Source organism: Tauraco erythrolophus, chromosome 10, assembly GCF_009769465.1.
Source record: "Tauraco erythrolophus isolate bTauEry1 chromosome 10, bTauEry1.pri, whole genome shotgun sequence".
NCBI classification, from domain to species: Eukaryota; Metazoa; Chordata; class Aves; order Musophagiformes; family Musophagidae; genus Tauraco; species Tauraco erythrolophus.
The window spans coordinates 18,213,881-18,358,059 of record NC_141474.1 but is presented as its reverse complement, the minus strand read 5'-3'; the positions used below and the strand labels follow the sequence as shown (position 1 = coordinate 18,358,059).

Below are 144,179 nucleotides of genomic sequence, written 5' to 3'. Positions count from 1 at the left end.
ATGATGATGTTTTACAAGATGCTTCAGATCTTATTTTTTGGGTTTTTTTGAAATACAAGAGAGACCAGGTTTTGCTCAGCAGTAATCTGAGGGGATGGAAGTGCTGAACCTTTGCCAATTTTTTTTTCTCACGACTGTTGTTGCTTAGCATTTGAGGCATACCGAATACACTTTTGCTATGCTTGTTATAAACTTAAAGACAGCATTTTATATAGTCTATTATCAATTACTCCTGCTCAGCTCTGTGAATTCTGCCTGGAGAAATAAAAGGATATAATATAGAGACAGTCTGTAGTGGCAGTCCACCTTTTCATGCACTCTCAACACACACAGAAAGCACTAAACCAACAAAAACCCATTCAATAACGTAAGGAAATATAGTCTCTAATCTCCGAAAGCTTGATTTTTGCAACTACCAGGCTAATCTATGTGTGATAATACTACTTCATCCTCAAACACTCTGTTCTGTAATGTGTAAGCAGTGATGTCAGCATTGCAAAGAAAGGGCTGTATAACCATTTTAGGAATCCTATCAGTCGCTTTCTAGCTAAGTGTTGCTTACCACTTTTTCAACGGTCATAAAAACTCTTACAGCAGAGCCTGTCCAAAACTCTGTATCAATCACCTGACATGCTTAACTTCCTATAGCTTTAAGATTTTCAAACTGCCCATGTATTTCATTTTAACACGAAATTAAAATCAGGTTTATGGAGAGAGTGAGAACATGGGCAATAGGAACCATTGATGAGTTTGACACAATAAAACTTCTGCTGAATGTATACAGGGTTGGCAGACTAAGAAATTCCTGTAGACAGATCTACTCTGAGCAATCTGATCAAGGAAGTGACAGAATCAATGCCATTGTGGCTATATTATAGAACAAAGTCTTAACAACATAGAAAGAGGTTTCTCTCTTTTCTTTCCCAATATTGAAATGTCCAGTTTGATAAAGATAAAACCTACTAAATAAAGATAAAGATAAAAACTACTGGCTTATTCAGTCAGTTGTACTAATAGAAAACCCAGAGTTCTCCTGCTTTGAGAAGTGCATGTGCAATATATGACATCAGAGAAGCACAGAGCTCGATGACACTTGCTTTTGCAGGATCACTTAATTTGGCTCTGAATTATGAACGCATTTACGGCTTCGTAATCTGGTTTTCAGATGAGTTTTGCAAGCTAACTGTACACACAGCCTCATATTTCCAAATGTTGTACCAATCTAATTAAAAGGAACAGAAAATAAAGATTGCTTCCTTAATGCAGGATACTTTTCTAAAAGGATCAGCATATGAACATAAATGTATCCATAGATACACAGATATCCAAATGTATCCATCCTTAGAGTAACTGCTTGGCTGAGTTGAAACCAACAAACCAGGAACTCTCAATGTGGGATTCCCCCCGGCTGCATACTGGAATGCCCTGGAAACCTTTGTCTTAGCCTTGTTCTGAAAATCTTTCAGCCAGGGGGCGCGCAGCTGATGGTTCTGACGTGGCTGCACTTCTGACGTTGCTGCACTTCTGACGTTAACCTCTTCCCAGCAGAGGTGAAAGAGGCCCCCTGATGAGAACTATAAGAGAAAAACCCTCACGTTCTTCGCCGATTTTAAATTTCTCCTTTCCTTTGTACTCAAGGGCCTCAAGCTTCACTGTGAAGTTGTAGCAACACAAGTAAATAAGTATTAGAACCTCATACAGAAATGTACCTGCTATTTGTCATGCTATAGCCATCCTATAAGCACTCTAATACAGGGATATCTCCAAAGTTCTCTTGTTGTGAATGTGACAGTGATGTGCATTATACCAATACAACAAACCCATAATCCACAGGACAGATTATAGCAGCAACAATTTTGCCATTATAACTTCACGTACACAAAACTTCCACTTTCCTACTTGTTACAAGTGACAGCAGTAGTGTAACTATAACCTTAAACATTTTACCAATGCAACTATTTTAATCTGAGATATTACATTTGTGTAATACCCACGTGTCATACGCGGCTCTGGGACACCAGCACCTCCACCTTGCTGCTCAAGTTTCCTTGGTGGAAGGAAGTCAGGGGCAGTTTCATCAAGTATCCACCCCCAGGCTCTGCAAGAACAGAACATTTATTCCTGCTCCCTCGACATAGGCAAGATGAGTGCATCAGCACCTTTCAACTGGCAGAAGTAAGGGACCCAGAATTCCAGGGCTGGACTCTCTCTAAGGATGTATAACCTGGACAATCAACAAACAAAGCAAATGCAGGTCTGTAAGCGTGGGTTCGATAAGAGTAGCTAAGCATTGAGGTAAGGCTTGTTAAACACTAAAATTTGCCTACATAAAGTGTAAACTCTTCAATACTGCCAAATTTTCTGTCTGGCATGTCATAGACTTAGCTGACTGTGTTGGGGCAGAGGGTCTGGTTAAGAGAATGCTACGATACCCCATCAGTCCGTAATGCAAGAGATCGCTTTTGCTGCCACCTCCCTCTCTGCAGATGAAGAACACAAGAAAACACACATTGCAGCAGGTGACCGATTATATTAGTAGATGCCTTGTATTAAATTTTATATATAAGAGTTTCCATAATTTCATGAGGGCCACTTTAAGAAACAAAATACGCTGAACTTTCATTGTGCTGTGGGAAGCAAAGCTGAACAGCACATCACCAGTTATGGTATTACATATGGACTTTTGCTTCCTCCTGGGAGTTGTTTTCCTTAGAAACAAAGCTGATTCCTATTTTCCACTTTGCTGATAGCTCTGTTCCTGCATAGTTTGTACTATGGTAGGAACTATTGTGCACCCTTCCCTCTCCCTCCCACCCCTGCACACCCACACACTTCCTCTTTTCCAGAACAAAAGCCTTTTCCAATTATTTAGGGAATTTCACAAAATCATATTCCATATCCTTATATAGTGATAAAAATTATTAAATAATCAGTTCCAAAACATGATTTCAATAGGGAAAGTATAATTGTTACCCAGGAGCTATGTGTCCCTACCAACTTTGTACTTAATCTGAAAATAGTCATGAGAGAAAAGCTTTAGGAGAAGATGAGCTCCCACACCCAGTTCTGGTTGCACTACCTGGGGTGAAAACAATTTGATTTCAGAGGATTACTTACACAACGATTCTAGAATCAAAACTTACTATAAATTCTTGTTACCTTCAGATATTCCTAGTTACTGTCTAACAGAACTACCATTTGGGATTTAGTTCACAGTCTGCAAGTAGTAATGATAGAAAATCAAGACAGGGCAGGTTACTACAGTATAGCTATTAGACTCCTTGAAAACACACTCTATAACCTTTAGAAAAATAGGCTTCCAATAAACACAAGAAGCAGGTTCCAGCCCGTGATCAAGAATTCTCTTATCTCCTAACCCTAGTTCACAGGCTAATGAGACTACTTTGAGAAAACTGTCTTTAAGTGACTCCTCTTTATCCTTTCCAGAATTCTGCAGGCTATATGGCTCATGACATGTTTCTCATAATACTGACTAGCCCCTGCCACAACCTGTCTCCTTGCTGCCCAAGTGCAGGAACTCCTCACGTCAAATTAAAGAGGACAAGGAGGTGGCAAAGCTCACCGAGTCTACAGGGAGCAACTGTTCTACTTCAAGGGAAGCATTCAATCTACTCAAGAAGTCTGGAAGATGTACTTCCTGGGAGAAGGTGGTTCAATGCTGATAGAGGTGCTAATATAAACTGTATATAAGACTATCATTACAATTTTAAAATTAAGATATATATGGCCAACCTTTCAGCCTTTCCACTCTTCCAAAGTCAACAAGTATTTTATTGCTTTTAGAGCTTTGCATTGACACAGTGCCGACCAAAGGCAAACACCACAAAATACAAGCAGAGACCCCACGTGTCACTTTGCAGAACAAAAACAGAATGGGGAAGAAGAGCTACACTGACATGCAAAACATTTCCAGGCCTAATTAAAAAAGAAAAAAGAAGACAATTTTAGACCAAGTGAATTCTCCTCATCCTAGTAAAGGGAATGGATTTGGACCCAGGCACTGGTAAAAAAAAAAAGTGCCACACAGCATTACATGAAAAAAATGCCTTAGCATTTTGCAAATGAAGAACTGCAAGCACTTGAACACCTAAAATTACTGATTTTTCTTACAATCTGTAAGAAAATAGCACCTGAAACTGGAGGTAGATTTTTTTTTTTGGAACATCTTATGAACTATTAACTTGGTTTAAAACACCTAGCCACACACACAAAACAGGAGTGGAGTATTTGAGATGATAGAGTCATGGGGCATTTTACTACAAAACACATACAGAGCCACAAACTGATCTGTGATTAGCACAAGACAGTGGAGCAGCCCTTGATAATCAAGCCTCAGAACAGAACCAGACTAAGACCAGAGCTCTTCTTGACAGTAGCAACCTTACTGGGCAAAGCATCAGCATGCTTCTGAATTGTAAATTAAAAAAAAACAAACCACAAAACACATTTATTTTTATTGACTATTCCTTTGTTTTCGAAGAATAAGTTTTCAAACAACATGGTGGAGCTTAATGAGGGTTCACTGTAACTCTCGTTCAGCTTCCAATTAATTCAACAAATGGATTTTTTCTTTTTTGGAGCTGTAGTAGGCTTCACTGGGACAAGTTTACAGAGAGTATATCCCTGTAAATGTAGTCAAGTTGAAAACAATGGCATTGCTCGTACAAATAATGATAATTTTGTGCAAGTAATGCTCATAGGGAGGAAGGTGTTCAGGATACAGCCCTATCAATAGCTTTTGCGGCACAAAAATCAGTATATGCCATCTTATCCTTTTTTGCTGAGATGAAGTTTAAAAAAGAGGAAACTATAACAGACAAAACTAGAGAGCATCTTTGGATACTGCCCTTATCACACAAATCCCAAAACATCATGGAAAAAATCACTTAGTTTCAATCACTCATCCAGCATGAAAATAAGTGTTATTAATTTCATAACAACCTGTGATGGTTCAGAAACAATGAAGAAAACATGTAAATTACACCGATACAATAAAGACTTGATTATGCAACAGCTTTGCCTATTTTGCTGCAGCAATAAGCAAGCAAATAGAGACTGAATGGAACACAATTTAGCAATCTTACACTGCAAAAAAATATTCATTTGTGTTACTGGTTCAGCTACTTTAAGTAAATAATTTTGGTAAATCATTATCATTAGGGGACCTTATTTAATGAATTTTCACAAGCTACATCACAATGATCCTGAGACTAGTTTCATTGTGTTTGCGCTGCACTTTGATTTTCAAGACTGAATTGCTTTGCTCTCAAAAGATGGCGAAATACTTTTTACAAAAGGTGTTCAATGAATTTTTAAGGGGTCAGTCAATTTTTCAGAATTCATATTTTGACATAAACTTTCCTAAGTACTTTTTAGACGGGAATACTTAAAGTACAGGCTTAAATGTGGGTTTTTACTTGAATCAGGATATTCCATTGTATTTTAGATTAAGACAGAAGAACACTGATAATCATATTCAGGCAGCTTTCAGAGTGCACATACAAGGTATTCTATGCAAATTATGGTGATATAATATGCTAATAAGCTCAGTTATTCCTTTTTTCCTGTTGTGGCAAGAAAAGATACTAACAATGCTGTTTACAGGGGTGACAGGAAGGAAAACGTACCTTCTATTCACCTACATGAAATCTAAAATTTAAGAGACTTTCTCTTCCCTAGTTCCTTTTCCACAGTAACAAACCTTCCCACACCACTGTGGGTGTGAATCCACATATAAAATTTGATTCATTAATGCTACTTGAAATATCATTAACTCATCCTTCATGCTCTACGAGCTGCATCAGAAGGGGTCACAAAGTACTGGTGCTGGCCAGCAGCCAGTGACAGCATGGCAAGCAGCCAGTCATTCTGCTATGGACTGGAGGGGGTTCCTGAGAGAATTTTAGAGTTCTTCCGTATTTCCACCTCTATTACAGCCTAAGATCTCCTGCAGAGTTTGCATGTACAGCCTAAGGATACAAAAGGCTACACTCCTCTTGCTGTATTTTTATGTCGTTGACTAACAGTTCTGCGTTCACTGGATGCTTTCATAAAGTAACCAAATCAGCAATAAGATTTTTACAGTTTCATGCAGCTTAAATGTGTGAACTTCATTTGGTCAAACCATGTCCACACATGACTTAGCAGAATTGGAAATTTAAGGTAAGCTTGCAAGCTGAAAAAAAAAGCAAATACAGGAATTAACGATACTATCTTGTCTAAATTGCCTTTTTAGGAGGAAAATAATCATCTTTGTTACAGTTTCCTGTACTTTAACATTCTTACCAATGAATTACCGGATTTGGTCCTGAAGCATTCTGTAGCAAGATTAGGAAAATTTGCACACACATTATAAAATGACATCAAGTTGCACATGGCTTCCAAGAAAAGTAATTAATCAGAACTTGTATAGAAAAGAAATAGGCAGTATGGATTATGGAGGCAAAAAAAAATGCACTTTGGCACAGTACAACAAAAGTAGGCAGTATCACCAATACATCACTCTCTCATGCATATTTATAAAGATCCATATGTAAAAGCTCCCACCTACAAAAGCACAACACACAAAAATGCATAGTTCTTTGGGAAATGGACTTTGTATAACCTGATAGAAAAACTTTACTATGGCATACTTGAAAATAGATTGAAAATTATTGCCCACTTTGAACATTTCCTGAAACGCACTGTAATATCAGTACAAAGCTGACAGCATCAATCAGAAATCTTCAGAGATGCTTCATTTGATTTTTCAGAGAGATGAGAAAGCAACAAAGTGACTGGACCAAGCAATTCCAGATACTTACAGCACATTAATCAATTTGAAATGAACTCCTTTTGTCTGCAGCTGTAATGGTTTAGAAGACATTTCCTAAACAAATAGATAATATTTTCTTTTCTATTACAACTGATCAAACTCTGAGACTTATATAACAGTTTAAAAAACCCACTAAACAATAGTAGTATTTTTTTATTAAAGAACATGCTTGCAAATGTGAAATCATGGTTACAGAAGTTCAAATAAGCCTTATTTTTTAAATTCTATCTGACCTTGGATTTGACAAAACTGTATATGGGTCAAGATTATGAAAGGGCTTCCATTACATGAAGTTATCTAAGTATTGTTCAGACTGGTTTTCAGGATGAAATACTAGCTGAAGTTTGTATTTACTTCATGCGCAATCACTTTAACCTTGCTATTTGCAGAGCAGATGTCTTCTTCACAAGACTACAGAAGCTATTGACTGTAAATCTTGATAAGACAAGCAGTTCAGTCCTTGCTTGTTGGAGCGCTCTAAAAAGTCGCATAAAAGAAAACAATTACTGAACTGAGCAAATACTAAAATGCTGATCCTAGAGTTCTTATGCAGACTTCAATAGGACTTCTGTCCAAGTAAAACCAGTAGAATTAGAACCATTGTAAGAAAGTCATTTTACAGAATTCAATTCACTTGTGAAATTTAATTCATACAAATGCCAAAACAGCAGTAACAATTTATTCTAATTGTTACCATTTCTGAAATCTCAATAGTTAAAAAGAAGATGAAATTAGTTGAATTTCTATGCTATCTCCTTTATCCTTGCATCTATCCATTCATTCATCAGTGACCTAATGTGTGGCTAAAGCAGGAGTGTGAAAGTTCGTATGCCCCATCCTATGGGGCAAGAGAGTGGCCAAAACTGTCAACTCAATAGTTTAAATTAACAAAGCCTCCACTGAGTGCTTTCCACTATCTCTGGAAATAGTTTTGGTAATCAGGGTCCATTCGTCTTTCTGCTTTATTGAGTTGATTAAGGAATTTTTTTCCACTTACAAAAATGACATCAAATCAACATGAGAAGAATAATTGAGGGCTCAGACCTCCTGTTAAGAGTAGAAAGGAATGAAAAATGCTCAGCAGATGGTATTTTGCTCATGTGTGTGTTCACGATGACGGTTAAAAAAAATAGATCAGGTGGACTACCCTGCAGAGAAGGAAAGGTTGTTCCTTCATTTGGAGAGCTATTGACGTGCTTAGGGCAGTGTCTAATTGATACAAAAAAAAGTCTGGCATTTTGGAATTCAAATTAGTTGCCTTCAGAGAACTTACTATAAGGAAAAAGTCTTATCTTCTTAATCTCTGTCCACAATGTGAAACAGAAAACCACTGCTCCTGTAAATTCAGTCGTCTTCTTCAAATAAACTTCCCAGAAATACAAACCTGATTCTGCTTTTATTTATGTGATGCTAATGAGCTGCTCCTGAATTTTCTGAAGTTGATAAGCAGCCAGGCTGTTTTCTAGGGTGAAATTGACTATGTGGGACAGCAATTCACTAACACTAAACATCAAAAGATGCATTGTGATTTAAGTTCTTTTGTTATAAGATTCCTTGCTTTGGCTTACAGTATTCTACAGCCTTTAGATAGCTGAGAATCTCAGAACAAACAGAAAAGTTATCTGCAACCATAATTTAAAACAAGACTTAATGGATAAAATAACCAAAAAATTGGCCAATCGCACAAGAATGCCATATGATAGCACCACCTTTAAAGCACATGTACATAGGGACTGGTGTCAAAAAATAACATTCAAATTACTACGCAAACGCTGCTCAGCTAATCTGTATACACTCAGTCCAATAAACTGCATTTACTCAATTCATACAGGGGATTCTGCACTGGCAAGACCACAGTCAACATTTATGTGCTGCAGTTCAGTCTCCTTTGCCTGCATGCTGTTGTCAAAGCCTACTGAAAAGCAGAGATTCCCTACTGCACTTTCCAAATTAAAAGAAAAAGAAATTACAGAAGTATGCAATCAATCCCAGCTACACTCTTTTTAATACTTAATAAGCTATCCAATCAAAGAGTGAAAGCAAGCAAGATTATATGTCTGATCGAGCTGATCCACTTGAGATTGTTGTTTATCACATTGTTTCTCTCCAAGTGATCATAGAGACTTAACACAGGTAATGGAGAACGCCATTCTTTGGTTTCTTAGAATCAAAGTTTAGAGAGATCTGCTGGTGATTTTCTTAGCTCCCCCTCTCAGCCTTCTCAAATTTCTTTTCAGCAAACTAATTCCCGTTCATTTTCACCAAGTCTTCAAGTTTTTACTAAGTTAGAAAAGCATGACATATCTGTTTTCAGAGACCCGAGAGTCCACAATTTTCCACATCCTCATATGAGTGGTAGACCCTACTATCTGAGCACCATGACCCAAGTGTTCTTTCATAATTGCCGCACACAGTAAAGCAATTGTTTTGAGGCCATTTCAAAGTCATCTTTTGTGTGGAATAGTCAGAAGATCAGATATGTAACCTTCTGAGGATGGGAAGTTTCATGGTGACAAAGATGTGCTGAGCCACAGAATTAGGTTTGTAACTGGAAAGCCTTCCTAATATACCTAAAAACAGCAGACTGAATAAATGTGATGGTGCACACGAAATTCACGATGCAGACCTGTTTGCAGGAGAATATGTGCAGAAGTAAATTATTACTGCCTTACGGCAAATAAACAATTACATAATGTTATCTTTAGAGGAGACAAATTTGAAACTAAGTTAAACACGATCTATCCATCCTTCATGGCAAAGAATTATATCAGCCTTAGGAAACAATTTCATTGCTAGAAAGCCACAGGCATTGTTTTTCTTTCTCAGTAAATTAGGTGCATTTCCTTTAGCCTTGTTGGACTGCTATACTGTCTCCTGGTACATTTTTGTAGCATTATCATAAGTCTGTTACCTGTTTAACAGACACAAGATTATATGATTCAGATGCATCAGCCTTCCAGACTCCTAAATTGTTCAAATACATTAATACCCAACTTTTAACTTAGGTTTGCACAAGACATACATATACAGCTGTATCTGTCTATATTTCTCTGTCTCAGTTCCCACAAAAGCTTTTTTTGAGCCTTTAATCAGAGGTTAAATCCCACCTCTTGCATGTTGTGGGCATCATATACAGATTTTTTCCAGAAAAGTGTTATTAAATAAGACTCGTGTGCTTCAGAAGCACATCCTTTCTTTCTGTTGGAGCCTCATCTGACAAGGTTAATGACAAACCTCTTTTCTTTAAGCATCATCTTCTCCCCCTGTCTAGCACACACATATACTTATTACAACATTAACAGTAAATTCTTTTCGTGCAAGTTGGTGTCAGTACCTTTTTCCAGAGATTTGGATACTTACTACAGCATACTCACATCATTGACTTAATTAAGATGTTAACGTTTCCAGATAGTACTTCTCCAAACCAGATACACTCCCATGACCTTCATGCTCAGTGCATGCTTAGCTCACAAATTTCCCCTATGAAAGAGCTTCCACAGGAAAAAAAAAAAAAAAAAAAAAATCAGCTAACAAGCAGCAGAAATTTCAAAGAAAAAAGAAAAAAAAACACACAAGCATTGCTACATTTCCTATGAAACTTAATTCCCCCACGCATATTAGTACTCTCACACACTTCTACAGTCCACAAGGAGTCATCCACAACATCCAGTTCTACACTCTTAACACACAAACCTAATGCTAAACCTGGAAAGCAGGCTGAAATATGCTACTTCTACTTTGCTTGCCTCCATTTCCATCCCTTGCTCTTTTCTATTCCAAATCAGCTTGCATAACCCACCTCCTACTCACAGGAGAGGAGGGAAAACTTAAAGCCCACATTTCTACTTTGGGAGAACAACAGGATAAAATGCAGTTTAGAGAACAAAACAAAAAAAAAAAAAAAAAAAGAGAAGCACTTGGAAAAGAGAGTCCTTAAAGACCTAAATTTTTTCCTACTATCATATCTCCAGCTGCCAGTCTGTCAAGTCTGACAATAACTGCTGTGACGGAAATCTGCTACAGAAAATAGGATGCCATGAACAGCCTGTTTAATGAAACAGTGGGAAGCTTACATTAGCAATAATGCTCACACAGGAAGCGTGAGAAGTCTTGGCAAAAGCTAAGCAAAGTGCCACTTTGCTGCTCTGTACTTGAGTAGTCCTTTTTATTGGTTATCTTTATGATGGAGTGGAGAAATTTAGGACTTCTACACGTGGATTCATAGGTATGTTAATGTAATACCACGTGATTCCACCTGTTCCGAGTAAGAACACTTTATTCTGATTCAGAGAGCTTACTGGACTGGAAATATGCCTTTCAACATGGACTTCTGCTTTGGTAGCAGTAAATCTGGAAAGGAGCACCAAAATAGTCCATGATCTGTTCTGCAGTCACAGGCGAGATGTAACAGAAATCATTTCTGATTAGCTACAATATTGGGACTGAAATTATTCCTGAAGAACACACAATATCAGAGGTTAAAAAACAAAACAAAAACAACACCCACATCACTCCACAACAAACAAATCTGAGGGGAACAATTGAGTATAACTTTTCATCTGCCAATACAAAAATATGTATAAGACAAGAGGTCACATACTGGTTTTCTTTGTTCACAGTACACACCAGTGAAAAGGACACCATTTATTTCTGATTTGAGGTAGATCCGAAAATCAGTCATTTTCAGTTATCTTGGAGGAGGTCAACTATGGAAACACCACTGCAGCTGGAATATCACACTCAATAAGAAATATATGAAAGAAGGTTTGGGAGGGGGTAAAACCTGACTGAATTAGAAAAATGCATCTATGGTAAGAATACACTGAAAACTAAAAAATCCACAAAATGTTTGCATTTGTTTCTTTTGGGGATATAGCATCTATTTGATGAAAAAGAGTTGAATGATCAGTAAGATTAGATTTTATTACAATCCAAAATGAGAACCTTTAGAGGTTAGCTGTGCTGGGAGACCTAGAATCATTTTCTGATTAAGTAGTTAGAAACATAGTTATTTGTCCAATTAAGTCACACAATTCAGCATTAAGCTTATGAAATAATCATAGAATCATAGAATCATAGAATCGTTAGGGCTGGAAGGGACCTTCAAAGGTCATCTAGTCCAACCCCCGTGCAAGGAACACGAATATCTCCAACTAGATCAGGTTGCCCAGGGCCTCATCCAACCGGGCCTTGAACGTCTCCAGGGATGGAGCATCCACCACCTCTCTGGGCAACCTGTTCCAGTGTTCTACAACTCTCATGGTAAAAAATTTTTTCCTAATATCCAACCTGAATCTACCTCCCTCTATTTTAAAACCATTACCCCTTGTCCTATCACAACTGGCCCTCTTGAACAGCCTCTCCCCATCTTTCTTGTAGGCCCCCTTGAGGTACTGGAAGACCGCTATAAGGTCACCCCGGAGCCTCCTCTTCTCCAGGCTGAACAGCCCCAACTCTTTCAGCCTGTCCTCATAGGAAAGGTGCTCCAGCCCTCTTATCATCTTCGTGGCCCTCCTCTGGACCCTCTCCAACTGGTCCATGTCCTTCTTATGTTGGGGACTCCAGAACTGGACGCAATACTCCAAGTGAGGTCTCACGAGGGCAGAGTAGAGGGGAAGAATCACCTCCCTTGACCTGCTGGCCACACTCCTCTTGATGCAGCCCAGGACGCGGTTGGCCTTCTGGGCCGCAAGAGCACATTGCCGGCTCATATTGAGCTTCTCGTCCACCAGTACTCCCAAGTCCTTCTCCTCAGGGCTGCTCTCGATCCATTCTCCGCCCAGTCTGTATTTGTGCCTGGGATTGCCATGACCCAGATGTAGGACCTTGCACTTGGCCTGGTTAAACTTCATGAGGTTGGTACGGGCCCACCTCTCCAGCCTGTCGAGGTCCCTCTGGATGGCATCCCTCCCTTCCAGCGTGTCGACAGCACCACACAGCTTGGTGTCATCGGCGAACTTGCTGAGGGTGCACTCCATGCCACTGTCCACGTCACCGACAAAGATGTTGAAGAGGGCCGGGCCCAAAACGGACCCCTGAGGGACGCCACTCGTGACCGGTCTCCACATGGACATCGAGCCGTTGACCACTACTCTCTGAGTACGGCCATTGATCCAATTCCTTATCCACCGAGTGGTCCATCCATCAAACCCATGCCTCTCTAGTTTAGAGAGAAGAATGTCGTGCGGGACAGTGTCAAAAGCTTTGCACAAGTCCAGGTAGATGACATCCGTTGGTCGACCCTTGTCCACCGATGTTGTCACCCCATCATAAAAGGTCACCAAGTTGGTCAGGCACGATCTGCCTTTGGTGAAGCCATGTTGGCTGCCACCCACCACCTCCTTGCTCTCCATGTGCCTTAGCATGGTTCCCAGGAGAATCTGCTCCATGACCTTGCCAGGCACAGAGATGAGGCTGACCGGCCTGTAGTTGCCCGGGTCCTCCTTGTTCCCCTTTTTAAAAATGGGGGTTATGTTCCCTCTCTTCCAGTCATCGGGGACCTCGCCAGACCGCCACGACTTCTCAAATACAATGGCCAATGCCTTGGCAACTTCATCCGCCAGTTCCTTCAGGACCCGCGGATGGATCTCATCAGGTCCCATGGACTTGTGCACCTTCAGTTCCTCAGATGTTCCCGAACCTGCTCTTCAAGTACAGTGGGCGGTGGTTCATCCTCACAGTCCCTGCTAGTTCTTTCCACAGCTTGGGTGGTAAGACAAGAGGCTTTATCAGTGAAGACTGAGGCAAGAAATTCATTGAGTACCTCAGCCTTCTCTATGTCCCGGGTGACCAGAGCACCAGTATCCTTCCGGAGGGGGCCTACATTCTCCTTGGACTTCCTTTTGTCCCCTACATACCTATAGAAGCATTTCTTATTGCTTTTTATATCCCTTGCCAAATTCAATTCCTTCAGGGCTTTAGCCTTCAACCTGTTAAGGTAAATCAACCTGTTAAGGTAAATGATTTAAAATCCTAAATTACACAGGACAGATTGACAGTATCAACACTTCATGGCCTTGGTCTCATTAAGAAGGTACATGAGACCAAAACTTTTAGAAATTTGGGAGAAACGCAAGCTCTTCAAGCCCAGAATAAAGCTAAAAAAGCCAACCACTCTGGAAGTCATGAACCTTCCTATGGCAGCCATTCAGAGAAAAGGCTCAGCTGCCTATGGATCAGCAGACAGATAGTCTCCGTAACTTGCAAAGAGATAAAAAGCCCACCACTTCTGTATACACCCATAACATTTTCAAAGATATTTTCTGCTAGAAACCAAGGAAGCATTGTAGGACCAAGAATAAATAAAAAGTGGTCAATATCAAATATTTATTTACACTGCATATGGGTAATAGCAAAGTTCTGATGAGTACGTTTTGAAAAAATAGCAGAGCATAAAAAATATTAAATATCCTCTCTCTCAATGCACACTTCAAGAGACTGTTTCCTGAGACTGCTGTTGTTTGGCTCAGGCTTGAAACAAATACCTTTCATCAGAAAAATAGGCATTTTTAATAGGACAAGGAATACAATGGTTTACATGTTTTTCAAGACCAAAATCAGTAGAAAATCACAATAAAGCAACTCTAGAGAAGAGCAGAATTGCACCAGTACAAATCATTGTAAGGCATACTCTGACAACATATCTGCTTCAGGAAACAAGGAGGAGTACAAAGATTCCATGTACATACTTCTCATTCATTCAAAGGAAGTTTCTATTGGCTTAAGATGAAGCAATATGAAAACCTTGGAATGTTCAGTACCACAGTATACACTTAAAAAGTTGGAAATCTAAATAACTAAAAAAAATATCCCTCCCAACTGAGGACCTCATCAACAGGAAAAAGCTAAGTTGTCCTTGGTCACCTCCAAGAAGATACCTTACTTACCATGCAATAAATACGACCAAAACCAGATAATCATCATTTTTTCTTAGCAAGAAATGTGTGCCAGACTGAGAAAACTGGCATTGGTTAGCTGAACCATAAGCCATTTACCACTACTGTCTAACACTGCCTAATAATTCCCTCCGGAGAATACAGATTTTGGTTTGTAGCATACAGAGACAAAAACTTGCCAACTGAATCTTGATAACAGAATAAAGACCAGTAGTTTTTAAAATGTGATGTAGATAAAATGGAGCAATCTATGGCTAGATAATATTATGAAAAACGCTTCTTTCAAAATAAATACAATACAATTGACAAAGCAATCAGGGCAAGAACCTAAGCCCTCTCAAAATCACAATAGGCATTAATTTGTTTACAACTAGTTGTAAGGGAAGATAACTCCTTCTAAATTACTCTCACTTCCCAATGAAAACTTCGCTTGGAAATACTAAAAACATGCAATTGTACATGTCAAATGATTTTTCAGTAGAGAATATACATACCTGAATTAGTAATACCAAATTCTTGTACTGCTAGTGTAAAGTGATCACATAATTTCAAGTGACAAACTGCGCGAAAGCCACTATTCTAGACTAAACTGTCTTTGGGATGAATATTCCAAAGTATTTCAAACAATGTAATTATTCAAGCAGCAATCTTTCTTTTCTCACTTTTACAAACTCTTTGGTAGCCAGCCCCGACTTGACCCTTGAAAGTCACCAGTTTAAAAAAAAGTCACTGATACCTCTCAGCTGCCCCAGTCAAAGAGAAGGACATGCAAAGGCCAAGGCTTTTAGTTCAGTTTTCTGTCAGTACTGCTCTAGATGCCAGTACCAGCAAAGGAACCTAACTGCAGCACCATTGATAAAGATTATCTGCAGAAACTCCTCTCTTCAGAATGAACAGCCCAAAATCCATCAGGCACCAGGAGAAGACAGAGATGGGCTTTATTGTCTGAGAAGGCCTCAGCCATGTAAGAACCACAGAAGATGAAAAGCCCCACTCCAACTCACAGCAATGTTAATTATTTGCTCATGCACTATTAGCAGGATGTGTTACCTTGTATTTCTAGCCCTGCAATTTCGGCCAAAAGTATAACAGCTGAGGTTAAAATGCATGCTGCAAGGAGACTTTAGTTAGCATGTAGGGAAGCTATGCAATTGTGATATTTAATGGGTTCATTTGCCTGGGAAAGGAAGATGGGAACAGTGATCTGCAATTTTAAGTGACCAACCTAACTGGGGAGAGGAAGTCTTGAAAAGTGCACACGGTTTACGTTCCGTTATTCTAGTGAATAATAACAACAGTCTTGCAATAAAGTGCAACTCTACTAGAGTTATAGAGCAGTTTCTTAATATAAAAGGAGTATTCAGACATGGACTGAGAATTGAGAACTAATCTATTGGGAAATTAAAGGAAATTATTTATGTAGCAGACTGAACTGAAAAATGACAAAAGTAAAAGATAGGGGAGTCAGGAAGTCCAGTGCATCTGTTACATTCTCAAGAAAAGCCAACATCTTTTTCTTTTTTTTTTTAATCTAATACTTAAAATTTGGTTTTAAATTATTTTAGTTCTTTCTCTTTTTCTTGCTTTTAACTTTTAAATCTTTTCATTTCTCTGCAGGCCTTCAGCTGCTGGCTGCACAGTTTTGGGCTCCATTCAGAAAAACAATAGCATGCAACCACCCTGAAACTGATTCATCATTCTCTGATATTGCATTCTGAAGTGCATAAATTCCCTTTAAAGCCAGTTGCACAAGGGATCACAGCAGTGGGCAGAGGGAAATACGCAAGCCTCCTCAAAAGCTTCCTTCTTTTTGTCAGAACGTGTCTTTTCAAGGTGTACAAAGGAAGAAGGCATCAGAGATGTCTGGATTAAACCTCTCCTTGAACTTCTTCCATTAGAATTTTCTCCCTATTTTCATATGACTGGGAAACACAGGGGTTTTCACCTTGATTGGCGTTAGAATTCCATTGCTCAGAAAGTATATTGACATAAACAAGTCATCCGATTAATTCATTATTATTACTACAAAAAGTACAGTATTAACACCAGTTTAGATTTGAATGAAACAATCTGCAACAGAAACTTATCTCAAGTTAGAACATAAGATGCATCTCAGTATGCTATACTCAGTATACGATCCACTGTTTGGCAAAGACTCAGACTTCATCTTTATTGTATTTATTTATGCAATCAAGCTTCCCCATTTTCCCTCCCAGCCCCAAGAACTCAAACCAAAGGTATGAGGCACTAAGACCGAGCTCTCAACAACAGTTCAGACACTTGGGCACATCAGGCTTGCTTCCATTAAAGTAAACAGTACAAATCCTCAGAACTAACTGGAAGGAAAATCAAGGCTTGCACCTTGTCACACATGAAGTTCCCTTGGCAGAGGACTTTGCATAGAAAAGAAGAATTCAGTCTTAAATTCTTAAAAGGAATAATAATTACTAAAGGATAATAATCACAAAAGCAAAATTATCAGGTTTAGCAGTTCGCCACTAGATGGAGCAATTTAATATTAAAATTTCCATTTATAAAGAAAATCCTCTTGAAGCTTCACATCTTTCACTAATACACCTTTCCCACTGCCAAATTTAAATTTTTCTCTCCTGTTTGTGCTAAGAACAATTAGAAATACTGTGTCCTTGCAGATTATGCAAGTAAGAGGAAAGTTGCATATGAGTAAACACAAACGTTTCTATATTTTACCTGTATTACAGCAAAGACTGGAAACAGGTGAGGCAAACTGCAATCTTAAAGCACTTCAGTTGAATTATAAATTTCATCTACCCACCAATCTACACCACATAATTTTCAGAAACATTAAGCATTACAAAATATTAAGCAGTTTATCAAAGTATTATGCTTTCTATTCACCGCAGACACCAAGAACTTTTTGCCAGCAAAGACTATTCCAAACTAGAAGCCTTAGGCTAAGGTTCAGGGTAGGTTTAACTATTATATATTTAGAACTTTAATATCAAAATGTAGAATTAAGAAGACTTTGTACTGGCACATGTGAAAAAGAGACTCCTGACCTTATTAGCCTGAGTCCCAGTTTACATCAGTCATACCTAAGATCCCTGTAGAACTACAGCACCTTCTGTCAGTGCAAGACCAAAAGTTGAACATGTCTACATAAATTTCAAATGTTAATTTCAAGCAGCAATTTACAGTTGTTACTATCCAAAGTACTTCCTGGTAACATCCATCTGTATCTAGTAAACGTGAGGTGTACGCTTAAAAAACAAATAGAATAACAGTGTTGTTGCTGAATGAAACTCCAGGGCACTAAAGGAAGTAAATCCTCAGTGATTACATGGGTCTTACAATCCTTCTTAAATACTGGATTTGCTGGGAAAAGGGGAAGGAATAAACAGAGTTAAGGACAGCCTGTAAATGGCAACCCCCAACTGACCTCAGCTTCACCTTTTTCGTTTAAATTACTTCTGTTGTATTATATCTGTGAAATATTCATATTTTTGAAGCATGATTTGATAATCTGAATGTTACAAAAACAAGTTATAATATACTGTCTGCCGTATCTAGTCTGCATGCCTCATAACATACAATTTTATTACCTATTATTGCACTTTTCTAATGTTAAATCAACTTCTACCTGCATAGCAGGTATAAATAACAACTGGATTTACTGTTGTGTTTAGGTCCATGGTGAAAATACAGGCTTTTAATGTCTAGATGCGGTGCTTTCTTCTAGTAATTTTTACTATTATCTGTCATGATTAATAAAAGAGCAAACATTAAGCTGCTTATGCAACTCTCAAATTAATTATGTACTTCTCTCCCACAGAATTCAGCTATGGTTCCAAAGATACTGAGGACATATCATTGATATGTCCCCATCATCTCCATCATTATTATGACCACATTCAGCTCAGTCCAATTAAGCTAAGCTCTCCTACCTCAATCAAATAGTCTTTAAGGACACTGCAGTTGAAGATCGGCCTACGAGATGGATCTCAGGATGGAGAGAAAGAATACAGGACAGGAGGAGGGTAAACCTTATTATTTTATTTTTAGGTTATTACACTTCATTTTCATGCTTTCCTCCATCACTGCACTACTTCCAGTAAGGGGCGGGGGGGGGGGGGGGGGGGGGGGGGGGGGGGGAGGAGGGCGGGGAGTATGTGGTATGTGTAGGTGCATAGGGAACAGACAGAAGAAAGCCAGAAACAAGCCAAGAGGCAAAGAATGAGAGCACACTGAATAAGGCATTCCATTAGTTAGAGACATTTCTAACGCTTGTGTAAAAGCTGCCTTCATTACAGCTAACATGTCAACTCTGCAGCAAGCAAAGAGGTAAATGGATGTAAAGAAAATCCAAGTTATCACTTTTCAGATATCAACCCAGTACACTTCAGAGCTCTCCTCCATTAACTCCACCTCAGTATTTGCCTCTGGCTGACTGCTCCTCGACAGTATAGGTACAGAAAACAGATCAAGGCTCCAAAACATTTTTCCACACGTTCTTCAGTAGCTTCTAGCCTCATTTTTCTTACAAAGAAGAAACAAGTTCACTAACTGCAAGCTATGTATTAGGCAGCAAACCAACTTGAAAGTATTTTATATTTATATTAGAATATTTCATTACGTGATTATAATAATTGGTTCAAATCCGAGGCCATACTGACAGCGTGGGATTTCAGCAAATGCATTTCAAGGTACTTCGAAGCTACTTAACCCAAATTGATTCAGCTTAGTCCTTTAGACATCCAGTGTTTGCTCTATAACAAAAACAGGCTAAACCATAACATGAAGTGCTTACAAGATAATGTATTACACTCTATTAAAAAAAAATAAATCACTGGCATCTATGTATCTAAGCAAATTAAGAGAAGCACAAGAATTTGATTATTGTTCTTTCAGATACCTAATCATTTCGCTTTTCAGTCAGAAGAGCTACTCCACAATCAACTTCGCAACTAGTCTTCAGCACAGAAATCTCATCTAAGCCTTTCTATACTGTGTGCATTTTCAGGCAACAAGAGAATACTAGCAAATTTATTCACACACGAGAAAATGCCTTTGAACATCCTGAAGATGCATGAAAGTTTCAGTTACAGCTAGTTAAAAAGGTATCCCAAACAGAATGTATGCGATTAACTTCCCTACTCACCCGTCATGACCATCCCACCCAAAGCAGGGGGGAAAAGTAGAAAGAAAGGAAAAAAAAAAAAAAAAGGGGGGGGGGGCGGAGAGAGAAATACTATTCTTACTTTCTCACTTATGCTTAAACAACACTATATTAAGTGGAATACACTAACAAGCCATCTCTGAACCTCAGGGTTCCAAAGCAATGGAATATGAATGAAAGCAATGTGAAGCTGCACTAAATTACACAAGAGCAAGTTTGCTTGTCATAGCATGAGAATAAAAGAATTGAGGGTGGGGGAAGACAGGGAGCAAAGAGGAAGGAGAGGGGAAGCATTAACGTATTTGGTATCAGCACTAGCATTTTTGAATGTCTTACTCTTGATATTGTTTGGTGCAATTGTCATTTTCTCTAGAAGTTCTTAAGCTCTCTTCTCTCCTGGGGGTGTCAGTCCCAGCAGGGCAAGGAGAATGCAATTAGAGCTAGCTATAAACCTGCCTGGTAACTCTCTTGTTTTAAGTGTTCATTAGATGAAGGTAGATCTGCCCTTTTAATTCGGAGACATTGCATACTAAGTGCAAGTTAATAACTACTTAGGACTTCAATTCCTGACAGAGTTACATATGCAGGCTACTGTCTCTGAGAGGAGATAAAGACATGGAGAGAAAAAACAGTCATCAAGTTAATCATGACCAAAAATCATTACCATTTAAGACTGAGTGTCTGATGAAGTCTGTTTCAGGATCATTTGGCATAGTTGTTTGTAATGTCCACAAACACATTAGAGCTAGAGAACTTTGATGTATTGACACTACATCACCAGGCACAGCACTGTAGCTGTGCATGTTTTCAGGAAAAAGACTTAGTTCCTCTTTCTGTGAGTCTTTGCTGTAAATTTCAAAACAGCAAATTAAAATCAGTAGAGGACAAGCCAAAGTTCACAAGCCACACACATCAACTTCCACAACAGAGGGTGAGATCAGTCTCACAGTACCATGGTGCAGAGAAGAATGGACACAACCTTGTCCTTTGTACACCCTGCTGGGAGCTGCTAGCAAATCTGCAGTCTAGTATTGCCTGCATCTCCAAAGGCAGGTCAAATCCCACCTCAGAAGCACACAACAGAGACATCCCTGCAGCAGCCTTTCAAGCACAGATCTCCTCCTTAGAGAAGATTTCTCTGGGGATGCCCATGCCTGACATTCTTTGCAACACATTTCCCTTTCCTCCAAATGCAGACTGGGACTTCACCTATGTTGTGACCCTCAAACTCTTTGTTTGTTTGTTTTATATTTGCAAAACCTTTTGTAGGAATTTTATTTTCCTAGAATCATGGAAAGTTGCGCACCCTAAAACTGCATGTGAAAATGCTTCGATTATCTCCAAAGCTCCAATTTTCTAATTCTACTCACAGCAACTTTAGGTCACAGCCACCTACGTTTCTTCAGAAAGTCAGTCTTCTTCATAAAAGGATAACATATTTTGAATCACTCTTGAATGCATCTTGCCTTCTTTTTGTAATGATGTCAGGTACTTCACATCAGTCACCATTTGAATTAATGTGTTTGCAATTGACTGAAATAAAGCAACGAGAGCAGGAACTATCCAAAGGTGTAGTTACCTTGCTTGTACTGATCTCTTATGTACATTCCTAGAAAATAAGGCCTTGATTTTACCGATGCTGCACCAGGCTCTATTCACTTCAGTGGATTCCATGAAAGCACAAGAGTCCATCTGTGCAGAAAAAACACCGAGTATAAGCTTGATCCTATAATCAAGTTTAATTAGAATCACTGGGACTTAGCATAGGTGTAAAGATCCATCATGTTGATCCATTTGTAGGATCATAGCCTTAATGTAAAGACATAAAGTATTTTGTTATTACTTCAAATAATCCAAATTGATCTCCTTTAAAGAAATGAGGTCTGATCTTACAGCTGGTTCTGCACAGGTAGGGCACTTCATCCCCACAGGGTTCCACTGACATTAACTGGCATAAGGCAGATTTTCCCTTGTAAGGGAAGGAGGGAAAAGAAAAAACAGGAGGCAATAACTGGAATGAACCTCCTTCCCCTGAAGCACTCTTTTCTCACTCACTGCAAGTCTTCCGAGGGTCCAGAATGAATAAAACAAGATAGCAAGATAAGGTTTGTTGCACTACTCCTCACAGCATCTGCTTACTTGTTTGGGTGATAACATGCCTACTCCTAGCCCTGGGTAACAGTACGTAAACACAGAAGAAAAACTTTAACTAGAAAGTGTGCAGCAATTGCTAGCAGGGTTATGATTACATCACAGTAATCCACTCAAAAGTTTTAAGATTAGCTATGTAATTAAAAGAGTTATAAAGGAATAGTTTAAGAAAATGCAAAATTTGCAAGCACCACAAGAGCTAAATAAACTTACATAGTCATTTTCGTTTTCTGTTTAGGACATGTCATCATCTTGTCCTCTTCACTGTCAGTGGTATGTCAGTGAGAAGCTCAGAGAGCTCTCATGATCTCTCTCAGAAGCCTTTTCTTACCTGGAATTTCCTTTAAGAAATCTCAGTGAAAGGCAGGTAATTAACTTCTAAGAAATACTATGGAAGAAGTGAGTTTTCAAGAAAGGAAACAACATTCGCAAGCAAAACACACTGAAATTAACCACACCTTTGATTTTTTTTCTCCTCCCATTTGTCATTTTCTTTAATAAACATCAGCAAGTTGCTGGTCTAAAAAGATTACGATATAAATTTCTTTTTTATCTCAAAGTTTAACCTAATCTAGCAATGTTTCTTTCTAAATCTATTGCAAACTTTTTATTGGAAGCTTTTTAAAGCAAAGCTTTCCCCTATTCCCACAACGATTTGAGAAGCAAAACAGGAAGATGAAAAGTACTGGTTTTCATTAATATACTGTTTTTTCAACATCTTCAGGCTGAAGTAAATAAACAAAGAAGGCAAAGACATATACATTCTCCCACTTGTTTTTCCTGTGCTTGATAGCTCCAGGATTTTGTAAGGTTTTCAGAGGATCCAACCTAGAAGGACAACTATGGGAATACAAGAGTAACACTGCTATGTCTAGAGGTCAGGGAGAACAAATGGTTACATTATTAAAAATCTCTTGTGGGTTGTGTTTTTTTTAAAAAAAACACTAATGTTGAGACTACATTTCTTTTGCATACTTGTCTTTATTCCTAAGAAAAAGAACTTAAAATGGTATTCTAAAATAGCCTTGAGCTGTGATTTTTAGCAGAGAGGATTTCCTTTAATGGATATCAATATTACTTGCAAAATTAACTAATCTTCACCTCACCCCAGTAATTCCTAGAGCTTGTTCTATGCTTAAAAAGGTGGTGGGCTGGCCTAACATTGCTCTGCCCCCACTCACCTACTAACACAGTGCATGTAGAATGGTATCTAATTTTTCCCTTCCCCAAGGGCTTCATTTAGCCCATACCCAAGCTTGTCTCCAAATTGTTGTCCCTCTAGAACACATTACTATTTTAAACAGGCAAGATTAACCAAAAGCTTAAATAAAGACTTACTTTTCCCTGGTAGAGTCTTACTGGCAGTAAATATAATAATATAATATTTGTCACATGTCCTCAATCCTCATTTCTACATGCATCACCAAGTGAAGGCAAACTCTTCCTTAGATGATATATAGGACTAGTTAGACCTACTCTAAAAAATACCCTAGATTTTGCTTACAGTATCCTGGAAATTTTTCTAAAGAGTTCTGTACTATGCCCAAGGGTTCATAAGGTGTATTTTGCACCACCTGGAACACTGGAAGTCTTAGCTATTTACTCTTCCAAGTCTTTGGGACAAAGACTTTAATAACACAACCTGAGGAAAAGAAATAATTAAAGACATTAGCCAATGGTACTGACATCCCTTTCATTCAGTTTGCTTTTCTAGCATGTTAATTGAGCGTAGGGAATGAGCTAACAGAATAAGGGCTGAAGAAATAGCATTCAGATATTTTAAGGCACTGGCTGAACTCAGGATTCCATATAATGCTAAATTCTTGGACTTACGTACTGAACTGCCTTCTATTTTGGGACTCACTTGGAATGTTCTCTCTTGCTCAGTAATTCACTGTCACAGTACTTAAACATAGAGCCATAGTTGCCCAGCACCATCTTGTGTTTTCCAGACTCTGGAGGAAGAATGATTAAGTATCAGAGATTTAGCTAAGATAACATTGTTTTTTCAAACTAGTTCCTCTTTTGATTCCTGTAGCACCACACTTCTATCAAAGAATCTAGGACTTTGTCCTTCCCAGTTGTGTAAATAATATTGGGAATACGAAAAAGCTTATAGGCCCTGCCTGGACAGGGATAACGATACGTTTTAGGCTACACTCAGTGGGCAGGCTAGGTTAAGCATCAACTAAAGTCAGCTGACTGTTTTAGACAGCATCTCAAAGCTTCGCTAACTTTGTAGACACCCACTCACATATCTATGAATTTTCCTTGGTGCACAATCTGTGTTTCCCTCTGACCATATCTTGTAAAGTACACATGCTAGCACATTGACGGCTCCTCCCTTGCAATGAGAGTAGGCTAGCAGACAAGCTGCAGTAATGGACCACACACCTGCTGACAAGTATGCAAAGTCACTAAGTCACAGTAAACAGCCATTTGTGATTACTTCTATATACCCCTAAACATCTGTTCTCAAAACAAGGTCAAATTAATTTTAAATATAGTTTGGCATCATTTTATCATACTAAAAATGAGAAATTATTGTATAAATGTCTTTCTTTGCCTGCCCTGCCCCCACATTCTTCCACAATGTGCTCAAAACGCAAGAAGCTCAAGTAAAGCCAATTCATGCCTTTTGGCATGTGACTACTAAACTAAGACTACTTCGTACAACTGACAGTAGAGCTGTGCTAGCACAAATTTTACTGGATGATGTGAAAGTTTGGCTGTGGGAAAAACTGAGCCTGAAATCTGGTGAAGAATAACTATGATCCTCCCACACAGCCTTTTTCACAATTGAGTCATACGCATGATTTCCGAAATCCTCCTTTCTTACAACTAAGGTAAGAGTTATGTACCTTGTGGCTTTTGATCCCATAAAGATGTTTACCTGAGGCCCAGGCGCAAAAGCGACCTACACGACCTCCCAAGTTAGCATTCTTCGGGTAGCTTTAAATTGCACAGTAAGTAACAAATCATTAAAGAGCCCAAACTGTATTTGAGGAATTTACATTCACCACGAAGGTAGATACTCAAAAAATTTTATCCAAGCCCTAAACCAGTCGTGATACAATTTAACACAATTATAATTAGCCTCAGATGTGTATATTCCTTTGTGATACCTAAGATGTTTTCCTCATTGATTGCTGTCATGTACCAACACAGCAATTGAACAGTAATTAAAATCATGCATTAAAAGTCCATTAACTTCAGATTATGAGTTTTTGATATTCTTTGTAAAATAGTGACTGTTAGACAACTGACAGGTAGAGTTTTCCTCCTCTCTACTTTCCCCTTTTCCTCCCAGCCTGTTATTGTTTGACCACACAGAGCAGAAATTACACCATTGGATTCAAGTGGGCTGTCTATATGTAGATTTGTGTGTATGCAAGATTATGAACTATATCAACTATGTTGAACTATATCAACACCAGTTACCTAGGCATAAGTGAGTGAAAAAGTCTAATTTCTGTAAAGATGTGCATTGTTAATGTAGAGCTACCTTAGTATTTATTTTATATGAAATTAACTGTGAGAATATGCCCATAAACTTCTTTTGTACTGCATGTTTGGTTTGTTTGGTGCTCAACAGTGGAAGTATTAGAACATTTCAAATTTGCTAGGAATAGCAGTGATAATTTACTTCTCCCATTCCCTCTTTCCTAAAAATAAAAACAAAAAAAAACCAAAACACTCCTCCAAAATTTACTTGCACTTCTAGAGCAAACAGATTACTATCGGTCTGTAGTCATATAGAGATGCACTAGCATAAACAGGACAAATGCTAATGCCTGCATGAAGATGAATCTATCAAAAATGCCTCAGCTTATATGAGTTTGACATGAACTGCACAGATAAAAAAAAAGTTTTAATTGCTTCCACAGAGCATTTTGCGTGAGCTCAGTTAGCCCAATTTAACATCCAATAGTAAGGTGGAATGAGAATGTACATGTGTGTATAGACTAGCTAACAACAATATGTGTTTGTGAACGGGTGAAAAAAAAAGAAACTGACACCGGCAGGAAACAGAATAAACGCTCGTGTCACATGCTGCCGAGAGGGGAGAGAAACCACTTCCTGAGACACCCCAATTGACTTTGAAGCTCTGAGCAGCTTATTGCACTGCAGACTAACTGAACAGTGCCAACCCCCCCAAAAAACTCACCAAGCACCCCACGCACGTTATGTTTAACCCTTGAAGCTAATAAGAAGGACATTTACAGCCCCCACTCACCACAACCTCCTGGGACACAGCTCCAGGTCCCCAGGGCGGCAGGTGGCTGCCCGCTCTCCAGGCGCTTGAGACAAGCATGACCTCTCCTTCCTGAGCTAGCTGCTTTTGCTACACACGACCAGAGGGCTTCACCGCCTCCTAGTCCTGCCAGGGCCGAGCCCCAGCAAGCCCCAGACCAGGGACGTGCCTCACGCCTCCCTCACCCGGCCACCACAGCAGGAAACGACCGGACTCCCAGCGCTGGGGCTTTACAGAAGGGGGAAGCACCGCCAGGGGAGCGTGGCGACGCGGGAAGAAGGCAGGGAGGAGACCCGGGGGCTGAGGGGAGAGAGCCGAGGCGCGCGCCTTCGCGCCTGCCCTCCTGCCTCGCCCGCGCTTCACGCCGCGGGGGGGCAGGGCCGGGCCGCCGCCGCCAGGGAGCCCGCTCTTCCTCCCGCACACACCGTCACGTGCTCCGGGAGCCGCAAAGCAACCGGGCTTTTGCGACAGGGTGACAGCCAAATGGTGCGACATCCGCGGCGGCCGCAGGAGCAGCAGCCGCGGCGGCCGAGCGCTGCCAGGGCCGAGCGCCGCGCCTGGGCGGGGGAGCGCATCGCGGCCCGGCGGGGACCGGACCGCACCGCACCGCGCGCCAGCGCCCAGCGCGACCCCCATGAGAGGAGGAGGTGGGGTGGCGGCGGCCCTCCCGCGTCCCCCCGCCTGCCTGAGCACGGAGCGCTCCCCCCGCCCCCGATGCGCCCTTAGTCCCGGCCCCGGACCCGCCTCCCTCGCTCCCCTCCCCGCCGGCGGCGGCGGCAGCAGCGTCCAGGTGCGGACTTCAAACCCCAGTGCAATGGCGTCCAACGCGGCCGAGAGGGAGATCCTCTTCACCGAACTTCAGGTAAGCGGCGGCGTCCCTGCGGGCGCCACCCCAGCCCCGCTCCGCTCCCCTCGCTCGCGGGGAGGATGGAGCCGTCGCCGGCCCTGCCGCGCCCCGCCGCCCCCTGCCCGCCGCTCGGCGCGGCGCGCCCACCCCACCCCGCGGCCGGGCCGGGCTGGGGAGGCGCGGCGGAAGCCCGTGCCCACCTCAGGCCTCTTCCCGCTGCTCTCCCCCGGAGGCGGAGGCGCCGCCGCCCGGTCACGGCCCCACCCCGCTGCCGGCCGCGACCCGCTTTTGTCTGCTCTCGGCTCCCTCCTTCCCCTCGCCGACCGGCCGCTCCCTCCGGCAGGGCCTGCCCCGGGCCGCGCCCCCCGCCCGGCCGCGGCCCCGCCGGCTGGGGAGAGCCTGCAGCCGGCGCAGAGCCTGCCCGCTCCCGCCGGCGCGGCGGAGCCGCTGCGGGAGCTAGTAGCTCTCGCCGCGCGCGCGCCCGCCCCCCCTCCCCGCCGTCGCCCCGGGCACGGCGCTCGCCAGGGCTCGGGCCGAAGGGGCTCCCGGTAGCCACCCAGCGCCTGCGTCAGGGTCAGGCAAAGAGCTTTTCCCCTGGACATGGCTCCGCGCAGGAGTCGGAGAAGCTTCCTTTACGTAGGCCTTGAACTCAGAGCCTGTGAGCGGAGAAAATGGTCCGACCGACGTTATTTGTCACACGGCAAGGGTTCTTGTTACTTAAAAAAAAAAAAAAAAAAAAAAACCAAAAAACCAACCAACCAAACAACCTCCTAACACTGTAAAAGGTACTGAAAACTCAAGGACTGGTTGTTTCCATCTCTGTAATTTGATCAGTTTCGATTGCCTGTGCAACTGTTATTTTTCTGCTTGTCAGCCACAGGGTTATTAGATGCAATTCGGGAGCTTTGCTTTTGTGCTCTTAAGTGTCAGCTCAACCTGCTAGCTCTTCCGCTTCCGTGTCCAAAAGAAAGCTTGCTTTTTTTTTTCTTTTTCTTTTTTTTTTTTTTTTTTAAACATACATCACTAAATCTATGCAAGCTGTTATGGTTAACCAGGCAAAGAATGTGTCTCTGAATTTATTAGTTGGACAGTTAGCCAGAGAAAGGAGTTCATAAATGGAAAGCATTGAATTTGATGTTCAAATGGAAATTAGAAAGGTATACTTTAATAAGGAGAAATTTTGTTTCCTACGTTCTGTTAAATTCTCCTGTAATTTTAAACGTTAGCGATGTGCTCACCTGATTAACAATGGAAAAGAAGGCACAAGAGAAATGTAGCAGTCTACTTAATATTGTAGCACATGAGATGGCTGAAGGCTAAGGATCCATCTAAAACGCTGAACTTTAATCAGTGGCTCATAAGTGTCTAGGAAGAATCACTATGTTAATACAAACTTGATACAATGATACATAAGCTGGTAAACCTGTTTGAAGTGGTGAGCTGTGTGAATAAGCAACTCTGGTAGTGTTACAGGTAAGCTAAATGGAAGCAGAATTTCTGTAGGAGTACTGAGACAGGGAGTTGGATTAATTTAAAAAGAAACGAGTGGGGTTTTTTGTTTGAGGGATTTTTTGTTGTTGAGGGTGGAGAGGGTTGGTTTGTAAGGGTTTTTCTTCCTTGAAAGATGAGACTGACAGTGATACTAATTTAAAAAAAAAAAAAAGCAACAATGAAAAACCCCAAGATTAATTAGATCCTTTGGTTCTCTTCCATTATACGTGGTAACTTCTTTATCAATAAATACAGTTCTTTGAGGAAGACAGAAAGGTTACGAAGTTAACTTGGAAATCCCAGTAGGATTTAAGCTTTGTAAACTGCTAACTTATAGGTGTTTTTAAGAGGAACTTCCATATTGGGAAGAACCACTGTAAAGGTGGTGTTTTGTTTGCATATAGTGGCAAATAGTAGCAGTGGAATGTGAATGCATCAGTATTGTTTTTCTTGGGAATTCTTCAAAACAAATTACTCTTTGTGTACCTGTGTGTAAAAGCTAGTTTAGTGGCATGTTGTCAAAGTAAAGGGAACTACAGTAGAGAGTGAGATACGCCATTTCACTCATGTTTCTTTAGGAGGAAACTTCCTCAATCTAAAGAACTCTAACCTAAAAAGTGCTTATTTGTAAAATGGGCTTTTAGTTGCCTATTGCCATCTTGTGCAGAAAGATGAGGAAGTTGTAGAATGCATGGCTACGGTAAAGGCTGAAAGTGTCACGTAGTTGGGTTGATCTAGATCACGAACGATGTGTGGTTTAGATGTTTTGCTAATACTCGTGAAAACAAGCTAAACCCAGTGTTAATCCCAGGCTTGATCATGACATGGAATTTAAAGTGAGTATCAGTCAGTCATGGATGTAACATGTTGCTTATTGATATCCTATGTTCTGCATACACTTGGTTACGATATCCCCGTGTAGTCCCACGTGCTGTGTGAGTAGTTAACTGTTAGGTTTGGATCGAGTTTATAAAAGTGCATCAGTAGTCATGAACCAATTGAACTCTCCTGCTATAAAGATTCGCAAACGTTCACAACTACTGACTAACAGGATGTGAAGTGGGTTCTGAGAAAACATGAAAAACAAAAGGGCAAAATAACTAACTGCTGAGAAGAAAGTGGTAACACATAGACGTGGTATATGTACTTGTTTCAAAGTGTACTGAATTTAATTAAACAGATCACACTTCTCACTGTGACAATTTTATATTTTCAAAAAGTGACTCCATATCTGATAGAGCAGCTTCTTAAAAACCTCTGCTAGCAAATATCCACTAGACATTTCTGTCCTGCTTTTTCTACAAAGTATTTTCTCCATTCTTCTGTATCTTACTTCAAACATTTCGCAGACAGTTAATAGGATGTGGAAAGTAAGTCTTGCTTCTAAGCAAGTTTTCATGTAAGTTTGTTCAAGGTGAAAAATGCAACACTTACTCCTCAGTAGTTAGCGAACGCATAGCATGAAATAAACTTGGCAGTAAACAAATCCTCTTTTTAGTTTGTTCTGTTTAATAGCTTCACCAGCAAAATTACCTGATTACTAAAGATTGAAAGATTATGTAAAGCCAGCTTACCTTTTTTCCTCCTTTTATCTCCAGTACCAGTTCTTTTGTGGGAGGGGGGAGGAGCTTGGGTAAGAACCATTACTGCTGATGCTGCCTTCCCTTCCAAAATTCTACTGTCCTTCTCTGGCCCTGCATCCTTTTAGAACTTTGTCCAGCAGGTAAACTGGCCTCTCCAGTGCTTGCTTTCAGGTTAGTTGCACAGCCTTTAACTCTTTGCTTCCTGGTGGAAGTGGCAACTCTGTTTCCTCATAAAATTAAACTTTACCTTATGATGCTGTAGGCTCTTAAATAAGACATCCATGAAATAAAATCTTTAAAGTTTACATGAAAAAAAGTTTGAGTTTTTTTATATCATTATTTTAAAAAAGAAAAGTTTTGGTGAAGTAGTGTGCATTCCCAGAGATGTGTGCTTTCTTGGCAGTGATGGTAGATGTCAGCATGATAAGTAGGTATGGCTGAGGTAACAAATTATTACTTAGACTGTTTAAATGAGGCTATTGTGTATGTAAAGTGATTGTACTTTTATACTTCTAGGTGTTTTCTACCACTTCTTTTCTAGACAGTAATGTAAATATTTTAAACTTTTGACTTTTCTCATTAATATTATAAGATTTATTTTAAGAAAAGTTTTAGTTCACTCAAAATTGTGCTTCCAAAACAATACCTGTTTAACACCAGAAAAAAACCCAATATATTACTTGATGTTATTTGCTTAAATGAAATTGTTTGGTCAAGATAGAGAGCTTGGGCTATGCCCTAAAGTAATTAAGTATGTAACAGACCCTCATTTGCTTCAAATGGAAGTGTTAAAGGCTCTACTTGGAAAAAGTTTTCAAACTCGGCCATAATACATTCTTCTAAAATTACAAAATATTGGCAAAATGCCTTTATTTCTGTATTGGTCAGAATAAAGGGATTTTTAAATGGATATTTTGTTTTAATGGAAGCCCTAGTCGTATAATTTCCTAAGATGCTGTACTCGAGGATCTTGAAGCATAAATTTCATGACAATCATGTTTAAAGGCCACTGGTAACTTTCTTTTCTTTAAAGTAGTGATGAACAGTACCACAACTGAAATATGTATAAATTATAGTTACACAAACAGTAAGGCTTTCACACACAGTAAGCACATCCAGTAAGGCTTTAGTTTGTTTTATTTTTCTGTTTCATATCTAGGACAAGAATATTCCTAAAATGAGTATGATTGAAAAATGCACAGTATTTTGTTAGTGTGCATGATATAAATTGAACAGTTAAGTCTTAGATTACACAACTATGTTTTATATATAAACGCATACAAAATTAGGCACTTGCATTTCACTGTGTTGGGTTAAACTGCAAGAGAGGACTCTAAAGACCTACATTTCATTCCTGGCTGCTCTGCTCTCAGCTAGGTGACATTAGGCAGATGACTTTGCTTACTCATATCTCAGTTTCCTCATCTTTAGGATAGAGGTAATGATGCCTGCTTTTTTAGAGATAAAAAGTACTGGGTGTTTATTATTAGCTGTGCTGAAGTGCCTAAGGACACCTTAAAAAGGTACAAGTAACCTAATTAGCCTGTTTTGAACAGACATTGTAATTAGGCTGAACACTCAGCAGTAACACTGCCTTCGAATACTGTTCAGCTAGGACAGATGAGCCTCAAATGCTTTTGAATTACTCTTCTTTCTTCAGAATGAGAAAATGTCACATTCAAGTGAAAATGTCCTGAACTAGTCTACTGCAGTTTAGACATGAAAACGTGTGTGCAGCTGCTTGGGATTTCTTATGTCCCTACAAACGCTTCCAGAACTGGTGGGTTTAGGGAAGCGCTTCAGGTTTTTTCCTTTTGTGAATACAAATTACTCTTTAAACAGTACTCTGCTCAAAACTTGTATTAGTAAAATATACATCCTGATCTCAGTGGAACATAAACAGTCCTTAAAATACCTTTAGGTAGGTGCATGGGTGGGGGTTTTGGTTTTGTTTTGTTTTGGGTTTTTTCCATCTTTTGAATTCTGTCGGTCTGCCTGTTAACATAGGAACTTGTATATGATGTAGACTTATATACATTTGACTGAATTTTCTTTATCAGAGCCAATGTCAGAGCAGACCTGGATCTGTTATTTTAACTCAAGATAAATTATTAGTGATGGCTAGTAGAAAAGTATATTTAGTTACAGTGTTTGTAATAATACTGCTGTAACAGTTTTATACATTGTGAGTGGTCATTCATTACAATGTAACTTAAAGTCTGTAGTAAAATAACTAGGTAAACATGTCCTTTACATTGGGAAATGGTGGTTTAAGGGCTTAATGGTAGGATTAAGCATCTCTTCATCAATGTCTCAGTGCTTTGCTGAATTAGAGACTAGACATTACATGGCCTCTACTTAGGTTCAGAGTAGCAAAGCCTTATGGTGTGTTATATGCAGTGCAAGGGTCTCAGTCTGCTTTTTGGTTTTGCTTTTTCTAGAAATCACTTGTACAACTGGTACAAATTGGTTGATGGTAGGCTTTTTGGTTGGTTGGTTTATGAATCCAGTAGGTGAACGGGTTCCAGAATGGACTGAGCTGGAGCGTCTCTCAGGAGATACTGCTCTGTAGCATGGGCAAGGCATCTGCATGGTACTTTGAAGCTTTAATTATTAATGCTTGGCACAGGGAAATAACTTCTTTGCTAGTGTTGGGGGTGAGTGGTGGTGGTGGTTGTTTTTAAAGAAATGAGATTTCTGTTGTAGGATCAGACCGGTGACTTCTGTTACTTTGAGATACAATTCGGAAGTACTAAGTTGAAACAGAAACCAGTAGCGCCATTACTTAACAAAATGCTTTGTGCCTGTCCTTGCAGTAACATTGTATCTGATTATTTCTAGTCTGTTTATTTGAACTGCAGCAATGAAATTGTCTCACTGACACAAGTCCCGACCATTTTTGTTACTGCCATTTTACAGATACTGGTTGCTTACTGTTCCACAGTTCACCAGTGAATGGAACTACTTGCATGTATCCTATGGAGCAAAGTTCTGCTCTTTAGGTTTTCTCGTGGTGCTTTGTGGGTGCTTTCCCAAACCTTCAGGAATTCTGTGACTGTGTCAAACTAACACAGTTTTGTGGCATCCATCAACTTTGCTGGTACAACTTCTGGCAGCTGGTGAGGAGGATGTGACCGAGTGCTGTGGTGAGCAGACCCCAATATGAACAGGACAGTAGTGGGCAGTTGCAGGCTTATGTTCAGTTAAATGGATCAGCTCTGCTGGGAATTCTGCTGCTGTTGTACTGTGGGTAATAGAAAAGGCTGAAATGAAGCTATTCAGGCTAATGCATCTAACTTCACAAATAGGGTGAGTTGATAGAGTTCACATGATCCGTTACTATGGCTGAGTTTTGGGACCATCAGCAGCGAGCAGTGGTGATCTGATTGGTTTTTGAGAGTCGGCCACACCTTGTATTTTTCTTGTTGATCTTATAGATGCAGTTTCCTATACTGTGTATCAACATTGTACCACTTTGGCTGTAGTTTCTGTATGCTGCTACGGTGCTGTACAGAGCACTTCTGGAGTGGATGCACCGTGATGGCAAAACCGTGCTCTCATCAGTGCAGTTTGTAGCTTCTGCTGGGCAACCGCAGAAAAATTGGGAATATTAGCAAAAGTGTGTTTTACTAGGACAACTGGATCCTTTGTTATTTTATTACAGATATACAGATAGCTATCAGCAACCAAATTAAGAAATGATTGACTGGGAAGGGCTGGGCTGGGCTATGAAAGGTTAATATATGCAGATTTTCCTGTTCTTTTTTGTGCCATAAGGAAAGATTGCGATGTGGCAGGACCCAGGGCAGGTATGCTCTGGCCCATTATGCAAATCAGGAAAACTGGGCTATGTTTGTAAAAACCTTAATGTGGATATGACTAAATCAGTTGGGTTTTTCTGCCTCCAATTCCTGTGGATTTCTTTAACCTTATTTTCTTCACTGAAGATGTATTGGTTTTTAAATGACAGAGAATTTCTGACTTGTTCTCTAAATAAGTACAGATCAGAGAGCTTGAATCAATATGGTATGTTCATGTCTGTATGGTAGTCCGGTGCTGAAGCAAACTGGTTTTTGTTGAGGTTTTTCAAATGTTTGCGATCTTGCAATGTAGGAGCAGGGATCATAGATTTTTAAGTTTCCATTAAACACAAGAACATGTTAACCTGAAAATGAAAGTTAGCAAAACGAGTGCTATTTCTATTGAGAAGAACCAGGGGAACAGCTTTCCAGTGACTTTCCACACTTGTTATTAGAGTGTCACAAAATACAATAGGCGGTAGATCTGTAGCCAGGAGAAGGCATAATTAAGTCTGCAATACCAAGGTGCTAATAGATCGTATCAAAGCTCTGAGGTAAATCACAGGAATAACGTGAGGTTCTGTCTGTTAGTGTGATGGAAACACTTGCAAGCAGATCAGATCAGAGAGGAGAACTTCTCATGTGGATTACTTCAACAGCGGTATGTTTCTGAATTAGTGCTGGGCCTTAAACCTGCAGAATGTTGCTCAACTCTTAAAATGTAAGGGCTGATACACTTTTTTGTTAGCTCATAGAAGTTAATACTCAAAGCACTTAAAGATCAGTATCATGCACAATTTCTTTATGAAATTTAAAAATAAAATACATGTACATGAACTTCATAAGTACATATGTAACATCCTCTGTGTACTCACATTTGTTAGACTATTGAAATAAATAGGTTATTAAAAGGAATAAAAGCTAATAGTAAGTGTAATTGTTATTTACCTGATTTAGAAATAGTACTTGCAAATAATTGTGGTGCATAGCTATTCTGAAATTATTTTTCTGTCTTTTTGTATATACGTATATAAATTTTTTTCATATATAAGCTTCATGTAACTTTCGAGGACAAATTGAGAGTTGAAAGAAGTCCTCCTTTTTTTTTTTTTTTTTTTAAAGTCCCAAACACAAAGTGGCTAATTAAATAGGAAATAACACTAATAATGTGGCTTAGTGTATCGCTGGCTCTGTAGTTCACTTATGGATTTAGGAACTTTAACATATATTTTTTAAAGCTGTCAAAAGGTATATTAAACTTCTTTTTTTGTGGCAGATCACTAAGACACAAGCCATGTTTGTGACATAAATTTAGGATGGAAAAGTTCTAGTTGGTTCAGTGACCATGCTGTGTGCTGGAACTGGAAGCTTTGCCCATACAGACTTGAGGCTGTTTAAAGAAATGTCAGACTTTGTCAGCTGGTACTGCTACTGAAAATGAGTATGTGCTGGGTTGTGTTGCTTTCCATTTGCACAGACAGCTATATGGTGAACGGATTTTGTTGTTAGTTTTGTTTTGGTGTTTTTTTCCCCCCCTAAATTAGTTTTCAGCCAGATCAGGTTCATAATCCAGTTCACTGTGTGGCCATATAAAGGTTTGTACTGGCATATATCAATGAATGGTCTGGGGCAGGAACAAACTGTTAGGGGAGGATAGGACTGCTGGTTCTTTAGTGTGCTTTTTTTTTTTTTTGCCTGCAATGCTGATTTATGCAGCAAAATGTTTATCAGATTATAGACTGAGATTTACTCTCATGCGTGTGGCTTTGAGCTAGGGACTGTGAAAGAGTTCAATTCTGCTGCAGATGAATATGCAGATAACAAACAGTCCATGCACTGTCTATGGCTAGCTTCACATTCTTCAAGTGCAAGGTCTCACAATGTGCTGCATGTGACAGTAAAAACCTGTTTGTCTGAAAAAGCATTGAAAATAGAATTATTTTGGACATCTTGCATAGGTGGAAGATGTACTTTCATTTAGTTTGATGTCGAAGATTGAGAACAGTGTTAAGGTTTTGCAGCAGTAGACTAAGTGAATGTCAGGATATGACCACAACTTTATTTGCTAGCTTTCACAAGCTGCTCTTAAACCTTTTTACGCACTTGAGGCAAGGAGTAGTTTGGAAAAATCTTGAGGTTTTTTGTTATTTCTCTAACTTAATTGAAACAGAGGGATTGAATTTTGGAGTGAAGACAACATACTGTGCAAATAATACTATAAAATCACTGTCCATAAAGATAATGAAGAGTGTGAGGTATTACAGTTTGGTACAAATATATTTGTCAGTTATTGAATAGCTCAATAACTGTGAGACATTTGAATATTTATTAGCAAAAAACCCCAAACAGTGAGTTGAACATTTGCAGTAACAGAATACGTCTTAATAGTCACATGAGCATCAATTAGAGCACTGCTTAGAGGACAAGATTGATGCTGGGCTTGAAAGGTCTAGCCAATTAGGCGGGGGGAAAAAAAGCCTGAAAATATGGTGCAGAAATAAATTCAAGCTATGCTGTTAGAATCTGGGACTTTTTTTTAAATTGTGCTGTTGAGGTGAAGGATTGTCTTTAGAATAAATCAGGAGAAATTTTTTGGTGATTCCAGATGTTCGAAAGCTCTCTGCTAACAACTGGCTTTTTGTGTAATATGGGCAAGATATTTTATGCCAGTCCTTAGATAAATGGAAAAAACGTGCTTAGTTCTGTTCTTCTGCCTACCTTTCTTATTTCTGTTCCACAGGAAGAGGAACATAACCTCTTTTATGATAGATTTTAAGACTTACACTGTTTACATCACTTGGGTTAAGAGATATAAGATAGAAATTGTTTTTTCATTATTGTGGCACATACTACAGTATCACTTAGATTTTTAAGTAATACAAGTCCAAAAGCCTTCAAAACTATTGTTGAGAAATTTAAGAGGAATGAAATTGACTGTGTTGCCCCTTGCTTTTTACAAGCATAATATGTAAAACCATCCACTACTTTTCTACTTTATGTGTTTATTTATTTATATGAGAAGACTTTGCAAAACAATTAAGTGGAATGTGTTTTAACAGGATCTGCATATGACGTGACAAGATTATTTCTTCCCTAATTCTCAATTTGTGTAGGCTAAAATCATATGACAAAGAAGTGTCAGCTTTTCTTAAAAAAAAGCAAAAGTACATTATTAACCTCAGAAGCTGTAAGGATGTATGCTGCTGACAACTTGTCTGGAGCACATGGGCAACTACGTGGGCATAGTGGGATGGGGGGACAGAATATAGTAAATTAGATTCTAGCAAAAGATTTTAGAAGACAAGAGTCAGACTGAAGGCAGGGTTTCAAAGACTTGTATTGAAAAGTACCAAAATAAGCATACTACAGATCCACGGAACATTTTAAAATCGGCAAGACCTTTTTGTAGGACATGTTCTAAACTTAGTGGCAGAAGTAGAAAAGTAAAAGTACTGTAAATCATACATGCCTGACTACTAGTCTAGCATTCTTGAACCACTGCCCATTTAGGACTCAGCAATCTCCTTTAATGGAAGCATGTTTTCTTCAATATTTGAGTTTGTTTGTTGCTCATAAATAAGCTCATATAAAGCTGGTGTTTTAGGCTGAGAATGACTGGATGTTAAAAGTTGTCATTTTCACGTGTATAATTAGAGATTTAATGATTTTTCTTCAGGTTGCTAGGATTTGTGTCTTTGGTCTCTCCTCTCCAGAAGAGATGAAAACAGAACATTTTGAAATTTAAAAGAGAGAGTACTTTAACATTAGAACAGGATCATTTATTTCAGAGGATTTTTTAATTGTTGTTCTCTACTTCTTTATTCATACCAGTTAGTCTGAGTCAAACTATGTATTCATTTGTTGGGAGAAAAGTGTAATCATTTTTGACTGTTGATCTCGATCAAGTTGGTTCAGATATGATTCCTTATAACATAAGCCACTTCACAAAGTAATATCTAAATCCAACTTTTTTCCTTTTTGTTTTATATGTGCAGTTTTCAAATATAATGAGTATCTATGCCAAAGTACATGGCATTCAGCAGCAGCTAATGTTTGTTTTGAGGAGCAAACTCCTTTCTTGAATTCTGCCTTTTGTTGTAACAGACTGCAAAATGCAGAAACAATTTATGATTGTTAATTTAAATGCTTTAGAAATTGGTGTTCACCTGTATTAAGATACTGTACAAGAGGGTGAGTGAATGTATTCTCAAGCTTTAATTAAACTAATTCTAATAGGTTTTTTTTCAAAAAATTCTTACGAGTTTAAGTGCAGGAGGAAAAAGAACATTAGTCTGCTGTAGATACTGTATTCAGTATCATCTTCTGTTCTTCAGGTTAGCAGCCAGCACTAATATTAAAGTGTTATTTTTTTGAAGTGTTTCTTTTTGATGGGAGTAACTCAGTGACACAGTCAGGGCAGCAGCTGCCATGCATGTGGGAATGGTTTCTTTAACTCCAATTTGATTCTTGAACCAGATGACCTTGAGTATGAAAGAAAGGCAAGGGAGATGCAAGTTCAGCAAGTGGTCTCCCATTTTTGTAACTCTTTCCTTTCTATAATAGACAATACAGGTTTAGTAACATTTCATTTCTTTAGCAGTTGTCTGCCTTTCCATCTGTTGCATTTACTTGAATTAATTTACTATCAATTTAAGGTTTATGCAGTACTTGAAGTAAACAGATTTTTAAAACTTAACTACAGGCATTCATATTCTGAATGTATTCACATACATTTTCTAAACTATGCAGTTGAATTATTTTCTTCTTGATTTCCTTCTAGCATGTAATATTTTCTGCAGATTTCCTTCACTAATTTTTGTCTTGCACTTTGTTGACCATATATACTGAAAATGTCAGATGTTTCTAATTACTTTTATGAATTTTTCCACTGTTATAAAATAAGCTGTCTACTATCCTGAAGTATTTAAGTGTTTCTTTATCACAATGAATGTGCTTGAAGCTTAGTAGTATATGGTCAAGTACATCTACTGGGAATTCCTGCAAATCTGAGTTACAGCATCAATGAGCATTTTAGTGGTATATGGCATATTGGATGATCAGAGATGCCACTTCCTCCCTCACGGTTAGCAAAATGAGAAGGAGAGAGCTGGGTGTGGTTCTGGCATCTTCAAAAAATGGGGAGAACCTGTGTCTAGGCAGAAGCATTGGCTGTACCCCAGAATGTTTATAATAATGCCAGTTCATTGTGTCCTGGCTAGGTAAAACAGTGGGAAGGACATGAAAAAGAAACAAGTAATGCTCAAAGAGGTCAGGGAATCGTGCAGTTGAGAGGATGCTAGCCTGAGCTAAAAATAGTATCTTATTTTGGAAGATGGTGTAGACAGATTGAGACTGTACTTTATTTTTGTGTAGCTTAGTTTCCTTTTTTTATTATAGAGGCTGCTTTTTATTTTTCTCCCCTGACTCTTGACATCTGTAATAGAATGCTTGAGAGAGGCTCAACTGCCCTCCCTCCCACTCCCTCCACCCCCCCCCCAAAAAAAAAAAAAAAATCACCTTCTCACCCCTGCTTTCAAATACAACCAGGAAATAGCCACAACCTCCTAAAACTTCAGTTTCTGTCAGAATATGCCAGTCTCTTTGATCAAGTAGTAGTCGTCTTCCTGCTGGTATTTTTCTGTCAAAAGTTAGTTTGTATATTTTTGCCTTTTAAAGATGACATGCTTTAGATGAGATTGCTCATTATTGAGGAATACATAGTAGATACTCTAGGGACTGCAACAGGTTAAACTCCAACCATAAATAGCTTCTGACTGCAGTAATTTCTTTCTTTAGCTTAAAGGTCTTCTTCATGAAGGTTTTGCTGAATGTCATATCTAGAGTATTTTTTGTAGCTCTTGGTTACTAATAAAGCGGAATATTCTACTTCTATTTAACATATTTTTCATGCTATAGTGTTGATTACTAACCAAAGGTTTTTCTCAGGCTGCTAACTAAACTGCTTCTGAACTGGAATGGAGTGGAAAATTTTTAGCCTTGAGAAAGAATGTCTTGAAAGTTGTGAGCATATCAAAGTCAGTTACACTGGAATATTGGCAACAAATGTTCCTAGGATGTCTTTCAAAATTGTAAGCATGTGTGAAAACTACTGTGTATATATGCCCTGTAAAATATGGTGAGGGTTTTTATATTAAAAAATGGATCAGTTTAGGATAAGCAGAGGTTGAATGTCACATTCAAGATTCCATTCACATGATTGGTGCTGGAAAACACATAGAACGCATGTGTAATCTTATGGACTCTGAAAAAGGAAGGGCATTGAAATCACTAACAAGTGTGCCTCATCGTGGGCTTTCTGAATACTCAGCAGTATAAAAAGCAACATATCGTTCCCCTAGTTTAATGCACTTGTGAGAATTTTTTGCCATTATTATGTAAACTTGGATTTATAGCATATCCTTTTAAGCTTTACTTTTATAGGTACATCTATACATGATGCATTGAAAAGCTGGTGGTTTATGCTGCTTTATTTCTGTTATGTTACTGATCTCATTGCTTGTTTGGAAACTGATGTTTACCATTTTCAGTTTAGCTGATACTGAAATGTGCTGGTAACAAGAGCTGGACAGAAGAGAGTCCTACACAAGTATATATGCAAAACGGGAAACAGCTTACTTGGGAGATGGTACTGAGACTGAACATAGAGAGTAGAATTTGTTGAATGAGCATTCAGCTAAAATCTTAAGATTTTTATTCAACACTTTAAATGTCAGAAGTTTATTTTGAGTCATAAGAAGGTAGATTTGAATTACTGTACTTCAGGTCAGTGGGGGATCAGGGATCCTAAAAACTAAGAAAATGTAGGAAGTTGTTAAAACCAAAACTTTAAGCAGATTTGTATTTTGAAGTGTAAATGTATTAAGAATTTTTTTGTACTCCACATAATCAGCAAGTGAAATCACCTGCCTCTTTCTCATTGCTGTTGCATATAAAGCAGTTAAATCAGGAAATTTTCTTTTCGCTAGTATTGCAGGCTAAGACAGGCTTCTGTTTCTTCATTACTTCTTTAATACCTAGGGAATTCTTAAATAGAAAATGGACATTAAGAAGAGCCAGTGAGATATTTCCTACCATATTTTAAGGGTCAGAGAAAGAAGGGTTGCAAAAACACTCTACAGATGTATCACAGCATACATCAGTGATGCTCTGTAAAAGTCTCAGGCAAATGGGGATGTGAAGTAATGCTTCTATAAATAACACTGTGTTCATCTGTAAACTTTTACTGGAAAGGCATGGAATGAGATGCCTGCATCTCTGAAAGCAGAATTTTGGGAGTAGTGAAAAGTGATCTTTTCTACTGACTGCCTGTAAAGGTGAGGAAAGGATTTAAGGAGGCTTTTTCATCCTTCTTTTACTTGTGGAAATGAAAATAGGAGCAGTGTTTCCAGCTGGTTGGATTGTAGAGTGTGAACTTAAATAGCTATATAATAGCCAAAACTACTGTGAAAGAGTTCTCAATCCCAGAGTAAAAAGACATAATTCCTTGGTGTAAATACAGACGTACATTTCTCTCCTGTAATAATAGATTCAGCTACCAAGCTGGGGAACCCATAAGCTGTAGTGAAGGCACTGTTGCATAGTCCTAGAAAGCAAAAAAAAAATCTAGTTCCTTCACCAAGATCTTGTGTTCAGCCACTTGGCCTGTTGCCTCATAAAACAGATGTTAGTATTATCTCTGATATGTATTGCTGCATTTATAATGTATAAAATAGTTGGCTGCTAAAGATGATGGCTTAATTAGAGTGGAATGTAGACTCTCAGCTCTTCCATTAGTTTTGTAATGGCTAAAAATAGCTCCTGTAAAATATAGTAAAGTTAAATGGACTAACATATCGTTTGTCTGTGCTGAAACTGGAATTGTTAGAAACAGAGAAATTTTTTCACGTCATAGTTATCCATCCCAGAAACTGAGATTCTCATACATGGATCACTTTGAGGTTTTCAGATTAAAGGGATTAGTGTATTGTTTTTCAACAGTGCCCTGACGCTTCTATGTGTTATTGAGAAATTCCTGTTTACTAGCTGAGGATTTCTTTTACATCATTTCCATGATTTAAGATTTTTAATCTGCACTGAAAGAACAGAGAAGTCCCAAATTGTACTGACTTGTTTTTGTAGTAAGGTGTTCTAGAGTTCTTCTCCTGCAGTTTGGTTAGAATGTGCAATACTTTTAAGTACCACCACTTACAGATGTGGCAATAGCTGATACTGTAATTTGTGGATGAGCAGAATGGGCAATCTGTTGCATTATCCGAGAAAGATAATAATACCTTTTCATAAGGTAATAGTAGCTATTATCTAATTCATTTTTATCATAATAGAAGAAAACCACCTTACAAATGTGAGTGGACCTGTTTGTCATTATGTATTAATAACTGGGTTTGGGTTCCTTGGGGCTTTATTTTGATATTTCTGCATAGTGATTAAAACTTTTTCACAAGCAGAAATTTTGACCACATATTTATCTTAATGTTAACATTACAGCCATTGAAAATGTATAGTTTTAATGCAATGTTAACTTTACATTAAGGTAAGTATGTTTTTTGGATGCACGCCCAACAAAATATCACCTTTGTACAGTGTGCATTGCATTTGAGGAGGAGTTATCAAAGTCATAAGGCATGATTGTGACTCATGTCTGTTGACTGACCTTTTTACCTTTGAAAATCTCTTCTACTAAATTAAACAATATATCCCGTAGCTTGGATAATGTAGTAGTACTATTTTTTCCAACATCTTGAGCTATATGTGTAATGTTATTCTGCTCTGAATGTTAGACAAAATTAGGTAAATATTTTATATGAAAAAAAAAAGTACTTATGTTGAAGTGACATTCAAAAAAAGTATATTGACTTCCTGTGGCAGCAGAAATGCTTTATTTTAGGTGTGTGCTTTAGCACACACTTTAACAGATACCTTACTAGCTATGTTTTATTTGGGGAAGTGGGAGAGTATCTCTTGTGGACAGATTACTAGTACTTAAAGGCAAATTCTCTGTGCAACATTTGCATGATCTTAGCTTTATCTTAAGTAGTTCTGTTTCTTCTGTAAGTTATGTTGGAGTTCAAGCATTTCGAAACAACTGCTTGCACCAAACTTGAGCTTAATGCAACTACAGAGAAATCAGTCAACAAACTGAAACAAGGCGAGTTATAAGAATTTCTCTCAAAATAAACCCTTGTTTTAGTCTCTAGCAGTAATTCAAAATGAGTGTATTAATTTTTAAAAGAAATTGATACCATGCATACCCATATGTAGTATTTGGCAAGAATATTATAATATACACTTTATTTTAAAAATACATGCTGTATATATTCAAGAAATAATTCTAGGCCATTAGGATGAAGTTGTTTATATATTTACATGGTACAGAAAATTACAGATGTTCCCATAAAGAAAATAATAACTCCATGTTTATTTGAAAGTGTTTAAAATAACAAACAAGCAAACAAAACAACCCCAAAACCTAAATCCCTTTCAATGCTTTCTTTTGCTATAAATTTTAAAATGTAACTAGTTTGTGTTGTGGTTTGTTTTTTTTTTTCCAAAGCAGTCTCAAACTGTCAAACACACACAAAAAAGTAATTTCTCTGCTATTTACAAGCCTTCACGTTTTTATTTGTGTAATGAGATCCTAAGAATCTTTCCCCAAAGTATGTCTCAAAAGAAGACTAAATTTTCCAGATCAAATTTGGAAAATACAAAACAAGTTTGTGTGTGGAATTTCTATGTTGGCAGTAGGCGATACGACACACGTGCATGTCCATTTTCGCTGCCCAGTCCAGTATGTTAAATGTACAGCTCCAGTTTGGAATCTATGACTAAGGGACATCTTTTCTTAAAATCTATTGCAATTCTTTGAACTTACTTCTCTTTCATTTATTGAACTGTCATTTGATCCACCTGGTTTTCCTCATCTTTTAAACAGGAGTGTGTGTATTTATCACATTATGAATACATGCTATGATAATGTTTCAGGAATTAGATGGGAAATTATAATTTCAGTGCTGCTACAACATGCATCTAGGTGAGGCTGCATTTTAGGGAGAATTATTTCCGTTTTCTTGGCACAGTTCTATGATACATCATTACTGGAGATACTTCCAGCATGCGTTATGGTATTAACAGTTCATAAAATCTATTTCCCTGTATCTTGAAAGAGCTCGTTTATATTTTGGCATTTAATAGAGCTTCTACTACTGTGTGTGGTCTGCCCGAAACCATATTAATTATGTAAAATGCAGTTTTCTTCTGAGTATGTATTCTGCTGCTTTGTCTTATACTAACTCAGTTACTGTAGCACGACCGATAACCATTGGTACTTCACATGCACTTAAAAACGAGAAGCTAAATTAAAACTAAGGCAGCACGGTCTCATAGAGAATGGAGGAGTGGCGTTGATATAGGCGTAATTTCATATGCTGATCTTGTTCCTGGAGACGTGTAAATCAAAGTTGTGACAGCAGGCCTCATTCATCATAATGGGGATTTGTGCTGTTTCTTTTGCACATCTGAAACTGGAGAGGGTAAGGTTTGTTTCCATTGCGCTGGACTCCACTGGAATTTTTTTGGCTAAGAGTAAGAACTTGAAATTACGCATAAGAGTTTGGAACTGCTGAAGTGGTCCGTACCACCCTGTGGCCAGAATGTCTGGTCACACTTCTTAGATACTGTAGCTATCTGCTGATCTCAGATTCAGGTGCTTGTAGGGTGTGCTGTGCCATAGCCTCCATCAAGTCCGTGTGATCGTGAGGAAGGGGATTGTGGGAGTGTCTTTTGGTGTCCTATTTCTTTGCTAGCCTCCTTGCAAGTCCTTCTTCTAGCATAAAACCATCAGGAGTTGCTACAATGAGAAACAGCCAAAGGCCAGCGTTTCTTAAAACATTTTCCTTCCCTTCCATGGAGAGAAAAACCTCTCTCTTATGCCCCTTTCTATAATCGATGTGGCACAGCATGCACAGTTCTGTAAGCAAGTCTGTGCTGCTGTTTGGAGCACCTTTGGGGAACATGCTCTTTGCGTTAGTAAATGCTGGCCTAATCAGGGATTGTTTGTGGCTGGAAGCCTAGAGGTTAGCAAGGAATCCCCAGGGAATATATTACCTGCCTAGGGTGTGATGTTCTGGCTGAGGCAGGCCACACAGCCTTTCATACAGGTGCTGTAGGACCGAGTGCTGTAGCCCAGCAGTTATGCGTGATGAAAAGCAAACATTCCTCCTGAAGTGCTCTTTGGGGGCAACAGTGAAACTGGGGAGAGGGGGGCAGAGGGTACCACTATCGAGACTGGGTTGGACATCCCTATTTTAAGGAACAATTTTAAAAAAACAAAAATCTATTTCATCTTTAATAGATGCAGCCAGATGCTCACTGGTTTGCACGCAGGAATTGAACCCATTTAATCAGTGTCCTACTTGAATTCATCCTGTAGATGCAATGCACTATGGGTATTTGGCCTTAAACAGCCTCTTGTTACAAGCAGAGAGCTGTGACTTAGATTAAATTTAAATCCTGATTTGCAACATGTTAAGCACAGCAAACTATGCCAAAATCTATTAGCCTCCAAGGTTTTTTTTTTTGTTCTTGACAATTGGGTGAGTGCTGAGATCTTGACCACAATCACAGTTGCTTCTGGGCAGGAGGAAATAGTCCATGTAGTTCCAGTAATCCAGACAAGCCTGCACATCTGGTTTTATGAATGACTTCGGGGGGAAGGAAGTTTGCAATTGATTAACATTGTTCTTAAATCAAAGACTACTGTAGTTTCAGGAATTACTATAGAGAGCTTCAGGGACCTTGTTAGTTAGCTCAGAAAAACAACTTTTTTTTTCCCCCTAAAAGATTATTCAGAAAATTATACCAATACCTAATACTTCCAATGCGTCAAAATGAAATGAAAATTAATAACATTAGTCTTTCTGGAATATGGAAAAGTTTTTAAAATCAATGCAGGGATGAATTGGGGTTTTTTATATTTGAAATAAGTATGCTGATAGTAAATAGCCAAGCAATTTTTTTCTATACTTTCAGACAGGTTTTCTTATTGTTTAATTGTCTGTTATCATCTATTGAAATGGTTACTAGAATTCAACAACATACAAAAGTGAATGCTAATAGTTTTAGGAAAAAAGTATGCACAGTTTTACTGTGAGCTTTGATATGGTCTTTTTTTTTTTTTTTAACCTAAAGTCAGTTGAGTATTTGCTAGTAGCAAGTCAATGTGAAGTATGAAAGAATATTGTGCAGGAGTACTATCAGTCGTTAAGCATGCTGTAGTTTAAGGCTTCCCCTTGCTTTCTATAGGATTCCTGCCATCAGCCAGCATCTGAATTCTGCCCTATTCAGTATTCTGTATGGTGAATGCATGGTATAATGCAGTGCAGCTGTACTGTGCTCTTAGAAGCAAGTCTTTGAGAGTTATTAAATGCCCAGGATTTGGTGCTATCTTTTTCTTCTAAGAGGTGGCACTTGGAGAGTCTAATTCTGAATTTGAAGTCATTCAGTTAACATAACTTAAGCAGATTCTCAGCTTCATGGGTACTCTCTTCTATTCAGCAGTGCCATTTCCATCATTCAGCAATTAGATATTTTATTCTTAGATGGGAGTTTGGATGGTAAATGCAATTTGGCAAGGCCCTGCCTTACCAATTATTTGGTTCAGAATTGACCTGAGGAAAAAGTGCAGTGACCCCCGTGGGTTTTCATAAACAAACATTACGACTCTGTTTTACTGCATCAGCCAGAATAGACTCTGTGTATTATTAAGACGTGCTGAGACCACTACTCATTATTTTCAGCAACTATCTTAAAACATTTCCCATGAGTACGAAATGGAAGGCTGGCGTTTTGAGTTCATCTATGTAAAATAGTCTTTGAGGCAGCAATCAGTGAGGTTGAGGTCATTAGGCCATTGCAGTAGGAAAGCTATATATGTAGATTCCTTTTCAGATTTTTTTAAGCAGTAATATCTACTTTGTGGTCCTTGATAGTTATTGTAGTAAATATAGCTTCAGTTTTATTACATGCTGAAATATTTCAGAAATCTCCACTCTGTCTCATAAACATGTATTTTTTCCATTGCAAGAAGTATGCACCACTGCCTCTAATTGCTTTCCATACAGCCCAGGAGCAGGTGGTAAGGAGCAGCACCGGGCACCTGCTGCCCTTTGGGGCTGCTGGGGGCAAAGAACTAGGTCCCCAGCAACCTGCTGTGGTGCGAGGGAGAGGAGGATGCTATGCCAAGTGGTCTGGTCCTGGGACCTCTCAACAAAGATGGGCTCCTGTCTTTTAAGCAGCAGTCAAAACACTACCAGAATTAAAGAAAGTGAGAATCGGTAGCTGGCTGCCTGTCTTTGTCCTAGATTTTAAAGCCGTGAAGCCTGTTCTCTGTTTTGCCAGCAAGAATGGTTTAGTCATTATCTACTTCACATCATTTCCACTCTTAAGATATTTTATGTTAAATGGTTCTAGGAGGGAGAGTAAAGGAAGTAGCTGTGCAAAGTGCGTTGATGGTTTCTTGGCATAGAGAACATGAACTATTTCTTCTGTCTTTGCACCCTGTCTACTTGAACAGTGCAAAGAAAGGACCTGGCCCCCGCCTCCAACCGCTGTTTCTTTTGTCATACTTAGTTTTCAGGTTGAGGGGAGAGAACACCTATGTCCTAATGGATGCGAGGCTTAACCTCGGAGGGAGTTGATGCAAATGGGAAAAGAATTTTTTGAAAGAATGCTCACTCTAACAAGAGACTTGTAATAGGCTGTCATCAAATAAAGCTGGAATATCCTGTGTTTTAAGTCACTCTCAGTTTAGAAGTAGAGTTTGAGTTTGGCATCTGGGGAGATGCTTTTCTTAAAAAAAAAAAAAAAAATCCTACCTCACTTCTCTTAACTATTAGATATTCTGTCCAGTTGTATGAGTGCTTCAATGCGTAGGCAATGTGACCAACTTCAGTGTTGGCATCCATGCTATTGAACTCTTCACTATCTCAGAAGCAGATTGAAGTAGGCTCTGTATCCTGGAACTCTTAAGTCCAGGGACAAAGATGCTGCTGATACTGCATGAGCTGGGGAGAACTTTTAACTTAATTACTGGAAATTTGGAATGCAAATTACTAATGATCACAGAGATTTAATTTAATTGAAGACTGGTTAGAGACTGTACATCTGGAAAAAGGGCTCCAAAAACCTGTTTATGGAAGAACATAACATATCCCTTTAACAGATGGATTGTAGGGCTTGTAGAGGGATGAAAACCTCCCCTGTAACAAAATACATTATTGTTCAATAGATAAACAATTAACTGAAGTCTCTTTGGGAAACCCTAGTCAAGAATATTTCTGAATTATTTATATTTTAATTACATTGTTCTGTTTGAGAAGTGTACATTCTTGGCATAATTCTGGTATACTTCAGGTGCTATTGGAACATGGAATAAAGATTTTCTTTTGGTTTGGGAGTTTTGTATTGTTTCTACATTTAGCACTTGTCTTTCTCCTGTGAACTTTAAAAAGTGTAATATCATGCTTTGAAGGAGGTGGAGGATGAGTTTATTTCTAGGAAGCTTGCAGAACAAGTGTGAAGAGTTATGGTTTAAAAGTGCATGCTTTTTTATTTACAAACACTGTTCTGATCTCTTTTTACAGACTAAATAGTCATGTACTAGTCTTGGAGCTCTTTTTTTACATCTTAAATCTTTCATGTGTTAGACAAACAGGGAAATCAAAGATCTGAATCAAATTTGGATATACTTATTGCTTAAACAAATAGTTTGCTCTACAATTGCTATATGGATTTATTTTCAGTTGTTTCTGAAAATAAAACGCTCAGCACATGGTTGGTTTTCTTCATTGTGGATATGAAGTGCTAGTTGCTAGCGCTAGTTGTTCCTCACTATTGATTATTCTTTTTAAAAAAAGATTCTTTTTATACGCCTATATATGGAAATAATGACATGTATTTTTCAGTACAACTATTAATAGCCTCTCTACATATGCATAATAAATTACTTATTTTAATCGACACTGACAGCAATATACTTAGAGGAATCGCAAGTGCACTTGAAGTATAAATTTGCATTATCTTTTTGCCTTTCATTTATTATGCAGTTTGTAATTTCTGAATTGCTGCTTTGTTGTTTTTTTCACTGATAGACAAATTCTGTGACAAGATGGTGATTCAGACTACTTTTAATAATTAAGAGTCTTTTTGTACTAGAAGCAGCAGCTGTGGGTAGAAGTTTTAATAAGCAGGGTTTAAAGATGATTTAGTAAACTTGTAAAATTATGGTAAAATAGGAGATTTGATCTTCCTTATGGAAGACAGTATCACTGGAATATGCACAGATAGAAATAGTTTCACTAGGGTTATCTGTTGACATGTATCACCCAGACACAACTTCATGATCCTAATTTCTGCAAATTCTTTCGAAAATAAACAATTCACTGTGGACTATATCTAAAGATCATGCATGCTGGGATGTTCTTACAGTTCAATAGCCCAATGCTGTGCTTCTAGAGCTCCTTCCTGAATGTTTTCTTCTACTGTTTTCTCTCCTGTATTGTTGGTGTTTCCAACAGAAAGTAGTGACGACAACTAATTTTGCACCCTGAAGTTTCAAAATTTAATCATCTTTTCAAATACTTAATTGTTCACCCAAATATTTCAGAAGTCTAGGTAATTTCTGCATTGTGTTTAAGAAAATTTAGTGAAATTTTTGTCTTTTGGGTAGTTACATACAGATCAGGCCACACATTTAGTAAAAACATCCTGAATTATGACTGGATCAGATTCCAAGTTTAGGAGAGCCCTTCTTTGATCTTCACTCACTTAGCTCTAGCTAAGACATCTTGGGTAGGACCTAGTGTCTACTCATTGTACAGGGTCCATGTATAAGAGACACAGGAAGTGTTATTATATATGTATTTAGTTGTATTTGTGCTTTATCGGTGTAGGTTCTTTAACATGCCCTTTGTACTCTTACTTCTCAATGATACATAAACATATACTAGACTCAAACATGACCTCATCTGTACTGGTGATCTGAAGACTTCTCATCCCCCGCTACCTTACTACACCAACTCCTACTCATCACTGCAACTTTTTTTTTTTCATTCATCCTAGCTTGCTTGCATGAGAAAGTAAGATTTATTTTTTTTTTAATGAAAGGCATTACTTGGGGGATTGAAAAAAAAAAAAACATCAACAATCTAGCAAATTTATTTTTCAATAACATCTTGATGAATCTTTGTAAAGATGCCAGTATTTCTTTAAACATTTGCAAACATCACTAAGTTTTGTGTTTTTTTTAACTTTTCTCTCTTTTTTTCTAAAAAAACCACAATCTTTAAAAGCAGTACATTCTAATGAATGTATAAAAATCCATCATAGTTAATAATTGTTAGAAGTTAGTCTTATTTCCTATATCCATTTGGACTACTAAAATCCACAATTAAATCTAGAAAATTACAAATGTGAGTCATTATCTCTGAGGCATGTAACTGCCAGGCAAGCAGCCATGACAAATCCAGAAGTATTTAAATCTCTTGGTGTTAAAAATAAGCATAGTAAAGATGTCACTAAATTTAAAGTAAATCTATTGTAAAATATAACTCTGGTTAACATATAATGTCGTGTGAGATTGTTGCTTTAGGGCAACATGAGCGTAGACCCATGGTTAGTAAATGGTCTTACAAACTAAATGTTTAATATACAGAGGCCTAAAGCCTCCTCATTTTAAGTTTGCAGCAGGCGTTGTCAAGAAACAGTTTCCTGGTAGTTATATTGCTGTTTTTCTTTCTAGGGGGATGCCAAAAGTCTTCTAGCCTCTGAGAATGTGAGCACTGGCCAAAAGTTGGACTTTTCTGATACAATGGTACAGCAGAAGCTGGATGAAGTAAAGGACCAAATCAAGCGGGAAATAAGGAAGGAACTTAAAATCAAGGAGGGAGCCGAGAACCTCAGGAAGGTCACAACGGATAAAAAGAACTTGGCATATGTGGACAACATTTTGAAAAAATCGAATAAGAAATTAGAAGACTTGCATCATAAGTTACAGGAGTTAAATGCACACATTGTTGTAACAGATCCAGAAGATGTTGCAGGTATCATATGTTATTGTGAATTCAGTTTTTCCTCTTAGCTTAGATTAAGCTGTATCCCATTTCACTTGACAAAATTGCTCTGGGAATGAGCAAATCGTAGCTGGTGAGTTTGTTACTTATATATTGCATATTTGTTTGACTCACATTTCCTTTGAGTTTTAAATTGTTTTCTTGGGAGCATTGTGTTTCACAAACTCCTTGACAGTGCTCGAAAGACTAACATAAACGTGTACCAGTTCTTCATTTTCAGTATTACTATATTAAAATATTTTCTCAATCACTGTAATATTTCCTAATAGCTTTTCACTGTAGAAAAGTGAATTTATCATAGAATCATAGAATGGTTTGGGTTGGAAGAGACTTTAAGATAATCTAGTTCCAACTCCCTTGCCATGGGCAGAGACACCTTGCACTAGATCAGGTTGCTCAAAGCTTCATCCAACCTGATCTTGAACACTTCCAAGGATGGGGCATCCACAGCTTCTCTGGGCAACCTGTTCCAGCGCCTCACCACCCTCAGAGTGAAGAATTTCTTCCTTAGATCTAATCTAAATCTCCCCTCATTCAGTTTAAAGTCATTGCCCCTTGTCCTGTCACTACATACCCTTGTAAAAAGTCTCTCTCCAGCTTTCTTGTAGGCCCCCTAAGGCTGCTAGAAGGTCTCCTCGGAGCCTTCTCTTCTCCAGGCTGAAGAGCCCCAACTCTCTCAGCCTGTCTTCATAGCAGAGATGCTCCAGCCTTTGGATCATCTTCATGGGCCTCCTCTGGACCCACTCCAGCAGCTCCATGTCCTTCTTGTGTTGGGACCCCAGAGCTGAACGCAGTATTGCAGGTGGGGTCTCACGAGAGCAGAAGGGCAGAATCACCTCTCTCGACCTGCTGGCCACGCTGCTTTTGATGCAGCCCAGGATATGGTTGGCTTTCTGGGCTGCCAGCACACGTTGCTGTAGCTGCATTTCAGTCACTCTTCCAGTGATTTTCCTCTGAGTTATGCTGTAGGCATCAGCATTATACACCTTTGTGAATCTATGCAGAAGAAAAATATAAAATTTATATTTTAAAGTTGTTACAGTTTTTTTTTTTTAAACTTAAATCTAACTTTTAAAAACTGGTTTATTGTTACGCCCTTTATCTGACTAACTTATCAAACATTTCTTCCTGTGGCAATGATTTATTAAGTCAGGCTTTTCCACAATGAAACTGTCATTTTAAATTTGAAATTTTTTTCACAGAATCACAAAATGGTTGTAATTAATGATTTTAATTAGTATTTTCCGTGGCATGGCAGTGAGTCAATGCTAATTTTGAATGTATCTTTTAAAAATACCAGGCTGGTATTTTAAGATGGAATGTTGCGAAAGTAAACAGTACTTTTTTCAGCTTTGTGGAATGTCTTGGGAGATATTGCTAGCCTGGTGATTTCATGTGGCATAGAATCTTCTTGGCAAAAAGTCAATAAATGTGCACAAGCCATCGAAGCTGTTTGAAGTGAATGCCAAGCCTTAAGAAGCTTGGGCAGTAGAATAAAAGACTGAATCATCCCTGTAAAGAAAGGTTGGTTACAGTGAGAATTTAGGAAAATACTGGCAGCTGATGTCAGCAATTCATGCTATCTGGCCCCATGACATGCTGCAAAAGTGTTGAAGCATCCATGGTGGCCTGCACAGTACTCTGTATTCTCTGCATTTTTTGCTTTTGATCTTCATGAGATACCCAGGGTGGAGGGGGGGACAGCCAGAACTAGTGAGGCAAAGTAGTTGCTGCAGCATGAATGGGAATGGTTTACAATGACATACGGTTCATTCTGTTCCATACCGGCTAAGGTTTATGAAAATCGTGTTCAGTGTTGACAATAGTGTGGCTTTTAAAGGAACAGGAAGAGTGAAACAGAAAGATAATTGTATGCAAACTGTGTATAGACTGAATATAAAAATCTGTGTGGACATAAATTTGTGAAGCTCATCTAGTCGTAGAGCTTGAAAAGTGAATGAGCACAGAATGCTCTTTATGGAGTGCCCTTTTCCAGTATAGTGTTTTAAAACTCTATCACGATGAGTTAATGAGCAATATTGTTCTTCTGTGTGACTCCGGAAATGCAGTAGACCCTAAGAAAGCATTTACTAGTTCTAAAGAGATGGTTTGGGTACAAAGATCTAAATAATGTTGTTCAGATCCTTAGCAGGCTTCTGAAAAGGCCAGCAGTGCCCATTTCTTTTGTGAATAACTCTTAGCAGCCAGGCTCATCTCCTGTGTTCACAAAAGGCTCAAGAGATAAAAGATCAAGGCTGATAAACTTATGTGCTTCTACCTGCTTTTGATGTATGCTAAACATCTTAGTACTATGTTTTTAACTTTCGTTCCATTCAAAGTGTTATTGACAGATAGCTTTTACAGTCTTACTTTATTATTGAAATATACAAGAAAAACCTTACTAATTCTCTTGAGGTCTTTGTATTCTTTGTATAGTATCACAAGAAGTATTCCTATGTGAGACCCATTTTAATAGAATATACTGCATAACCTTCTAAAAGCCAAAAAGTAGTCTTTAATTCTCTTAATATCTTCTTTTAGATCGAAGGTCTACAAGCACCCACCCTCAAAAATTGAAATGCTTGAGTTTTTTATACTGTTTGCTTTGTAATTTAATTGCCTATCTCCTTCCTCATTTATAGGCACTAATTCGTGGGTGGGGGAACGCTATCAGCAAGCACTCTGTCTCGAGATTAATGGGTGCAAGTCATATGGGTGATATTCTGATTTTTAATACTGAAGTCTTAGGTTTGACTTCAGGTATTAGAGAGCTTGGTCTTTGCAAAATAAGGTTGGTAATATAAAACTTAAGACATGCCAGCTGTGTGGGTGTTTGTGTATGTGTGTATATAAAAGATCACTGCCATCTGACAGAGGTCACAGGTATCTCAGTTTGGGAATTCTTGCTTTTGCTCGAGATCAGTAGGGAATTTAATAAGCATTTACTGATAAATATGGGAGCTGCCTGAATAAGTGCATTGTTTCCAGAGGTTAGCTTTATTCTATGTTACAGTTTTTCATTTTAACTCTTCTTTGACCTTTTTCTGATCAGTTACTGACAAATTATGTGAAAGAGAGAAAGAAATATGTGGGAAATATAATATCTCTATATATGAATGCTGAAAATAAGGTAAGGAGGGTTCAAGAGCTGTGGGAGTCAAGGTCTGCGTTCTCTTTATGTACGTCAATATTTTGGGGGGGATGACCCTATGCATTCCCTGTCTTTGAGATTGTGTAGAGGTTTGCTGGTTCTAAGTAGCAAAGTCAGGACTGAGATCTCTTGACAAGTAACACTGAGAGAATTATTGCCTATAAGATGATGATCCCTTTGACCTCTCAGGCCTGGACTCTGAAGATTTTTGGACTGTTTCTGCTGATTGGTTGAAAGATCATTGTGGTAGTTTGGAAAAGGCATTTAATCCTTCCTTGTTCCTGTATCTGAAAAGTGGGTGTGAACATACATTTGTAAAGTGCTGCAGATTTAGAGCTGAAAAGTGCCATACAAGCTATTGTGACTCTTACTGTTGCTTGTGGTATCAAGCAGTAACTTAACATAAGGTGTTTTTTTAACAAACCACTAATTTGTAGTGTAACTTCTTTGTATCGATTACACTGTGCTGATCATGTTAAAACTGTTAAATGTAGTGTTAATGAATCTACTGTAGAAATATGTGTTTTAATAACATTCCATTTCAAGCAAGTTAACATATTTTGATGGTAGTTTGCCTGGAGCTGAAAGCTTTCCAGGTCCTAATGCCATAGGAAACTATTTTCACAACTATTTGAAGAATTGGTATTCAAGCTTAACCAAAAAGTGCAGTTTGCCAAAAAGATGTATTACCGAACGTGAGGGTGGATTTGGCAGCGGATGTATGATGCAGAAACAACTTTTAACATAAAATAGGTTTACGTTACGTTATGGAGTTGCTGGTGAATCTAGATTTGCTTTAGAAGTGAGACTTTGTACCCTGGTCCGCCCTTAGTGTGCGGTGTGTTAGTCATACTAAGATGTAGAGTTTTAAAATGTGTAGGTCAGCACTTAAAAGTGAGGCAGAATGCAGCAAGACAACATGAGTGGAACAAGCCTAGTGACCATTGCTGCTAAAAATCGGAGAGAATTATTTTAATGCGTAGCATGGGAATGATTACTTCAGTCTTAAAGATGAAGAAATTTTGTATCTTGAAAACATACTTGCACACAGTAACATAGATTAAATTGTTATTTTCATGCGTCTAAAAAGTAGCAATAGAGATTGTGGGTTTTAATATGACTCAGTGAGGTATAAGATTGAAATAGTTTACCTAACAGCAAGTCACTGATTTAATTAGGCATATAGTTGTTATGTAGGATATATATCAATTGAGAAATTAATCTGTTCTGTAGAGCTGAAGTGGTGGATAGGGAGGTGAGATGATAGAAAAACCTTTGAGGGAATTGAGACTGGATATAAACCATGGAGAACTGAAGTTCATGCCTCTTCTTCCATTCTTCTAACTAGCTTTTAAGCTATCCACTTTACATCAAATTTGGCTCTAGGGGTCACAAAGAAAAATTATTTTGTTTAAGAATATGCCTAGCTACCAGTGAGACTGACTGTTTAGCGAATTTTTTTTTTTTTTTTTTTGTCCCTGCAAATGACTAGGTTAATCTGTTAGACACCAGAGTGTCCATATAAGACCAACTGGAAACTGCTAAAGGCAGCAACCAAATTGGTAGAGGTAGTGACTTTATAGACAGCAGGCTCTACCTACAAGGCTCATATCCATAGGAATTTCACGGTAACTTTTGGGAACCTTAACATAGAACAACATTATTGAAGCAATTTGAAACGATCTTCTGTCACTTCCTGAGTAGTTTAAATTAGCTGTTACTCAATTGAAATTAAGTTCAACTTCAGAAATTTCCAAGAGGTCAGTGCTGGATGTTTTCTCAGTGCAGAATGCCCACTGCTGCCTTGAACATACTGATGGCCTAGTTCAAGTCTAGGCTGATGCAGCCATCTGCCTCCCTGAGAAAAGCCTGATGATGCCTCTTTCTTCCCTGCCTCCAGTAATGCCCAAATATGCATCACAGGTATTTCTGATGAGGCTAACTACAATTAAATATCCTCAAATAAGATTGAAATTAACTATTTACCAAAGGGCATTTTCTGCTAATTGAGTAGCTCAGCAGCATGCTGCAGGACTGTCTGGGAACCCAAATTCAGAAAGTTACATGGGATCCTAAACTTCACAGAAATCGCATGCCTAGCATCTGAGGAAGAATCCCCAAAGGAATGAGCAGCAGCCTCAGAAGAACAGAGTTGAGTCACTACTCTAATAAATACAATTTAGATGGAAGTGCTGGTAAAAGGCAATTTAGAAGCAAGAAGTATTTGCTGGTGAGCACAATGCAAAGACTCAAACTGGAAACGTTTTCAGAAGAGCAAAGGTCATTGTTAAGACAAACATTTCAGACTGAAAACTGCCATTTGTCCTGATGCAGTCCAGACATTGAAAAAAAAAAAAAAATCAGCTAAACTGTCACTATTAACTTAAGTCTTATGTGAGTATATTTTCCTGAAAACAGGATATTGTAGGTGCTAGGGAAGCAGTACTGCAGCTCTTCCAGCAGCCTGGAAGTGTGCTAACAAGCCGCACAAAACTCATTAGTGTGAAGCAACGACATTGATAGTTACTCGAAAATAACATGCTAGTTACTCGAAATGAAGTCAAGTTAATTTGAAATACATCTGTTACTTCACTCGATATTCACTGTCAAGTAGAAAATGCCTAATTCATACCCTAGCAAAGCTCTTGCACTCCTATGCAAAGTTGGACTTGAATGCATACAAAATGGCGAACTGGAGAATCTTATTTTCCGCAGTCTCTATTTACCTACTTGACTGAGACATCTGTTTGGTATGAATACTTAACTCTTGTTTAAGCATATATGTAAATCCCATTGATTGGAATTATCTGGATGAATTTATTACTGATTTGTATTATAAAGAAGACTAAATGTCTCCAGATGAGATCGGAGCCCCTCTGTATAGTGCTTTACACAAATAAATCAGCAATAAATAGCCATACTGAAGTGATTACAACCTCAGTAGACATTACAAGAGAGAGAAACAGCTAATACAGCTGTAGCTTGTAGTGCTGCTGCTAAGATTGTCAACGCTTTCCATAATGGGACCAGTTTGTCTGGCTGACTTAAAATTTAATCTGAATTCTTCTATAAGAAGCTGCCCTCAGGCTGCTTACAGAATCATAATAGGGTCAGAGGAAGGAGGACTCACTTGGAAGCCATTTCTGAAAAGCTGTTAGTAAACTTTATTTTTCTCTTTTTAAAAAAGAAAATCTTTAAGAAACTGTATTGTTCCATATTCAGGAGTTTAGTGAACAGCTATTATGCCCGAAAGCAAAAAATTATTTCTTCTTAGCAATTGGTCCATACTGCAGAAAAGTCTCCTTTGCTGCTGATTGCCAACAAAGCATATAGTAGAACCATTTAAACTAAATGGTAGAGGGGAGTTTAGGTCCACAAGTGCAGACTTGCTGTTGAGGTGACCTAGGTAAGTGATGTGGTTACACCTTCACAGTGCGGACACGTAAAGGGAGATAATAACAGCTGCCTGGGCAACCTGAACCCTGGTATCTCTAATTAGTCCTCGACTTGCAACTTGAGTGTTGTTTTAATGCAAAGGAAGACTGCTTGTGTGCATCTTTAAAAGCTATGAAAACACACTTCAGGAGCACCACAGTCTTCCCAGGGATCATCAGAGGGCTGGGTGGGATCTTTAAGTGGTAGAGGCCTGCATCGTAAATCTAAAGTTGGTAAATATTCATTTATACGATTAACCTAATTTACAAGGAGACTTGACACTATGACTTTCAAGTTTCAGGTTTGTTCTAATTGTGAATAGATTATTAGGTGAGGATTAGTTGAATGTGAAGACATAAGTGAGAGGAAAGCATGTTGCTAATCCTTGTGTTATTAATAACAGATTTTAGATAAAGCTGTTCAAGTCCAGTGTTTCACAGAGAAACCACGACAAAACATTGAGGAGTGGATGAATGACAAGACAGATGAGCAATAGCACAGATTTTTTCATTATTATTTTTTTGAAACATTTGGTATTTTCTGTATACCTTTAAGTAGTGACAATGCAGTAAGAGTCTTAAAGTGGCTTTAAATGAAGAGTGAATTAGCAGCAGAGGAAATTAAAACTTCTCCTTACATGAAATCTGTATGTAGTCTCAGCAAAAATTGCAATTTAGGAGGAAATTAGACAGCAAACTTGAAAGTAAAATATATTAAATCTCCAAAACCAGTTATCAGAACCATCTATGGAAGAAATATGAAATGGCAGATAAGACACCTTCTCCCCATAACATCTCATAATTAATAATTTGTAAGTTACTTGGGCAATGCTTGTGTTTTCTAATAATTGGGGATTTCAAGAACTAGATTTATCATCCTAGTTTTAGTTCAAGGGAAATTAATTAAAATTGGGGAAAAAAGACTGTACTGTTGATATCAGGTAAATATTATCTTCCAGGAGACCAACTAATGTCATTTGCCCATAGAGAAGGTTTTGTCTCAGTTGTTAGGATAAAAAAAAAATAACAAGAAAAAAACGTTATTACAGTGGACCTAATTTATCCTCTTACAAAAAGTTTGAAAGAGAAGCCATTGGGACTGTTAGGGAAGATATTTGGCTAAAAGGACAGTCACGTTGGAAATAGTTAAGCACTAGGTAATAGTCCAATGGCCACTTACTTTCAGTTTGCTATCAGTTCATGTTGCCGAAGCTGAAATATGAACCAGTAATTAATAGACTTTTCTGGAGGAGGATAGAAAAGTTAAGAAGTTTGACTATGTAATTTGATTGATAAAAATAACTTGCGTTCTATTAAATGAATCCAGCAAGGTGGACATCTAAACACAGCAATATTGTCAAATGAAAAAGCTTTATCCTACCCACAGATCACAGTTGTTCAACAAATTGTCTGCCTATATATCACATTATCCCAGGATTCTGTTATGATTCCAGTGTAAAAATCATTCAGCTTTATGTCTAAGGAAAAGGCTCATTTTATCTATTCTTAACTTTGACATAAACCTTGTCTGCAGCGTTCACTCTGGAATCTATGAGAATCTACTTAATATCTGTATTGAGACTATGCTCATTAGTATTGAATATTATTGCCCAAGTTTGTTTTTTAAAACACTTAGATTTAAAATCAGGAGCGTAGGAAAGCTTAATGGAAAACTGCATTTATAATTGACTCAAGACATTCCAGAAGAAATAAGTCTCCTTTGAAACGAAAATAGACCTAGCTGCAAACCTGCCTATTTTACCACTCCCGGAAGTGATTCATGTGCATTAGGAGGTGTGTAGGAGTCACTAGGATTTCGTGAGGCTTTTCCTGTTAAGGCGCATTTGCAGTGCTGTTGCAAAGTAGCTCCGGACAGGAGGCTCAGTTTTAATGCTGAAGTATGATGTTCCAGCTTTGTTTAATCTATAACTTAATAGAATAGAAAAGTTTAGGGTGTTTTGTGGGGAGGGGCTTGATTTTTGTGGGGTTTGGGGTTTTTTTTTTTCTTCTGCACATATTACACCTTGCCTTTATTTCATAGATTGTCCTAGGACTCCTGATACTCCAAATAGCGATCCTCGTTTTCCTACTAATAACAGATTGATGGCCTTAAAGAAGCAATTGGATATAGAACTGAAGGTTAAACAGGGAGCGGAAAATATGATACAGATGTACTCCAACGGCTCTTCAAAGGTAAGGCTTCAGAATGCTTAAAGAACATGGAATGATTGCAGATTCTCATATTGCTGTAGTGTGAATGTATGATATATAAACAGTATGCAATTTCAATGGTTTTTGTTTGGAGTATATTTTTGTTAAGTAGTTATGTCAAATCTGCTACAAGTTAATATACCATTTTTTTGTTGTGCTTTGATACCCACTCAAGTGATTGTTTTATCAATTTGTCTACATTGCAGTTCAACCTAAATAACAAATCCAGCTTACTAAATTTAGTACATCTAGTAATCTTTGATCATGTGTGATTCACTTAGCAACAAAGCTTGGTATGACACTGGTGCCTGTTTTTCCTTGCTCCACTGAAAAGAAAAAAAAAAATCCATTACTTTATAAAGTTGGAATGTGCATGATAATTACAAAAAAGGTGGCATTGCTAAGTATGCTTCTGAAATTTGTTTTAAGATGTGTGTAGTATTCTGATAGATTGGTACAGTCTGCATTAGGACACATGCACATAAAATACACATAAAAATACTTTTTTTACAGAAGTGTGGTATTCTAGAGGTAGCATCTGATAGTATCAAACTGAAATTAAAAATAAAGTCACGTTTATTTCTAGATCTGAATTTTAAACACATGCTCACTTGCACTCCCTCTCTTGATAGCACCAGAAGTTCTCCAAGGAGGGAGGGTGAGGAGTGTTTGCTAACCCCTAAACCAGTTTGACTTAATACATAGTCCTAACTATGTAATAAAATTCATTATAAGTTAAGAATCTCTTAACTCAACTGAAAGACAAGCCAAACCCTCTAAGTGGGTAAAAAAAACCCAAAACCCAACAAAAACGAGATCGTGTTTTGTGATTATAAGGGAGTCATAGTTCTCAAATGATAAAAAGAGAAGAGAAGATCGTCTGCTTACCTCCCCTTCACCCTTCATTATTTACTTATTACCTGTTCTTTCCATTTACTTTTACTAAATCGTTAAGGAGATGAATTTCCAAACTAAGGGGAAACACAAGCATAGATCTAAAAAATAGTGTGTAGAAGCTTGGTCAGATGTTTCTTTGTCCAGACAATAGTTATAAAATTGAAGTGTTTTAAATTCTTAACTGACTGACCCAACACCTATCCAGGTCAGTGAACTTACCAAAAAGAAGTGTTTGACTTGAAGAGTAGACATCTGTGAATTGTGTTCCTACCCCTTGTAATTGATACTAACCAAAAAGTGTTGGAAAGGAACTTCATGTTTCTGAGTGAATTTCTGCTAGGGACTGGGTGGAGAGGCAGATTACTTTGTATCTGCCTACTGTATGATTTTCTTACATCTCACAAAAATTACAGCGAATGCTGCTTACTCCCAGAAAAATGAGTTTAGACTAGAAGGACCATAGGTGCCATCAAGTTTGCTCTGTCCCAGCAGCACCTCTGTTGTACCAGCTGCCACTTTAGTGGCCTTATCTGAAAGTGACCTGTAACCGCTAGCCTGGGGCAGATGGAACAAATATCTGGAGCGCCTTGTGACTAAGGGCCTGGGAATGCTGTCCATGCACCGCAGTCCCTCAGCTCCTAGAAACCCTGGAGTCTACATCCTCTGGGGCCATGTACTTAACATCAGGTACACTTGAAAATAATAATCAGCTGACACAAATGGATCAAAAGACATACATGAATTATGTTCCTAATAAACCCTCAGTAAGTAACTTTATAACAGTCTGAAAAAACTTAAATAAATACGTAGGCTATAATATTAGACATGGTTAACAGGCTTTGATCAGACTAGGTAGAAAGGATAAATTCTGGCTTGGTTTATAATTGAGACATGTAATTAAATTTGGTGATTGAATCTTGTATTTGCAATTGGTAAATATTTAAATAAGCCTACCAGATTGGGTGTATATAGTAACTGGATTGGGGAGAGCAAGCTGGAAAACATAAAAGCATTGACAGCTACTTCAAGAAACAGGATGGAAATGGTGCGTATTCATTCTTTAGTGTTCTTAATACTCAGTAGTGAGTTAATTTGGCAGGTTTAAACTGTAGGCTTGAGCATAGTGATTTTTAAAAGGCAGAGCTTAGAACAACTCAAGTGTCTGGATGAGGTGGGCAAAAGGGGCAGAAAATTCCCAGTTTTAATCCAACTCTGATAATCCAGTAGTTCTTTAAAAAGTAGTTGCAGGACCCTCTTTAAAACATACTAAACTCTTTTGTGACCTTTATTCAAGTGTACTATATGATCTAATTTCAAATTTGTTGTATTATTTTGAGACCAAAATTTATTGGAGGGAGGCCATCATTTGTTTCTTACAGATGAAGAAGTTAATCGTAATAAACCCATCATCTCATTGGGAAGGTTTTCCCTTTGTACTACTCTACATGCTTCAGTAACATTCAGCTCAACCTATTGGGACTTAGATGTTTCTGAGACATTGATCATCTTTCCTTGGACTTGTGTGGATTCTCTGAGATCCCACGACAGCTTTGCAGATTAGTTTTACAGGACTTGTCAGTTCTTCTGTACTCAGGAGGTGCCTTGAAATACTTTGTATTCAGCCTCCAACACTAAAAGAGCTACTGAGTATAACATATCCATTTTGATTATGAAGATGGGATTTTCTGTCTCTTGAAATCGTAAGGATATCTCTATAATCCTGAATTATGGCTATTTTACACATTGAAGGGCTGATATTGCCCCTGAGCAAGCAAATCCACTGCAGTAAGAGGATATGAGGGACAACTGAGAGCACCAAGATCAAAAATAAGATAAAAGTAAAGATACAGATGAAAACCACAGCGTATTTATACATCAGATTATACAGGATTCTAGAGTTGCTTTTAATCTGTTACTTAGATTGTATACTCTGCTGCAGACAGTGGTTATTTCAAAAGATGACATTTTATTTGAGAACGCTTTCATTTAAGAAATTCAGTGTACTCCTTAAATAATTGGATAGCTAACATGGAATCTTAAAATATGAAAACTAGTGATATCTCTCTGAAATGTTGATTAATACTAGAATTTAAACCCAAGAGTTCTGAGACTATGGTATGCAGAATGGGCACAATTCCTCCCCATGTAGCCAAAGCCTTTTCCTGTGTATCCCCTGGTGTATCTGTCCTGCAGAGCATAGGGTAACATTAAAATATCTACGTGAGTAATACATGAGACGCAAGATCGTAGTGGAGCTCTGTGAAGGTAAATTTCTCTCTTGTCAGTATTTCTAGCTCTGAGCATCTGTGCTACACTGCAGTTCTTTGTCTTGGTTGTGGTAAGGGGAAGAATTGAATTTCTTCAACTTTTAAATAATTGATAACATCATTATGAAATTAAAAATATAAGTATAAACCGTGTCCATGGGAAAGTAACTTATTAATGAGGTTATAGGGTGGCTACAAAATGAGTTAACCAAAATACCCGTTGGGCTATAACAAGTGTGGTATTCATCTGACTACTACTAGTCATGTGTGCTGACTACTATTAATTACTGTGATTGATTTGCACTGCACAGATAGGACAAATAGACTGCCTTAAATTTTCTCCTACCCCTTTTTTTTGTTCTTACTGCAAGTCAAATCACCTTTGAGTTATCTGGTAATTCCCAGAACGTTCAGAGAACACCATGAGGCACATGCACAGTTCCACATTTAAGAACCATTCGATAATCCTTCGGAAATCAGTAGCTGGAGGACAAAAATGGTATATCTGAGAAACGTGTGGATGGCTTTCTGCGCAAGTTAGTTTGAAAGTTCATCTTCAGAAATGTTCTCTTCTAAACTGCTTCTTATGTTACTGCTTTTGGAAACAAAAATTCATTAGCTTAGTTTTTTCAGATTAAAAGTACTGTACTTAAAGTTGATGATGAAATAGCTAATGAAGTAACCCTCATGTATTATGTATATATAAATGAAAAAAAAATCCTCAGCTTTGATTTGTTCAGAAAAACGTACTCTAGACTTATTTATAATGTGCTATGTAAGCTAACATCTTGTTTCTAATTTCAAGATTGAAAATCAGCTCAGGTGAATTGGCACAATGTTTTTTATATGGATTTAGTCTGTCAGTTTTATCTGTTAGAAGAGTTCTCATCATACAGTAAATTTGAGACATCCTACATAGTGCAGTGATTTTGCACTTAATATCTTGTCCTCTGTTTAGTATCAGCTTACAAAACATTAATCTACACATGTAATGTTGCTAGATCATGCCTCCTTTATTCAGCTTTTAAACAGATACAGTTTCCATGGGAGTGGCTTATAGTCTTTAATCAACCAGAATATGCCTCTGCCCTAACTGAATTTCCACTAATATCCTAATGTGGTTAGTTGAATTGGTCTGCTATACTAAATGAACTACATATGCAGGAACAAGAACTAAATCTGTGGGTTTTGAAGCTTTCAATGTGTTTCGTTCCATGGAGAGTTCACGATTTACCTTTTTTGTTTATTTATTTTAATAGGATCGAAAACTTCTTGCCACAGCTCAGCAGATGCTTCAGGACAGCAAGACGAAAATAGAAGTTATAAGGATGCAGATTCTTCAGGCAGTCCAGACCAATGAATTGGCTTTTGATAATGGTGATGGAGTAAAAAGAAAATATGAATTGTTAATGTCAGAATGTCGTGGAGATATGTACCCATATGTACACTGATTTATCATAAATTTCTAGTGGAAATGTTAGACAAAACTTGCATGAACTGTAAAATGATCGGAGACTAGGCATACCATCATGTGTGTTAGGATGCCAAATGCATCTGATTTGAAGCAAAATACCTTAAGCTTTAATGAAGAGAAATATAATCCCTCTTCATCATCCTTTTTATACCATATGCAGTCAGTTTTTGCTTTGGGGTCTTCATCCTCCCTTCACGCATGCTGTCTTTTGTCCTGACAATAGCTAGTGATTTTCTTTAAAGCATATAATCTTTTCACTATCCTAAAAAAAAAAAAATGTCATGCAGGTACAAAGCTTGCTTGTCATGCTTAAATAGATTGACCTTATTATTACTAATTGGAGCACAGATGGAGGTGAATTTTTGCTCTCTTTATGGGTATTTAAGCTAGATTGAGTATTAAACAACTATTTTAAAAACAAAACAACAAAAAAATCAATGTTTTTAAAATTACCTGACTTGAAACACTCATGCTGCATTTCAGAAGTAGTTTTAAACTTGCATTTCTTTGGAAATCTTTAAATAAAAATAAATAAATAAATAAATGAAACCATTGCCCTTAAGCTATAATAGCATGACTGTACTATAAAATTGTGGGCATATCGGTACATCTCTAATTCTTGAACTTTATTCGTATGCGTTTCTGGGTATTGAAGTTGTGTGATGATGGTCGTAATCAGGGCCTGGATATATCCTAGATAATGAAAAACTTGTGTGTGTGTTGTGTTTTGTTTTGTGGGGTTTGGGGGAGTTGGTTTTGTTTGTTGATTTTTATGCTTACGACACTTCTGTCTTTTTTTAACACTCCATCTTAGCACATGAATTATGTATGTCATTTGTTCAAAGGAAAAAGAAAGGTATTCAAGCTAGCAGAAATGCTTTTTTGTGTTCCTACTACTCTTAGAGCTTTAAACAGAAAGGAATGTATCTGGGATACTTTCTAATTCTGTTTAGGAAATCTAAACACTGTGAAAAGTGGGCATTAGGATAGTTAACCCAAATCATTTGGAGAAGGATGTGTGTGGGTCCTCTTAGATTCTCTGTGCTGGCAGAAGCCAGATTCCCTGGGATTTCATGTGAAGCAGGAGAATTATCGGAAACCGATCAGGGATCTACTTAGCTACAGAGCAATTTGAAAGATAAATCCTCAGAGCATGGTTCAGAAATGTGACAGTCTCAAAACCTCCTTCTTACCAGCTGAATGATGTTTGAGAGGTTAGGCTTTTGTGCCTTAACTCCCCTGAAGACATGTTCTTTTTCGAGCAATTATAGCTCTCCAAGGAGCAGGACCTGTTTATTAGATTGAGGCCCTGATCAATTATTTCTTCCTTCAAATGCAGATGCTTAAAATGTCACTGTTGCTTTTATGATATACTTCAAGCTTTTGTTTGGACTGCTAAATCTGCATATCTCTTTTTTTTTTCTTTTCTCTTCCCCTTTTTTTTTCTTTTTTTTTTTACCCTCTCCTCCCCTCTGTTTATATGGGGGAGGGGTTAATATTAAAGAAATTAAACATGGGTGTGGTCTTCAATGAAGATTGTTTGTTTATATCTCTTTGCAGCAAAACCTGTGATAAGCCCTCTTGAACTCCGAATGGAAGAATTACGGCATCATTTTAGGATAGAGTATGCTGTAGCAGAAGGTGCAAAAAACGTGATGAAATTACTTGGATCTGGGAAAGTTACCGACAGAAAGGCACTTTCAGAAGTAATTTACATCATTACAATTTCTTGCACTACTTCATTTTAAATGCTCTTTCAAGAAAAAAAATTGAAATGTTCTGATTTTTTTTATTATTATTATTTTTAAAAAGGCACAAGCAAGATTTAATGAATCAAGCCAGAAGTTGGACCTCTTGAAGTATTCACTGGAACAGAGATTGAATGAACTTCCTAAAAACCATCCCAAAAGCAGTATTATTATAGAGGAGCTTTCATTGGTCTCTTCACCCACATTAAGTCCTCGTCAAAGTGTAATATCTACTCAAAACCAGTATAGTACACTGTCCAAACCAGCAGCTTTAACAGGTATGATTTATGGAGCTTTTTAAAAAAAAAAAATTAAATTGTTTAAACCAAGTTTTTAATGCCAACTTTATTTCCTTCTGGACATATTTCGTTGTCATTCTTTTCCTAGACAAAGGCATTTAGAATTTCCAATTGCCCGTGCACCAAAGAAATGCAGATAAGTTTCTTTGATTTATTGTTGACCTTTTCATAATCCTGTTGAAAAAGCAAGGTTCTAGCCATAAGTTAGGTCGATATGGAACAATATTACTAGTGTTTACCTAATGCCTTTCATCTTTAGATTGTCAAGCACTTTAAAAGGTGGGTAAGTATCATCGTCCCCATTTTACAGATGGGGAAACTGAGGTTCAGAAGGGTTGAGTGGCTTGCCCTGGTCATACGACGAGTCAGTGGAAGAGCTGGAGATAGACACCCAGCTTTTCTCCCAGTCCCCGTTTTACCCACTGAATCACATTGGTTTTCTAGAAGGTGAGATTTATGCTATAAAAACATGTGTTACATTTCTAAACCAAAGAAGGAGATCCTAACAAACGTGCATGGAACTATTAAAGCCTCTATTTATTGGAGTGAATTTTTTTCCTTGCAATTAAACATGGGGATTATTTTTTGTTGAGACCTAGCCTACTGTGAGGGAATAGTACATTTATATATAAATATAAGACTTAGAACTTCTCATAGTTTGGGTTCAGCTGGAGTTGTTGTCCTTCATTCGAATTAAACTGTTTCAAGAGACGAGCCATGCTTTAACAAAGCTCTTAAACATTTGCCTCCCAGTTTTCTCAAAGAAAAGCAAATACTTTTGACTACTTGGGGGTATGTTGCTTTACTAAATTTATTTAATAAATGGTCGTATAAGAATTACTAGTACAGATAGGTTTGGGGTTTTGTTTTGTTTCCTAGAACATTTTACATGTAACTATTAAATCAACTATTAACAGAGTAAGTTTATTACAAAAACAATCTGTAATTCACGTTACTCTAGTTATGCTTCTATAACTGAAACCAGAAATTAGTTTTGAAGCACTGTGGGGCTGTGTTTTAAAACAAAAAGAGGAACTCTTCTGCCGAGCTGCAATAATAATAAAATGGAGTGAGTCTACTTGTCGTCCATTTTAGTTCAGTAAGACAAGTAGCAAAGGGTAAAAAGCATCAAGTCCTCAGCCGAGAGCCCTTGTGAAGTTGCAGAGTGGTGAGAGGAACTTTTTTCATCATATGGAATCTCAAATGATTATGCCCAGTGACTATGGGCAGGAAGTATCATGCCTTGGTTTTAAACCAGCTTTTTTTGTTGTTGTTCTTTTCCTGTAATATGTAAACATGGGTCAGATACAGTATAGTGACAAATAATTCATCTTTAAATGTGATTTACAGATAGACATGAATGGTTTCTAATAGTAGTTATCAAACCAGAGCTACACGCTTGTGAAGTTCTTAATAGTTTCACTTTCGTATTAGCTACACAAAGAGCTTTTGTATTGAATTGGATTTAAATGAACGGTGTCTTTGTGTTTTGCCTCTAACACTTTGTGAAAAATAGATCAGTGCTACTGTCATATTTTTAAAAATGGATCGACGGAATTTTCTGATATGCATCCAGTTCTTACACAAGTTTATAGCCTTTCTGCTTATTCTTTTTTTTTTTTTCCTAAACAGAGTTTGACGATGAAGTATTCTTTTACCTTTTAACCTGTTTTGAGAGCCAATAGCATCCTTTGTCTTCATAGCCTAATTTTTAGCTGTCACTTATGGCTGTTAGTTCCCTACAGGATAGGATTTCTTCTCAGACTGGTTTCTTACTGTCTGTTCTGTGGGCTGTAATGTTGCCAGACCATTTTTAGGTCAAGTCTAACTTAAAAGGACTCTTTGCAACAGAAACTTAAGTTTCAGAGTTAAGTATGTTTGCTGTCAAAATAACACTGCATTTAGGAGCTGCATTTCTAGCTGACAGAATGATTATGAACTGGCAAATTTCACCACTTCTAATAGTTAATTTTGTTAGCGTTAGTGGTGTCACAGTTTTACAGATGCTATCTTGTACAGGATGAGGTAAGCCTACCATTCTTGTAACCATCTGAGGTATTCAGATGTTTCTGTGCTTAAGTTAGAACAGCAGCCTTTATACCTGATTTGGTTAAAGATGTAAAAGATTTTGAAGAGTAGCTTCTTGTCTCAGCTTTTATAAATCCAAATTCAGTCAAGTTGAAACAATTCAACGATTTAAATTATGTACTAACTCATATTTGACATTAGCATGCAGCAGGCAAATGTGATTTCTGAATGTATTTTAAACAAATTTGTAGTCTCAATAGTCAATGTGTTCATTTTAATTACCGAAGTGATCTGTCCGATATCATATGATTATATAAAACTTAGGAAAAAATGTTATTGTCCCATCTGCAAGATCCATCATTTTAGTAGAAACTTAAGATTTGTCATCTTAAAAAATGACATCGCTTACAACTTGAACCCAAGTCAGTTGAGTTCTTAAATGAAGAAAACAAAGATACTTCTCAGACACAGAACAAAAAATTATTTTGTGTTATTTTGATGAACTGTTGCTCCTTCTAGAAGGTTGAGTCCCACATATTTGACTTTTAATGCTTATTGTCAGTATATTTTTTTGTCTTATATCTGTCTCTTGATTTTATCTGATATTTCTGTTATATCTTGCAGTGGTCAGAATGTGAGCTATTGCCATAAATTAATCATTAGTCATTCACTTTGTTTACTTAAGAACAGAAATTTTTGATAAATCGTCTGTCTTGTTCTAGGTACCCTGGAAGTTAGGCTAATGGGCTGCCAAGATATTTTGGAAAACGTCCCTGGTCGATCAAAAGCCACATCAATTACACTACCTGGTTGGAGTCCAAATGAAGCCAGATCATCTTTCATGAGCAGAACCAGTAAAACTAAAAGTGGGAGTAGTAGGAACCTTCTGAAAACCGATGATTTGTCCAGTTCAGTATACTTCTCTTATTTTCATGCATATCTTCTATTTGTATTTTAATGTGCATGCCATGTTCTGTAATTTAAAATACTAAATTGATTTTAAGCTTTAAACTTACCTGTTTCTTCATCCGTCAAGTTGTTTAAAAAAAGAAATCAACAACACAACCACACTATTATGCTCATAAGAACCAATTAAACATGAGATTACAGTTTTAAGGGAAACTTACTGAAGATTTTTTGCTTGTGGAAAATCCTCTTAAAGATTTAAGCTGAGTTTGTGTAATTTACTTACAGATGAAGTGTGTGCTGTGCTGAAGCTGGATAACACTGTGGTTGGTCAAACTAGCTGGAAACCTATTTCCAATCAGTCATGGGATCAGAAATTTACACTGGAACTAGACAGGGTAAAAATGTGGTCTTCCTTCATTGACAGCTGTAGTCAATTCTTTGAATTAATTTCATGTTGCTTTATTTTATTTTTTTTTCAGTTGTTGTGGTTATGTTCAAATTTCATATGTGGAAGTATTGCCATCCTTAACAGAATGAGCTCCCTGGAATTAAGCTGTTATGCTGAGCTGGTATTCTAGAAATTTTAGCTTTTCTGGCCTACAAACTGACATAATATTTTTATCTAAGATCTAGCACATAGTGTCTGTTTAGCCAGTGATAGATGGTGCTTAAATTTTTAGCAGGATCATCAGCTTCTCATTATTTATCAGTAAATTCTAATATCACTACACTTTGGATATTTTGATAAAGCTATGTCATAGAATTTTTGCAGTGCTTCTGTAAAGACGTTCTTATGTGAAGCTGATAAATTCTTCAGCAATAATAAATAAATTCACTAATAGTTCTTTCCTAGTACTTTAAATGTTACTTGGAGGACACAAGTATCTGAAATGATACTTGGCGTTTCTTTCCTTGCATCTTTTGAAGAGAATTTCTGTTATATAGGTTTAATCAAGCATTTGGGTTTTAGATACCTGATAGTCATAGTATTTTAATGTACAAGGAATTATTATTTTTTCCCCATCAATGTTTAAAATAGACTGAAAATTAAGCTATATTTTAGGAGTCTAAATGTCATCTCCAGTGTATATATAAAGTATTCTAAGAAAAAAGAGCCATCTTCCTGGTTTTGCTCTCTCCACCTCACCCCACCCCTCTGAGCCCCAAACCAGATTTCTTCCATACAGGAAGGAAGCAATTTTAGACCTGCAAGTTGAGAAATTCAGGTTCTGGTTAGGAGTAGTGCAAAGCAAAACTAGGAGCTGTGGAGTCTTGAAGCCTTGGTTATTCTCAGATTAAGACTAAGACTTGTCAAAGTTTAGTACCTGCTCCTGCCAGCCTAGTGTGTGTCCTGTTCACTATTTAAGAACTCAATATTAGGGGCTTTTTGGTGCCAGAAAAGGACCTTGCTTTTGCTGTGTGTAACCATGCGTCCTTCTGTATTTGAAATGCACGTTCCAAACCCCATCATGTTTATCATGTTTTTATCTGTTGCTTCCTCTTAACTTTTGTTTCTTTTAAAACCTACAGCTGTCATACAAAGACAGTATATTGATGCATCATGATGGAATTGAACTATGGTAACTGAACTTAGTAGCATACAATGCTGCTGTTTGTATTGTATTGCAGGATTTTTCATGTTTTGTAAGAGGCTTTTATAACAAGCATATAAGACATTCTAAGAATATACAAGTCCCACCAGCAAGAAATAGCAGTAGTTCTTGCTAGTTTTAAGTTTTTGGCCCCTCTTCATGACCATGTTACAAAAACTGTATGTATTTCTAGAGATACTGTATAAAGCCTTGCATCATGATGTGTGTGCTGGTACAAAAATGTCACTATGCAGCCATGAAACACAACTGATACTTGTAAATAACATGGAAAACTAGTAAAGTTCATCTTTCTAAACTCAGGTGAAAATTTGTTATCAGAGCATGAGCTAAAATATCTTGAACTAGCACTATTGTTAGACTGACTCCAAAGTCTGGTCACTGTTTGTGACTCCTTCAATTCTTGGGAGCAATTTTACACTTATACTTGTGCTTGGACACTGGAGATCACATTTGAACTGAAGTGAAAGGCTACGATCATCCTAGTGAGAGCTTGCTCAGTATGGCTAGTTAGCCCTGGCACTCTTTTAAAGTAACAGCTCTGCATCTTGATCCTTGAGTTGCTAGATCTTATGATTGTACAGAGGTAACTCTTGCAGAACAATTACTAGTAAGTAATTTCCTGTGTATGTTTTTCCTGCTGTAGTCACGTGAATTAGAAATCTCAGTTTATTGGCGTGACTGGAGATCTCTGTGTGCAGTGAAGTTTCTGAGGTTGGAAGATTTCCTGGATAACCAACGGCATGGCATGTGTCTCTATCTTGAACCCCAGGGCACTCTCTTTGCAGAGGTAAGAATGTTTATTTGAAACACTTAAGTAACACTACTTGCAAGTATGCTCAAGTTTTTCTTAAACTTCTAAGAATGAATTTTGTTCTGAAACTTGAATTATAACACACATTATTTGAACTGCAGGTTACGTTTTTTAATCCAGTTATTGAAAGAAGACCAAAACTCCAGAGACAGAAGAAAATTTTTTCAAAACAGCAAGGTAATTTTTTAGTATAAACACCTAAAGCTTAAAAATTGTACAGATCTGTGATTTTTTTTTTTTATATGGAGATCTAATATTTGTCTGTGAATAAAACTGTTGATAATGAAGGATTTGGCATTGCATTTAGAAATGTTTTGGTTTAGAATTCTTTGTTATCCATTAGCATTTAATGGTGAATAATTAGGAATTGCTAAGAAATATGACACATTCAGTTTGTTCTTCATAAACTATAAATGAATTAATATGAATTTTTTTTAATTATAGCTTTTGGTATTAAGTTAAGAAATGACTTGCACTCTGTTTTCTTTTTTCACAATATCCACAGGCAAAACATTTCTCAGAGCTCCTCAAATGAATATTAATATTGCTACTTGGGGAAGGCTGGTAAGAAGAGCTATTCCTACAGTAAATCACTCTGGCACCTTCAGCCCTCAATCACCAGTGCCTGCTACTGGGCCAGTGGTTGATGCACACATTCCTGAACTAACACTGCCAACCAGGTAGGTGATATCTACAATTTGTAAGTACTTTTAAGAGCAAGAGTAACAGTGAGATGCTTATGCCCTAATGTACTTAATGTATGTTGAATCTGTTTATTCTGCAGTGTTTTAATTTTGGACAACTGTTTTTATAGACAGATCTACACACGCAAGATTTGGTTTAGGAGAAACCTACATAACATGCAGTTTTAAGTTGGTTTGCATACTATTAAAACAGTCTCTGCTATACATTGAGGAGTTATTTGTTTTCTTGCCAGTGACTCTCCTGTAGCAAAATTGGACTTTGAACTTGAGCCTGAGCCTCCACCAGCTCCACCCCGTGCATCTTCCCTTGGGGAAATAAGTGAATCGTCATCTGAGGTAAAGGCTCCTGATGTGCCATCTCAGGCAAGTAACTTTGAGATTTTTGGGCTATACGGTTTAACAAGGTTGTAATATTGGCATCCTTATGATGGATTTCTTCCCTTTTATTTCAGCATATGGTCCCTTAACTTACATGTACAGAACTATCTCAACAGATTGCTCTGATTACTCTTGATGCCAGACTGTTTCCGTGGTTGATGTGTTTAACTCTCAGTGTCATTGGTTCTGCCACAGAAAAAAAAAGTCCAAAATCATTAGAGTATTCAGGAAAAAATAGCGTTACTAACAAAGAGCAGAACGACTGGAGCAGTAGGTTTCATCAGTCTGTTAAAAGCTTGCCAATCTGTATCATCTTAAACTATACCATTTTAGCTTAGATAATTCTTGTGTTAAGAATTTTACATTCTTATAGTAAAATTTCTGAATTCATTTGCCTTCGCAATCAGTTTTAAATTTTCAGACTTCTTTTTCTTCACAGGATGAAGTAACAAATTTTGATTTTGAAAATGGCAGAAATAGTATTGTCCCAAAACTCCAGCCTGAAATAATCTGTGAGCCTGATGCTCCCCATCCAGACGTAAAATACACCAACACCCGAGAGCCTGAAGATAGAAGGTAAAATGCAGTGGTTTTGGTCTTGATCTGAATAATATCTCTTAAAGTTAAAAAATTAGATTTTTGACTCTTTTTTTTATTTACCTAGATCACAGCAAAGGTTTCAGTTCAATCTGAAGGATTTCAGATGTTGTGCTGTACTGGGCAGAGGACATTTTGGAAAGGTAAATGTCAAATGGCTATATCAAATGTCAAGGCTATATCAAAAACTAGATACAGCTCTTAAATGAATCGCTTATCTTCTGTTTTAGGTGCTGTTGGCAGAGTACAAAAACACAAATGAGATGTTTGCTATTAAAGCCTTAAAGAAAGGAGATATTGTCGCTCGTGATGAAGTAGACAGGTCAGTTTGTAAAATACAATACATGGATTCCATAAATCAATTGTGTTTTATTTCTGCATGCAACACAAGTGTAAACTCTACCAAACAGTAGTTAAATTCAGTGAAAGAGCAAAACAAGTTGCCATCTCCCTGCTTAGTTGGCTGCTGCAGACGTGTAGTCTTTCTTCTGGGGCAAGGAGGGAGCAGTGTAGCCCAGGAATTCCTTTAGTTCCTTTAGTGCCCCTGTTGCCGTGCCTTTAGTACAGCTCTGACTTAAAGCTGATCCTGTTTTTCCTTTAGGTTCTCTTGCAATTATTTATTCTAATTACTTGTTCACTAGACTTCCATCACATTTCAGGAGGACAGTGACTATGTTTTCTTTACTGGCAGAAACACTTTACTGGCAGAAACACTTACGATGGTATTTCTCAACCTGTAACACACTGTCATACTTCATCCATCATGTTTTCCCTTAAGTCCCTGTAGTGATTTAGGCTGCTCCGGCAACTAAACTCCACACAGCTGCTTGCTCATCCTCCCCCCACCCCCCGGGTATGAGGAAGGGAATTAAAGGAGAAAAGGGTAAGAGACCCGTGGGTTGAGATAAGAACAATTTAATACTACTACTAATAATAATATATGAATATATACATATATGTACAAGGATAAATATATACAAACGAGTGTAATTGCTCACCACCCCTTGACCGAGGCCCATCTCGTCCTGAACTAACGATCTCGAAACAGATAAGTCCCGATACCGCAATCCTGGACAAGCGAGAGGCCTGAAAATAGAGAGCGAGACAGAGAGAGCATTCTGAGAGTCTGAGAGTGAGAGTCCCAGAAAAGCAAAGGCCCTTCTTTCCAGCTGACCCTCATTTTTATACTGGGCATGACGCTGCATGATATGGAATACTAATTGGCCAATTTGGCCCTCAATCCTAAGTACAAATCATAAGGGGAGTCATGGACCCCCATCCCAGCTATGCTCCCCCCCATCCCGTTGTGCTCCTGCACACTGGCAAGAACACGGCAGCTGAAAAGTCCTTGAGACCTCAGTGCCAACTATAAACATCAGTGAACTATCGGCGTTCTTCTCGGAGCAAGTCTCAGACTAAAACCAAAACACGGAGCTCTTCTAGCTGCTAAAAAGAAGAGCTAACTCTGTCCCAGCTGAAACCACGACAGTCCCGTGTATACTCTACTGTTGTGGGTTTTTTTAATCTTTTTGCCCCAAAACTCGGGTATTTTCTCTGCTTGGAAGTGAAGTGGCAGTTACAAAACTGTCTAGTTTTAGTGCAAAAAGATGCTTTTACAACTGTTTAATAGTGGCTATATTCATTTGACTTGCATGTAGAAAGATAACTATTAGGAATAAGCTACAAATAAATGAATTTACTTAAGGAGAAATAATCTGGAAATTCTACAGATAGATGTCTATAATATCATTTCTGGTTTTCCACTTTATGTATTGTATGCAATTAAAATAAAAATCGATTGAAGCTAATGTCACATGATACCGATGCATACTTAATGCAAGTCTGACTATTTGGAAGGTAAAACTGGCAGGGTACAGTTTTCATGAACTGCTAGGTTTAATTTTTCATTTATGAAAGCTAAATGCAACTTTGTGGAAATCCTGGCATCAACTTAATGTGTGTGCGAATATTAAAAGCTCTCTCTTGAAACAAAAAATGTTCTGGTCTTATCCTGAGGAATAGAGAAGAAAACATAAGGTATAAGTTACCAATAGTTTCTGAGAGTTGAAAAACTGCAGTTTGGGGTTCAGCTTTAAATTTAAACTTATTTTCTGTTTGCAGCCTGATGTGTGAAAAGAGAATATTTGAAACTGTGAATAGTGTAAGACATCCCTTCTTGGTGAACCTTTTTGCTTGTTTCCAAACCAAAGATCATGTTTGCTTTGTAATGGAATACGCTGCTGGAGGGGATCTGATGATGCACATTCATACTGATGTCTTCTCTGAACCAAGAGCAGTGTGAGTATCCATCCCTTTTTATGGCATTAAGTGAAGGGCATTTTGTTCAGTGGATCAGAACTAAGATCTTTATCATCACATGCCTCTACATGATGTCATTTCAGTAAATACTGTTTTTCTTGAAAGGGTCAGAGATTCAAACTGATCTTGTTAGAAAAAGACACATGGAGGTTTAATGTGCCCAAATCCACGTTTAATTCAAAAATTAGAAACAAATATTTCATGTTTATAATACTTTAAAAAAAAAAAAAAAAAACAAACATAAAAAAGCTACATGAGAAGTTAAAATAGCAGACAGCTAAAAAAGGAAAGAATAAGCCAAATTAGAAATCCTTCAATGGCATGGCAGTGGACATTACAGAAAATTTATCCTTGAGGCCTGAGCGAACATACTGCAGCTTTCAAGCTGCAAGGTTTAAGCATTTTTGCCATCTGGCTTTAAAACTCTGACCTTGTATTAAACTAATCTGTACCCAAAAAAAACAATCGGTTATCTTCAGAGGATGGTTAATAAAACAGGACTTCACATTCTGAAAAGCAAGACTAAAATCCATTGAAATTTTAACTTGTAACGTTTTCAACAGATTCTATGCTGCCTGCGTGGTTCTTGGACTTCAGTATTTACATGAACACAAAATAGTGTATAGGTAAGTAGCCATTGACCCGTTTCCAACAGGTGAATTTCATCTGTTCTGAATAGTACTGAAGAAACGTCAGTGACACAACTTTGTTCTCAAATGTTCATTTAGAGATTTGAAGTTGGATAACTTACTGCTGGACACAGAAGGCTTTGTGAAAATTGCTGACTTTGGTCTTTGCAAAGAAGGTAATGGCCCTTAAATTTTCTTTCTAGGGGAATTCCATAGTCTGTCTTACTCTTGACTGTTTCTTGAGCCTTTTGGACTGCCAAACATGTATAGCGTATACTTACCTTGTATCATTTGAAAGAAAAAAATATTTATCTCTTATTGTACAAATGCGGAGATAAAGAAGTTCCTTAGTAGGGAACTATCATGAGCATCTGAGAATAGCCCTATTTTTTGGTTGTGTGGCGTTTTTTTGTTGTGAGCATCACCTGTTCTGGCTCTTACTTCATCGTATCTGTGCTTATTAATAAGGCATACTGCTGCATTTTACAAGTTAGCAGAAAAAGCATTAGATACTTTTCCTTATTTTAAACATGTTGACACTGTACAATGAAACCAAGTACTATTACAATCCATACCTCACTCTTACTTTTTTACAAATTATCTCAATTATTTTTTTTAGCTTTGAAATAGTTGCAACTCTGAGTATATGGAAATGAAATGCAAAATATACTTTAGCTAAAATAAAGACATTTATCCCAAAAGGGAAGCCTAGATGCTAGAAAGTTTCTTTCAAGCATCCTGTTACTGGCAACTACCTTTCAAATAAGACATAAAATAGAGGTAGCAACTGAAATTGAAGTGTCTTTCTCAAAACCCATTGTGGGGGAAGATCTAGGAAGGTCTGTTTCCTTCTCCAATTTGTACAGTCTGTCCTCCGTATCTTCTCCTTTTAGATAGCCTAAGTGGGGATTTAGTAAATACAGTAGGTGTTCAAACATTACTACTGTCTTTAATATCCTAGGGCAAGTCCTGTGACTTTAGCTACAAACAAGTTCCATAAATGACAAAAGGAAATGAGGACAAGGAAAGCTCTTTGGTTTACTGACTGCTACAATAAATGCTTTTGTTAAGCTTTCCGCAGCACCTCCACTTGTAGTGTCGCAGCAGTCCTTATGGTGCTGATGTCCTAAACTGTGCCCCTCTTGCCAATATACGGGGCTTATTTTGCTCAAAGTTGTTTCACTGTGCTCCATGTTATACTTTACTATATGTTGTTTTGCCTCTGCAGAAGCATCCATAGTAGGCATTGTTTGGCTGAACTAGTGTACCACGTTTTCTTCTACTAGCTAGTATAAACATAGCATAAGATCGATTGTATCTTTCCAAGCAGAGATAGCTGGGTGACAAAGGTGTAACTGGAAGCTTATTTTGGCTCAGTGCATATGGTTAGGGATAGAAAAACTTACACTGAAGCGCACATGGAACAAGAGTGTGGGAAGGAAAAACGGGGGAATGTTTTACTTCATTGGCCTGAGCCTTGAAGACAGGCCCTGGAACTACAGTATTGGCTGAAGCTGCTCTAGGGAGAGGTTTTACTTGCTGGAGGAATAGCTTGCAGAGTGGCAGAAAATACTGCGTGCTTTTCATTAACTGTAACTTTTCAGGAATGGGATTTGGAGACAGAACAAGCACATTCTGTGGCACGCCAGAATTTCTTGCTCCAGAGGTGCTGACAGAAACTTCCTATACAAGAGCTGTAGACTGGTGGGGTCTTGGTGTACTTATCTATGAGATGCTAGTGGGTGAGGTAAGTTCTAATAAGATACGATGGAGTCATAAAACCAATATATATGTTTAAAATATATATATGTTTAAAAGGTTACAAAACTCAAGATACCAGCCTGTCAACATTTAATGTGCCCTACCTGTCTCAGCTGTATCAATACGTGTATATGCAGTATATATAGGCATACCTAGTTTTACAGTGAGCATCTTAATGTGTTTCATCAAGGAAAAGAAGTATTAAATACTGAGCAGCTACTTACCTGATACTAGCTGCCGTAATGCTATAGAAGTTGATGAGTCTCGTCATGAGCTTGGATTATCAGCAGTTGTGGAGGTGAATGATTTGTAACTGGTCCAAGACTTAACCTCTAGATTATTGTTTTATTTTGTTTTTAATTACATTGTTATGCCTTAAATCAAATTACAGTAATGGCACATTAATATCAGTGTCTGTAAGCAAGAATATAGCACATCTGGTTTGGGGGAGCTCAGTTTCCAGCACACATCTGTTATCGTCACATTTGGATGCTTTTAAATGCTTTTGGGGAGAAAATAAACTCCTTAACTCCTGTAGCTTGAATGGAAGTGAACTTTAATGCATAAAACTGGATAGCAGTGAAAAATTATGCCAAATGCAATGCTGTTTACCAATTTGAATTACACATGCGCTAAAATAGAATGCCCCAGTTCCATGTAAAATGAGGTGGTACAAATAAATTACTATTGAATAGTTATTTACCGTTGTGGATGTTGCTTTACCTTATGGTCCGTTTTGTTACAGTATCTTCCAGGTAGCACAGTGATGGCTTGCAGGCTAAAAAACGGATAAAAACTATGGATTTGCTTATCATTGTGTTCTTTTTCAAAAAAGATGATCATTCAACTTCCTTTTACTTTCTTTCTGGTAAAAAAGGAGAAGCAGCTTGTAGGGTGTCACCTACGTCTGTGAGGCCGTTTCAAAACAGTTTGAAAACCCTTGAGCTGTAACATGCTAAAGATATTACAAAAACAAATTAGTCTTGACCGTGTTACTTGTGAATGACAGCTGTCCCAAGGAAGAGCTGACACATACTTTCCACATTCCCTGTATATCTTGTGTCAGAGTTAAAAGACAGTCCCAGTTTTAGGTGTTTCTAATTCTAAAAGCACATTTTTAAAGCATAGTCCTTCAGTAAAAATTAAGGGATAATACCAACTCTTTTCCTTATGGAAAACTACCGTATCTGTTTCTGGGAAAAGGAAGACTTCATTTCAGGGTGTCTAATTCCAAACTGTCAGTTGAATATATGTTGTTTTAAATTGTAAGGGATTTTTAAGCCTGTTTAATAGTATTTTTTTATTACTTTAATAGTCTCCCTTCCCCGGAGATGATGAAGAAGAGGTGTTTGACAGTATTGTCAATGATGAAGTAAGATATCCACGATTTCTGTCTACAGAAGCTATCTCTATAATGAGACGGGTAAGAACATAATGATAATATTACAGTATTCCCCTCTTACCCTGTTTCCTCTTCAACGTTAAGGAAATTTATTACTTTTGTGAGGAACAAAATACTTTTAAAAGCCTACACTTGGTATTTTTTTTCTACAATTATATTTCAGACTGGCTGCGTTTATTGTTTGCCATGCTTCCTATCACCTTAAATTAAAATTGTCACTGCCATTCCACTTTTTATTGTTCAGGAGCAAGTTTTTCTTTTTAAAGTGCAAAATACAAGAGGCTCTATTTTCTCCCTGAGCTAAGTTTCCTAGTCATCACTAACTAGAGAAGTTCAGCTCTCATTTCCTAGCAGAACACTGCTGCATTGACCTATTTGGTAGATTAACATTGTCACATGAATATTTTAATTCAAAGACTTCTAAATCTGTTTGGTTTCATTCCAACTGGGGCAGGGAACACCGTACACATGCCATCTGCAGTCTCATTCTTGGCAAAGAACAGCTGATTTTGTTTATGATTGTTATTAGTGCTGTTCCTTAGTGGAAGGCCTCTACTTATCTAAAGATGATGCTTGAAGCTGTCTTTAAGTTAGAGGCTCGTCACAGTTGATAGAAAGGCATCTACTGGAGGTGTTTCAGAGCACTTTGGAAGCAGCCTCTGCACGTAAATGTCTGACACTGAACATCTGTCTAGGACCCAATTCAGCAACGTGCTACAGCGTGTCACAGTAGTTACTGTGACATAAGAATTTCAGTAACAGCATAAATATTCTATGGCTTAAAATGATTGCTTCCTCCTGGGGAGAGAGGGTTTGTTTAGAGAAAGAAGGAAGAATAGAGTTTTAAGGCGATACCTACCTGGAGAGGGTATTTTTACTGTGAAAATTATCATGCCAGTATCCACAAGGGAACTGCTCTATTGCACCCAGAAATTTGTGAAACCATGAAATTTGTACTTGCAATTCACTAGTTGTAGCTTTGTGTGCACTGTTCCCATCTGAGAAATTCTTACATACTATAGGAGACACTATTTTTTGATGGCTGTGTCATGAATATATCAATCCACCCTGATGCTGGGCACTCTGCCTGGAACAGGGGTCTGCTCACAGCAGCACAAGGCACCAGTGGGAGCATCTGACTTCTGGTGTGAACTAGAAACCCCTTTTGTTTGGCTGGGTGTGTGAAGCAGCATGCAGCCCTCTCTTGGTCAATCAACAGCTGTGAACTAGCGGGGCACAGCAGACAGCAGAGCAGTCTCTTTTCTGAGCCAAGCGAGAAATAGTAGCTTATGCGAATTCTGTATCCTCTCCAGCAAAAACCACGCTTTTCAGTATCTCTGTGCTGATGACCAGCCCTTCAAATCACCTCAGGTACCAAGAGTTTGTGCCACAGATGTGCAGTGAGACGCATTAGTCCGCTCTCTGTGTGCTCATAGTCAGGCCGCAGGTGGAATTGTGCTAACAGATTCGGACATCTCTGAAAGAGCACCGCTGCCTCTCTCTAGCTATGTACCGCTGAAGTTTTGTCTTTCCCTTTCTTTGAGGTCCAAGAATATTCCGTAGGTCAGGCAGTATAAATTTCACTGTCCATCCACTCTTGGTGTTGGCTCTTATACAGTAGCACTCACCCTCCCTAGTTCCTCCTCGTACCCCTGAGTTTTTGCACTGAAATCTCACGTTTTTTTAGCTGCTACGAAGAAATCCAGAGCGGCGTCTTGGAGCTGGAGAGAAAGATGCTGAGGATGTGAAAAAGCATCACTTCTTCAGGGTGAGTACAAACCAATATTATTTCTAAGGATGCTAAGGAGCAGAGACAGGAAAATAAACATCCGTTGGTTTATTTTACAGCTAATAGATTGGAACGCTTTACTGGCCAAGAAAGTGAAGCCTCCTTTTGTACCCACCATTAGAGGACGAGAAGACGTTAGTAACTTTGATGACGAATTTACCTCTGAAGCACCTATCCTCACTCCACCTCGGGAACCAAGGATACTTTCAGAAGAAGAGCAGGAAATGTTCAGAGATTTTGATTACATTGCTGATTGGTGTTAACTTCTAGACACTGTGAAACCCCGGCTGACTGGTTCACAAGAATGCCTCTCTCAGAAGAATACCGACCCTTCAATTGCTCTCTGTGCCACCTGTAGCTTCTGGTTTGTTTTTTTGTTGTTTTTGTTTTGGTTTGTTTTTTTAAGTCACATGAAGATCCTTTTAAGTACTGTTTTAATACTCTTGTGAAGAGTGGCCTCTTTGTATATTTTTTTTTTTTTTTATCTGAGCACTGGAAAGCAGGTCTATGGAGTTCTTAAGCCAAGTTGGTGAATCCAGGCTGTATTAAGCTTCCCACACATGGGCACGCGTGGATCAGTACTGTTTCTCTCACTCTCTACAGCAGATAACATCACTTTTTAAAGTATCTATCTGCCTTAAGTGGGAAAAGCAGACTTTGAGCTAGGTAATCACTTATCTCTACTCAGCCACATTGAAATAAAGTTTGGGATACTGATGACACACAGAACATGGTTCTAGCTGGAGAAGGCAAATTATTTCAGTTAAATACTATCTTGTGCAGTCTATAAAACCACACATTTCTGTGTACACCTTCATCTTGTGTTCTTCAAATAATGGTATTGAGAACAGATATGCCTTGTTTTGTAAATTTTCTATGGTATTTATTAGGAAAAATGTTAAAACGCCTTGCCTTTGAGGTAACAACAGTGTAAGTGCTTCCATTACAAAGAAAAATCCAGAAAAATCCGGAAAGTTTACCAAAGCCACTTGCCAAACAGTTTTGCCTTCAGGCTTTTTAAGCATGGCTTAAAACCCTGGTCAATACGAAGAATGTACCGAGGACATAGCTCAGTCTAACCACGAAGAGCAAAGCAGATGCGTTTCCCAAGCCCATCCGCTCCTGTACTCAAAACTCATGCCTTTCCCACTCGCCAAGTGGACAGAGAAGTTAACCCGTCTGTATCTAACCACCTTGACCATCCTGTATCTGCTGTACGATATCACTTTTAGAAAACGTAAGGATTTTCAATGTATACATGCTGTGAACATGTATATTTGGAAGTTGTAATGAATTCTTATGTCCAGGCAAGTAATTTAATTATACCACTTCATTAATTTTGCACAGCGGCCGAGTGAACAACATATAACTCTGAGTGAAAAAAATGTTTCTATACATATAGGCCACTGAAATCCAGAACTTAGATTGGCAGTTACTGAGGGTAAAAGCAATATGTTGTAATAGAATGTATAAATATTTTTGATAAAAAGTGTATATTTTATAAACCCCTTAACACTAAAAGCTGTACCTCAAAAGTTGAAAAATAATTTAGACCGGACACTGTGCATACTTGTAAACCAAGACCTATTTTTGGCATCTGGTGTTCTGTGAGCAAACATTAATTCTTGGAAAATAAATTTCCCTTGTGGTCCTAAGCTCTAGCACCATTGAGAGCCAATTGCATGTGTAATCTCAGAGGAGCCAGGAGTTTGGTGTTCATGGGCTAAGACAGCGAGAATCAGCACTCCAAATGAATTCAAAACTTGTAATTTTATTCATTCAGAGAAGAAATGCAAATCACTTGAGCGTGCAATGCCAAGGTGGTTGTTTAAAACCATGACGCTGGACAGACCTGCAGGGTCAGGCAGGGGAGAGGCTTAGGGAGGTAAAAAAAACAGTTAATAAGTCTAAATCAGGCATATCCTGCCCCCAGGAAAAAGGAAGACATCTTCACAGGCTCTACAAATCATGTTTGGCAGCATGAGTCAATGTTTCAGCATTACTCATTTCCAGATTCTAATTGATAAGAAACAAACCGTGTTCCTGTATCTAGTTGAAACCAATACTTTTGAGGTACAGTCAGCTCACCCTTTTTGGTTCCCAAATATACATATGAGCATCTAAACAGGGTGCTTAATGCTTATGAAAGTATCCTCAAAAATACCTTTTTGTAACTACATCTTGTACAGAAATCTTTTTTTTAATCTAAGTAAATCACTAAAAAATAAAATTAAAAAAAAATTAGATGGCAGGGTATGTTCACCCAGTTAAGCTGAAAGAAAGCACTAATTTTATCTCTGTAGTTTTTTAAATATTTTTAGGCAGATTAAGATTTTAAACCCTAGATTGTAAATATATTTTGCTATACTTTATCTGTATGTGGCTGCTCAAGCACTTTGTAAGGAAATTAGGTTATTTTAGAATGGTACACTATGCATTAAAATGAAATGTGCCTTTAACATATGTCATTCTAAGTGTTTTGCAGTCATTAATATCACAAATTAAAGTTTTAAATAGAGTAATTTGTAAATTGTGTCCCAAACATGATTTTGCTGTTTCTTGAAGTGAATTGCCTGTAACTTCAGAAAAGAACGTGCACTCAGGTGGTTCCAAATGAAGATACAGGTTTAAATATCTAGTCTAAACTGCAGTTACATTAACAGAGGAAGTGCCTGAAGATAGAATCCTAGAATGGTTTGGGTTGGAAGGGACCTTAAAGATCATCTAGTTCCAACCCCCCAAAGCCAGTGCCTTTCCTGTGTGTGGGGAATGCAATCCTCCAGCGCTGCCTTCTCCCAGGCTTGCTGCTGAGCCACCTCCCAGCAGCAGCGTACACCCGTTAGCAGACCTGAACCGTAGCAAGCCTTTGCTGCCACTTGGCTTTAGGAACACAAGAAAGTAATTGGCTAAAACCAGCTGGAAGCAAGTCCAAAACTCAACAGGAGGAAGTGTCACCAGTCAGTACATGGCCCACAACTGCTGGACAGTGACATTTCTCAGGGGCACAGAGGCAATTACAATGGCTATAGGAGCACAGTTGAGCTGCAAAAACCTCCTCTCCAGCTCCCTGCACCCCAAGAACTGCTGGTGCATCACACACATGGGTGCCCACACATCACCCCCATCCCCACTGAGAAATGCTCCAGCCATGAACAAGGAGAGCTCATTTCTCCATGAAATGAGAATTTTGTAAGCTTCTGTAAGAGAAGCCAAATTCCTTAGCTTCAAAGCAGATTCTGAAAATGAATTCAGAGTTACACTGTCTTTTTCCTGGACTGCTTCACAGCAACCATCATCTACTGGGACCAGTCCTAACTGGTTTTCAGAATATACGGCCCCTTCAAGCATATTCCTAGTTCTACCTCTTTGGGATGCAGTTAATACCATCGCCACATCAAGGGAGGCACAGGAACTGCTTGCAGAACTGCAGAAAGAGGCAGGGTCAAGCCAGGATAGTTGGCTCCATCTACAGAGGAGCCCTGCCACAGGGCTGCCTCCATCTGCTGCACAACAGAACCTTACACAGATGTATTTAAATTTCAGTCCAGACACCTCATGCTGCATGTAACAATTGCAACTGCAAACACTCACCCCTTGCACATCAAGTGCCCATGCATAATGCCCAAAAGCATTTAAAATAAGAGCATTATCATAAATGTAAATTTCAGCCGTTTTTAACCTGCATGTAATAGATTTAACACACTGATCTGTGCTGCAAAGTACACTCGAGAACTTTCACCTTTGCCTTTCCAAATCATAACAGCACATTAAAGGTCAGCCCCTGCCTATTCAAAGCATCACGCCTTCTCCCACAGAAGGCAGGCAGGGTAGCTCAGGTAATAGAAAACGTTGAAGGAAATACATTAAACATTAGCATACAACCCCTCCAACTACCACCACCACCACCTTTGGTAACAACTGCACCAGAATTTTTCAAGACTGCAACCAACAGCTCCAGTGGTGTAACAGAACTGTACAGCCTTTGTTTCTTGCTGACAGAAAAAACACTGAGCTGCCACGTTTCAATAGTCTCGAGCAGCAGAAGAGGATTAAAACTAAACCAGCAAGAAAACAGCGAGGGCTCTTGACAATTAGTGCTATTAGCATTGGACACAGCCTGCCCTCTGGATGGCTTAGGACCAGCCGAGTAGCAAGCTGACCCCTCAGCTGTTCATTTTGGTAATTAAAATGAATTTGCACCTGTGATACAAAATTAACTCGAGAAGCAGAAGGCTCCCAGTTAAGGACATTTGTTGCCTTGCACACAAAGGGACACTGTCAAGGGGCAACTAGTTTTCAAAGCTGTTAAGTTTAGGGAGGGCTGAATGACTTCCGGCCTTCACTCCTCAGCACCTGGTGCATCATTTCACACAAACAAGCGCTCACTGACATCCTAACAGTGCCAAAAGCTTAACCACTGGGAGGACAGCCCGGTCAGAACACTGAAAAGCAACTTTCACTAGAAGTATTTTTTTTACCTTCCTTTGTATAGTACCAAACATCACCAAGTTGTCAGGAATTCAACTAAAGTAAGAGTCCTTACATTTCTCTTTGGCTGCTCTTTTACCATGTCAAATTCACAGAAGCAAAGCAGAGGGACATCAGTGAAAAAATCAAGGAGACTGTGCCAAGGATGACTAATCCTTTCACAAGAATCTGGAAATCTTCAGCAGCAGTTATGCAAATATTCAAACCACTGTTAAGCAACTGTTTGCATTCTGGGCTAAGTCATCCATACTGTAGTACAGCTAACTACAAATATTAAAGCCACATTAGAGACATAAATTGTCAAGAGACTGAGCATTGAAGCAGCCTTGTGATTAAGTCAGTAAGTATGAAGCTGACTCTACCATACTATGGACTACATTCCAGTTCTCAGCATGTGGAACAGTAGGTGCGTGTCAAGCTGCAGTGATATTCACAAGATGGTAAGTGTTTTTGGAAAAGTTTATTTGGGAATTACATTAATTTTTCAATTTTCCAAAATACATCTTACTAGATCCCTACAAAAGAAATCTAAATAAGTACAACAATATGAAATTAAGTTGTTGCAACAGTCATTAAATATTTACTTCCACTAATATATACATACAAAATGCCACACAATGAGCTTCTTTACCCTTGGAATGTGTGCTGCGTTCCAGCAGTTATGCTCCACCTCCATCTCCTCCAGTTCCACAACATGAAGACTCAATATTAACACTTTATACATCCTTTATTATAGGCAAAAATCAGAAGTTTATTGTTGGTGAGTTTTTTAATAGAAATTAAAAGTAACCCTCTGCCATTTCACAGCTGCGGTAGTTTGTCTACTGGGGTATCAAACTTGAAGTCTGCTGGGAAGAGATCTGGAGCTCGAGGATAGATCAGCCTGTACGATTGTCTAATCGTAACGTCAGCCACACCAGCAATATCACCAATTTCTAAGAAAAGAAGCAGACAAGTGATTAGTTTTCACTTTTGCCATTTGTATTGAAGAAACTAGCAAGTGTAATTTATCAATAAGTGCTATACACTTAGCTTAATTTGTAACTCTCCCAAAAGCCTAGAAAAAATTGTTTTAGCAATGGTAACTAATATTTTGCATATATGAGCAAGTCTGTCTTCTCACATGCCATAAAATTCAACTTAGGCTATCAATCATGGAGCAGTATCAGTTTCAAATTGACAGAGGGCCAAGAGTGCAAAAGTTATTAAAAGCATCTACTGCAAACTCTACATGTGCCCAGCAATATTCCAATAAATCATCATCAGCATCAAGATCTTCATTTTTGTGCTTTATTTAAATATAAGCAAAACCAGCAAAAAACTTGGGCGTAGGCAAAAAGCAATACCTTCAGCTAAACATTAAATACATTTACCTTAAAACGCACAGGGAAATGAAAGTCAGAGGCACACAGCAAGCTACTGTTTAATGAGCAAAGGAAACATTTGTTTGAGATGCACAAAAACTTGAATTTATTCAAGATTTAACCAAGTTTGGAATTTAAATCTTGAACTGCATGGCAGCTTTCAGCATTGTCCGAGAACACTGAAGGAGCATGGAGTCATGTCTGTATCCACGGCGGGCAGCTGTATTTTGTTTTAACAATAGCTCAGAGAGACATGATCCAGGAGCTCAAAGTGAGCAAGGATGAAGGCCCCGTACTGCTTGGGCTCTAGATCATTCACAGGCCCAGGAAACCGCCAACATGATGACAGCTCCAGGAACAGAATAAGCAGTGATTAATGTAGAACAAAGCATCGTAACCTGACACATAAAGGCTATTCTTTAACTAAAAGAAGCTCTCCACTAAGAAATAGCTAGATTTTTAACGTTTCTGATCTGAACTGGACTAAACGCATGAACAGAACTTCCATAGCCAGCTACCAGCACTTGGATCCATTTGTCATGCCAAGTTCTAACCACTGCAGCCTCACCTCCCTTTTCCCTGCACTGCTCCCACAGTGGCCTGATTGTGTTGAGCCCTGGACACTGATCCATGCTGCTCCAAAGCTCAAGAACAGCCCTAAACTCTTCACTGGCTTTCTACAGGCTGCCCTACCCAAAGACAGTAATGCCAAAAGGTGATCTACAGCCAAGGCTGTAGATCCCACCACTCTCAATCCTTGTCACAGGCTCACAAGAAGTCAAGGAACACGTACTGATTTAGGTGATGCCCTGGCTGAGGAATGATTAAAGACTCAATGTAACCTAAAGCCGTAACGCTAGCTGCAACTGCCCCCAACTTTGCATTTGGAGCGTTTTAGAGCAGCAGGATGTACACATACAAATATTAGCACTGGTAAAGTTAAAATTATGCTCATTTGAATGCGCTGGTCTATTGCATTCAAGAATCCAACTTTTAGTACCAGAAGAAAGTGAACTCAATTTACATCAAGCACAGCAAATTACTCAGTTTTCACATGGGGGAATGGGAGATCCTGGTTTGGTCCTTGCTGTATACAATTAGAATGGCAGCTTATCACTAGCCACGCAGACGTCATCCAAGTTTTACAACAACATTGAATTCTCTTTCAAGCAGTGACACATGAGAGGGAAAAAAAAAAAAGAAACTTAAGTTTTACCTTTTTGTGTCCTTTTCTCTGCAGAAGCTTGTGATGCCATATAAATAGCTGCAGCTGCTACAGAGATAGGGCTTCTCCCAGGAACCAAATCTAATTCCACAGCTTTACGGGCAATATGTGTTGCTGCCATTTGTACTTGTTTGGGAAGACCCAGATTGGAACAGAATCTTGACATGAAGTCTCCAGTTGTAATCAGATCAACACTGGTTTCAAGAGCTTTCAAAATAAGTTTAAAACACCGGCCTATTTCCTTCTTTGAAATCCTGGACACTGCGCATATTTCTAAACAAAGAGTAAAAATTAAACTTCAGGCTTGACAGCGTTTGCTCCCCGGAATAATTAAATTTGATTAAAATATATTAAATATATTAAGACCCATAAAGAACTGAGAAGCCTACTCACTACACAAATATAACAAATTTCTGGAATCCCTCCTACCCTCCCCCAAAGATGAGCCACAGCTGAGAACAACCGATTCAGCAAAGTCCAGGAATGAGAAAACCAACCTCCTACAGTAACAGTAACTAGACCTTTACTTCATAGCAAAATTGAGTATCGCTGAAAACTTACCTTTAAATGTTCTTGGAACACCCTCTTGCCTACAGGCTATGTAGAGACAAGCAGAAGCAATAGCATCATTACTCCTTCCCTTCAGGCTCTTTTGCTCATACACTTGCTTGAATAAATTATTTGTTCGATCCTTCAAAGCAAGAAGACTAAATTTAATTAACTCTAGGCCATTTAATTAGCAGCAATATCAAAAATTCATGTGCTCATTATATTATGCTAACGAAGTCAATGCCAGAACAATTTAAGGAAGGGAGACATGAACTTACAACTATATTTCTAGGAAGGTTGATTCTGTCTGCCATGTTCGTGATTTCTTTAAAAGCGTTCATCATTGCACGATCAGAGCTGCTCATAGTTCTGCGATTTTGGTACTTTGAATTCCCAAATTCATCAAAACTTGCTGCACCTGTGCCCTGAAAAGAATATTTTTTATTGTCAATAAAACACAAGCAACTTCCTCCTCATTTCAAAAGCAAACATCTTCCAGCCTTATACATCTTAATTCAAGGTGTTCAGTTCGAACAGTTGTGCAAATAAACACCACCGAAGTCAATCAAACAATCGAGCGTTGTTTCAAACACCAGATTCTATACTTCCCACAAGTCTCAAATCGGGCATTGATTTCCAAGAACCACAGATCACAGAGAGATTTTTCTTTCCTAATGCAACAACAGTTTAAAGAATAAAATGAATAATATGCAGCCAATGAGGGTGCCTCAATGCGCTTGTCACCAGTGCTGAGGTTCAAGATTAGGTGTTATGCAACCCGTATGTCATTTGGGCTGCATCTGCACTGTGGCAGACTAGTGACTCAGAAAAACAAAATTTTATGTCCAACTGGAGACCAGCTGTTACAACGGTAACTCAAATACAAAAATGAAGGCATGGGCAAAGAGAACATCCAAATCAATGACCTATTCAAAACCAATTTGAAACTGTGCCTGCTTGCAGTTGCAAACCTGAATTGTGGCAAAATGTTAAAATTCATGTATTTTGCCTTTATAGGAAAACCACAGACCTCTTAGAAGAAAAGCTTGAGGTCTTAGGAGAAGTAAGAGCCACCAACTCAACCTGGCAACTTCAAAACAAGCTTCCAACATGTAATTTTTTTTTCGTACTTACAACTGATAGTGCAAATTGCATACTTCTATTAAATATGCAACCAATTTTGTCCAACTAAGAGAGTCTAAAACATTTAAGGTCTTCAATTAGCCATTAGGCTGAAACACGTCTTTAACAAATAATGCCATGTTAGATTAGTAATAGCTGACGAAGACAATATGGCGTGTAAGTTCAGAAGAGCAATGTCTGTAATTGTGTCTACTTCTGTGTTTCCTGTCAGCATGAGGGGCCATGAGTTCTCTCAAGTGGAAAATGCTCCTTCACAACAATTCCACATCACAAGTAGAAACCTGGATTGTCCGAATCGGTAAGCATTTATTTCTTGCTGGCACCTTCAAACAATTTAGCTGAGCAGGGGTATCCAACTTTCATTGCAGACAGATTTGGCCAATTAAACAAGCTGATATGGTGGCTGTTGCAGACACAGACTACTACACTGTTCTGTTTTGCCAAAAACAGTAAGCATAAAGCAATCCACTTCCCTACACCCAAAGACTCCAGTTACACCCCGTTTCTGACGAGCTCAGTGGATACCTCTACTGTTGAGAGCCATATCTGTGGTGCACGCACACTTAGATACTACTGAGGACTCTGGCACAGAACCTTTCCTCACAAGTTTCCTTAGCCCCTTGAATAGGCCCTCTAGGACAGATGCTAGACTCCAAGGTAGTTCTTGGGTTTTTTTTCTACTTCTTCAAATATCCTTTCAGATGAAAGAACCACCCAGAAATGATCCTGGTACCAACACAGCAGAAGGCTGCTCCAAAGGCAATCCTACCTCCCTGACCAGATGAACGCCTCCAACTATCCAAAGGTTCCCAGTAAGCTTTAAAGGTAAACAAAGAGCAACAAATCAAGCACAAAGAACTTCAAGCCACAAAGAGCGTTACAAACATACCTGCAACACAAGACCTTCCTTCCAGAAACTATGCCAGAACAACTCTCCTTGGCCCAAAATACACACAACTCTCAGGTAAAAGGCTCCTTACTGGCCACTCATACCTCTGTTCCCTGCAATGCATTACAACATTTGTGTCCATCATGGTCTCCTAGACTAGCGCTAAGTCAAATACTTACAGAACTGCATGTGCTCAAAATCTTGTAGATGCCAGAAGAGTGACCACAGACAGAAGGCCTATCAACCAAACCAAAGGATTTTACTCTGTCAGTATGTGCAATCGCCAAGAGCCATACCCAATATACAGCTCACAGCTATAAAAGGGTAGGAAAATACTCTTCCATCTCAACCAGTTAAATAAGCCACTGCAATACCCTCTGCATTTGCTATTTAAATACACCAACTACTTTCCTTCTGAAGCTTTCAATTGAGGAACAATGCTTTGCTCGGTCCCTTTCCCTTCATGGAAAAAAAGAAGCCAGGCAGTTTTAACTGAAATCAAAAAGATTTCCAGAACTGTGTGTCTCACTGTTGTGGCCTTTACAAGACATCTACTCATATCTTTACCATCTCAACAAGAAAGGAACCTGTCAAAGTCAGGAGTTCCACCTGTCTGCCTTTCAAACAGAGCAGAAACCTCATATATACAACCTTGGAAACAGCCTCAAAGATAGCTAGAGTGAAAAAAACACAGTCCAGTAAACAGCAGTCATCTCTGAACGGGCTCAGTGGAGGTTAGGTTTACAGTGCTGGCAGCCACCAGTTTTGAATTCCAGTATATCCCCTTTAATAGCAGAAAATAGAAGCATCACCAACATCATCCACATCATTGACTTGATGTTATCCACAGCACCGAGGAATGCCCCCAGATCCTGCAATCTTCTTGCCTAATACAACCAGCTCATTATAAAGTCTGGTGGATTCTTTCTTCTTTTTCAATCATTAGCCTTTGATATCTTGCCATTGCTTATCAATATAGCAGTTCTAGATCCAGGCCATACAGTCTGACAACAGCCAGCTTCCTTTCAGAGACATCTGATCAAAGGATAGGAATTCTATACCAAGAGATTGCATTAGTTTCCTGTTCGACCAATCTAAATTCTCTTGTAGTTGCAATCACTTACGAAAAGGAATAGATTAACTACATGGGGTGACAAAAGATAAATTTTTATACAAGATCAGCAGCAAAACTTAAACTTTTCTTCTAGATTCATAGAAAAGAATACATCAAGGCAGATCTAGAAGCTGCTTGCTCACTTATTTTTTTTTAATTTTACATGAGAATTTTAGAAATAACTACAATATTTTGATAATCAAGTCACAACTAATGCCAGACTGCACCGCATCTCCAATTGATCTGCACTGTCATCAGATCAAATGCGGCACACAGTATCTACCTTCAGAGAGATACAGTTCTGTGCCAGTATCCTAAAGATCTGCCTGAAGAATGCAAACCACTTCCACCACAGACAACTACACCATTCATCCTCCTCTTCACAGGCAAATTAATCTTTCTACCAGCACAAGCTGTTGCTACCTCAGACAGATGGGTCCCTTAAGTACTAAAACCAATTAGGAGCTAATCCCTTTGCACAGGCAAAGCAGCCTCTGCTACTGCTAGCAGATATAGATCACACAGCCCAACAGAATGGAGTCCTAAAGCAGCACCTCCTGGTTTCAAAGAGGAAAGAGTGACAAATCATTCTGGGAGGCAGAACTGGCCCCCTTCCTTTACTATTTCAAGGCAACAGCCAGCCACCAGAACTTTACTGTTGTAACCAGCAAGTGGTTCGGACTCCACTTCCACCTACATTCACAGGAGTTTATGATAAATCTCTAACATGATGTGCCATGAGAATTATCAATGTCTTCTCTTTTGGATTTTCCAAAAGACAGGTTGTGTTCTGGATTAATTTTTTTGAGGTGGGGCGGGAGGGTTGGGGGTGGCATGTTTTAAAGATCCCATTATTTGCAGCTCTATCTCACACAGAAAGGAATACCTCTGTTCCTGGTCCCATGCAAAAGGCTAAAGCAATCTTTGGCACACAAATCTGGGGTCCGCTCCAGGCCATTCTAGGAATTGTTGTTAACTGAGAAAAATACCATCTTATCCTGCTTCATTCTCTGGAATTCATGAAAGCTGTTCTGTACCCTGACAGATACTACTTATCTTCCCCGTGACTACACCGATTTCACCCTTGTTCAACCACCGTGCATATGTAGGTCAATCCTCATCCCAGCCTGCTGCTGACAGGGATTTCAGAAGACTACTTGAGAAATGTACTATTTCCTTGGTTTAGTTATTTTTGCTGAAAAATTCATGCCCTTTCTGCACTGACAGGAAGTTTCTTCAGCATCTTCTGATATAAGCCATTCTCTTATTTTCAAATGAATGATGAAAAATGCAGCTCCTGGTGTAGAGTTCACATCAATGAGCTGACATTCCAGGGCTCCTGCAACTGGCAAGACAGACACAGGAACTCTTGTCCAGAACACATTTGGTTTGTCAGAGATTCCCAATTTCCTGTAGAAAATAATGTGTCTCTTCTGTGATTTCTTCCCACGCAAATAAAACACCCACAGCAGGACAGATTGCCCCCTCTACGTTCTCCAACATGATCCTGGTAGTTCCAGTACTTGGACCTTTTCACTCACAGTTCTTATTGGTTAATTCATGCCACACTGACATTCCTGCATCTTGTCTTCACTGAACGGCACTCTTTGCTACAGCCAATTCTGGCCACACCTGTTATGGGATGCTCTGGTTCACTAGATGAATGTCCATCTCAGAAAACATTTAGTTTTCATTGAAAAAATAAACTTTTCACACACATTTCTTTACATCTTTAATTCTCTCACTGAGGCTGCTATCCCTTTTATTCTAAAGGAGGATTTGAATCTCCGCAGAGAAGAGGGTTAATAACACAAGTTGTTAACACAAGTTAACTCTTCACTTGGATACAAATTATATCTTCAGCTGAAATATTTTTTTGTCTTTTCCAACACACAGGTTCTAAAAGAGCTCAGACAGTTGTCCTACCTACTGAATCAAACTGAGTTTCCATAAGCAAATCCTGTATTTACACAGATCCAAAACAAGACAACAGCATGAACCTAGAGCAAACAATTCTTTATCTGTCTATAAAGGTGAATTTCTGATCTTTAACACAGCTGACCAAATCAGCAACAGAGGTCCAAGCCCTGAGAACTACAATCTTTCTGGACCTATACAGGCAACGTTAAAACTCCAGTTGACTTCCACAGTACTGGTTCACAGAGCTTCTTAGCAATGTCAACCTTTTCAATGGAGCAGTGCAGAAATATGTTTGCGTGAATGGATTCCAAAAGCTGCCATAAGGCATCCTAAAACTCCATGGGCAGCAATGCTTGGAGTTGTCCAAAACACAAAAATCCTTTGACAGAAGGTTTCTTTTTCACCAACGGAGCTTCAAGATTAGCTGTCCATATCAGTATTCACTAGTCATTTTCATCTCTTAAAAAGAATTTTTGGTTAAGAAGCATGATGTACACTCCTCTATACATATCTGTACATATTAAGGTATGTCTACCTCTTCATCCTAGCAATATCACTGGAACAAAAACTTCTGAGAAATCCTGGTGTGCATGTACCACAACACACAAGGCAGCAATACATTTTTTAATATTTATCAGCAACTGGATCACCTTTCATGAAACATTCAGGAAAGCCACAAATATCAATTTGGATCTTGCAACAGAAAATATAACACACAGTACAACAATGAAAACTGGGTTACTACTTCATCAAAGGGAGCTTGATTTGTGCAATTAATCGTGCTTGCTCTCTCATGGGAAACAGCAGAATATGGTTGTACCACTAAATTTCAGTTCAAATATATGGTGAATACTTTCTTCTGGAGCACTCACACCATGAAAGAATTCTACATTTACTGCTTTAACATTAACTGCAAGAACATGTATAACCCACATGTGGCGCTCTCGGTCTCCAGGATGAATTCAATATAGATTTTACTACAAAAAACGATAGTTCGAGCTCAGCAGTACTAGCTATTGAGACCTCAAAACTAAGTATCTGTTATTTCAGAATCATCTCAAATACACATGCTAAGTCAAAGCGTTTCTTTAAAGATTGTGACATCAGCTTTTTCTATTTATAGCAGCACACCAAACAGTGGCAAGCAACCCTACAGCACTGCAAACTTTTATTTTGTTGAACAGGTCAGCCCTTTCCTACTACTCCCAGGAAAGAGTCACATTTTACACAACATTGGAATGTATGAGTTCAGTTTTGACAAAATCTCTTTGTAAATACATTCTTTGAATAGTTTCCCTATGGATATACAAATACACTCTTGACATAAAAACACTCAAACTTAGTAAAACTTAGTATTTTAAGTGTTACCTTGCCAATCATTGTACTCAAGTCGCCATCGCTTAACAAAGGATTCTGCGTATCCCCAACTCGAGATGGATCTTTTGTTGCTTTGTCATTGCTGAAAGTTCTCCACTCCGACCCTACATCTATGACACGGTCACCTGAGTTCACAGAAAGCAACAGTCTGCATTAATGTAACATTTCGAAATATTTCATGAAACATTAAGTTACACATCTGAGCCCTGCATTATAAGGCGGCAGTCTGATGGCATTCCCAAACAGAACAGTAACTTGCAGGACAACGTACCAAAATGTTTGTGATTTACAAGTTAAGTTGAAGGCAATGGGAAAAAATGCAACTAGAGCTGCACATAAAACAAATAACTAGAGAAATGCATCCAGAACACAAAGAGTTAAAGAGTATCATGGAATCTTCAATACACAAAAGGAATCAAGATCTTGATTTTAAGCTGGAGGTCACGGTTGCCTAAGAATGTTCTCAGCACTTAGACAAATGGGTAAGTTATTGTAACTTAACAAGTTCTCTCACATTTGCCATGTGTTCAAAAGGCACATGTGAATTATCTATCATGCACAACCTCATTAAACTGTGGTAAATAACCTCAGTGCATAAGCTCGACACCCTTGGTACTGTGAAATATGCCACCTTCTAACCCACCATGATGACATTTTGCAGGTCAATTCTTGTTCTTGAAGCGAAGTCTGACCCTGCTCAACTCCATTTATGATGCTTGACAGTATCAACACACAATATACACATAACTACTTCTTCTTAAACACAATCTATCCTGTTACACCTGGTTAAATGCAGATTCAGAGTAAGTAGAAAAAGCCCTAAACCCACTTTCTCTGAATGAAACAATCTTCCTTGCAGTCCTTTCATCTCACATTCATCTAAACCTTTTCTACAGCAACTTTTCATATTGAGAAATAACTCTTAACCTAGATTCTCATGCAGGCAAAAGCCCTACAGTAATCACAATAATACAATCTTAAAAAAAATAAAAGGAGGGGTGGGGGAAGAAGAAAAAAACACAACCTCATACACCCTGCTGCTGGCAGTGCAGTTCATTCTGTTCACCGGTCTGGTAAAAGCTGCACCTCAAAAGGTGTTGCCTCCAGAGCAATACTACAGAATTTTTAAGAATATATGTACAGAAAAGCACAAAAAGAACACTTTTCTTAGTGTTTTGCAGTAAAGCAGGTTACAGTTCTGTGTAGGATATCAGAGGAAACTTTCAATATAATCATCACTGCTTTGCTAAACCCGAGGAAAAATTCACTACCTTTATCAGTGTTACAATATGTTCTGAAAGAAATGTCTGCAAGAAGTAAGTAGCAGAGACTAAAGAAAAATGTTCGGCATGGAAGTCTTTGTATGATACCTCAGAGGCTGATTTAACCTGGTGAAAACATAAGCAGACAGACAAAAGCACTCCTTAAGCACCGGTAATACAAGATATGAAGCTGGAACAAACACAGCAGCAATGGACAGAGTGGTACAACTGCTTTTAGGCAGGGTCTATTCTGAATGAGGAACTTTATTCTTTACATAAAATTATGCAAGGAATATGCTTGAAGTTGAAAGCTGTGAACGAACCATAAGAAATCACCACAACCAAAAAAAAAAATTTAGGTTGGAGGTGTTCTGATCAATATTTGTCAGACATGCTCACAGCTATGCTCCACTTTTATTTACTGCTCTAATGAAAACCATGGCGGGTAGGGGGAGGAATCATCAAAGCCTAGAAGGTTAAGAACATAGCAGAGTAAAAGACGGCACAGATCCATTCTTTCTGCTACAAAGGTCTCCCTCCCACTCCCTTGCAAGCTTAAATTAGCAGACAGCGTGCTTCTCTAGCTCCTGGACTCTGTAAATATTTGACTCAGTAATGCTCCTTCTATGGCCTAGCAGTAACTTTACTTTAAGACAACCACCCAATACTGTTTACAGCATCTAAAAAAAGCAAAATGTACTTAAAATTCTGGCATAGTATAAATAGAACACTGAGTACAGGGCAATGATGTAATATTTTTTCCACACAAGTGGGAATGACCTAAATGACTCACACTCAGGGATCTGCCTCTTGTGAGTTATGAACCATTCCTGCTCTAACAAAAAGTGTTATATCACTGCCTGCTTGGCAAACGTATTACAAACAGAGGACTGAGACTACTACTTCAGAGTGAGAAAGATTAAGTAGAACAAATCACCTGAATATAAAGCATTTGTGTAATTAAGATGCAGCATGCAAATACCTTTACTTTGCCAAGAAATCGCTATTGCAGAAAAAAAAAACTTTTTCTGTACATCTCAGTGTCCTATTTTAAATATAGAGGTCCTAGGAATTGCATTCCACCTTTCAAAGGCTTCTATAAAGCATGACACAAGTTAGAAATATTAACGAAAACAGAACAAACAGGACAAAAGGTTTCCATAGATGGAAAAATATACTCAGCTACAAGCAGCTAACTATCCATTCTACACTCAAAAAAAAAAAGTGTGGCTTTTATTATTTTTAACTTTTCAAAACCTAATAAAATGCTTTGGAACTGGTGATGTTAGTACAGATGCAATTAAGCCTCACCCTAAGTGATCAAAATAAAATACTGAAGCCAGTCTTACAAAAGTAGTGTAAGGAATCGGCCTTGAAGACTGGTCCTGAGTAACATTTCAAGGCCTAAACTGAATTTGCTGGGTCATACACTACTGACTGGCTTTCCTGAAGCACCCAGAAAATGGGTCTGACTGCCAAACAGCAGAGTAAAAAAACTTCTAAAAAGTACCTTATAAAATCATCTCTGCTTTCTCACATCATTATTATATTGGGTTTTGGCAACGTATCAAGTAGTGATAAGTATGGGAGTGCTGCACATTCCCTTCACGACTTCCTTTTGATGCAGTCTTTTTGAACAAAAATAAGCTTCACTAGATACGGTTACATTAGACCCTCCTTTATTTAATTCTCGTCAAGCAGATGAGTTCATCTCCTCAACCTCCTCCTGTGAAGTGCATACAAAAAATACAGTTTACAGGACCAAATCTTTGTGGAACTCATCTCCAGATCGATATCCTGAAGCATCTTTCTGAACATACGAGCTTTTCTCCATTGCCCTATTTCATTTCGTAAATCACTCTTCCAGTATTCAGTTACTCTTTAAACAACAGTCTAATAGACTAACGCACAGGCTCTAGTGGAAATACACACTGCAAACTTCACTGACTCAGGTTACCCACCATCTGAAAGCTCATTTAGTAAAATGCAGAACTGTTATTCAGAACGGAAAACCTCAGACCAAGGTTACTTTTTTTCACAACTGCCAAATGCAAAAGAGCATGCACTACAGAAATGCAAGAGTAAACTCAGGTCAGTATCAAAAATTAAAATATAATTTTGAACAGTGTTTTAAAAATAGCTTAAAACATCTACATATCCCAAACTATGTATGTTTACTCCCCCCTTTATAATAAAAAGTGATTTCTGAAAGGAAAAACATTTTCACTCGACAAGTCCTGAATTTGCAATTACATACTTACAGAGAAAAATGCTGCACTTCACTTGCAATAACTCATAATACACATGTATTTTATTCTCTTTTTGCATTTTGTATTATCTATAACATGAAGACAATATAGCTGCAAACTGAAGATGTTAATAAAAAAAAAAGAAATAGGATGAAATTCAAGCCTCAAGTAATGTTATCTTCCATATCCCAGTCTTGAAACAGTTCTAAGAAGGTATGTTCTTAAGTCTTTTTTCAGAGGAGCTCTAATGTTAGCTGTACGTTGCATCAAGTTCTACATATTATTAACTAGTATTTTAATCTTAACATAACTATTTTATTACAGCGTACTTGCACTTTGAAGTACCAAAATACCTACTCTTTTCTACAGAATGTTTTATTCTTACAGTTAGTTAAGGAATCTGCTGCCATCTAGTGAGCACATATATTCTACTTTTAATTAAAAGCATTTTACAATGCAAATTAAAAAGAATATACATAGAACTACAATTAATTTCAGTCAACTCCTTATTCATCAGAGTAACGTGGTGCTGAGACAAACTACAATAAAAAACCTAGGTAGCAGACTACAAGCTGAGGAGAATCACACAGACACGTAACTGCACAGAGCAAGGCTGAACTGAGCTTTCCCTATTCCAGGCTAACAGTCTCGGCCTCTCCTCATACAGAAGATGCCCCAGTCCCTAATCACTTTGCAACCTTTTCTGCTGGACTTACTCCAGCAAGCCTCTATTTTTCTTGTACTGAAGGAGTCCAGAGTTAGACACACTACTCCAGATACCTACTCCTTCACATTCTACTTATTAGCTTACACACCGCTCCACACAGGAGTAACTCAACTTTATAGCTTCCAAAATATGAATTCAACTTTTTTTCCAGGTTTCAGCTTTAGAACTTCTATTTAAGGACCAGATGTACTAATACAAACCAAAGATAAACGCTTGGGAAACAAACCACAATTTTAGTTACAAGCTTTTTTCTACAAACTTTTGAGCCTTTTGTAAGATAGCAATATTCTTTGCAAAAAGTTATCTTGTTTTTCAATAAATTGTGAACACCACAAATGCATCATCACCAACAGCAACACCAGCCTATTCACAAGACTCAGTTGAAACCAACCAGAACCAAAGCGGGCTTTGAGATGGAGGAAAAAAAAAAAAACACCAAACATACACAAAAAAAAAAAAAAGCCAAACCAAAATCCAGAGAATACTGTGATTAATTTCCAGACATCAACAGCATCACATCAGTACCTGTATGCAACTATGGATTGAAACAGACAGTATAGGACTGCAGGCAAACGACTGTTACAAGAACAAAGCTTAGCAGCTCCCGCATATCCAAACAATGACAAATTTAAAAGGACTTCTGGGCTTTCTAAGGCATCAACTTGTAACAATTTCGGAGGAAGCAAGTGAGAGTAGAATGTTGAACAACCTGGCGAACGAGTCTGGTCAGTTTGAAGTTACACCTCTCCAGCACTTGTGCCCTTTAAAAGAGAAACAGCTCAAGTACTTGTGAAGAATGCTCCAAAACTAGAATCACAACGAAAAATGTCGCACCTCATCTATACTATATCACAAAAAATAAGAGGCTTTGGACTCTTATTCCTCAGAGGAGATCAGACCATTTCTAGCCCTTATTTGCCCTAAATCACTTTGCCAATCTGATAAGACAGCAAGTAAAAAAACATTCCCTAAACAGGATGATTCAAAATGTTAAGTGTTATTCCACTAGATAAATCTAGTACTTCAACTAATGGAAGTATTCTTCACAGTGGCTCTCAAACACCTTTGGCTCCACAGTCCAGAACCCCACTAACCAGAAAATCTCCAGGAAAACTCATGCTAAGAGCAGTGCTTATTACAGATGCCAAGTTCTGACATCTAAAGCCTAAGTTTCCACTATTACAAGCGTTATTGCTGAACCAGCTAGAACCCAATCATCCCTGGCTTTAAAGCTGAAAGAAGTTAGACTTAAAACACAGACTATTTGAAATGCTGACTGAAAAAGGTTAGCAAACGGCTTGCTTAATATTACAAATTCCATAAGTAAATTGCCATGAGCGTTCGTGGATGTTTGAAAGTCAACTATTCAGAATTAATCTTTAAGTATCAGCATCCTTTACAGTGGATGAAACCAGTTTTATTTGCAAGGTACTAACTTTTGTCAGACACTTTTTACTGCTCTGGACACCAAGTGAGGAAGCAGGAACCACATTTAAGGTGCTAACACACATCCAAACCTGAAGATTCTTGTCTATTTGAGTATACCTTAAACTGAGATTTTACATTTTAGTTTTAAATGTTGACAATACTCACAGTAAGAAGTAATCATGACACGTACACCCAAACATGAAAAGATTTTTCACCATTTGGAGGTCTAAAGATACTAGAACAGACGTAACTGCCCTCAACTGGATCCCAATCAGAAGTACCTTCTCCATTTACAGGATACTACCAACAGGCAAAAAAAAAAAAAAAAAAAAAAAAGATTCTGTTGGTTTTCAGAAAACAAGCATCTATGTATAGATGAAACCAATCTTATTCCTAACAACAGACACCCCGAGTAATTGACTGGCCTGGCAGAGAGGCAATCATGAAATCTCTTCCTACTCATTTGTTCCATTGTAGAGAAAAAGATATCTGTGGTATAGTCGAATCTTAGCTATTCTTCGTAGGCCATATCTGAATTTAGATCTCAACTTTCAGAAGCATTAGTCAACTGAATATTCTGACAGAATTTTGTAACAGCCTTACTGCTGATCACAAGCTATTGGACATTTTCCCCTCCAAATTCTTAACTGAACACTCAGATGTACACAGAACATGGAATAAACATCTGAATATAGGTCATAGTCTGACTCGAAGCTTAAACAAGTTGATATGTATCCAAGGATTTTCATCAGCTGAAGACAGACTTCTGCTTTTTTATTTAAGAAGGCTATCCAAAAAGACTCCATACAAGAGCTCTGCTCTTCTCAAAGCCATACTTGCCCTACTGAAGTAGGCAGAGATAACCAGTTAGAGAAAAATCAACTTACTAAATAATACTGAAGATAAACTCCTCACTGTTTCAAGTCCTGCACACTTAGACAACATTTAATAAAACTAGACAGAAGTTTGAGGAAAGTCTTAGATCAAAAAGGTATTCCCACCTAGCTGAGACGCTACACGGCCTGTACATGCCACTAGACTCATTCTCATCCCCCTCTGAAATTCAGCTTACCACCTTACTACATCAAGAAAATTCAGTGCTTTGTATTCCACTTCAATTCTGCTTTCTTCAGCCCCTTCTGGCATATCAGCTGACTTCCAGCCTTTTTTACTGCCTAAAGGTAGTAAGCAAAATATTTACCTGTCAAGAAAGAGGATTTACTAGCCTTGTGCTCCTGAACAAAATACTTCTCCCCCACCAAGTTCTGTCTGAAGAATGAGATATGGTCAATGTTGTAAATGAACGCAGAACTGACCACTTCTCCAAACCCTAAGAACTCTGTTCATGAATTCTCAAGACAACACACGAACACTTACTACACCCTGTATCCTAGGACGATTGAGAAAAGTACGTATAGTAAAATACAAGACTTATGACAGCAGACAACTTGGACATAAGATTTGTAAATTTTCAGGTGCATGTCAATCCAGATTAATATCAAAATTCCATGGATAACTGCAATTTAGGTCTCGGAGTGCTCTTCATGCAAAAGGCAATTAGCAGGTGGAAAAGTTAACAAGTTGGGAAACAGCTACCATGAAAACATGGAACAGAATCTAACCCAGAAAAGGTTAACAGTGAGAAGGCAGATGAGAGTTTTTAGTAGACTGAAGGTCTATTTTGAAGCAATGATAAAGTCACCAGCTTCAGTCATACTGACATAACAAAATCTAATTGTTTACTACCGCACAGCAAAAACAGCATAGTTTATTTAGAAGTGAAAAATGCTGTGCAAAAAAAAAACAAAATTCTGGATTTAACTTAAAATTTCAATCTTATTGAGACACTGAGAAGAACATCTGTGAGTACAAAACAACTTTGAATAAAATTCTGTCTTGAAAATACCTTTAAAAAGCAGTACTTCCAATACACATCTCTGCCCAAGACATGGAATTCAACTGTTAAGAGATCAGCTCTGCTTCTCCTAGCCTCTTGCTCCCACAAACCTTTCCATTGCTTTATTCTTTCAGCTACAGACCAGATAAATGCAATCTCAGTCATAATACTAACAATACTAATTTCATCTCATCCTGTATTCTCAGAAGATTGATTACAAAACCTGAAAACTGTCTGTGCAGCAGCTATTTTATCCTCTGACACACTATTTTATATTTAGCAAACTCACATTTTTTTCCCCAAACATGAAACTTTAGTACTTTGCCATAGCAGACAAGAAAAACACCAAGTGGAAATATACTTAGTTTGGTCAAAGACTCTTAACTCTGATTTCAGTTAAATTGTACTAAAAAAAAATAAATCTCTGAAGTCACATCACTATGTACTCTACAACAGTAAAATAAATGCACAAATTGAGCATTTACCATTCTGCCCCACACACACCAGCAGTGCACTGCAGACACAAAAATCACAGTATTTTTAAATAAACCCATAACACTTCTTTGGCTACAGAGTAAATTGAATATTTTGGGGGTTTAAACTGTTCTAATTGATCCTCTTCAGTGGTAAAGATCTCACTAACTCTCAGTCCACCTAAAAACATATTCTGAGTGGGCCCTATTCACATCAGCTACACATCATGACCTATGCAAGTCTTGAAACACAAATCCATGCCTTTTCTATGTAAGAACAGGAAATGAAATCACTACTCTTAAGGGAAACACGTATCATGGAATCTGCAACAAATACACAAAAGTTTTCTCATTTGGAAACAAAATTTTGCCTTCACTCCTTTAAAACATCCCTACTTCACACACATCTCCAGAAAAGAAGCATCAAGAATTGGATCTGGTATTCTCCTCCTCTGAATTTCTTAACAGATGAGAAACATTGACTATTCACACTTCTGTTCAGTCATGCACTCTTCAATTATTTATCTTCATCTGATTTAACTGGTTTTCCAAACTAGCTGCTAGATACCCTAACTAATGAATTGGACATATACAGGTAAACCAAACTTTGGTAGGAAGGCAAGACAGAATGAGAAAAAATCAGCACAACGAAAACTAAATGTTAAAGTCTTTTAGTGATAAATCCATAGAAAGGTCTACTTAAAAAACACCGCAGCTTAAAGAAAAAACTTTTTACCCACCGGTAATGTTGGCTGTAAAGAGGACTAAAAACATTTTAAACACATTTTAAAAATTTTATTAATATTCTAAAGATTCCACTCATCAAAAACACTGACAACTTGAACTAAAGAAATCTCCAGCACTATTGATTCAGAAGAGACCAGAAGTAAACCTCTAAAGTAGGAGTACCTCCTGACTGGGTAACAGAAGGCATACAAAGTGACATTTCTCATAGACTTCCAGACCTGGTTTTGCCGGGATAGAATCACGAATTAATTTTCTGTTCAGAGAAAGCTACATTCTAAAGTAAGCTCCACTTTTAAGGAGACTGCAGCACCCAATTCAGGGAGAACAAAGTTGATAAGACACTTTGTTTTCATTTGTAGCCAGCCACTGTATGCAGGTATCTGTAGAGATGAAGGACTTTCAACTTTTTTTTTGGCTAATGACCCAGATGTCCCAGAACCTGCAGGGAGCTGGCCAGGGTGTGACTGACACCTGAAATTGGCAAATGGATATTCCGTACCATGTAACGTCATGCTCACTACAAATTGGAGAGTTTGTTAGGGACAGGCTCTCTTTCTCAGTGGTCGCCGTCCCTGGAGGGTCTCACCCGTCGCTCTGCTCCCGAGGGCCTGCTCTCTCTCTCTCTCTCTCTTCCAGGCTTGCGGTTTCGGGACTTTCCTCCTCTGGGATCACTAGTCGGGAAGGGGCTGAATATTGGTCAAGGGGTGGTGAGCCATTCGCTGTACATCATTTGTCTGTATATATTATCATCATTATTATTTTCCATTGTATTTTATTTCAATTACTAAATAGTTCTGACCTCAACCCACGGCTCTTCCTTCCTTTTCCCAATTCCCCTCCTTAAGTAGGGAGGGGTCACTGGGTAATAGAAGAGCTGGCTGTTGTTTAGGAGGCCCCGATACAGGCTACACATAGACAACTTCCAAGTTCCTAAAAAATGAAATGTATCAAGCAAAACCTTTCCCTCTCTTCCAAAGCCAGCATTATCTTAAAAAGTTATGAACTGATCAAGATGGGCTTTTCTAAGCTTTGGTTCAAGTTCTACAATAGCCATGCAAAGAGCTGAACATGGACTAAACTATTTTAAGCGGTAACTTAGTAATCTTAGAAGGAAATATTGCTGTGGACATTTGAATTTTTAACCAGAAAATTTATTATGATTCACTTCGCTTTACAGAATTTATGCAATTTAAACCAGCCCTTCTTTTAACAAAGCCAGTAACAACCCTCCCTCCAGTCTTTTAAATGGTTTCATAATTTTTTTTATAATTTAAGGCAACTGGTGGTCAAGTTTAAATATTTAACATTTACTTTAATAAGCTATATGGAAGTTTGCTTTTTGCATAAACAAAAGACACCATTTTAGTCACCTGGCTAGATTAGCACTACTTTTGCTGCAACTTATTAAACTTTTAGCTAACAGCTGCACAAAAATTTTTAATTCCGTGCAAGACAAGAGGCCAAAACAAAGTCACCCACATTCATGGACAAAGGGATATAAAACCATCTAAAATATTTAGCACCTATTTATTTTATTTCACCTGAACATGCACCCTCAACCAGAGGATTTCTTTGGTCATGGCATGTCTAAAAAAATTTAATAGAAATAAATGAGGTTTAAAGAACAATCATAACACAAGCATAAAAGTTTCCCATGCAAAAGGAATAAAGACAATAAATGCACATAATATGCTCATCCTAGAACAGATCCATAAAAATGAATATGCAGCATGTTGTATGACTATGATTCTCTCTCCCCCTCTCTCATTCAAAGACAATGCCTAAAAGGCCTTTCATTTTAAATATTGCATTATACTTAGAAATACAGTTTAGCCTGTGGAAAGTTGCTGCCACGTGAACTGAGTAAAAGGGCTCAGCAAAATTCCAGAGAAAAAATTGAGTATTTACTTCAGATATCATTAAAAGCCTTAGGAGAAGTAATTAACAAAAACAGATGCTGGCAAGGATACAAAGAGAAATCCTTCGGAGCAGAAGATAACATCAAACGAATGGGAAACTGGGGATTTTTATTACTATTTATTTATTTAGTAAGCAAGTTTATTTGACAAAATGTTTTATTAAAATTTCTTATACTTCCTGACTGAAACAACAGTTATGATCAAAGACAGAATACTGAACTAGACAGCACAATATTCTAATTCGATATTACAACATATTTAAATTTTCAACCTTTAAAGAGCCTGATTCTTTCATAATGCAAGAAGTTACTAGAAGACAGAGTATTCAAAACCGTAAGCTTTTAGCCAACAGAATATCATAAGAGAAAACAATTTAGGCACCAAGAAAAAATCCTTTTAATACTCAAATTATCATATACCAGTTTTGTGGGAAAACAAATTTAAATGCACATTCAAGTTAGATGATAATTCATAAAAACACAAATAGCTACTTTCCCTACTACTAGCCCGCACTCAGAACAAATCATATCACCAGCTCTGTAATCCTCTACTAAAATGGAATCTGGATGATTTGGGCAAGTCACTCTCGGCAGTACATCCAAACTAAGAAAAAAAAAATCAGAAGTATTAATTACTTTTAATCAAGTAGGCTGTGTATCCAAAAGTATGAGTTCCTTGCTGAAAAAGGACAATTTAATAATACAGAATTTACAGTTATTTGAATGATAGATTATTAACCTAAGCACCTGAACTTCACCTGTTATTTAAATGCTGTAAAACTGCATTGACAATTAAGACTTCAGGACATCTTAATTTTTTTTTGTAATGTACCAAAAATGCTTCAAATTAAAACAACAAAAATCTAATAACAGATCCGATTAAGAGTATTCCTAGCTCACATTCTACCACTAAATGGAAGTTCCCAGATTAGTGCTGATGTCCTTCATTCCAAATGAGTGTTCTCACTCATTCTAATCAGATCAGTATTACTTACCAGGCCCTTAATCGAGGAAGTTGTTCACCAGGCGCAACATATTATTTTAGAAAATATCTGATTCTACCACTGATTTTTTATTTTCTGCTATTTGAAAAAAAAAAGTTCCATTTTAAATTAAGCAACCCATTAATTGTGAGATCTTTACAAAGAACAATCAGGTCATGAAGGGGATTGCGTGACAACTGCTTCTAATAAACGGGATCTGACTCTTCCATACCCATGCAATCTTCAACAGTTAATGCAGATATAAAAAAAACCTCCTCTAAAGCACTGGCACCACTGAACACAGCTTTAGTTTCTGATCAGAGTAATAACCAATTGCTTCTAACCAAGTGTTTTAAAAGTAAGTACCTCATTCAAGCTACTAGTGACTGTACAGTAATTCTGTTAAATCATTTCAAAACTGGAATAATATATATTTATAATTGGGGTCTGTTAGCAACAAAGCCATTTTGCTTGTGCTAAAAAGCAGCAGATATGGAGGTTAATCACAAAAAAAATTGTCATAATGAGTACCCATCAATCTAAATCTGATTGTGCCAAAAAAATACTACTAATCTTTTCAGTTGTAGAAAATATTAAGAGTTAAATTAATCCAAGTTCCTCCTTTCCCATTAGTCCATTATTTCAGGTTAATCTATACATTCCACATTAATATTTACTTTTTGATATTTACTCATGAGTCAAAAGCACACAAAAAAAAAAACCCACAACAAACATTTTAATCTAGTGGCTGTTAGAAAAAATATTCAAGACTTGAAACCAAAATCGAAAATCAACATTGCTATTAATATTAAAGCCTCCAGAAGAACACATACACCGAGATCTTCAGACGTAAACTATGTTCAAATACTACACAAAAGCTCTACACTACTTTCCTTCCCACTATTCCCAGCCAGTAGTTTCATATGACAAGACAAAACTGTGGACAAAGCATGTGCAACATCTGACATTTGACATTATGCAAAAGCTAGTGACACACTAAGCAAAAGAAAAGGAAAAATAAAAATCCAGAAGCCCGAATGAATACTAAGTGTTTTGCTTCTGACTTTACCTTCACAAAACATTGTAAAAATTCGTCTCCTTATCTCAATTTCACTCACTTACCTAGACATACAGACTGTACTCTTTGTAACATACAGGTTCGACATACTGTCAACTATACCGAAGGAAAACGCATGGCACGCGTGCAAAGGTGCATCTCGGCAAACAGCTCCCGAGTTGAAATGAGACTACTAGGAAGCACTCCTTAGATCCTAGGACAAGTTTAGCAGGAGTAAGAGAGTCACTCCACAGTCTGCCCCATGGGCCTTCCTTCATTCCTGACTTGAAAAAAAAAAACTCGATACATCTCCACGGAAAAAGAATAACTCAAGAGCGTGAGGCCGGTTTGGTCACTGACTACTGCCGGTACGGATTTAGGGTGGGAGCCTAAAAGCTGTTTTGAGGACCCGGTAACCTGGAGCCAGGCCAGGGACCCGCCACCTCGGCGCGGGGGGCGGCGAACGCGGGCGGTGCCCACCCGCGGGGCGCGGAGGGCGGCGTTCGGTACCCGTCCGACAGCCTCACGGCGGACAACAGCCCGCACCGAGAGCGACCCTCCGGCAGAGCCGCGTTCGGCAGCGCGAGGAGAAGGCCCTGCCGAGGTGAGGGCTTGGCCCTGCAGGGAGAAGGGCTCGATCACAAGCGCCGAGCTCACACTAACGAGGGGCCCCGGAATCAAGTCACAAATCGCCTCGAAATCCCCTAAAAGGCTCACTTCCTCTCGGAGCGCTACCGATTAACAGGACACGAAGCAGCAAAGCGGCGAGCTCTGCCCCGCCGGCCCTCCCGACCTCCGCCCGCGGGCGGGCCCCTCAGAGGCCGCTCGCCCGGGGGCCCCCGGCCCGCTCGACACGGAGAAGCCCGGCCCCCCGCGGCCCCCCCCCCCCCCCGGCCTCCTGCCGCCCCGGGAGCCGCGCACAGGGCGGCCCTGACACAGGGGGGAACCAGAGAGGGACGGGTGCACCGCGAACCGAGAGAGCCGAGCTATGGACACCGGGGCCGGGCAAGGGGCGGCGCTGGCCGCCGGGTTCCTCCCCGACGGCAGCAGAGACAACGCGACCATTTTCTCTCCTACGCTGCGGGCAGGAAGAGATGGCGGAGCCCCTCCGCCGCCTTTTCCCTCACGGCAACTCCTCCGCACGGGCCCCTCCGAGCGCCCAGGCCGGCCTCCCGTACCGGCTTGTGGACGCCATCTTCCCCGCCTCCTGCGGCCGCTCCCGTGTGGAGTCAGGCAGCGGCGCAACGTCCCTCGTTATATAGCGATAGCGCTGGGCGGGGCCCGCCGAACGCCAGCGACGGGTGGTGCGAAGGGACAAATGGCGGCGGGGCCGCGTGCGAGCAGGCCCTTCCTCCCTTTTGGGCCTGCGTGTTTATGGCGGCGCTGGAGGGGCGGGGGCTGAGCCCGTGTACCGCGCAGGCCGCGACCCCGGCGAGCTCACGGGTAGGGCTCGGCCACCCGAGGGAATGTCTGCGGCACAGCATGTTCTTGAGGCTGGAACTGCGACCAAGCAGAGGACCGATTCTCAGAAAGGGAAGACAAGACAGGAAAAATTTAGTTCCCTGTTTGTTACTGGCATCGTCGCTACAGCTGCTCTGTTTGGCACCCGGCTGATCCGACCACAAGGAACACCTGGCCCTTCTGCAGGACCCGCAGGGCCGGGCAGCCGGCCGGCTGCGACTCATGGAAGCCGTTCACAAACGGGCCAGGCACGGATGCTCAGCACGACTCAAAGCAGACACACAGACACACACGCACCCACTGGTTTGTGTGGGTTTCCCATGTTACCCTACACACTCCTGCATGACTATATCAGCTCCCTTTCTGTCTCTCACCCTCACACCCACCTTGGCAGCAAACATCAACACAAGAACTGTTGCAAAACCAAAGCCTCCAGTGCTGGACTCTGGTCCAGACTCTAATTCCTCAAGAGATCACCCATATGCAAAATTAGTCTGTATATTGAGCAACAAAAACAGGGTTTCAAGCCCAAACTGTAAAACAGTGGGGGGGAAAAAAAAAAAATTCCTTTGGTATGAGCCTCTCCTCACTGGCGTAAGATACAGGAGCGTCTACAGATTTGTAAAGTGTCATTATTTCGATGCTTTAAAGTGATAAGTATTGAAGTCTCTGAACAGTTCTGAATTCACTGTCTGTTAATCAGATACAACGAACTGTTCACACCGCTTAAGACCACATCTCCACTATATAACAAGAATATTTTTCAATTTGCTAGCTCAAAGAAGGAAATTCAGTGGGGTTGAAAAGTTCTCTTAATATTTGTTAATATTGAGTCAAATTCATTATCACTCCAACTTCTAAACACTTTTCTGCTGACTGCAATGCTGTGTGCTGGTTGAAAACGAACTAGTTGAACTTGCCAACACATTTCCTAGATTTAAAAAATATATATATACCTTTTGGAAAAAAAGGAAGCTTAACTATTAAAAGATAGAGATGCTAAGATATACATTTAAAGCTTCTCTTTTTCCATTTGCAATGACCTTTTCCATAAACGCTCAATAAACCCAAAAGATGAAATAGTAATAAAAAAAAATTCCACTATAACTGTCAATGTGAATACAGAATGCTGTATTAAGCTTCCCCATTAACCTCTGAAATGTGTATGTAGCAGTGTCTGCAACAGATGTGCCCATCAGCGCTGTCAGTCCCATCAAGCTTCCAGGTTGTCCTGGCTTCTCATATAATCTATTCTATGAAAAGATCTCCTGCTGGCAATCACTGTTCAACAACAGGTCCCTCCTGACCTTATTCTCATTAACTAGAATTGAAAGAGTTTAATTTCCACCACAGAAAGACAATGATTTTCAGAAATATTGAAAAAAATATGAATAGATCATATCTCAGCATTTCTTTATTCCCTGTCTGGAGCATTTTTTCAAGCGCTTTTGTCCACAAGCAGCAGAAAAAAAAGTGGTTGATGTGGCAGATGGAATACCAGTATTAACAGCCTCTGTCAACAACAGATCATTTTAATAACTTACTGAAAGTTCACCTTACTGTCCCCAGCTGTATATGTTTTTTTCCCATCGCTGTAGTTACAACAATAATCCTATTTTAAAACTTACTTAATTGGTCATTCTGGAGTGTCTTAACATTTCACCCAAAGGTATCTCATGCAGCTACTGTCCAGTAATAAAACTATGTAATTAAATTGCCATTCTTACATTGCTAATATCACCACCATCATTTTCAACAATAATGCAATGGGATATTCAGATGCTTTTGTAACACAATGAACAGTACATTATGAAAACAAGTCACTGGTTCTTACTGTATGTTTAAAGGTCCTTTGTAATGGTTTGTTGATAACAGCCAACGGTCATTTTGTTAAAATAAGAGATGTCAAATGCCTCAAAGGAGAAACGAAGGTAACAACAAATAGCCGAGCAGCTGAATTGCGCTTGGTATGTAACTCATCTCTGTGCTGCATCTTACATATACAGATATTTGAGAAACAAAAAGATTACCTCATTACAGCACCTGGACAAAATTGGAAGAAAGAAATTTAAACTACTCAAGTCTAATACAATGGGTCCTTGTAACATGATGGTGTGGTTTAACCCCAGCCAACAACTCAGCACCACACAGCCACTGACTCACTCCCCACTCCGCAGTGGGCTGGGGGAGAACCAGAAGGGTAAAAGTGAGAAAGAAACTGGTGGGTTGAGATAAAAACAGTTTAATAATTAAAAAGAAATAATAAAATATTTTAAAAATGTAACAAAAAGAGGAAAAAATATCATAGAGAGGAAATAAAACCCAAGAAAGACAAGTAATGCAAAGGAAAACAATTGTTCACCACAACTGACCGATGCCCTGCGAGTCCCCGAGCAGTGACCCCCTCCTCCATCAGCCTTCCCCCAGTTTACTGCAGAGCATGACACCATAGGTATGGAATATACCTTTGGCCAGTCGGGGTCAGCTGTCCCAGCTGGGTCCCCTCCCCATTTTTTGTGCACCCCCACCACTCGCTGGCAGGGCAGCCTGAGGAGCAGAAAGGCCTTGACGCTGTGTAAGCACCGCTCAGCAGTAACTGTCATTAACCACTGTTCTCAGTGCAAATTCAAAACATGGCCCCATACGAGCTACTATGAAAAAATTAACTCTATCCCAGAAAAAAATCAGTACACGAGTAAGGCTCTGCACCTGCACAATATGCAGAACTATCTTTAAACATCAGCCACCTGTGTCCCAACTCAAATTTGATGTTTTAGCAGGTGACTTATTAGCATACTAATGAGATATTTAAAACAGTCCAAACATAACAAAAAATTATTTTGCTATAGTTTCCTTAATTTCCTCTTCACCCCGCATATCATTTTTCTTTCATGCATATTCTAGACTGATTTACACAGGGGGTCCCATTTGCCCATGACAGTAATATAAGCAGGTTACATCAAGTCTTTGGAAGCAGTGAGGTGTTTGGGTTTTTTTAACAGAGCAATGGAAAGAAACATTGTAAAGCGAGGTGAATGGAAGAACGCTTAATACCTTACTACTGTTGTAAGACAATATAACCAATTGTGTATGTGCTCACATGCCAACAACTCAGCTGTCTCAGGAAAAGCTTAGACTGTAGAAACAGGGTTTTAAAAAATACTTAGAGAATTGTGCTCTGTAGCTGTTATCTTCAGGAGAAGTGTGATGCAATGATCTTTAAAACTTTTATATAGAACAGTGATGAAAATAATATTACTTGCATACGGTTTAATTGCATTGAGAAGCACCTGTTTCAAGGACAAGAAACCAAAATTCAATGATTGTATTATTTTATATCATTTCAGAGGCTTAAGAAATTAGAAAATTTTGATTCACATAATCATAACAAACATTTCATAGAAGCCTGTTTTTAACATGTATTTAAAAATGCTAGAAAAATTTGCTTAATTTTAAAAAAAAATTACTTTTCAATTAAAGTGGCAGACTTTCACATTTCCCTTTCCCAAATTATCACACAGCTCCGTAGACTGTTGTACTGCCCTCTTAGTTCCTGCAACAGCACAGCTCCTCAGTGCAACTTACATAACATATTTTAAACTCCGTGTAAAGAAGAGTGTTGAATTTCACATAAATTTACTATCTTAAAAAAACAGTTCCTCTTGGAATTTAATGGAGGGAATCGCCACATGAAACTCATGCTGAAATGTCAGTGAAGTCATTTTCATTGCTAAATTGATTTTTCTACACAAAGACTACACACCACCTTAAAAATATCAGCCAACCAGATGAGATTCAGAGAATGGCAGTACAAGACAGCTACAAAGACTACAGAAGTCCCAGCTACTGGACTCCCAAAAGCCCAAGTTCAAGAGTACTAATGCAAAAGCCTAGCAGCTGTTCTCACCAGTCCAGTTTCTACACATTTTAAGGCCCTGGCCCTGGTCACAGTCTGATGAAATTCAGTTAAGATTCAGCTGTGTGATCCACAGAATGAGTAAAATATTTGCAAACCTAGCTATTGAATCTTTTCAGATTTTCCACCTAAGGCAGGTGGCAAGAATACAAAAACAACATGGAGAACTTAACACACAACCTTAAAGCTTACCTACCTGGATTGCTTCTGCTAGCGGGAAACCCACCCCACAGATGAAAAGATCTCAGAGAGCACTGAAAGAGGATGGCAACTAGAAAGGAAATCCTCCATGTTCACCTCTTTTGAAACAGTCCTTTATCAACTGAGCGAGAAACAAAGCTAGTTGAGCTCCATAGCACAGCCCATCTCCATGCTTTCCCCTAGATCTAAAGCATTTGAAGTAAGTTTGGTGTGAATTACCAATGCTGTGAACATGCTAAAAAATTACGACAGGATTAATTATGTCACTGCACATTTGATTGTGAAGGAGCCTCTAAAGCAAGGTCTTTGTTTGCTTTGTAGATTCACCCATGTAATAAATAAATAATAAGTAGACATGAGTAAATAGAATTCCTATTATAGATGCCACTTTTACAATTTTATTAGGACTGAATACTTTCAGAACAGCACACATGACTCTTGTGGGAAAAAAAAATAATAATATGAATCTTAGCACTTTTTCAGTCTTGCCTATAGTATAAACACTATTGATTTAACTCAATCACTTAAACTGATGCAATTTGCGCATGGACAGGATAGATAAGTAGGTATGCATGTAGAAAGTCACTGTAATTATCTAATATGAGGCGTATCTTAATTTTCCTCCACTGCAGGCTATTTGGTTTCACAAACCACGATGTTTAAGTCTCAACCCTAGTTCCTGTACTATCTCATACCAAACCACCTCCCACTTTTTTCTCGTAAGCTTTAAAATACCTATATCACCTATTTATTTTACATGGAGTCCTACAAATTTTTGTCTTTTACTAAAGAAGTGAATCACATAGATTTTTTTTTTTAGGAAAAAAGTAAATTATTTTGAAAATTCTGAAATAACCTCTGAGTTGCATTACACACATTTCAGTAAATCCTTGTTTTAACTCCTCAGCAGGTGGCAGCACAAAGTTATTACAATATCATATTAATTCTGTACCGTATTAAGAAATTTGTTCTTACGTTTGCAATACAAACTCTTACTATTACAAAATTATATCAGATGGAAGAGTTAATAAGAAAAATCAGGTGTCTGTTTATTCCAATTCTTCAGGATCGCTTCAGCGGCATCTAGTGTGCTGTCTTTCTGCAAAACAAGGAACATCACTATTACTGCAAGAGTAGTAGTCATGATTATATCATCCCAAATCAGTATTGGCAGTTTCACTTGCATCCTGTAAATATCTGTCAGTCAGTTTTTAATTCACAGTTATAGCTACAAATTTAGACTACACAAATAATTCAGTGCTGATTCCTTGCAAATATTTATTAGGTATATTTAAAATATAACACATTTTTCAGCGTTCACACTATCAAATTTAGTGAACACAATATTTCTTAAATAATGCCTAGCATTTATGCAGTGATGTACTTGGCAGCTCTATATTGGAGACATGCTAGCATAGTTTCCTAATCTTTACATGTACAGTTGGGATTTTTAAATCTCCAGGCAACCAGGTTATGCTGTGAACTACTTAAACATAATCCCTCTAAATATGGGTAATCTATCTACTGCCCAGTCGTATGACTTGGCTACAACCTGGTGAGTCATACAAGTAGTCTTTAATTTGACATGATTAGTGCTGTTCATCCCAGGCAAGCCACATTTACAACCAGCAAGTTTCATCCTGGTTGTTACTGGCTCAGTTTATATCCGTCTTTATACCTCATCAAAAGAGCTAAGTAACAGAAGCTGAAACTCCCCTTTATTACTGGTTCAAGCTAAGGCTCCAATCTTTATACTTGAACAGTTAAGGAGCTGCACTAGCTCCATTCTGCTGACTCTCTTACAGACAATCAGGAAACATCTTAGGGCCGTGGGCTTATCAAAGCTTATGTACCCGTCCCCAAAGTCTTTCAGTCTTTTCAAGAACAGATTCAACAGGAGAAAGAATAAGTGACAAAGAGGTGCTCACAAAATGGCAAAGTCAGCCAATTCACAAAAAACATGTAAGAGCCTTCCTGTGTCTTTACTTCCTTTTGTAATTTGGAGCTCGTGAAACCCGATGTATTTTCAGGCAAGGAGCTAAACTTGAAGGTGACTTCTTCACTGTTTTTTGCTGTTGGAAACCCAATGGGCTGGGGTATACCACTCTGCTATACCATTATTCTCTGCTCTGGATTATAGGATCCACCTTAATTGATACATACCTGTGTCATTCATTTTCACGGTCACTACTGATCAAGAATCTTTTTAAAAATCATTAGAGTAGCTAAAGACGGCCTAACCGCCCAGTTGTTTCTGCCAGTTGACCTTAGCCATGCCACCCACATTTACGGTTTAAAGTCTCTCAGCAAAAAACAGTTGAAGCTACTTTGTGCTGAATTTTACACCAAGTTAATTTTCTGTTCCTAAAACCATCCAACTCGGGATATCCTGGGCAAAACGTAACAATCAGCCTTGTGCAGATTTCTGTACTGCATCGATACTTAGGAGTCTTAAGTCTCCCCAAGGACACAAATTTACCTTAATGAAGCAAAACCGTATATTTTTTTCAAACCGCCTTTTTGTCTCAGGGACCACAGAATGCTGAAAGAGGAATTGCTGACAGCTTCTGAAACATAAAACAGAAATGTTCTTTATTTTATATATGTATAAAAAAATCTGGTTTAAGCACAATGATTTACAATTCCATTTCTAGGATTCCCTCTCCAACATGAGAGAGACAAGGTTCAGTTTTGTATGCACTAGCTAGCCTTAACTAAATTCAAATTACTTTTCTTAGGCAAGACATCTCAAAGGTACTTTTATACAACTAGCATTTAAGCATGCTGAAGAAAAGTGCTGGCACGTAACACAACCTACAGAGTACGTTTTCAGCACATTTAGAAATATTTTAGCCACATAATATCAGCAGTTACTATAAACACCAAATAATATTTTGAATGGAATATCTCTACTACATTATTTAATAAGTATGGTTGCACTGCTTTTACTTTCAGTAGAAAAGCATTTCTAAAACTAGAGTACGACTAAGATACCTTACCTTAGATGTTATCATCCATTTGACAAATTTATAATCATAAGGTTGTTCTTCATCTACATCAGAGAGATCCACATCTAAAAAATAAATTTAAAATAAACATGTTTTAAGTTTTCCTAGACTCCACTGGGAAGGCATTCATTAATAGCATTTTATTATAGTTATATTTAAGAATAAAGATGTATGCTTTATTTTAAAATATAAATAAGAATTATACTGTAACAATTAAAACAGGCCAACGGATTGAACCTCTCCGTTCTGACCTGAGCACTTGTTTTCCATTCAAAGCAAATTCAGATATGTAGCTTAGAAGAAAGCCATGCAGTACTTCAAGTAGTCCTCAAGTCTGAGTTACTGAGGCATCAGGACTGTGGAGGGTACTGAAGAGTGTATTTATTGCATGGACAGCAACAATTACTGCAACTGCAATTTTCTCATCTGTGAAACTGGGGTATTTAAAACTTTCTTCTCACATGGTAGCACTGTGAGGTCCAGCTGTGTTTAAACATTTCTGTGTGAATGACAAGTGCCATTAGGACCAGTTTGTGAAAAATGTGGAACTAGAAAATGTTCCCCTGTGGGAATTCTTCCTCAAACTTTACCATAACTGGAGTTTCGAAAAGGTTTTGTAAATTTTGGTAGCATTTTGTAGTGTTTAGAGATCAGAATGCCTCAAAGAGCCTTCAGGGTATGAGTTCAGATTAAGAAAAACAAACAAACAGAAAGAGGAAAGTACAAACGGGTACAAACTCAGGATATAAAGCCAGGTGCTTGGCTCTCAAACTTTTTCATAAATGCAGACCTTTAGAAAACAGAAATTTTTATCCACCTCTTTTATCCCCTCTAAAACTTTAACAAAGCTTTGCAAAACAAAGACAGCAGTTAGGACAACAACAAAGGCTTTGCTGAAGCTCATAAAATCTACCTCCCAGCCTAAGGTCAAACAGAAAATTTCAGTCTCAGTTAGTTCTTCTGACAAGATTATGCAAACATGAAATGAGAATACAGTTTATTGAAAGCTGCATTTTCAGATTGATTATAATACTTGCTTTCCACACCCTTTTTAATAAACTTTATACTAACTTAATGTAGAAACATCAACAATCATAAAGTATCCTCCATCTGGAATGACAGGCTTTAGTCCAGCTTCTTGAAGTAGTCGAGCCATTCGATCACGCTTGCTTTCCAGCTCTCGAGACAGTGAGTAAAAATAGCAGTCTGGGTCATCCATGCGTTTATAGTCTATCCAAAATGCTTGTGCCAAAGCCTCCTGGAAACATAATCAATGTTCAAAGCACTCATGGACACTCAGTAAACTCACAGACACTCAATTCCTACTGAAATCACATTTTTCTTCAATTCTGGCCCTTATTAAGCAAATTAACATATACAAATTACACAAGCTACGTCCCAGAGTGTAATTTGTTACTTTGTGCTGTGGCAACATCCAAAGCACCCAATCATTTGCTAGGCACTAATCGTATACAGAAGTCACAGTACTTGACACAAGGGTTTACAGTCCGAATTGAAGCTAAGTTTAAATTATTGATAATAATGTATCATGGAATACTGGAAACTAGTAGACAGATAATGCTCAGTAGAACACCACTTTATTGCAACAACTTTTATTTGTATTTGCTAGGAAACCACTAAGATTGTCATGTTTCATGCAAGAAGCAGCAGTTTGTCAGTGAAAAAAGAAAGAATCTGCAAGAATTCTTTTAATTTTTTTTTAATGTCTGGTGAGCTCATCAAATTTGTCTCCTCTTCTTGCACCTCAGAATATATATATTTTGACACTTAAAAATTCATTGTTGTGATTATTGTTTTTTTTACAGTGAGCCCTACAGTTTTGCTACACCAGAAAACAACCTCCTCTGCCCCATCTGTACCTACCTGTAATGGAGTTGGGCAAGTATACAGAGTATTTTGGTGAACAACTTGCAAATGCTTAATCAGGTTCTGGGGGCCAATAGACCAACCAAGCTAAGGGAAGAAAACACGTATATGTTATACTTACAGCAATGGTGTCACTAAAAATTAGCAAAGAATTAAAATTAGCCAATGTCTCAAGTTTTTCTATCTCAAGAACTGGTAATGAATTTGTTCTGATAAATAATTCAAAAAACAGTCGGTTTACACAAAGTTTGCTAAACAATGCCCTTAAAAAAATTCTAGATTTGAAACAACAGTTACAGTTTCACTTATCCCTATCTCTCAGACAGTACTGAGCAACCTTTTGCCTGTTCATGTAACAAGGGTTAGAAATCAAACTGAGCATTTATTAAGAATGTTATTCCTAATTGTTTTAGAATGTTTCCATCTCATAAGCTCCTATGTCAAAGGTGGTTTGAGCATAAAACAAAAGCTCACTACCGAATCATATGTGTCATCACTCAGCTTGAACACAGGTGATGAAGAAGAAATAATTTAGGTGCCAAATGGTTCAATATTTTTGTTTACTTTCTGATATGTATTTTAAAGTCAAGCAAAATATTATCATTAAATATTTCACAGAAATATAAGCCATTCCAAAATATATACCATTATCACAATCTGAAAACACTACCACAAAACTGGACAGTTAAAACACGATAACATCCATGTTTTCTCCACGAATCTTGACTGGTTTTGAACAAACCATACTGTGTTTATTTTTTTAGTATTGTTTTCTCACAAGAGTTTATTACTTGAGAAACAAGAAAAGAATTAAAACATGGGTGTTCAAGACAGGTAACTGCTCCAACTGAATGCTATCTTCATATTTTGGAGACACAGAGATTTGCCAGAAGCTTTCAAAAGACAGGTCATAAAAACTGAGACTTTTTTGGTGTAATAAATGCATGCTGTTATTTATATAACTGACCTCTTTTATATTGATTCCTCTTACCTTCCAGCCAGTTACACTATATGTTTTTCCAGCACTTCCTATAGTTATTGTTCTTTCCCACATACCTGGCAACGTAGCTGTACATAAAATAAAATTAATTGGGTACAGGTGCACTCACGTATTCCATGTAGTTAGAAAAACTGTACTGCCCCTACTTCAGAGCTATACGTTGCTATGGCATTGGAGCATATTAAGAAAACAATGAAAACATTCTAAAATTATAGCAACTGTAACAAATAGGAAAGAATATATGGGCCAATGTTTTTTGACATGAAAAGAAGGTTAAGGATTAATGAAAGGAGAAAGGAGAGAAAATAAGAGGCATGGCTTGTGAAAACTACATGTTAGTTATCCTCAGCTAAAATGCATAATTATTAATTAAAAAGATACAGTCTAAGAAGTGGCTACCCATTCATCTCAATACAGCATTATTTCTGATGCCTGATAATAGCCCCATATAAAACATTTACTCAGGCACTGAAAGCCATTTTAATAGAATTGTTCAGTTCAGTGTCACTGGCTGTCTCAGAAATCAGAAAAAGAAAAGAAGTACCAAGACTTCTAACCCGGAACTGAACACCACAAGAATCAGAAAACCATCAGAGTGAGTAAATAAATTACGTTTTGTTACATAATTTGAGAAGGCCTGGGTCTGACCGACAATAGCAGCTAGCTAAGGATGTCTGCAAGGATTAAGGGACACATGGAGGCCTATCTCCTTCTCTTTATTTCTATCTGGTAGAAGACCAAAATCTTTTGTTGCCTTTCCAAGCAGATGACAGAGCAAAGATCTCTTCCTGTAGTTGGCAAATTTTTTTTCTGTACACTGCTTCAGGAGAGCTCTATTTGGACTCTTTAACTTAATTCATTCTCAACAGAAACAGATAAATCAAGACACACTTAAGTCTGAGAGAAAAGTTAGACAAGGTCATGCCACTACTGCCATTGCAGCAGTCAACAACATCCGCCTCCACCTCATTTGTACACTAGAACCACTACCAAAGAATCTGTCAATTGTTAAATCTCCTCTCTACAGAGACCAATAAACAAAGATTTTCCAAATAAAACCATTGAATTTCATAAGGAAGTTTTTTGCAGCAGTTATCTGCATTAGACATGGTTTAAGTCTTTGCAGTTATTTGAAAACATGTATTGTATTTTTTTGAGCACACTTGCCAAGAAGAGAAACAAAACAGCAGGAAAGAAACTCATATTTCTGTTAGCCCACCCGTATTCACTTAACTGCTCTGTGACCTTGAAAACTAAAAGGCCGTTTGAACAGATGCGTCTCCTACCTAGCTAGGCAAAGAGTATAGATCGCTTTCCAAAGGCAACCAAACTACCTCTCACAGACTGCAAAAAGAATTTAATTTCAAAGCTAATGCCCTCTAGCAAGACTGGTTTGCCACATAGTCATAGGAATTCAACCTTGGAGATGAATGTAATAGCATTTCAAACTATAGCAGCAGGAAAAGAAGCAGCACCATTGCTTTTACAAGCAGCAAGTTTTAGAGAAGGAAATTCCTCCATGCCATATGACAATACCATTATATGACACCATAACCAAGTCTGACTACAATTTAAAAACTAATAAAGTGCAAACTAACACATATAATAAGCCTGTTACCTGAGATGGCGCTCAGCTTGTTGTTCAGAATCCTCAGTTATGAGATGCCATTTCTAAATCTGCCAGTGCAACCCTAATCATTACTTAGAGGAGATCCACTGTTCTACAGAAGTCAGATGATGATGAGAAGCATGATCAAGTGCTCTACGCTACAGAAAACTACTTCAGTAACAGCACAAAGACTGTACTAATTTTATGATCTGTGGCTAGCAACCTCTGTTAAATTGTATTAAGGAACCACCATCAGACCCTGTAAATTGATGCAACATTCATTTTGCACCTCTCACAAAAAAAGTACCACTGCATTTGATAGAACATGTAGAGGTTAATATGGAAACACAAGAATTTTTTAACCAGTGAAATAACATATTCATTTTTTCTTGTATTATCTTCTATAGACTTAAAAAAATATCCCAGAAACTTAAGTTAAAAAGAGCAGATCTTGTTTCTTTTACTGAAATACTGTTATTGTTTACAGTGTTACCCTGAAGGTTTTATAGTCATTTTAACACTGAAGTTAAAGATGACTTCATGGGATCTGTTAAAGAATATGTACCTAAACCTAGCTGACTAACTGTTCAGGCTTTAACTTGCATTATCGTTACACGGTATTTTTACATTTTATGCTAAATTACAGAATGCCTTTAGTTCAACTGGAAATGTTTTGGTTTGAAGCATTAAAATTACAATACTGATACTAATGAACAATAGAGTTACTGTGTCTTAAGAATTCACCACCTGTCCACTAAGACAAAGTGCCACTGACAACATGAGTGTTCAGACCTGCTGCCATTGCAAAGGCAAATGGATTACCTTACACCACCCATACTTTGGTTCTAAGGATAGCTATTTGCATGAACCACCTGCTAAGCCCATGAAGAAAGCTTTAATTTAACTCATTTTACTTTGCAATTGTTACATAAGCCACACACAATCAGACACCATGGTAACTTGTTAGGATGCACTGACTCGGATTACTATCACATAAATGTACCCAAAATGCTCCCCTTCCATGTCTGAAGGTCTTTGAGAAGGTACCACTATCAAGGCACCACAACTGCCATGAAATTAGGCCACTTTCAAAACAGACTTGGAGCCTACGCATGGCAAATAACAATGTACTGCAAGCTGTATGATCAGCAACTACGTAGCTGAGCTACTAAGTACTGCAAGGTCATTTAGATACTATTTCCTTTTTATTATTTATAAGATTCATTTTTTACAATGATATAGCCCCCACTAATGGAAAGTGTCTTTTATTGCCACTCTACATCTACAGAATTGAAGCACAGAAGCAAAGTTGTTCAGCATTGAACCAGTGGTAAAGCCAGGAAAAATCTAAGCTTTTTCATGTCTAAGTTAAATTTACATCTCTTGATTTCATTGTTTAATCTCAACTAAATGTCTCTATTGCACACAACTGAACTGTGCCTTCATTATGACAATAAGCACATCATAACAGATAGTTCATGCAAGATGCTACCATACGTCTGTACATCTAAGAAGGAAGATTTGGACTTTAGCCAACTCGAATACATCAGCAGATCCAAACTAAGACTACCACGCTAGAAACTTTTACATAAATGCTTAGCTGTAGCATTATAGGATTAGGGAAGGAGTTCAGTAACCTGCACTAGATTCACTTGTTCTGAGACAGTGGAAATGATGCCACTAACTTCAGTGAAACTTGGGTCAAGAAATAAAACAAGGGAAACAGGGACACATACTTGGTTTTCTGGTTTCTTCTTGCAATGGTGCTTTACCCCTGTAGCAATACTGCCTGAAGACTTTAGCATGCTTTCACACTTCCCAATCAGTGACTTTCTTCATTGAATTCAGCGTCCACTAATTAACACTGTCTCTACACTTTGGAGGGACAGTGTTCATGCACTACCTCTGCACCAACCTTTATATTATTTTTTTTCTTTTTATAAGTAGTGGAGCAAAAATAATTGTATTCCTCATTATGCATTTCCCTCATTGATTATCACTACAATGCTTTGAGAAGGAAGTTTTAATCCCTGTTCCTTCTATTAGATCCTCAGCAAAGCACAGTCCAATATACATACAGGAACAGCAGTTACACTTGTCATGGTCAACAAAGTAACTGAGTAAGGATAGGATATTCAGATGATCATAACTGATTTATGAGCATCAGTCCCACTGATTTCTATGAGTAGCTGCTCCAAAGTCACTTAAGAGCTTTTGGAAACGCTATTGGAAAATTATTCTTTTTAATATTTTTCAGAAGAGGGAGGGGCTCTCCTCCTTAGAGTCTAAACATTGTAAAATAGTCAAAGCTTGAAGTTTGAGCTCCTGCCAGCAACCATTACCTCCGAGAGGCACGTTTACAACATCATTCCACAACCACTTCTAATATGCCACAAAAAAATCAGTACCTATTTTAATGTGTTTATTTCCTTTATACACCAGCCATTCATACACCTCATCACTGATGCACAAGGTATCATGTTTAATACAGAGATCAGCTATTACCTGGAGCTCTTCTCTGGTAAACACCTGGGATACAAGAAATTAAGAGACAATGCATTAATCATAGTATTTAAAGCATATTCTGAAATCACAGTAGTGTTAAAACAGGACTCTTACCTTGCCTATAGGGTTGTGCGGGGTATTCAGAATAATCGCTTTTGTCTTGGAATTAAACTTATTTGCAAGTTCAGCAGGATCTAAGACCCAATCAGCACTAGATGCAGAGTTTCTATCATTTTTCTATTAAAAAAAATAAATTTATGCGTTACTTGAATACAACATGTTACAGCCTAAACACGGAGATGCCCAACTTATCACTCTCAGGCACTTTCATAATTATACTTGACAACCTATCCAATCTGTCCTGGGAGAAGACACTTCTAGGAACAGGCAGGGAGGCCAAGAGCAAGAGAAATTATTATAACAATGGCTGTCCTCTCCTGGCCACTGCCTGTCTTAAAGCCTCCCCAGGATCTGGTTTCCAGGATCTGGTTACACACATGCTGACTATAACAGTGTGTAATGCAGGAAGCCCAGTCACATGACAGGAGAGTTTATGGCCTTCCCAAACACTACCAGTGTGTGCCTGCTTGGCTGGAAAGATTGACCACCACTGGAGAGATTCAAGGTCTTTTCCTTCTCCTTGTCCATATGAAAATCGTCAAACAGTTAAAAATCTGCATCACTGAAGCTCTGGAGTTGCTGTAGTATTACACAGGACAACAGAGGCTTGGGCCAGTTGCTGCAGAGAACAAAGAGCATGGCCAAAGTAACTTTCTGACACCTGCATGTTACTGGGAGAGGGCCAGACCAAAAACAAGGGTGTGAAACAGAATATACTTGGAGAAACCCTGTCATTCAAAACATCCCTAGAAGGAAGGCATCCAGAGGAACAGCCTCACCTACTCCCACTGCAATCCTGCAGGTTTTGTCACCTTGCAAGCTGCTGGCATAATGCCAGCAGTATCAATATGAAAATTAACCTATACAAAAATCATTCCTTTTTGCCAACAAAGGAAACACTAACGTCAGTATGTATAGCAAATATGTCTACTGCATGATTGCTCCTTATTTAGTAAGCAGATTTTGGAAAATAAATTACATTCTGTCATTGCAGGAGTTGCTGAAGGAATCAAAACCCAAATTTTTTGAAAACCAACAGATCCAGAAATTGCACTGATATGTGATCCTCCTTCCCTTATTTGCACTGAAAACATTTTCTGATGACATCCAAAAAAGGAATTTTGATCAGCTTTCAGAATGCACAAGTTAAAGTAAATGAGAAACATTGTCCCACCTTTTCCAACACTGATAAAATATTCTACCTGCTTTGGATTATTATTCTCGCAGATTTACACTATAGCAATCTATCTCATTTTTATGTAATTGGATATTATGAAAAACTATACAGAAAAGCATTGGCTAGAAGGTGTTCATCAAACTGTATTGAGTATGGATGAGAAATTTTATAGGATAAGTAATTTTTAAAAAGCTACTCACATATCTCAGTGGGATAAAAACAGGCTTTGCACCCACCATCTTTATCATTGGTTCGTAACAGTCATAAAATGGCTCTATTATTATTACCTGAAATTACAATCAGCAGTATCAGAAACAGAGAATTTACCGTGCATGATACCATCATATTTCCAGATTTATTTTGGTGGTATAATCTAATAATGTTTTTGGCACTTCATCCTGATCTAACATTGCAGAACATTTCTCCTTTTAGACCATCACACAACAATGCCCTCAGTCTAAGTATGGTAAACACTACTCATTTTTGACAATACACAGAGGCTTTTCTTCTACAGTTACATGTAACAACTATTAAGATATAATATTAGGACTGTGTGGGTCCTGCACAGAGATTTGAAGGCACCACACAAAGATGCATAGATGTGAAACAGCAACGGCAAATTGTTGAACCACAGCACAGCTGCCCTAATTTTGTCCATGAAATTCGGGCATTTCCAAGTATCTAGAAATCTCAGAAGAATGGCTTAAGTCCTCAAATTTTTTATCAGAAGCAAATTTTCAGGTAGAAAAAAAGAACAAATGCAAGGAAAACTGTGTAGAGGCTAGATAGTAGGAAAACAAATAAAAACTTAAAGGCTAATAGCAGAGAACTGTTATAAAAAAAAAACTAATATCAGAGCAACAGAAAAGGAAGAAATGCTACAGATGAGAATACATTATACAAGCAAAATCAACAAAATACTGAAAGCAAAACACTTGACAAAACAAAAGTTCTTGTCCACTACATATATAAACAAATATCCCCCCAGAATGACTTTTAATATCATTGTCAAAAAGGCAGACAACAGTAGTGAAGGGATGAATTATCACAGCTAGTACAGTAAATTAACAATCCTTTCTTTAAAGGACTTTCCTGTTTTTCTGCTACCTAAGCTACTACCACACAATGGTCCAAACCAGAACTTGATACACAAAAGTTATTCAAACACCAACAATACTTTGTGCCACCCTTAGTCTTCCGTTGCAGACAACAGCTCACAAATTTTCTCAAATGAGAAATCGGTGTGTATTGTGTCACCTAACAGTAATAGTAATAAAGAAACTGCTACAGGTACCACAAGTATGAAGGAAAGAGGTTTGCAAGTTGGTGAATGATAGGAAGACATCTAAAGGATAGTCTCCTGATGACAGCTTCTGAAACTGTAAAGTCAGATGGGCAACTCTAACAAATCAAATTAATGGAGATCAGAAAGAAGCCCCAACATCACCTTATATTTAAAAGTGGGCAAATAAAAATCAGGCAAATTCTCATTTCAGTGAGTATGCATTAATATTCCAAGTAAAAACTTACTTCGTCTCCCTCTTCAATTAACGCGTGTATTGTACTAAAGAGAGATCCATAAGCTCCCACAGTCACCAGGATATCTGTGAGAGGATCAATCTTTCTTCCAAAAACTCTCTCGTACACTTGAGACAAGGCCTTCACTAGCGACGGATGTCCCTGTTTAAAGCAAACAAATGCAACTGATTGGTGTGTTCCTGACAATGTACAACACCTGGGTTTGGAGTTTTTTCCACGTATATCAAAACAATACATTCTGAAATAGAAAAATACAGGATAAGCCCTCAGTGTTAATGGCTGTTAACAGGTAAGACAGTTTAAAGTTTTTGCACATTAGGGAAGAAAAGCGGTTTTCATTTATTCATATCTACTAGGAAATAAGTTTCTTTCCTTATCTTTCAACTAAAAATTAATTGGTGCAAGGGAAATCTTTTTATTTTGCTTATATACTGCTGAAAAACAGCACCTGTGATCAGAATGATGATTTATGGAATCATATCCCAAATCTCACCATTTGTGTCCCCTACAGGGCCACGGCGGTTAACATGCTATACTCAAAATGTGCAAAGAACAAGAAAACAAGCATGCAACAAAGATCATATACAATATGGAAATAAGATGGCACAATTCTGTTTACTCAGGAAGACTACAGGTTTCCTGCTGTGAAAATCTTTTTTCTTTTGGATACTTGGTAGAAATAGAAAACAGCTCTGTGAGAAAACGCAACTATGCAACAAAAATTCTTCTCCAAAATATTGAACATCTACACACAAGCATAAAATCATGAACCCTCCTGTAAACAAGAACATTACCTAAATTAAAGCTTACAAGTCATTGTTGATTCAAACAACAGCCATTTCTTGTCATGAGGAAATCAGCTACACAGGAATGCTGCACCACCCAAGTTACATTAGCTCACAGGCCATAGCCTTACAGTCCATGAGAGGTCCACGCGTCTCAGAGAGCTGAGACAGGATCTCACTTATCAGATGGATGTGCATCATTCACACTCTTCTCTCCCATATTTCCTACCACAAATACTTGTGCCTAAAAACCTTAGGAGTGTAGAAGTTTGTAGAGGAAGTGCAAAGGCTGAAGATGGGAATACTGGTAAAAATTCCTCTTTAATTACTATCTACAGTATAATATATCTGTAAATGTTCATAATTATCACAGGAATTATCAAACTATTTGGAAATAAAGACCAAAGTGACAGAAGTAAATACTGAATAATTGCATGCATTGGGAAAATTATATTTATGCTAGATTTGCAAATTGAGAGAAACAGTCTGTGAATACTTTTCAGAAGGTAGACTGTAGTCTGTTTTCTTCATAACCTTTCCCCCTGTGCCAAGGCCCCTCCAAAACCTTGTCTGCCTGGTGAGCAAAGACTTTCAGGTACCTTATCATAGGTGATGAACATACTAATGCCTAGTCCAGAAGTTCACTAAATCTCAGCCGTCTTTTGCGTGTGTCTGACACAAAACCATTGCTTTATACTTTCAAGTTTATTTATATATAGAGAAAGGGTTTATATTCATATATACATAGTACTTGCAGAGACTTTTTGCAAACAGCTAAAACTGATTAAACAAAATGACCCAAAGAGAGATGGAATGAGACTACAGTCACTGGGGATCTTTTTTTTTTCTTTCTGTTCTTGTCAGGGCTCCAAGTACCCTAACAGATCTTACTGGCCCTGATCAGCCTGACCTGGGGCCTCTACCCAGAGCTGTGCCCCTGGTCCAGATGGTCCATTTAAGTGCTATGCAGTAGGGTTGCTGGTCTGCAACTCAGTTACAGCCATGCCTGGCCGCAGATCCTGTTGAACCTGGCCTCTGCCTGTAGATTAATTTTGTGGCTTGACCTTAGACCTGCCATGTCACCCTACACCTGCCCAGTGATCACTGTGCTACGACTAACTGTGGTTAGCACTGCCAGGCCTGACCTGTGGATTGACTTCCTGGCTTGATCTCAGGCCCACCTCACCACCACAATCTTGCCTGGTGATCTGGTCTGACCTCAGCCACCATCTCTGGGACTGCCTTGCTCAGGTTCTGTGGGACTGGGCCCTGGCTGGTGAGCCTTCCACCCTGCTCACTGTGATAGCTTGTCTGGCCACTGCTGCTCCCTGTCAGTCCTAATGCATGCAGATTCCCAGAGAACAGGCAAAAAGTTATGTTGGAAAATATACATAATGATGCCACAACTACCAACACAATTTCTGGCCTACCAGTCTATACAATGTTTTTCTATCACTGTTGCATAACATGGTCATCTAGAAAAATATTAGATAGACTCCTTAGGGTCTTGTAGCTATCCTGACACGATTCTCAATAGGGCAATATGGTTTATCTTTACCACAAAATAAAAGAAAGACAAACCAAACAAGGAAGTGGTCATACTAAAACAGTAATAATCCACTTGAATATCCTGCCTTGGACAATGATAAATGCCACATACTCACACCCAGCTCAAGACATAAACTCTACAAGCCAACTTACACAATGGGTAGTGACTATCTTGCAGGGGCAAAAAGTTCTGTTTTCATAACTTCCTAATCTCCACTGAAATCTACTAAATGTTATGGGTGAATCTCTTCTTGATCCTAGAGGTGCTGCCTCAAGTGGTATCAAGTATTTCTTTATCATTTTACCATTATCCTATCTGATTCATGTTTACACTGACCAAAATCAGGCATAAATGTATAAATTACACTCTTTAAACTGTGAATTGACTCTTCAAAGACAATCTGTGCTCTACCATTTTGCTCTTGCTGTAGGATTCTGCCTTGAAGAAGCCTACGCAGAGGATGTTCATTAGTAACAGATAAGGCTACTAGAGCAACTTAATTTGCGACATAACAGTATGACCTACACATAAACCAATTTAAGGTAGTCAATTTTTTTTCCCTGTGGCATGTTCTCCACTGAACTTGGATACTCAAGGTCCACAGTACTTACAAAGCCTCGCGTGTACTGGTTCAGTCTGTCAACTGCTGCTGCCTTTGCCAGCTCTTCTTTAACATAGCTGGGAGGGGATATATCAGGAAGGCCTTGGCCAAGATTAACAATTGAGGGATCTGCTGCCACCTTTGTGAATTCAACCCTAAGCAGAAGAAACATCTTAAAGTTAACATAACAGATAATATAATCTTTTTCTTCATTAAAAGGCAAAAAAAAAGTATTTCACTTTGCGAAATTCACAGCAGTGGAAACAGGTTTAAGCAGAGTGCTCACATGGAGAGGTGGAGGCTGGGACAATGATAAGTAACCACAGGAGTCAGAGAGAACCCAATAGAAGATTGAATTCCTGCATCCACAGAATAACTTTTCTGCCAGCAGACTCGTGCTCAGATGTGCACACGCACAAACACACAGCAAGTCTGGATATGGGCAGAAATTGAATACTACCCTAGACCTAATTAGAACAGGCACATTAAATGTTTTAAAGGCTAGATTCTGTCAAGTGAAGGTGTTATTTAAACTATCCAGTCACCTCAAGAGTGATTTTTTTTTTTTTTTGTAATTTTCAGCAACAGACTGTTTCAGGTTGTTCATTAACTGTTCATAGTAGCCTGCTACATATGAATGTTAGGATTCTTGAACATATTTTTTTCTTCCTTCCACAGGTAAGCTTCGCGTTTTACCCTTTGCTCCTTACCGAAATGTTAACAAGATGAAAAAAAAACCCACAAAAGATCAAACAAAATGAAAAAAAACCTTATAGCATCACAGTTCTGTCAAAAATGAACATAAATTGCTAAAACTGAGTTTGAGGCTGGATGACCAAAGCACTTTGTGTGTATATATATATATATACACACATATATACATACAACGAATGTAAGCCCAAAACAATGTTTCCACCAACTAACCAAATCATGTATTTACCAGCAATGGTAATATTGCTTTAAAACCAATTTAATACCTAGAAAAAAGTGTATTAAAACTAATAAGCTAAATTACAAAGACAAGTATAATTGCTTTAAAAAGAAATGTGACTCATTTGGTAAACAGAAATCAAGTGTAATTGAAATACATTAATCAAGAAAATTAACATTTGAATTTGAAAGTCAGCTATACTACCATGCCCAAGAGTTATACTTGTCTTATGTGGTTCATTAGATGAAGAGAAGCCCAAGCCTGATATTTAAAGCTCAAGAATAAGAATTAATTTACACCTTTAATAGAATTTGATTCACTGCTTCTGAGCAGGTGCCAAATATACTTCAGCAGAGATAGCAAGTGCTATGTACTTTCTTATTGGCAATAATTATCAATTTGGAAAGAAAATTTATCAGCCAAAGACATTTTCTGAAATTTGCAGATATTTTCCTTTTACTTACCACACATTGCTATCAAGGCCTTCAATTCGTCTTGTGTTTTTGTGTCTGAAGGCCATTGTCTGCAAGATGAAAATACACAGACAGAAGGGTTTTGTTAAGAAAGACAAAGTACAATATTGTTGGATTCTGCAAGACAAACCCTCCCTCGTGCTTTCTCAAATATACCAATGCCAGCTGAATTCAGTAGTGACACAAAATTATAGACATGTTCTTTCATTAAAGCTTCTATAATAGCTTGAATTCAGACTAACAAGAAAATACACAAAAATGTCCTAAATTCTCATTCATCATTATCTAAAGCCACTGAACTTTCAGCAAGGATGGAGCAGGGGCATAATTTAGCTCAATAGCTTTAAAAGATGACCTAAAAAGAAAAACATAGGGTACATACATTCTTTTTGTTTTCTATGATACAGTAACAAGTTAAAGACTGTGTTATTTCCAGTTCAATTCCTGCTCAATCCAGTTTGGAAAGCAAGCATTTTTGATGTAATTTTATTTGCTAAATTGATAGGTAAGAGGAAAATAGAAAACACATTTCCTATTTTCATTCAGGCCTTTAAAACTTTAAAGTATTTACTTACAGCACAGCAAAACCACATTAGAACATGCTTTTGCTGTATATTTTGCTTGGAAAACTGCTTTACAACAGACTTTCAATGAGTAATCTCTATAAAGGCAGAGAAAAACTTAGTGATAGTTGTGTTATTTTTAAGCTAAATAGAGAAAAGAAAGTTAGGGGAAAACCCCAGATTTATTTCTATGTGCAAACAAAAAAAAAAGTGCAAGCCCATTTTTATCTTTGTAAATCAGCTTGATACTGGAAAAAAATTACATTGGAATTACACAGTCCCTCAGTACTCCAGACACTCCTGTTTCTTTGAGTCAAACTACTGATTTCACGGCTAGCTATTTTTATTGTCTGAAAGATTAAAAAATCATACTCTAGCTACCATACTTTGAGAAGAAAATGTCTACGCTACCATTACACTCCAAGTTTCAACCTTGAATCAACGGGAATGACTCACAGTACAAATATTATGTAGGCACGTGTTTGCATTCAACCTGTTTACAGTAATGAAGCTACCATATACATAATAATTTGAAGAATGGGAAGCTATAAAATGAAACAGATACTGCTCTATTCATGCCTTCTCTACAGATCTGATTCCGACCTCATCTACGAGACACAAACACCAGAAGAATCCAGCACAGGACACATTTTATTCATCCTCAGGAAGAAAACCATTAAGGTAACTAGACAAGTGAAGTTGTACTTCTTCACACAGAAAAAGAGTGAGTTAAGAGGGAGTACTGACTAGGTAATCTGTACTGCATCTATTTAAAAACACACGTATGGTTTAGGAGATGAATCCAATTTTACAGTGTATGTCGTGGTAAATACAATTAATGTTTGGCTGTACTATATAAACACAAATAACACAGGTACTACTTGTGAGACTGAGCCCCTCAGACATTCTTTTTCACACACTAGAATATGTCTTGTACTACAAGGAATAAGAATTCTCATCTTGAATCTTTCCAGTTAATAATGAGAATTCTGTATGTTGCCATGAGTAGATTTGTTCCGTTGACCAGCTCTTCTTGAAATTGTTTCAATTTGCTGAAAGCTAAAGGCTTATCAACTGCAGGACTTTTATCATTAACTATAATGTAAATCTTAACCACATTAAGTAACCTTCCCTAGCTAAAAATGTATTGACAAATAAAATAAGCCTTCACCTGACAGGTCTCATACTATATTAAGTTTAAATATTTAATGATTCAGGTCTTCTTATTTATTCTTTTCTTATGCCTTGAAACTAGTTTTAAAACAGAATAGCTGGACTTGCATTAGTTTTCAGGTTTTCACAGATTCAGCTTACACTAGGGTTCAGGTCCACCTTATCACTTTCAGAAAGACAACCAATTAACTGACATTTAAAAATGATTCCTTAAGTAGCATTCTTTCTTCCAGAAGGTAATGAGAATTCTTACAACTTTTTTTTCTTTTAGCCCAGTTATGTCATCACTTGGTAATCTTCAAGCCATTTCTAGGTGCAGGACTAGGATTTCCAGGAGTTTAAGATCAGTGTTAAGCAGGGGAAGTACGTCCTCATCAAGCTCTAACTCTGACCTCCTGCTTTCCCTAACACTTTCTATGAGGGAAAGCACCTGATAGAAAGTCAGGTGCTGCTAGCATTTATCTTTCTTCCTAATACAAAGAAACTTGTGATTAAAATGAATGGCAATATGTTTAATAATGATAGAAGAAAATACTTTTACATGGTGCATAGTTAAACTGTGGAATTCAATGTCAAAAGATAGAAATGAAGCCAAGATCTTAAGAAAATTAAAAAAAAAAAGGATTAGATTTCAGCACGTTTAGTGATAATTCCCAACTCTCTCAAATGGAATACAAATACTTACAGCATATGAAAAACTGACTCAGGCAAAAGCTGACCTTCAAAGTGGCTTGCACGCTAACAAAAACTTCTCCTATGGGCAAAACATGCTACAACTGTCCAGTGTAATGGTTCGAATATCTGTTTTGAAGGATCTGACATGTGTCTTGGTTGACTCAAGTTGCTGACTAGATGAATTCCCCTTCTGATCTGGGAACACAATTTACATTCCAGCGTTCTATATGCAATGCAGAGCGTGACCTGCAACCACCTACCATGTTGCAATGCTCTGTTTTCTCAAAAACAAAACTGGAAGGCTTAAAATGAAGTTACACAATCTTATAAGCAGTTAAGCTGGGAAATTGAAAAGATTCTGTATAAAATTAAGTTTGAGGTACTTATATACCCCTTGTTATTGCAGCATCAAGAAACACCACTACTCTAATTTCATTAAAGGAAAACTGAGATACAAAGAAATGAATTGTCTTACCAAAAGTCTGTGATAAAGCTGGGATTGAACCTGTCTCCTGTATCTCTAACTCTAGTGCCCTGAAAACTAGGCAATCCTTCTGGCCTGATATGTGCTAAATGTGACTTTAAAGACTGAAAAAGATACATAAAGCAATAATCTCCAGATGCTGTTACGCTACTGTGGTCAAATATTTGACCAATTTAAATAACTTATTTTGTTCTTGATACTAAAAGTTTGGATCAATGTAACAAGAAATAAGGAAAACACAGCTAATGCACACATATTGGCAACATTGCAAAATTACTGCATCTCTTTATATATTGAATGAAGCAGTTTTATCTATGAAGCTGGAGGAATACTTACTGCAGAGGCTGAAAGTTTGATGGATCTGGAAAAAAAATCTGTTCGTAGTTGGTGTGTTCTAATGCCAAGGCAACAGAAGCTTCGTGAAGCAAAAAGCATGTCTGCATAATAAATAAGTGATGTGAAAAAAACTTAGATTCCAGGAATGAGTTTCTACGCACCACTAAGCAATTTTAAAAAGTAAGATCCCCTTCTCTTCCCTTCACTCATTTTGTTTCATTTAAATAAGTTCTAGTGAATCCTTATCACATTTGTAAGCATAGAGGATGAAGCTTTTAAACTGACAGGACTGCAAAATGTTTCTGAATGTCATCTAGAAGGAAGGTTTCCTCTACTCGACAGCACTGATCTTCTTTTCCTTGAATGACAATTAAGACTAAATGCAATTCAAGGTTCAAAGTCTCTGTTAAATGTGTTTGTGTAATAAAATTGCTATTGCAATTGCCAATTTAGACAGAATAGAAAAAAGAGCCCAATTTTTAAAAGTCACACATCTTTAAAACTGGTCTCCATTCTCAAGTGTTTCAAATAAGGTATTCTGAAACGGAGATAACTAAGATCCCCAGTCACACTGGAGGGGCAGGCCTATGCATTCACATAACTATACGAAGTTTTGCCACAGTGACTTGGCAAACATCGAACAGTTACCAGAGCAGAAAACAGACAGCTAGAAAGGACGTTCTGTGTGGAGTAACAGATCATTCACTGACTAGAGAAAATGTGCCCTGTTAATCAATAACTATAAAAAAGTAAGAGCCGATAGTTCAGGCAACTATTTCCAGAATGTATTGTTAAACATATATATATTGCATGACATTGTCAAAATGACTGGAATGTTTATGTCCTGGTTTTGGCTGGGATAGAGTTAATTTTCTTCCTAGTAGCTGGCTTAGTGCATGGTTTGGATCCAGGATGAGAATAATGTTGATAACACAGGGATGTTTTTGTTACTGCTGAGCAGTGCTTACACAGAGTCAAGGTCTTTCTGCTTCTCACCCCACCAGCAAGTGGGCTGGGTTGCTCAGGAAGTTGGGAGGAGACACAGCTGGGACAGCTGACCCCAACTGACCAAAGAGATATTCCATACCATATGATGCCATGTTCAGCATATAAAGCGGGGGGAAGAAAAACGAAGAGGGGGATGTTCAGAGTGATGGCATTTATCTTCCCAAGTAACTGTTACGCACGATGGAGCCCTGCTTTCCTGGACATGGCTGAACACCCGCCTGCCGATGGGAAGCAGAGAATGAATTCCTTGTTTTCCTTTGCTTGCATGCGCGGCTTTTGCTTTACCTATTAAACTGTCTTTATCTCAACCCATGAGTTTTCTCTTTTACTCTTCTGAGTCTCCCCCCCATCCCATCGGGGCGGGGAATGAACAAGCGGCTGTGTGGTGCTTATTTGTCAGCTGGGGTTAAACCATAGCAATGCAAGGGAAAAAACACACAATCTATAGATCTGCGTCAGAAACACAGTAGCCACAGCAGTATAATTATTAACTTTCTTTTCCATCATTTACTCATTAAAGAACAGATAAGCTCTGCTTCCCCCCAGACTTTGCTACTTGAAAAGGGGAAGAAAACAAAAAAGAATGAAAAAAGTATACTAGTTGTATTAGAAACAAAGGAATGCCATTGCCTGTTAAAACAATACCATGCAAGCCCTGCAGACAGAAGTAGAGAAGGTAACTCAATATCAAAGTAAAATAGGATTTTTTCTTTACAAAGAATGGATTTAGTCCAACAAGAAAGTGTTCTTTACACTTTTGATGTAAACTAATAGTAAAGGTCAACCAATACTCCCTTTTAAGCATGCGTCATTGAATGAGTTAAGTTTCAAAAGCATGTTTCTTATTCCAGTGCTACAAACTCAGTCTCAATTCTGAAATTAGGGTCTTTCTCACACAGTACTGGGTTGTAGCTAACTCAATTAGACCCTCAATAATACCCATGTAATCCCATTGCATGTAGCAATCTGCAAGAATATAATTCATTGACGCTTCCTTCACAAGGAACATTGGCAATTTCCTCAATTCTGCTGGCCTGAGGACTAGCAAAAGTAAAAAGCAATTAAATCTTTGACACTTGCCAGCACATACTCTGAAAGACACAGAAGAAATATATACTCTGGAAGACACAGAAGAAATATATCTGTTTAAAAAGACCTGTAAATAAATTTTAAGTTACTTTTAATGACAGCACTTAGCATATTTGACATAATCTTTGATAATAACTACATGAAATCAAAAAGATTGTGAAGGCCTCTACTTCTCTCCTTGTGTATGCTTATGAAAACTACTGATGTAACACGCTGATACTATCTTAAAACGTGACTGTAACAATAGCGCTATTCTCCCAGGGTCAGATCAGAGACAGGATTACTCTTGCAGCACACCACGAACACTCGCTGTAGTTAGCACAGAGGGACAAACACGCAAATCTCTGTCCGTTTCATTTTGTATTAAGGAGTAGCAAAATGAAATAAAAAACTTGCAAACCTTACATGCAAAACTAACTTGCAACTTCTGTAAGAAAACTAACAGTTGTAAACATTTCTAGCATTAGTGCCACTGAAAGACAGTGTGGTATTTGACAAGCCATTGTTTTACACAAGGCAATCATACAAAACCACACCACAGCATGAGGAGCAGCAGACCTGTATCACTGCAGCATGGTCAATCTCTACAAGTATCTGAAATAAAAAGTGATATCTACCTTTAACATCACAGAAATGTAGAAATTGTGAAAACTTTATTAGAAACATAATGGAAACAATACAGTGCTGAACAGTCTCAGTAAGGAAAGTCAACACACTAGCATGTAACATTTGTCCCACTACATTTCAAGCTCTGTGACGCTTTCCCAGCGAATGCTGAACAACAGTTGTTCAGACTCAAGAGCACTCAAAGACAAGACGACTGGCCACTAAATGGGAAAGCCTCCTATAAAATACTTTTATGACTATTTTTCTTTCTAAAAATACTTCTCTCTTCTGCTACACTGACTACTTCAATGTAAGATACTCTAGGAAGTAAAGGCAAAGGCCTCCTTAATATAACCAGATACTCTCTCACATTGATCTCAAAAAAGCAAGACCTGCTCTTTTTTTTTTCCCTACACACACACACATTCCCACTATAATTGTATATGACATGTTAATACATATCGCAGGCTCAAGAGAATGATTTACTGTTACTTTTAGGCTGAGTGCACTCTTAATTATTACCTCTGTATGTGTTTTGGCAATGACCATGTATGTATAAAACATCAGTAAGATGTTTTATGATGTCCTAAAGTAAGTTTTTCTCATCAAGACAGAAAGTTTCTTCCAGATCAGGAAAGTTGCACAGTACTAGGCAGCTACAGAGGTATTGCAAACCCTCTATCAACTCTCGAAAATCTGTAAGGTTCTTCAAACAGAGAAAATCCACTGGTCTTTATGAGGGAATGAAAAGGTATTGATTTTTTCTTTCTTAGTCTTATTAATGACTCTTTTTCAATCTTGGAGCCAGGCACTGGCTTTCAGGCCAAGAGTTTATCAGAAATTACCAGGAATACTTTTAATCTCCCTCTAATTTTCAGTGCTCTGAAGCATTCATGCTTTAACTCGTAGTCAGTCCTCCTGGAACTCAGGCTTGCATACTCACACAGAAAACAGGAAAATGAACATCTTGGAGGAAAAGGATAACAAATGACTGCTCCTACACTTCCCATGTTTTTAGCAAGGAAGGCTACCAGAAAGGTCAACTCAGTAAATATTTTTTAGTGAGGCTGGGAGGAATACACATTCTGGTTGCTAATCTGGTTTAAACTCGGATTTGGTGACTTGAACTAGACTGGAAGGTATAGTCAGACTTCATCACGGGAACTCTATGAATACATCTGTGTACTAACAATCATTCAGTTCACGCTGAACTTTGTAACCACTCCAGTACAGATACCACCTCTGAGTTGCAGGCTCTTCTGGTCCCTTCACAACAGCTGCCCAGCCCCTGGTCACACAGTGCCCTGACCTCAGGTGCTGCTGCACCACCAGGACGTTTTATGAAAAGTTTCATGTTTCTAATGAACTAATTTTTTTGGTTTGAAACTAAAGGCCAAATGCTGCTGTCCCTTCATTTTTGAGCTTCAGCCATACTACCTCTATAAAAACAAAGCCTTTGAGCTTGGAAGACTTATGGTTAGACCCCTTAAACTGCTGCATTTTTGCTATGTAGCAAGTAGTCCCATTTACTGTGCAGTCTCAGCAACAAACACATTACTAGAAACACTGCAAGTCCATCAGCCACCACAATAATGTAAATATGATCCCTGTTATATTTGTGTTGTGTTCAATATTTTTTGCATATGCAAACCTGGAAAATGTTACATCTCAGCCAAATTTTGTGAAGCCTTTGAAAGACTGTCTCTTCATATGTGTCTAGAGGATGAAAGCTTTAGGGAAATAAAGCTGTCATCCTACCGAGGCCTCCCCAAAACTTTTTTTTTCTACCATTTAAAAGTAAAAAATGACATATCAAGCCAAGAAAACTGTTGTTAAAATTGCTGGACTCAGGGAAGTCGGGTTTAAGGGCACTGAACTTTAAAACTGCTGTATATGAAGGATTTATAGTAGTAGTGAAGATTTAGTCATGTCTTCTTCCATAATAACCTCTGTGGAACGGAGAAAACTGAGCACGGATAAATAAATTTTATGATACGGAATGAGGAGAGGGATGAGGTTGTGGGGTTTTTTCCCATACTTTTTTTCCCCTCGCATGGCAGCGTTGGCATTTAGCCACTTCATACTGCACTCAGACTTTCACTGACGCCCTCCACCCACGCCTGTTCTCGACCCGAAGCACTCCGCGTTCGTACCACGAAGTCTGGAAGCCCAGAAACTGCCAGGCACTTAGAACGAGACCCCCGCACGCACGCACCGGCCCCGCGCTCAGCGAGGGGGCAGCGGCGGCCACGGGACGCCTCTGCCCGTGAGCGCTCCGCTTCGCCAGGCCCGCGGCGGGCTCCCGGCCGCCCCGAGGGCCGGCAGACGCGGCCGCCCACCACCCCCAGCTCAGCCCGGGGGCTGCTTCCCCGCAGGCCCGCGGCGGAAACGGGCCCGCGCCACCGCAACTCACCGCCCCGGCCCCGGCGCCGCCTCCACGGGCCACCGCGCTCCCGCCCGCCAAGGAGGCCAGGCGAGGCGAGGCGAGGCGAGGCCCGGCGCGGCGCGCCGCAGCGCAGCGCAGCGCCGCCGGGGCGGAGCTAGGGGCCCACCCGCCCGCCGCGCCGCCGCCTCTCCCGCCGCCCGAGGGGCCGCTCCCTCGCGGCGCCTCAGGGAAGGGGTCGGAAAAAAGCCTGAGAGGGAAATGGCGGCGGCAGGGAAACGGTTAGTCGTGGATTCGAGGCGGGCGGGTTGAGGTGGCTCTGCACGAAGGTCTTACCCGTACACATGCGAGTGAAGAGCTGCTGCTAGAGGAAGGGCCTGCTGGCAAAGTGGGACACAACAGCTTGGCTTGACATTGCAGAAATGTCTCCTCATGTCCAAGTTCTGGTGATTATCAGAACTTGAATTACGATTTTCTGATCTCTTCACGCTCAAATACTTCTTGATACGGAGCTACACACATACGTAGGGTCTCACAAGCAACACAAACATTGGCGCTCAGTTGGCATAAACTGGGCTAACTAGATCCCTTCTTCAGTCTGTCTTTCTGGGAGGAATGAAGTGTCAAAATTGTTAACAATCATCTCATACCTAAGCTAATCTTTTATCAGGAAAAGAATAGCGTTTTCCAGATTTCTTAAGGTGTCCACAAAGTCACAGGACTTGCATTTCTAAGGTTCCCTTCACAACCAGGACAAACTCCATTCCGATGAAAAAGTTTCCTTTAATCAGCACCTCACCATCACTAATTTGGTTATTCAGTTAGAAAAAAAGAAATGAAATGTCTTTGCAACCTATTATTGCTGTTTTTATAAATCTTTACAAAACTAGTTTGCCTTAATGTCTCTATACAGAGCTTTAAGAAGAGAAAAGTTGTACAACTCCAGTTGATTTCATATGCTAAGTAACATTGTGATCTTAACATCCAGTATCCCAGGCCACTGCAGAGCAGAAAGAATCTCACAAATCAGAATTTTACAGGGGCCTGGCATGACCTTACATGCCAAATGCATTTCTTGTTCTAAAATGTCCAGTAATACAGATAAATATTTTTAAAAGAACTGTGCAAGACTGTAAGAAAACACTTTCTATAGCAAGTCTTCATTTTTTTTTTAATGCTGATGCTAGAAAGAGGTCTAGTGTATCAATAGTAATCACAAAGAGATGGATTAGCAGGCAGAATGCAGATATTATGAAATGCAATAGATACATCTACTACTTGTTGCGTTATATATAATTATTATATATATTTATATAAAATGAAAGAGAAGAGAACCAGTTTCATGGAGTGAACTAGAACACCTCTACTTGGATGTAGAAATACTCTGACAAAAACAGAACGAAATAGCAAAATTAAGAAATGAGTCCCAGCTATTATTTTTCATCCTAAATAAGACGCAGGAAGGACTTAACGCTTTATTTCTTTTTTCTGTCATGCTTTTTGAGAATTCTCGTGGTGTCAAACGCGCTGCTCCTGCTGGCAAAGAGGACCTCTCCAAGCATCCACCGGAGGGCAGCAGATCCCAAACCTTGCCGTGTCACAGCGCGGTTCAAACATGGGGGGGAAAAAAAAAAAAAAAAGTATAGTCTTCTGTTGTGGCCCTTCGTTGCGTTGATGCCCGTATTTTTCACAGAATATTGCGTACAAAGCAGACATCACAGGGAAATCCATGAAGTGTTATGTTTTCCATGCGTCTGCACGACACCACTACTCTAGGTCCGTGATACAGACGGCGGAAGGGATGTTGTTCAGATACTGCTGATTCATCCTCAGCTGGTGAAAGGGGCACTGTTTGAGTCCCTCTGTTAAGTGATGCTCAGTGTTTACCAGATCAGCTGAGATAGTGAAGAATAAAGGCGGTTTTAAAGTCTTGCCTGCCCCAACTGGCTCTGACATTTAATCTCTTGAAAGACACCTGATTATGTGACTCCTGTTGGGAAAACAGAATCTTATGAGCACATGAGTTAATAGGATCCACTGCAGATTAACTAACAAGGTAAAGGTAATATTGTCTGGTCTTTTAGTTACACCTCTATAGCATCTGGTGCAACAATTCTGGTCAAAGTTTCAGCTGAAGTAATATAAAAAACATATAATGGGTCCAACTTATGTAACAATTAGAGTCTTCTGTAGTGATGGACCACTATGATAATTCTATTTGCCACCTATTTTCAGTAGAATTTTTGGGGGGTTCTCCCCCAAAATTGACAATTTAATTTCCTTAACTTAATGGAATTTTGTGCTTTAAGCAGGAAAGGCTCACTTTGTATATCAGTCAGAACATCTTGAAGGAGGTCTGTCTCAACAGAGTTAGAGAAACTGATTGGGCAGTTCGACCTTGCCACGCTTTCAGCAGTGTGAAGGGCTGAAACTTCTCTTTCAAAGATTGGTAACTTAAAAGGAATTTCCAAGTTCTGACACAGCAGGAAAACTGGAACGCTGACGTCTGAATCTAATGATTAAATACATTAAGTCAAGTCTTTTGAATTCAGAATTCAACAGTATAAAATTAAATCAGTCCTGAATCACAGGACTCAGCTAAATCATAAGGTATTTGCTTTTTCAGATTTGTCTTTCGTACTTAGAAGTAATATTTGTTTCCATATTTAAAATAAGTAATTTTCCCAGAACCTGCATTAAACTTCTCTAGATTTTTTTAAGCACCTCAAGTATCTTGTACTGACTTTCAGTTTAGAAGCATCTCACTCATTTTGTAAGTGCACAGTAATGCATCCTGAACTTTTGAGAATAGTCCTACATGGCTGGTCTAACTGCTTAACACATTCTTATTCATTAGAAGTAAGAATTAGTGCATTTTTAGGCTAATTTCTTCTTTACTATAACCCAGCTCCATCTTATTTGTAACACAGGAATGGTAGTCAGAAATTCCTACACTGCAAAACAGATTAGTGAGAGGCAGTTCAGTTGAAGAGGAGGAAATTACTTGGCAGAACTTGGATGCACAAATCGCACTATTAACAGTCCATAGAAAATCAGCTGACTTCGGCTCTGTTTTGTCCATTGGAGTTTTCTACCCTAGCTGCAGTAGATAAGACTCTAATGAACTTGTATCTTGATCAAATCAAAGTAGAGATGAAAAACATAAAATTTAGATCAGCTTTCCCTTGGGATATAACCAGTACTTTCTGAAGTGGTATTATGCAGTCATAAAAATAAAACCCTATATGTGGCAGTTCAAAAAGGCATATATGTGTTGTAATGTCCTTTTTATATGAATTTATGGCCCCGAGAATTTTTTTTGCCAAGAGGGAAAAATACTAAATTCCTGATGGGACACGTAAATCTTTGACACAGTCTTGTTTACTAACAAGAAATAGATGAAAGCCTGTTTTTCTGATCACAAAAGCAACTGAACTGCAGATGACAGAAGTTCTTTGCTCACAGTTCCTCCTCTTAGTATCTTCTCTTCCTTTTCTTCCTCAGAACAGCACAACTAAGCTGTGCCAACAGTCCTGCTTTTCAAACAAAAGCACAGGAATACCTGCTGATGTCTGCAGCAGTTCAGTGTCCAGTTCTGTACTCACGCCTGTTTTACAGGCTACGCAGGACACCCATGCACCTCTTAGCCATGGACAATTCAGAGCCTCTCGGGTGGCGAGTATCACTCTTATCCCGAACCCATTGCCATGCCACCACTTCACAGGCTTCCTTGTTGTGACTGTAAGCCCTGTTCAAGAAAAATAGTATGAATGTTGTTTTTTGCAAATATTTATTAAAGAGATGTTCTGAGAAATTAGCGTGCCATCTTAAATACAATGTACGATGATAATACAGAGGAAGAAATACAGCCCAAACATCTTGCAGGCCTAACTTTATTCCTAAAGGCTCAGTCCAGCCAGCATCTGGATTGGAGAAGAGGATGTGGCTATCTGACTGCTCCCACACTGCATGACTAACACTGGATTGCATCAGAGGAGTCTAGGAAGCTGGAAATGCTACAGTGAGAATTTCCTATATTACTCACAGTGTGCAGTATTAAATGAATGCTTAAGACTTTTCAGTCATTTGGGGTGAGCTGTATGACTCGTGTCTAACTACATTTTTTTATGATTAAACATCTCAAACATGGGCCAAGGAACTCCTCATATCAGGCTGTACTGTACACATTTATTATTTACTTTGATTCTCGTTCAAAAATTATGACTTTTTCTTTGCCTGGTAGGCTGCACTGTAACAATTTACTTATCAGATAGTAGCTACTGTATATGCTTGGCACTATTTTAAAAAGGCGTCATAGCCAATTAGTTTGATCGTGGAGTTCAGATTATACTGGTTTTATTGCCTCTAAAGAGCTAATGTTAGCAGATGCTGAGAGCATTCCAATTTTAAATGACCTCATACATTTTGTATATCTCAAAGAAAATTGAATGCAACTGCAGAGTGTTGCAGGTGGTGGATAACTCTAGCATTTCTTAGCATTATCCATAAAAAAAAATAATATTAATTTATTTGGATATTGCTCATACTGCCAAGGCTGATTTTAAATTATGTCTCTGTATCTTTGACATATTTACAGAATTATATCTGTTTATGTTGTGACGGTTTGTGGATCAAATTGGCTTTTTTTTCCCTGTAGAATCAAGTTTCATTAATAATGAAAATGGATATGACAATGGAATTATTTTCTGACAG

At 38.4% G+C, this 144,179-nt stretch overlaps 3 protein-coding genes across 10 annotated transcripts; 1 reads left to right on the top strand and 2 right to left on the bottom strand.

Moving 5' to 3' along the window:
* Window positions 1–27,026: 27,026 nt before the first annotated feature.
* On the top strand, window positions 27,027–84,089 carry PKN2 (protein kinase N2). 4 transcript variants are annotated; one of them, XM_086617780.1, is made up of 22 exons: window positions 27,027–27,153; window positions 50,826–51,126; window positions 59,783–59,934; window positions 64,376–64,493; window positions 66,151–66,296; window positions 66,403–66,616; window positions 69,388–69,531; window positions 69,860–69,969; window positions 71,831–71,974; window positions 72,100–72,175; window positions 72,504–72,678; window positions 72,936–73,065; window positions 73,520–73,656; window positions 73,745–73,820; window positions 73,908–73,999; window positions 75,799–75,975; window positions 76,560–76,622; window positions 76,725–76,801; window positions 78,230–78,372; window positions 79,702–79,809; window positions 81,476–81,556; window positions 81,637–84,089. In XM_086617780.1, the coding sequence occupies exons 1-22, from the start codon at window positions 27,106–27,108 to the stop codon at window positions 81,838–81,840; spliced, it is 2,916 nt and encodes a 971-aa protein (XP_086473906.1). In that variant the 5' UTR covers window positions 27,027–27,105; the 3' UTR covers window positions 81,841–84,089. The 4 variants fall into 4 exon arrangements, with proteins under 4 accessions (XP_086473906.1, XP_086473904.1, XP_086473905.1 ...); XM_086617778.1 differs by having other exon boundaries at window positions 69,388–69,573; XM_086617779.1 differs by lacking the exons at window positions 27,027–27,153; window positions 50,826–51,126 and having other exon boundaries at window positions 59,764–59,934; window positions 69,388–69,573; window positions 72,936–73,038.
* Window positions 84,090–86,773: 2,684 nt separating this feature from the next.
* On the bottom strand, window positions 86,774–109,623 carry GTF2B (general transcription factor IIB). 5 transcript variants are annotated; one of them, XM_086617490.1, is made up of 7 exons: window positions 109,566–109,623; window positions 106,830–106,951; window positions 95,638–95,771; window positions 89,482–89,628; window positions 89,216–89,345; window positions 88,646–88,927; window positions 86,774–87,000 (listed from the first exon to the last, which is right to left on the bottom strand). In XM_086617490.1, the coding sequence occupies exons 1-7, from the start codon at window positions 109,580–109,582 to the stop codon at window positions 86,867–86,869; spliced, it is 966 nt and encodes a 321-aa protein (XP_086473616.1). In that variant the 5' UTR covers window positions 109,583–109,623; the 3' UTR covers window positions 86,774–86,866. The 5 variants fall into 5 exon arrangements, with proteins under 5 accessions (XP_086473616.1, XP_086473615.1, XP_086473614.1 ...); XM_086617489.1 differs by having other exon boundaries at window positions 95,638–95,773; window positions 106,847–106,951; XM_086617488.1 differs by lacking the exon at window positions 109,566–109,623 and adding an exon at window positions 108,453–108,809 and having other exon boundaries at window positions 95,638–95,773; window positions 106,847–106,951.
* Window positions 109,624–113,841: 4,218 nt separating this feature from the next.
* On the bottom strand, window positions 113,842–139,524 carry KYAT3 (kynurenine aminotransferase 3). Its single transcript, XM_086617200.1, is given in 15 exon segments — window positions 113,842–115,064; window positions 116,445–116,495; window positions 116,497–116,532; window positions 116,965–117,038; window positions 118,045–118,231; window positions 118,858–118,947; window positions 119,852–119,928; window positions 123,878–123,998; window positions 124,089–124,211; window positions 125,472–125,558; window positions 126,802–126,951; window positions 129,756–129,900; window positions 131,141–131,199; window positions 134,381–134,481; window positions 139,497–139,524. Coding segments are annotated over 14 exon segments (1,374 nt in total). The 5' UTR covers window positions 134,480–134,481; window positions 139,497–139,524; the 3' UTR covers window positions 113,842–114,989.
* Window positions 139,525–144,179: the final 4,655 nt, after the last annotated feature.

Excerpts from the sequence above, each read along its gene's own strand:
- GTF2B (XM_086617488.1), bottom strand. The coding sequence starts at position 108,496 with ATGTCGAACCTGTATGTTACAAAGAGTACAGTCTGTATGTCTAG. Across the intron at positions 95,774-106,846 it reads TCTGAGTGCGGGCTAGTAGT|AGGTGACCGTGTCATAGATG; the intron begins AGGGAAAGTAGC and ends TTCTGTGAACTC. Across the intron at positions 88,928-89,215 it reads TGTTCCAAGAACATTTAAAG|AAATATGCGCAGTGTCCAGG; the intron begins GTAAGTTTTCAG and ends CTCTTTGTTTAG.
- PKN2 (XM_086617778.1), top strand. The coding sequence starts at position 27,106 with ATGGCGTCCAACGCGGCCGAGAGGGAGATCCTCTTCACCGAACTTCAG. Across the intron at positions 75,976-76,559 it reads TTCTCTGAACCAAGAGCAGT|ATTCTATGCTGCCTGCGTGG; the intron begins GTGAGTATCCAT and ends CGTTTTCAACAG. Across the intron at positions 78,373-79,701 it reads ATGAGATGCTAGTGGGTGAG|TCTCCCTTCCCCGGAGATGA; the intron begins GTAAGTTCTAAT and ends TTACTTTAATAG.